Genomic DNA, 144,179 nt, shown 5'->3' with positions numbered 1-144,179 from the left:
TAAAACCATGTTACAATGCAAAGAGTGCAAATTAGTTTTCTATTTGGCACATAAGTTAAGTGCTGTCTGTGTTTTCATGTAGCACACAAATATCAACTTTAAATTTCAGTGTATAAATAAGCTATCAAGTATTTGTGTGCTACATAAAAAAAATATTTTTTACTTAACTTTCCTTAATGAATCAGGCCAATTGTACTCAGCCAGGGATATCATTAGCTATGATTTAATTAAAATATTGGTAAAAGTGAGACCTATTATTTGTCACAGGGATCTTTCAATAGCAATAAAAGAACAGCTATTCATAATGTCAGCTAAGAAGTAAAAGGTAAAAAGTTTAGCTAGAGGTATGATAGAATTATTACCATTAATTTAATTCCCTTGGCAGCCATCAAATTGGTTAACTCTCGAGGCACTACAGACAGGAATAAGAATCAAAAGAACAAAAAAAAACCTCCAGAGTGTATATAGTGTGATTCCTCCTTGCTAATGCTGTATTTGAGAAACTTTCCAAGATGTTCCTAAAAAATATAATCAGACAATATAGGTGGGCATATTACGCTACCATGAAGTAGTCAAGGAAATTAAATTAAAGGTAATAATTCTCTCATTAACTTCACAAACTCCATACCAAATGGGATGTACCCAAGCAATATATTAAAGTAAGAGTGAGGATTGAGCATAAATCAACACTGACAGTGCAAAGCTAAAAGAAAAACATATTTTTTATTGTGTAACTGCTTGAAAGATGTTTTTCCAAACTGAGCATCAGTAGATGTCTGGTAAAAGTGTGGAATGACCACCCTGTTGTTTTGTTGAGGACTGAGCTCTGCATGCCAAGGAAATTGCCATTGCCCTTGTAGAATGCGCCTCTTAGGACTTCCGGTACCTCATGTCTCTTGTACGCCTGACAAACACACAATATTTGTTATCTTCAGTGTAGCCAATAACTGGAGAAACTAAGTACCAACTGAACTTATTTTATATATTTTTTTACACTGTTAAATTGAATACATGTTTTTGAGCTTTAAGATCAATAAAAGAACACCAGGATGCCGAAAAGGAGAATGACCAGACTGTAAATATTAAATGGTCCACATTAATCTGTAATCTAGGTCTCCTCAGCCCCTTGATAGAATATAGATCACCTTTAGTGACAAAAGTGTCCTCACCATCCAAGAAATTAACTGGTTTAACAGTTCAGGAGGTTGAGCAATGACTTCTTTGGCCTGAGGAATAGAATTCCCACATGTGGCGCTGCCAATTCGAGTGGGCCGCACATGCACTTTAGATGCCTCCACTGCAGACAGAGAACTACATATCCCAGCATGCAGTGGGGAAGAGAAGCTTGTGAAGTAGCAGTTACAAAGGGCAGTTGGAATTCTAAAGGGGGACTCAGAGGGACAGACATCTTGGGAGTGGGAAGGAGAAGGGAGGAGAGCCAAGCAGGGGATGGAGAGGTGCCCTTTATGTTAGCCATGTACTGGAATAACCGATGTGGGGTTGAAAAAGCTGTTTTAGCCTTGGCAGATGGTGTTAGGGAAATCTGCCAGTAGTCTTTGGTTAGATCTAACATGGTGAGGTACCAACTATTGGCCAAGGGTTCCACCAGCTCATCAATTCTGGGCATCGAGTAAGTGTCAAAATGGGAAACCTTGTTTAATTTTCCAAAATCATTACAAAAACGAATACTCTCATTTAGCTTGTCCACTAACACAATAGGGCTATTCCAGTTGCTATTGGATTCCTCAATGACATCGAGTTCAACGTTTTTTTAATCTCCAGTTTCACGGCTACACGTCTAGCTTCAGGAATACAGTTAGGTCTTACTCTCCCCATCACTCCTGGAGGTGTAACCATGTCATGTTCTATGAGCTTGGTACATCCAGGTACCTCAGAAAAGACATCAAGGTTCCTCTGAACCATTTCCTCAGTCTGTCGTCTTCGCACTGGTGACAGATCATCACTTATGGTAACTTTGGTTTCCTGTACAACTGCATTTACCAACGGGGCTTGTGGCTCCTCCCTATCATGCCATGGTTTTAGCAAGTTAACATGATATGTCTGAATATGTTTTCTCCTGCCTTCCTACCTGACTTTAGAATTAACAGGCCCCACAGCCTCAATTACCTCATATAGCCCCTGCCAATGTGTGAAGAGCTTACTCTCTTGTGTGGGTACCAGGACAAGGAGAGATACCCACACAAGCAAGCTTTTCACCTGGTTGGAAAGCTCTAATTACAGCTGACTTATCGTAGTATTCTTTTTTTTGTCTCGCCTGTGCCTCATGCATATGTTGTTGTAATAACGGGGTGATCTTCCCCAACCTGTCATACAATTGGGACACAAATTGGATAACATTGGATTCTTTAGGACTCTGTTGCTCCCAGCCCTACTTGAGAACATCTGAAATGCCCCTTGGCGGCCTGCCATACAACAATTCAAAGGAGCTGAACCCTGTAGATGCTTGAGGTACCTCCCTCACTGCAAACATTAAATAGGGAAGTAACACAACCCAGTCCTGTTTTTCCTGCGCCACTGCCTTTCTCACCATGTCTTTGAGTGTCCTGTTAAAACGTTCCACTAACCCATCAGTCCGCGAGTGATATACTGATGTGTGTAATGCTTCTACTCGTAACAACCGGCAAATCTCTTTCATTAGCGGAACATAAAAGGAGTACAGTCAGTCAAGAATTTTGGGTATCCCCAAAGAATCAGTATAGATTTCTTTGGAGATAACCAACCTGGTACAATACAGAAGGAGTAATTTTGCTATTGTACTGGACTTTATATTGCGCAAAGGTATAGCCTCAGCATACCTGATGGCATAGTCCACTATGTTCAGTATGTACTGATGGCCACGGGCTGATTTCTCTAATTGGCCTACCAAATTCATACCAATACGCTCAAACAGGGTCTGCACCACAGAGATGGGATCTAGCAGGGCCCGGTCGTCTGGCTTCGGACATGTTCTCTGACATACTGGACATGTCCAGCAAACCCTTTATATTGCCTCATACACTCCTGGCCAGTAGAACCTGAGTAATATGTGCTCTCATGTTTTATCTTCCTCCACACTGATGTGTATGTGCAGCTTTGAGAACAAGTGCAACTCTATATAACAGATCATTCTTTACAATATAATAGGCAATACCTTCTTCAGGCTTGTCAGCCTTCTCTACCCAATTTATCTCAACTACATTCTTATAGACATTAGCTAAGGCAACATCTCCAAGTTGGTCTCGGCCATAGTCTCTTAATGGAAATAAATTAGACAATCCTGCCCAGTCTAAGTCCTCGTTGGCAGGCATGGCTACTTCACCCAAGTTCTCACCAACAAATGATGCCAGGATCCGGTTCTTTGTTGGCACTTGTGCAGCTCTCTTTTGTCTATGCTCCAACCTCTTAGGAGGTTTATTTTCCTAAACGTTCTGGTTCAGATTTCGTGGTAGATCATGGCACTTTACGTTTTCTGTTTCCTCAAGCTCCTCCGTCAAGGCTAGATTTTCGGACGGTGCTTCAATTGCCAACGTGTCCGTCTGGATTCAGTCCTGGAGGATCTACTTGAACAGTGTAATATCTCTCCCCAGTATTAGAGGGTATGGCACTTTTAGGGCAACTGCTGCCACTACCGTGACTATCTGTCAATTTACAGTAACAGGCAAAAGGGTCCTGTCGTATTCTTTGACCCTCCCATGGACACAGAGTACCTTCACCTTGGTCAGTTTATAAATGAGTGTCTCTGGTAATATGGAGCTGGAAACCAAGGACAGTTCACTACTCAAATCTACCAGAGCCAGCACCATATGGTTATTCACAAACACAGTCACGCGGAACAAGCAGGACTTCCCGGTAACCAGACTCATTGAACAACAGCTCGCATAGGTTGGTTGTGTGTGGCTAGTGAACAATCCATAGGTTCAACTATATAGTTGAGAATTGTGCCCTCAAATGTCCAGGCTCTTTGCACTCGAAGAAGATTGGACTTATTGCAGTTTTAGCTGCCTTTATATCAGGCAATCTATCCTCACCAATGTCCAATCCACTGTTCTATATGCCAGATTTTGACCGAGGCACAAATTTTGGAACGGGAAATGGAGGTTTGGACATATGCTGCAAGGCGTTGTATCTCTTCACTACAGTAGCCAATTCCTCATACAAATGTGGGTCTGCCTGCAGTGCCCAACTTTGAAGCCCTCGGTCCATACCCCAAATACAAGGGTCAATGGCCAGAATTTCGATCATTCTGCCTGTAGTGTTCGTTTCTGGCTGCAACCACTTCTCTAGTGTTCTACCAAGTTCAGCAAGCTAAGCCTGATCTGGTAGATCTTTGTAGAGTCACCAGTCATGATATCGTTGGGCCTCCCCCACTCTGGTGACTCCAACCCTCGCCAAGATAGCGGTTTGTAGCTGCTGATAGTCGCCAGCCTGGTCCTTGTCCAGGTCTATATAGGTCCATTGTGCTTCTCCTGAACGATAGGGAGCTAGGTGTTCAGACAAAGTCCCAGGTGGCCACTTGGCTCGGGAGGCGACACGTTCAAATGCTATCATATACGCCTCTTTGTTATCATCAGACGTTAATTTCTGCAGCGTGGGGGTAGCTGGTGCATTCCTATCCCATCTCCCCTGAGCAATCTCCTCACAGAGAAGACGGGTATTATCCTCCTGTACTACTGCTACATTCACCAGGGTTCTTAATATGTCTTCCATTCCCACAAAAGTTTGTGCTGGGAAGTGGAACCTAGCTTCTGTCAGCATTCACAGGTAAATAACAAAACTTTCTGGACTATACCAAATTCACAACTTAGTGACCCACCAGGTGTGGCACTAAAATTACCAGCAGTTTTTAAAACTTTGCTGTTTTGTCTCTCATAAAGCTGACAGGCACTTTAGAAACCCAAACTGGCAAACAGCAGGGGAAGAAAAGAAAGAAAAAAGGACCAAACTCAACTTATAATTTGAACATATAGGTGTGATGCTACAATGACCAGCAGTTTTTAAAATGTTTGCTTTCTTTTGCAACTCCAAAAAAAACTTCTAATCAGTTCTCTGTACACAGGTGTGTCTTTCTACAGCAACAACATTTGAAACACATTACAATAGTTTGATGCATTATAGTGGTTTTTAACACTCTCCACTCACCATCTTTGTGTCTGGAGGCTGGGTGGACGGCTGTGTTTTAGCTGTCCTACAGATCCCACGATGACAGCATATGTGATAAAGCATGGCATTCACTGGACTCTCACACAGCTAGGCTGAAACATTTCACTGTTTATTTGCAGTTGTCAGGATGGTTTAAACATTTTCAGTGGTGGTTACAGTTAGAGATGAGTGGGCTCGGATTATCGCAATCCGAGCCCAACCGAACAGTGCGGATCCGAGGGCGATCCGAGCACTGTTCGGGTACTTCCGGTGGGGAGAAACACTGAAAGCGAGGCTGAGACTCAAAATCCTGGCGTCGGATCTCGCGAGACTCGATTTGTATAAATTCCCCGCTTGCCGCCGCCATCTTCAGTCTGGCTAAGATCAGGGAAGAGGGAGGTTGGGTTTTTTAGTGGTGCTGTGTCCTGTCACTGTCCTGCTGAGTCCAGTGGTGCTTTGTCCTGTCACTCTGTCCTGCTGAGTCCAGTGGTGCTTTGTCCTGTGCTCTGTCCTGCTGAGTCCAGTGGTGCTGTGTCCTGTGCTCTGTCCTGCTAAGTCCATTTTTATTAAAATATTATAAAAAATGTCTAAAAAAATTATACAAAAATAATAAAAAAAAATGACAACATTTTTTTAAAAAAAGTATAAAAAATTTCTACTGCAATATATAAATACATTCACTGTTCCTGCAGTCCAGAAATATTAGTACTGCAATATTAAACTATGTTCACTGTTCCTGCAGTCCAGAAATATTAGTACTGCAATATATAAATACGTTCACTGTTCCTGCAGTTCAGAAATATTAGTACCAGAGTTTAAACTACGTTCACTGTTCCTGCAGTCCAGAAATATTAGTACCAGAGTGTAAACTACGTTCACTGTTCCTGCAGTCCAGAAATATTAGTACCAGAGATTAAACTACGTTCAATGTTCCTGCAGTCCAGAAATATTAGTACCAGAGATTAAACTACGTTCACTGTTCCTGCAGTCCAGAAATATTAGTACCAGAGATTAAACTACGTTCACTGTTCCTGCAGTCCAGAAATATTAGTACCAGAGATTAAAGTACGTTCACTGTTCCTGCAGTCCAGAAATATTAGTACCAGAGATTAAACTACGTTCACTGTTCCTGCAGTATAAAGGAATTTGTACTGCTGTATAACTCCAGTCCAGTGGTACTGTCCTGTGCCGCATATAATTTTTAAAGCCTTTGCCGGGTGTGTGTGGTTTAGGGGTACACTCTCTTGTGCTGCATATAATGGAGTACAACATTTTGAAGGATAAAGTAGGGAAAAATCAAGAACCACTTCCTCCTAATGCTGAAGCTGCTACCACTAGTCATGACATAGACGATGAAATGCCATCAACGTCGTCTGCCAAGGCCGATGCCCAATCTCCTAGTAGAGGGCATGCAAAATCCTAAAAGCCAAAGTTAACTAAAATTAGCAAAAAAAGAAAATTAAAATCATCTGAGATGAAGCGTAAACTTGCCAATATGCCATTTACGACACGGAGTGGCAAGGAACGGCTTAGGCCCTGGCCCGTGTTCCTGACTAGTGGTTCAGCTTCACCCAAGGATCTAAGCCCTCCTCCTCCCCCCTCTAAAAAATTTAAGAGAGTTAAGCTGTCATCAACAACACAGCAAACAACTCTGCCTTCTAAAAAGATGGCATCACAAATCCCCAAGGCGAGTCCAAGGGTGTTGGTGGTTGCGAAGCCTGACCTTCCCATCACTGTACTGGAAGAGGTGGCTCCTTCCACCATTTGCAGCATGCCCTCTGCATATGCTGGAAGGATCACCCACAGTCCAGTTACAGATTTGGCTAATGAAGGTGTTGTACACCGGGAGGAGGATATTGATGTAGCTGGCGCTGAGGAAGAACTTGACGAGGAGGATGCTGATGTGGTTATCTTAAATGAGGCACCAGGGGAAGCAGCAGTTGTTGTCCATGGGATGAAAAAGCACATCGTCATGCCTGGCCAGAAGACCAAGAAATCCACCTCTTCGGTCTGGAATTATTTCTATCCCAATCCGAACAACAAATGTATGGCCATATGTACATTATGTAAAGCTCAAATAAGCAGGGGTAAGGATCTTGGCCACCTAGGAACATCCTCCCTTATACGTCACCTGAAGAACCTTCATAATTCAGTGTTTAGTTCAGGAACTGTGGCTAGGACCGTCAGCAGTCCAGGGACACCTAAATCCCTTGCTCTGGTTGTATCCACACCAGCAACACCCTCTTCGTCAATTTCCTCCTCAATCTCTATTGTAGATAGTCCTGCAGGCCATGTCACCAGCATGACTGAGTCCTCTGCAATACAGGATTATTCCGGAGGATCCTGCAGCGGTACGCCTACTACTGCCACTGCTGCTGTTGCTGCTGGTAGTCGGTCATCTTCCCAGAGGGGAAGTCGTAAGACCGGTACGTCTTTCACCAAACAATTGACCGTACAACAGTCGTTTGCCATGAGCACCAAGTACGACAGTAGTCATCCTATGGCAAAGCGGATAACTGCGGCCGTAACAGCTATGTTGGTGTTAGACGTGCGTCCGGTGTCCGCCATCAGTGGAGTGGGATTTAGACGGTTGATGGAGGTATTGTGTCCCCGGTACCAAATCCTGTCGAGATTCCACTTCACTAGGCAGGCGATACCCGGAATGTACAGAGAAGTACGAAAAAGTGTCCTCAGTTCTCTGAAAAATGCGGTTAAACCCACTGTCCACTTAACCACGGACATGTGGACAAGTTGTTTAGGGCAAACTAAGGACTATATGACTGTTACAGCCCACTGGGTAGATGCATCGCCTTCCGCAGCAACAGCAGCAGCAGCATCTCCAAAACGCCTGCTAGTTCCAAGGCAGGCAACGTTGTGTATCACTGGTTTTAATAAGAGGCACAATGCTGAAAACCTCTTAGAGAAACTGAGGGAAATAATCTCGCAGTGGCTTACCCCACTTACACTCTCCTGGGGATTTGTTGTGTCGGACAACGCCAGTAACATTGTGTGGGCATTACATATGGGCAATTTCCAGCACGTGCCATGTTTTGCCCACACAATAAATTTGGTGGTGCAGTATTACCTGAAGAGTGACAGGGGTGTTCAGGATATGCTTGCGGTGGCCCGCAAAATTGCTGGACACTTTCAGCATTCTGCCACTGCCTACCGCAGACTCGAACAACATCAAAAAAGCCTGAACCTGCCCTGCCATCACCTCAAACAAGAGGTTGTGACGCGCTGGAACTCAACCCTCTATATGCTGCAGAGGATGGAGGAGAAGCAAAAGGCCATTCAGGCCTACACAGCCACCTACGACATAGGCAAAGGAGTGGGGAATGCGCCTGAGTCAAGCGCAGTGGAGACTGATTTCCGTGTTGTGCAAGGTTCTCCAGCCATTTGAACTTGCCACACGAGAAGTCAGTTCCGACACTGCCAGCTTGAGTCATGTGATTCCCCATATCAGGCTGTTGCAGAAGCAGCTGGAGAAAGTGAGGGAGGAGCTGTTAAAGCATTGCGATTCCACAAAGCATGTAGCTCTTGTGGATGAAGCCCTTCGTACGCTTTGCCAGGATCCGAGGGTGGTCACTCTTTTAAAGTCAGAGGAATACATTCTGGCCACCGTGCTCGATCCTCGGTTTAAAGCGTATGTTGTGTCTCTGTTTCTGGCGGACACAAGCCTACAGCGGTGCAAAGACCTGTTGGTCAGGAGATTGTCCTCTGAAGAGGACCGTGACATGCCAACAGCTCCTCCTTCATTTTCTTCCACACCTGTGGCTGCGAGGAAACAGCTGAGATTTCATAAACGACCCGCTGGCGGGGATGCTGAGAACATCTGGTCCGGACTGAAGGACCTGACAACCATTGAAGACATGTCTACTGTCGCTGCATTGGATGCTGTCACCATTGAAAAAATGGTGGAGGATTACTTTGTTGACACCATCCAAGTAGACATGTCAGACAGTCCTTATTCTTACTGGCAGTAAAAAAAGGCAGTTTGGAAGCCCCTGTACAAACTGGCTCTATTTTACCTGAGTTGTCCCCCCTCCAGTGTGTACTCCGAAAGAGTTTTTAGTGCAGCGGGGAACCTGGTCAGTGAGTGGCGAAGGAGGTTGCTTCTGCAAAACGTTGAGAAGATGATGTTCATAAAAATGAATTATCAATTCTTCAATCAAGACCAGCACTGGCCTCCAGAGACTACAGAGGGACCTGGGATTGTGGAGTCCAGCGGGGACGAATTGATAATGTGTGAGGATGAGGAAGTACACACTGAAGGGGGCGAGGAATCAGAGGATGAGGATGAGGACGACATCTTGCCTCAGTAGAGCCTGTTTAGTTTGTACAGGGAGAGATGAATAGCTTTTTTTGTGTGGGGGCCCAAACAAACCAATCATTTCAGCCACAGTAGTTTGGTAGGCCCTGTGGCTGAAATGATTGGTTTGTTAAAGTGTGCATGTCCTATTTCAACAACATAAGGGTGGGTGGGAGGCCCCAAGGACAATTACATCTTGCACCTCTTTTTTTGGCATTATGTGCTTTTTGGGGCCTAGTTTTTCAAACTGCCATCCTGTCTGCCACTGCAGTGCCACTACTAGATGGGCCACGTGTTTGTGTCGCCCACTTGTGTCGCTTAACTTAGACATCCAGCTACCTCGGTGCAACCTTTTGGCCTAAAAACAATATTGTGAGGTGTGAGGTGTTCAGAATAGACTGGAAATTAGTGGAAATGATTGTTATTGAATGTTATTGAGGTTCATAATAGCGTAGGAGTGAAAAAAAACCTAAATAAAACCTGGTTTTTAGCACCTTTTTATGCTTTTTTTAAAAAAAAATCAGAACCCAAAACCCTAAATCAGAACCAAAACCTTGAGTGGGGTGTTTTGGCAAAATAAATCAGAACCCGAAACCTCAAGCTAATCAGAACCCAAAACACAAAACACTAAAAGTGGCCGGTGCACACCCCTAGTTACAGTAGACATTTCCAGTAAAGCATCACAATTGTCCCACAACCTGGCTAAACAGTAGTTCCCCCACTACTAGCCGGCAACTAACTGGCATTGGTGGCCCCGTCCACAAATTCAAACAGTGTTTTTAACCTCCATCATAGCACTACAAATGAGTCACAACACAACAAACCAATTCCTACACCTGTGTGGAACACATGTGTGTGTGCTAGACGAAGTACCCAGAGGGAATATAACCCTGTCTGCAGCCTGCTCCTGCAGACTAGCTGGGTTTTTACCTGTTTCCCTATAAGAGAGGTGCAGCAAATGAGCCTCCTTGCCACAATATATATATATATATATATATATATATATATATATATATATATATATATATACTATATAAATGCCTAGTGGCGTTTGTGGGGAAAAAAACCAACCTGCAGCGCCATCTGCTGGGCAGAGTTATACACTGACCTATATTTTTCTTGAAGGAGAAGTGACAGTTGGGAGTGGTTGGTGGTTGCCGGGGGTGACAGTGGGGAGTTTTTAACACCTTAAGTAGCTTGATGAAGGATGTGGTGATGAAGATGAAGGATGAGGTGATGGAGAAAAATGATGAGGTGGTGACATGTGGACAAAACCACGTTAAAAAAGGGCGCTTGCTTCGGGAAGTAACGCTCTTCTACTGAGGAGGCCTGGGCTAGGCCCAAATGCATGACAAGAACTTTTTTAACACCTTAAGTAGCTTGATTTGACTAGAATGCATGAGTATCATGCACGGGTTAACTTGTATATATATATATGTATATATATATATACATATATATATATAGGAGCCACCTTTGTCCCTCCTTGCACTCCCAGAAGTGCGTTGCAGGGATCCTCCAGACTTGCAAGACCAGTTAAGCTGATGAAAGGAGGAAAATAAGACAAGAAGTAGGATAATGTATAATAATAGTATTTATTATCCCCCTTACCATGTGGTTAAATTAGTTCCTAAAGTGTAAATACACATTTTCAGTCACTGGATAGACTGGTGAGACTTTGGTTTGATTGTCAATCATTTAAAAAAATTTACATATAATCCACAGAAAATGGTGGTTTTCATAGTTTAATAGAAAATAGTCGATATTTAGTGGCTTATTATATGGTAAACTGAATTTGAGTTCATACCACAGATTATCTCGCCATACTTACCACCTTCATAGCCAAAAAATGGTAGTATACAGAGAGACTAATAGCTGAAAACTAGATTGTGTGCATTCATATTCCAGCTTGCTTAAAGGGCATTTCCACTTGTAAACAAGGATTTTTCAATAACTCTATTAGGATCAAACAATATGGTAAATGTGAGTCTTAGTTTAATTCAGAGTGATCTTTTTTAGTTAAAATGCTCTGGATCACAGACACAGCTATGCAATCTATGGACTATTCTGCATGCCACCTTCTACTTCAAAATATATTTTTGATTATCTCCTCCAGAACTGTAATCTCTGGATGAGAACTGTAGGCAATGGATGATAACATGTGTAATGTACTGCTATAATCATTGCTCACAGTTCTGTAAAGCACCCAATAGGGTCAGCTGGAGAGTCATGACCACAGTAGGGAGTCTGTCATGGATCCTGTTGTCACTCTGCTGGCAGGGGAAGTCTCGTTGATTCAGGAGGAGGAACAACAATATTCGCCCCTATAGGGGAAACAGGTGGGATGTTTGGGGACTTTAGGAAGCCAGGCATAGGCGGACAGAGGGGAAGAGAAGGGGATGAGCAGTGTCATGTCCGGCGGTACAGTGACATATAAAATCAGAAGGTGTTGTCACCTCCTTGTATTTCCAGCAGAAACATTGGGGTAAACCCACCCAGCCCACCCCATTATATGTCAGGAAAGGGAAGGGATGTATAATTTGTAGGTGCTATAAGTAACTGTTAAGAAATAATAATAAATAGCTTCCCTGTCTACGGTCACTGCAGGCTACCCCCCATTCACTTTAATTAAAAAGATGCAAAAAGTGCTTTTTTACTGAACTGGGATTACCAGAAACTAGATGCACAGATGTACTTTAGCAATAACTGTAACCATGGAGACAAAGTGTGAGACAGCACAGATTGTTTCCATGCTTGCAGAGTTTGCTATGGAGTGTCAGTTATCAAGAAACTGAGTTTTAAACAGGTGATTTCAAGCAGAAGTCCTGTTTAAAGTATCAGAGTTTATTCCAGACGGTTGTACTCAGCATCATTAATTCATTTTTTAAGTGTAGATGCCCTTCAAAATGTAATCCATCATGTAGGTTATTAAATGTGCAATGTTTTGCATTTTTGTATCTATATAGTAAACTATATATATAAGAATTTTCCGCAAGCAGTTTGTGTGCCCATATTGGAAGCAAGAACATTTTACATGTTTTATAACAATCGTTATGTGGCCCTCCAGGCATTTCATATATACTATTGTAAAGCCCCTTAGGCCGTACATTGCTTTGTGAATTGTGCCCCATAGAAGGGGTGACTGGGTAATTACTGAGTGGTGGGTACAGAGTTGTTAAAGATGGCCCACCAATCTGAAAGGGGTGTAAATCAAGAGGATGGAGAAAGGAACCTATCACAAGAGAGGTGGGCAGTATGTGTTTCAGATCCATTGAAAGATGAGACATGGTGTATGTGAACTTCACAGGTGAAGATATAGATGGTAGTACAGCGGTTGAATTCAAATAGCTTAACCTTCAATCCTAGTCAAGCTATGTGGAAGCTGATTAAGTGTGATTCAACCCATTAAGTTAAGATTGTGAAGCCAGGGAGCATAATGCTAAACCCTAGGTGAAGCTAATGGGTATGCTGGGGCATATGCCCACAACTATTGAGTCAACCCATGAAGTGAGTATGAGGATAGGGAGACTGAGCATAATGCAAAACCCCAAGCACCTGTAATCTGTGTACATATCCCTGTTTAGAAACTGATACAGAAGACAGTGTAGAGAACAACAGGGAGAGTTAGTTTCCCCAAACATGGAGTGTCAACTCTTGTGCAACATACAGAGGACATTGTCAAATTTATTACATCTATACTTCAGGAATGTGCTGGAGATGATCAATAAAGCTGTGGATTTGATCAAGAGATCTGGTACCCATTTCTTACATCAACTGTGAACTACATGGATGCATTTGCGATGTACTGTTGTTAAATCTTGCTTGTGCAAGAGTTATTTCCACATTTTAACAATATTATTTGAATGGTGTGATCAGATAATATTCTGTATCAAAATATCTATATCAAAATATTCTATAGGCAAACTGTAGCAGAGAGATTCACTCTTTGTGATCACTTTGTGATCTATTAATTAAAGTATCTCTGAACAGTTATACAGAATATAGTCTCTGGTGGTAATTTCTACAACAACAAAAATGTCAACCTGAATGTTTAAACTTACGACTCCAACTTTGTGAACAGAGCAAAAAAGATAGGGCTCAAATGTGAATAACACAATGCCAGATAATGGTCATGTCAATTGGTGCTTTGTGCACCTATGTTTTTAAGGCCAAAGAGATTAGACAGCATTACAACTAACCATCTTCCATTCCTGGGGCTCCCATTTGTCTCAGTTTTCCAAGCAAACTTCTCAAATTACAAGCTTTACATACTCAAATTAGTAGGGCAAGTAAGCATGGGTTCCTATATGTATGGACCAAAAAGGAAGTGTGAGATGGATTTTATGTAATGAGCAAGCTTCAGGTCACATGAATGTGCCAGTATTTCATTTTAAAATGATGGGAGCTCTAACCTTCCATGCTAAAGTATGCAATGACCCTGCAGTATTGACACTCACAAGAAGGCATACATCATATTGATTAGAATGATCCAGAAAGTGAAAAGTAAATTATTTACAAAAGGTTTTGAATTGAGAGAGTTTTGGTTTTAAATAATAGTTTACAATGAAGTTTGAAACATACTATACTAAAATAGAGGGGCTTATTTACCATGTAGCACCCCTTTCAGTAGCACTCTAAAAGGGGTGGTGAAATGCTGTCTCTATCTTTTAAGTGGCTCCACCGGAGTCTTCTACAAAGTATAGCGGGATGTGAACTATGCCTGAATCCACCAGGGGTTGACTCGGTAAGCCCCTTGTACTGACCACACTAACTCTCAAAATAATAATGGACCACACACTGTGGTTATGAACAATCAACTGGGTGTTTATTTTCTGGAAAATTTAAATATGGGGATATTCTGGATGGAATAAGTGGGACAACGTGTAAGATAATAAGCATAGTCAACAGTACAGTGAATAGTAATTATGAACAAACAAGCTGACATTCACTGGTAGACAAACTCTATCACAGCTTACTCACACATAGTGAGAAAAATATAAATCAACAATGATTTAACACAATAATCACAGTCCTGGCAATTTTAAATAGTTTGTGTGACTAACTCGTTAACATTGATGCACTTGTAGAAATGTAGCTAACGTGGAGTACTTAACTTGGGTGTCTTTAGGGGTAACTTGCATTAGATATCTGATACTTTGAATGTCTCTATATCTCTAGCAGGTAACACAGTCTTCGATATATGTACAGATCAATGCTAGAATGTCTAGCTTATGAAAACTAGAGGTATAATGTACTATTATTAATGCAGAAATAATGGTGTCACAGCATTTGGTATGTTATTACTTATCTCTTTCCCTCTGTATTAAGATGACGGTCTCAGCTACTTTTGAGTCGTGGACTACCTGTAAGCCTGGTCTTGCTAGCTGTCCCTCTCTGCTAACACACAATTTGATAGTAGTGGGAGACTCCCTCTCAGCACATAGGCTCGCTTTGCTGTGTAATCTTCCTCAGGCTTATTGATAGCTGATTCTCTGTAGGGATCCTACTACAAGACTCTCCTGTGCCTTATTACACCCAGCAGCTTATTTTATAGTTCTGTGGTCTCTGTGTCAGCGGGCAAACTCTGTATTTCCAGCATACTCTGCTCTCTGAGCTGCCAAACACACCTCAGGTTGTCTGCACTTTTCCTTCATTCCTGTCTCTCCTCCCAGCTCAGATTCTCTGCAAGGACTGACCTCTGCTTTACCCTGAATTCCCATCATCATCATCATCATCAGCATTAGCAGCAGCTATTTATAGCTATTATTCCCATGGCAATAGTCTGTCCTGTCTGCATACAGGAACAAGACAGCTTTGCTACAAACATATGGGAAAAATTAAGATGTGTGTATGCCTATGCATTCAGTAACTGAAGACGAAGTTTCTGCACTTATCTTATCATCTCACCCTACAACCTGTCCACTCGACCCTATTCCCTCCCAACTACTCCGCTCCCTCTCCTCCACTGCATGCCCACCTCTAACCCACCTCTTTAACCTGTCTCTCTCCACTGGCACTTTTCCATTCTCCTTTAAACATGTGCTCATCTCACCTATTCTAAAGAAACCATCTTACGATCCAGCCTCTCTCTCCAACTATTGCCCTATTTCTCTCCCCCACTTTGCCTCCAAACTACTTGAGCAATTAGTGTACAAGCGCCTGTCTCACTCCCTCTCCTCTTATTCCATTCTCGACTCTATGCAATCAGTCTTACGCCCCCAAGATTCCACTGAAACTACTCTCACAAAAGTGACCAATGATCTACTTACTGCAAAATCTAATGGTAATTTCTCCATATTCATTCTCCTAGACCTCTCTGCTTTTTTTGAAACTGTTGATCACCCTCTTCTCCTACGCACCCTTCACTCCATTGGTCTTCCTGACACAGACCTTTTCTGGTTCACTTCCTACATATTGAACTTCTCCTTTTGTGTTTCTACCTCTGTCACATCCTCCCCTCCACTCCCACTATATGTTAGGGTCCCACAAGGCTCTGTTCTTGGCCCTTTACTTTTTTCATTATACACCTTCTCTTGGGGTACTAGTTCGCTCATTCGGCATCCAATACCACTTCTACGCTGATGACACACAAATTTATATCTCTGCCCTGACCTCTCTCCTACTGTACTATCTCGTGTAACCAACTGTCTTTCTGCTATCTCCACATGGATGTCCCAACACTACCTAAAGCTTAACATGTCCAAAACAGAACTTATCATCTTCCCTCCTGCCAGAGTCACTATCTGCCCTCAAATCTCCCTCACTGTCAATAAAACCACAATTTCCTCAGTCTCCCAAACCCGCTGCCTTGGTGTCATACATGACTCTGCCCTCTGCTTTATTCCTCACATCCAGACTCTCTCCGAGTCCTGTTGACTCCACCTTAAAAACATCTCAGACGTAGGGCAGGAGACTCAAACTGTTCATTGTTTCATAATTTTACCAGATTTTTTTATGTTTTCATAAGCTCTCACTGGCTGTTAGCATTTAATGTCCCTTTATTACTTTTATTTCTTTGTTTTATCTTATAAGTGTCTGTAGTTATGCTGTGGGTAAATTGGAGAAATTTTATGCCTGTATAAAATGCCCCAACTCGAAAAAATAGCTAAAATAATTCATATCTGCCAACATACACGCTAGCTTTACTACATTTTAAATGTTTGGGGATATTTTTAATTTACCAACATTGGTTGAGATGATCTAAAATTAATTGGTATTTTACACAGTCCCTACATTTTTTGGATATTACTAAAGCCTATATACAAAACCTTAAACTGGAAGTACTGGTAGCGTATTGAGTATAAAGAGTAATGCATACTGCCAAAAAAAAAGCGTTTTTACATCATTCATATCCATTGGTAATATCCTAACCTAGTAAACTCCATAGTGGCAGAAGTGAACAAAAGGGACTTAGATGAGTAAATTAATGTCTGTGAACCCTGTATGCCTGAAAGGCTGCAGATAACCTCAAAGAATAGAGGTGATTGATATGTTTACTAGTTAAAGTGAATGCAATATGTCAAAAAACTTTTCAGAGTTAATAAATAAAGGACATTTTAATCATAAATATTGTAACTAAAACTGTAAATGTATTATATATTTATGAGTATTACTATTTTTCATCAACACAGCTATATTTTCTTGACAGTGCAGTATATTTGGTGCAGTATTGTTTTCATTGCTGACTATTAAACATACTTGTTATCACATGTTTTTTTCTCATACAATGTTTTAATCTAGAAGTTATATTTGAAAATATGCTAGAAGATTGTTTTACCCTTCCCCATCAATTTGTAGTTGTTATTGCCATGGTAGAAATTATAAAATATATGCAATGAATGATATTATACTAAAGTAAAACAAAAAAACAACAAACACAATGAGATGATGGCAAATTATTCAGTGTTTGGCATGAAAAATATTATTATATTTATTATTATTATTATTATTATTATTATTATTATTATTATTATTATTATTATTATTATTATTAGATTGGAAATATAAGTAATATGGGCTTGGTGGCATAACATTCACCTTTATTAAAATGAAAATCAAGAATTCCACAGTTTTAGTAATTAACCATATATCAAAAGCTAAAATATAGTTAAATTAATATTGCACCTATGCAGCAATTAGCACACATCCTGGTCCAAAGGACCCATCTAAACCTAGGAATCCAGAATAAATTCACTTTTCAAACTATATGTGAAAAACAGAAGGCTAGAATTATTTTAACTTTAGAATTTAGTAAGCAAAAAGGGTAGAAAAGTTAGAAAGGACTGGACTAAGATGCATCTGCCGTGCAATCATGTGACATTCTGGCATGAAGGCGGATTGGCAATAATTTCAGTATGTTTTTTAATCCCTTGGGATATTTGCAAACATTCAGGCATTCTGTTTTGATCATGTAGCAGATGGGTTACGGAGCAATGCATACAAAATCGACTGTCAAAATAGATAAAAGGAAAAAACAACCAATTACATTGAAATAATAAATCTTTATTACATTTTCCAATAGAAAGAAGCAGATGAGAAGCAAAAAGAGAGAAATATGAATGGACAGTGCAGTATGTAGTAGCAAAGCTTGTTGGCAAACTCATTATTTTATTCTTAACAGTGCTCTAAGCAAATAAAATGTATTTTATGGTGGGGTGTCTATATTTCTTCTACTGTATAAAAGGTAATTTACAAAAATATGCAGACCTTCAGTGCATTTCATTTTACTAAAATGTTCTCTTTGACCACTTTGCCAAAACATTGGTGCAGTTCCACTTTCCCCTACTTCATGCAAATGTTTTGCACTCCTATTTTAGCGGTTGTGGGTTCATATGTGTATGCAGATGTTGGACAAAGGAAAATCATTTGTCCTAAAAAAAAAAATCACTTTTAGATTATCCCAGTGGTTCCCAAACTTTCTCAGTTTGAGGCACCCTTAGAGTCTCTATAATTTCTTCAAGGAACCACCCCTAAGCCAAAATAATTACTGAGCAGTCCCACTTTTTAAGTAGTGGGAACAAAATAATGTAATAAGTATTTAGGTCAGGACAGTAATAGTTTTTAAGTTGTTTGCAATAAATAAAACACATAAATACAATATTTGAAAAATATTTTTATATATTTTTTTTCAATTATATTTCTTTCAAAAAACAATTTATAGCACTTACTAACAGTAATAAGATCAAACAAAATAAAGCAATATGTACAAAAATGTGCCTGGTTATTAAAGAATGTTATAAAAATACCAAAATTATTTATTAATGGGATGTGTGCGCCTGTTGTGCACTACACAACTTTTCAACCCAACTTCACATAGATTTGTTGTCAAAAATGGAACGAGGATTCATTGTGCTTTAACATACTGGGCCCTCTTATCACACTATGTCCCTTTTCACATGGTACCCCTTTTCACACTGTCCCCCTCATTAAAATGTCCCCCTTTTCACACTGTGTCCCCTCATCACAATGTGTCCCCTCATCAAACTGTGCCCCCTGCATCCCACTGTGCAGCTCATCACACTGTGTCCCCTCATCACACTGTGCCCCTCATACCAATGTGCCCCCTGCATCCCACTGTGCAGCTCATCACACTGTGTCCCCTTATCACAGTGTGTCTCCCATCACACTGTCATCCACATTACACTGTCATCCACATCACACTGTCATCCACATCACACTGTCTGTGTTTTTTTTTTAAGAATAAAGTACAGGAGAATACCATAGCTATGTAGTTAATTACATAATGGTCCTATTTCAAATAAGATAATAGATAAAACCATTAAATGTATATTTTGTTGTGGCTCACATGTGCTTAGGGCATAGAATTTGCCTCAATTTGTGCAAATGCACTGAGATTTCCACTGGAACAAGATTTATGGGGAGCAACAAGGCCACATTTGTAGAGATGCAGAAATTTGCACAGCTAGAGGGAAGTAGTTGGGCAATTTGAAGGCACTCCTACTAAAGTAGGCACAGTGCAGAAACAAGATTGTATAATCAGATAAAGCAGTGGAGAGCGTGATTTTGTAGAGATGTTCAATACTGTGTTAATGTGTGTATGGCTATTTACCTCAGGAATTAAAGTTTCCACCAACTCTGAAAATGTATCAAGAAGTGAAAGCAGTATGTACAACAACGAAGGGGGAATGCACGTACAAGGCTGTTGGCTCCTGCCTCCCAATCCGCAGCAGCACACCACTGCCCTGCCAGCTATTGGGGTGAGTGGGGAGGAGGGGGAGTGGCCTGGAGACGCTGTGTCAGGTACCTCGGCAGGGAGAAGCTGACAGGACGATGCCAGTTGACGAATGTCCCCGGCTGGACTGCTGGGAACATGCGTCCCGTTGGCACTGGAGACCACCCCAATTACCCCCCGGATCCATCAGACTGCACTGTGGCACCTCTGTGAGAGTGCAACTGCACCCTAGGGAGCTGTGGCGCACAGATTGGAAACCACTGGACTATCCCCTTAATTATGACTTTTACATTTTTCTCCTAAAACAATGCTCGTTGGAGCCTTGATTATGTATTAATGAAGCCATGAGAGTAAATGGACATTATGAATGTCTTCATATCATGTGCCATACATGTAAGCTTTAATGGTTTTTTGTTTGCTTGTTTTTGTTTACAATTTTGGATTAGTGGAAATAAATTAGTGGTTGATTTTTAGTAAAGTAAGTTGAGTATGGGTAAACCGGAGTCAAGGAACTCCATCAAACGCTATATGAATAATAACTTACAGGAGTCAGGAGCAGTGCAGAGCCTGCTGCAGTAGCTCACAGGATACTGGGTCATAAAATAAACAGAGCTGGATTCACAGAATTGTAGTCTACAGACATGCAACACTTGTGGGTCTATTTATTAAGAATTCTCCAATGACTAGATTTTCGATCGCTGCGTATCGCAAAAATAGAAAATCTTTTAACATGCAATTTATTTTAAAAAACTCACCAGTGCAGCTAAGAGATGCTTAGCTCCCCAGTGATATCGGCTGGCAGCGCTAAGAGAAAACTTACTGTTCTCAAGCCAGTCCTAGGTCCATGTACGCATGCGTAAGCCGGCATGCCAGCTCAGGCATGTGAACTGGAAGCCTAAACTTGGGCTTCCAGTTCAAGATTCTACAAGAAAAAAATAATAAAGTTTAAAAAAAAAAAAAAGTAAAAAAAGTTTAATAAAGTATTTTTCACGTGGGCACTGCCTGCTAATGCCATCCTGAAATGGTGTTAGTAATCAGAGGACAGTATCTTTACGTGTACCGCTGCCGTCCTTAGTAAATAGAGTTAATCATTGCAGGAGGCTCCCAGCGATGGCTACCCGCCTGCGATGACAGGCAATACCCTTTACCAACTGAGGGCTTTGCTAAATAGGGAGAAACCTCGAATGCTGCAAAAAAGCCCCCTTTTCTCAGGATTTAGGACTTATCTACCTTTAATAAATAAACCTCTTGATGTCCTGTGCTCTGCCCTGTCAACTAGCCACAATTTGTTTACATACACAAACACTTAAAAATTATAATGTAATACCACTATAAGTGCACTAGTAAGCTAACAAAAGAAGAATATCCTAATTTTTTCAGTTTATTTTTATTTGTTGATGAATAAAAAAAACAGTATTGTACCTTCATAATAAATCATAGAGTTACTGCCCCTTTAATAAAAATAATAAATAGTAGTGCTCCTTTAAAATAAATAAAAAATAAATATAGCCCCTTTAGATAAAGAATACACAGTAGTGCCATCTTTAGATAAATAATACATAGACGTGTCCCTTATAGATATATAGTAAATAGTAGTGCTCCCTTTAGATAAATAACAAAATTAATATTGCCCACAGATAAGGGACCACTCCTAATTGGCTGTCTTGCTATTAAGTAGGTGGGCTCACCAGACATTAACTAATTTTCCATTGGGTGCTCCTCATGAGCTGTTAATTTGGTCCATATGTTTTTTTTATTTCCCTTTGTATTACATCAGAAGAAGAGAAGAAGATTACAACATTTGATTATAAATGATGGGGGTAATAATCATATATTTATTTGTGCAGCAATATTAATTTTCTTTTTTTATAAAGGAGGCAATATTAATGGATTATTTATGTAAAATAGGTACTACTATGTAGTATGTGTGCACACTTGTGAAACTACAAGTGATAGTATGCACTGGAATCTTGGTGCATGCTGGAACTTGTAGTTCTAGAAGAACCCGCAATCAAGAACACTCATGGTATGTCAATACATGCTGGCACTTGCAGTGCCACAAGTCCTTGTACTATATTTTGAGAGCATTACCCTGATACCTACCAGGGGCCCAATGCTATGTAGTTGATGATGATACTCACATACAATGTCACTATTATGTAAGGTCTTTATGATGCAAGTAAATAGAGTTGCCTTTTCAATTCTTCCTCTGTGACCATGCTTCCTTGTTTCCCTAGCTTAATTTATCTTATAACAGTAGAATTATTGGGTGATTAAACATCTAATGGTACTATGAGTAGCAGAGCAGCATACAACCTCCTTCTCTGTATTGTATTGTACACTACATTGGCAGTAGCGTTTAGGGGCATGAGGAGTTATTCAAATCTCAACGCCATGCAATGAACTCAAGCCTTCTAATTGTCTGCTTTCAATTTCCAAAATGTTTTGAGAAACCTTTTTTGTGCTATATTAATAAAATGGTTACAAAACACTTAAATTCATACAAATTAAAAATACAAAATACATTTCACTCAAATTAAATAAAAAACATCACTACCACCTTATAAAATACAGGAATTAAGAAATATAGTTTAAAGGATAAAAAGTGATTCATACTATTAATCATCACTGGAGTGGTTGAACAATACAATATATCACACCCACACACACACACAAATAAAAGTTACACATTACACTAAAAATCCAGAAATCAACTCTACATGGGCTATCTCTATAGCATAGCATACATATGAGCTCAAAAATCATATTCTAATATTAATATACACACAAAATAAATCTAAGCATTACTATTACTTGTTTAAAAATTTCTGAGTTTGATGCAATGATTTGAAAATGCAGTTCACTTTGCCTTCATAGCAGACTATGTGAAACCATGTTCAAATGTTTCCTATAGTGCACCAGTCAAAAATGATGTTTGCTTAAGTAAAATAACTATACTGTGTACAACTCATACTTGAAGTAAAACATCTGTCAGAAATACAGTGTTGCTGTACCCCCTTCTCTTGTAATGATTCAGCTATCGAGTCTGATTTTCATGAGGTCCACACCTTACCTACCATAGTGTCCTCTAGGGTGACCTCACCTGCCGTCACCAGGGTGCAGGGCTACAAAAGATAACGCCACCAGATAACACGGCCTTTCAAATTTGAAAAAGGCAAATATGACGGCTTCACTCTCTCTACAAGGTAGAAGTCAGAGTCCCACTTTCCCATTTCACTGGTTGACAAATATTTATATAATGAGGAAGGGAAGTAATTGAGAGAATGTTATGTCCCCTATTAACAAAATGCAAAACTGAGATAGTAGTATATCATCTTCTATGAAACTCAGAAAGAAAATTTGTGAGTGTACTGCCCACCTAAACAGTATACTGACACATTTCTCCTTTAGATGCTGATGAAAAAAAATATTTAAACATTATATGCATATTAAATTAGCTAATTTAGTGGTTAAATCCAGAATAAGTAATAAAAGAATATACTCTCAACATGCTGTAACAGTGTAAATCCACCTACTCTCAGTTTCTATTATTTTTTGATGAGAGACAGAATCCATAGGCTCCCCACATCATTTGGGTACAGATGCTCCCAGAGATGTAATTATACGCATGCATTATTTCCTCACTAAATGAAAAATAGCTACTGCATATTCCTAAATTACCAGAGAGATATTGGGATTTGCAATTGTACTGAAACCAACCACTGACAACTTAAATATAAATTTTAATATATTTACTGTATATACAGTAAATATATATATATATATATATATATATATACATATATATATATATATATATATATATATATATATATATACACACTGTATGGACAAACGCTTAACCATTACACCTAACTAACACTAACTGTAATGACATTGTATTCAGATACATATATTTTAAGATGTAGTTGGTACCCCTTTTGCAGCGATAACAGCTTCCACTCTTCTTGGAAGGCTTTACACAAGATGTTGGAGTGTTTCTGTGGGAATTTGTGCCCATTCATTCTGTAGAGCATTTATGAGATGAGACACTGATGTTGGACAAGAAGGCCTGGCTTGTAATTTCCAGTTCATCCCAAAGGTGTTTGATAGGGTTGAGGTCAGGGCTAGTCAAGTTCTTCCACACCAAACTCATCAAACCATGTCTTTGTAGTCCTTACTTTGTGCACTGGGGCACAGTAATGTTGAGAATGTTAAGACTTTATTCAAGCACCTACGCCTGCCTGAGTCTGGAAAGGCGGAACGGGGAAGGGAAAGGGTTGTAAACACAGGACCAGGTGTGTTCATGCAAATGCGGCTTATGAAGGCCTGCAGAAACACACATATGCTGCTGATGCAAAGGAAGACACATTTTGAAATGCGTACAACTCTGCATATGGGCAGAAATATGTTTGATTTCCATGCTCTTTTATTCAGACTAAGTTACTTCCGTTTTGCGTCCAACTCTGCATCAGCCCCCGGTTGTCCTTATTTTATGGAAGGGTCACTTTAAATAAGTCCCAACCATTTTGTCATACATAGTTTGCAAGTTTGAAAAAAAAAAAAAAGTCCATCAAGTCGCAGGTTTGATGCAGAGGAAAGCAAAACAAAAGCAACATAAGATAGATGTCAATATTTCCTAGCAGTAGAAAAAAATACTTCCTGACCCAATAAACGGTAATCTGGTTAATTCTCTAGATCAACCAATTATAGATGGAGATACCATTTCTTTTTAGAAAAGCATACAGTCCATTTTTAAACTCATGTCTTGAATTGGCCATCACCACCTCCCTGGTAAATAGTTCCAAAGTTTAAACTGTCGCTCTTCCAGTAAAAAATGATGTCTTCTTGTCACCTGCACAGTCATAGACATGCAAAGCCAATTAGTCAATTATTTGTATTTACTTTGAATCTATTTGTACATACACTATATGGAAAAAAGTATTTGGACGCTTGACTATTACACCAACAGGGACTTTAATGACATTTTTTATTATTAATTTATTATTATTAATTTTTATTTATAGGGCGCCACAAGGTGTCCGTGGCGCCATACAGGGACAAAAGCGAATTACAATACAAGGTGAGACAGCACAGTACAGTAAACATAAAGCACAGTAACACAGTAAGCTCAATGCACAGCTAGTGAGGGCGGGGGGAGTATCCGCAAATGACGGGGCCCAAAAGGAGGGTGCGGAAGACAGGGAGACCCCCAGAGGGGGGAGGAGGGCCCTCGAGGAGGAGGGCAAAGTAGCTGGAGAGCAGAGTTAGAAGTGGTGGAAACAGGAGGAGAGATGGCCCTGCTCAGAGGAGCGTACAATCTAAGGGGAGGGGTGGACAGACGGAGAAACGCAGGGGAGAGAAGGAGAGTAGAGGGACGGAGGCAGGGAAGGGGAAAGAAGGGGGAGAGGCAGAGGATAAGGTAGGTGACATTGTATTCAAGTACATATATTTTAAGATGGAGTTGGTTCGCCTTTTGCAGTGATAACAGCTTCCACTCTTCTTGGAAGGCTTTCAACAAGATGAAGGAGTGTTTCTGTAGTAATTTGTGCCCATTAATTCTGTAGATCATTTATGAGGTCAGGCACTGATTTTGGACAAGAAGCCCTGGCTCACAATCTCTGTTCCAGTTCATCCTAAAGGTGTTCGATGGGGTTGAGGTCAGGGCTCTGTGCAGGCCAGTCAAGTTCTTCCACACCGAACTCATCAAACCATGCCTTTGTAGTCCTTCCCCAAACTGTTGCCACAACATTGGAAGCATAGCATTGTCCAAAATGACTTGATATGTTGAAGCATTAAGATTGGCCTTCACGTGAGATACAGGGCCTAGCCCAAAACCTGAAAAACAGCCCCATACCATTATCCCTCCTCCACCAAACTTCACAGTCGGCATAATGCAGTCAGGCAACGTTCTCCCAGCATCCACCAAACCCAGACTCGCCCATCTGACTGCCAAATGGAGAAGCGTGATTCGTCACTCCACAGAACGCATTTCCACTGCTCCACAGTTCAGTGTTGGTGTGCTTTACACCACTACATCCGACGCTTGGCATTGGTCTTGGTGATGTTAGGCCTGCAAGCTGCTGCTTGGCCATGGAAACCCATTCCAGTAAGCTCCCGCCGCACAGTTTCTGTGCTTACATTAATGCCAGTGGATGTTCGGAACTCTTAAGCTATGGAATCAGCAGAGCGTTGGCGACTTTTATGCACCATGCGCCTTAGCAGTCGTTGACCCTGCTCTGTGATTTTATGTGGTCTTCCGCTGCGTGGCTGACTTGCTATTGTACCTCAATGCTTTCACTTTCAAATAATATCACTTACAGTTGACAGTGGAATATCCAGCAGGGATGAAATTTCACGAACCGTCTTATTGCAGAGGTGGCATCCTATCACAGTACCATACTTAAAGTCACTGAGCTCTTCAGAATGACCCATTTTGTATCACAAATGTTAGCAAATGGAGACTGCATGGCTAGATGCTAGATTTTATACACCTCTGGTAACGAGTCTGATTGAAACACCTCAATTTTTTTTTTTGTCCATATAGTGTATCTTATTCAGAACACTACAGAAAACCAGCTAACTTGAAATATGTCACCTGTCTTCCATCTCTTTCAAGGTCCTTTAAATGTACTCTCTATTTGTCACAAACTTAACTCCATACATGACCTATTCCCAGGGCCGGACTGGGACTAAAAATCAGCCCTGGCATTTAAAACACACATGCCCACCTGCTGTGGGCTTCATGTGCGATATTGTTGCACGCTGAAGTGGCGTTGCTGGTGCAGTCCAACATGTTAATCAGCAGCACAAACTTGTGTATCACACTTTGTCTTCTGCCCATCCTGATCAATTCCCTTGTTGTGCAAATCAGTTTGCTTAAACTATAAAAGCATACTGTTCCGACTGTGTACGAAAACATAAAACGACTACAGTAAACCCAGGGCCTGATTAAGGGTTTCGGTCACCTTAGGCAAATACACCAACAGCGCCTCCCTACCCCTGCCCCCCCCCCAGTGTATCGGAACACTTCTAAATATAAATATTCTGAAATATTCTCCAGCATTCAAATTTAGATTGATTGCGCCGTTGTCTCTTACCTGTTCTTGCTCTTCTCTCTTGCTGCTTTGTTGTCTTCTCGCTGGCTTCTGGAAATTTAGAGTCCTGTATTGAAAATGCAAAAATTTTACTATATTGCAAAATGTTAACAAACCCTGAATGATTAGGCTCTTTAATTATAAAAACACTCCATTATGGACAGATAACACTACCCCATTGTACAGGCATATATAAGTAATATCTGAACATTTGTGGTCAATAAAATATTTACCTCTACCAGCCCCATCTCACTGGTATTTAATATTCTAGTGATAGCTGAGACCAGAGAGCAGCCATGTAACTGCCACACAAAACAGATATCATGCCCCCCAAAGCTGCTCTATTTTTTAAATACCACGCAAGACATTTCATTAACCCTGTAGGCATTTTCAGCCCCTCTTCCCCCCTGCAGACATATTTCAGCCCCTCTTCCCCCCCTGCAGATATTTTCAGCCCTTCTTCCCCCCCTGCAAACATTTTCAGCCCCTCTTCCCCCCTGCAGACATTTGCAGCCCCTCTTCTTTCCCTGCAGACATTTTCAGCCCCTCTTCCCCCCCTGCGGGTCCTCTCACCCCCTGCACACATTTTTAGCCCCTCTCCCCCCCTGTAGACACTTTCAGCCCCTCTTTCCCCCCCCCCCCCCCACAGACATTTTCAGCCCCTCTCCCCCCTGCACCCATTTTAGGGTCCTCTCCACCCCGTGCACACATTTTCAGGTCCTCTCTCCCCCCCTGCACACATTTTCAGGTCCTCTCCCCCCCCCTGCACACATTTTCGGGTCCTCTCCCAGCCTCCGGGAATCCACTGTGCATCCTCTACAGCCACTCCTACGCGACCACGCGATGTGACGTCGTGAGTAGGACTGGCTGTAGAGGGCGCACAGTGGATTCCCGGAGGCTGCTGAGGTAAGTGTATTTTCTATGAAAGCGCGAGAGCCGGGCCGGCCCACAGAGCCGTCATGACGTGTGATGTCATGGCGGCTCAAAAAATGTATTTAATTTAATTTAATAGGGGGATCGCAGGGAGACGGAGAGACCCACACTGCCATCGGCCCTTCTGGCATTTGCCAGAAGTGCCAGATGGCCAGTCCGGCTCTGCCTCTTCCTCTCAAGCCACCTCAATCTTCTGGCAATAACAGAAACATTGCTTACACTGCCAGACACTGCTTCACCTGCAGCCCTTTCACATGGTGCCACCACTTCACCCACACCTCCAGACCTGGAAGCAGACAAGAAGGGGAACTACTTCTTTCCCCACATTGCACATTCACACTTCTACCAAATGTCCGATCACTCATGTTCACATCTTTGGAAGTGCATGCTATTTGGATTTTCAACCCATTTTCTATGCATGTTGCTTTGATCTATCTCCCCCTGGACCACACCAACAATTTCTTGATGATTTCTCTGCATGGCTCGCTCATTTATTTATCCTCTGACATTTCCACCATCATCATCATGGGTGATTTTAACATCCCAATTGATAATCTACATTCTAATGGATTATAAGTACCTCCAAACTACTTTTTTTTAACTTCCTCTCTCAGCCTCTCCCAGTGGACCGATTCCTCTACTCATCGGGCCACTGCCTTGATCTTGTTTCCTCTAGACTATGCTCAGTTTCTGATTTTCTTAACACTTCTTTTCCCCTCACAGAACATCACCTTATCAGCTCTCCCCCAGTACTTTAACCTCTCTGCTGTCAAACTCTACTAAACCTCCTCATACCCACAGAAATCTTAACTCTACTAATTTAACAGTTTTCCACCTCTCTTCAACACCTTCTCTCCCCTATTTCCTTTATTTATCTCCTCTCCTGATATGGCAGTGCCACATTTTCACCACACCCTAGCAACAGTGCTTGATAAAGTGGCTCCAGCTACACTTCATACTTCGATGTCAGATATGGCAAATTAAAGTAACATGACATCCTCAGAAACTTTATCACAAAGCAGAACGTCATTGGCATAAATCCTGTGCCTGTAATGTTTTTCTCATTTATACTACTATCTACCACTCTTAAAGAAATGCTCTGGACACTGCTAACAAACACATACTTCCAATCTCTCATGTCTGCTCAGGCTTCTATCTCAAAAGATAGAACACAATTAACACATTTAAATCTCTTCTCAAATCTCCCACCCCAAGTTCTCCGACTATTATCAATGCCCAAGATCTTTCTTCTTACTTCAAGGAAGAGATTGATAAGATATGACTTGATGTGGAATATTCTTCCTTGACAAACAACCATCTCAATTCCTTTCCGGTACCCTCTGGCCCCCCCTCTTCATCTCACCCCACAAATGAAGATGAAGCATCTACTCTCTTTTCTTCCTACTTTACTACCTGCCCACTTGATCCTTTACCCTCACGAATCAGTAAATCTCTGTCACCTGTGTCCATCCCAACCTTAAATAAAATCTGTAATCTCTCTCTCTGTTGGTATCTTTCCATCATTATTCAAGCACACAGTGATTACTCCCATTCTGAAAAAAACAAATTCTCTCTCAAAATACCATCCCATCTCTCAGCTCCCATGTCCCTCCAAGCTTTTCGAGAGACTTGCCTACACTCGCCTCACATGCTTTCTTTCCTCACTCAACCTATTAGACCCTCTTCAGTCAGGCTTTTGTTACATACACTACACAGAGACTGCACTGACAAAGGTTGTCATTTATTTGATCACTGCTAAATCTAAAGGCCATTACTCACCTCTAATTCTCCTGGATTTCTCGATTGCATTTGACACTGTTGACCACCCTCTTAGCATACCAATGCTACAGTCCCTATGTCTTCAGGACAATGCGTTATCCTGGTTCTTATCCTACCTATCTGCTTGCTTTTCAGTATTAGTTTCTCTGGATTCACCTCCTCTTCACTTCCTTCATCAGTTGGAGCACCACATGGCTCAGTCCTTTGGACTTCAGTGTCATATCTATGCAGATGATACCCATATTTGTCTATCTTATCCCGATCTCTCACCATCTTTGTTATCCCACGTTACTGTCTTTCTGCCATCTCTTCTTGGATGTCCACTTGCCAACTCAAACTCAATCTTTTCAAAAACAGAGCAAATAATATACCCACCTGCCAACAGAGGTTACCTACCTGATGTTTCAATTTCTGTTGACAAGAGAACCATAAACCCTATCCTACATGCTTGCTGCCTAGGTGTGATCCTTGACTCAAAACTATCCTTTGTTCCCCACATCCAATCTACATATAAAAAATATTTCCAAAATATGAACATGTCTCACGCAAGACAGTGAACTAACTTTAATTTATGCATTGCAATACCACTCTTACTTGTCTTCCCAGAATCAAACTTTCACCCCTACAATCTGCTTTGCATGCAGCAGCTAGATTGATTTTCCTTGCAAATTGTTTTTCCACTGCTGAGCTTGTCAATCTCTACTCAGTTGCCTATTTATTTCCGAACCAACTATAAACTGCTTCAACTAACATACAAGGGCATCACTTGTCTCAAAATATCTCCCAGCTTAACACGTTCATTCTGCACAAGATCTGCATCTCTCATCCACACTCATTACCTGCTCCCATTCCCGGTTATAGGACATTTTTTGAACTGTACCCACTTTGTGGAATTCACTTCCTCGCACAGTAATACTTTCCTCTAGTCTTCAAGCTTTAAAGGATTCTCTGAAAACCCAGCTCTTCAGGCTTGCTTATAAAATTCTAATATTAATCTCACTAGGGTACCCTATTGTCACCCTTTACACAGTTCACACATGATAACAACTCTCTGACTCCCTAACCAACATTGCTGTGTGACTGAATTATATAGCCCACTAAGCATGTTTTACCTTTGCAATCTGGATGTATCAATATGCAATATGTAGCACTTAACCTCATGTATCAAACTCCCATTGTCCTAGACATTGTATGCTTGCGTTCAGGGCCCTCTTAACTCTCTGTCTGTCTGTATTACTGAGTATTGTTTTATTACTGTGTTTGTTCCCAATTGCAAAGCGCTACAGAATATTCCAGCACTATATAAATAAATATTGATAATGATGCATGTTATAGGTAACTCTGTGACAGGGTTTTCAAACTGATAACCTCAGGACTGCAAATTTTATAGCCAACAATCTACCAATCCAAAGAGCAATGTGTTTATGGAAAGATTTGTGTAATGCTATACACAAAGATAGTATAATGAAACTACTGTCTACTCAAGACCTTGCTTTTTGCAAGTGAAACATTAAATTATAAAGCATTTCTTTAGAAAATAATTGCAAATCCAGATATTTTAGCAGGAAAAGGAACCAGTAAAAATGTATGTAAAAGTATAAAGAAAATCTAAAACACCTAAAACCAGAGATAAAATAATATACATATAATTGCAATTAAGTGCATTGTATTATTTTCTTAAATATATTTGGAATTGCAATTAAGCGCATTGTATTATTTTCTTAAATATATTTAGACTTGAAAAATTAATTAGATGTACACGGTAAATAAGTTAACTTTGTAGGTGTGGGTCAAATGAAACTTATCTTAGCAATACATTCATTACCCAATGATTTATATCATATGTACAGTATTTTATAACTTTTAAATGACTAAAACATGGACTATCTATTAAACAAAACTACTACTGTACAGTACTGTGACAGTACAAAATAATTTACCTGAATTGTTTAGTGGTGTAAAATACAGAAAATGATAGTGTAAAATCCAGTAAATTGATCCATTTGAATTCATTAAGGACCATGAAAACAATGTCAATTCTGGGAAAGTGTAAAATCAGGTACTGTAAAATTGAGCTTTGTATTTATTAATATAGCCAGGGGAGAGTGTGTGTGTGTGTGTGTGGGGGGGGGGGGGGGGGGGGCGCGTTAAACACTGAACGAGTAGGATAATGTCACTCATTGAGTGATTTTTAAGACCCCATGGCACCCCTATTTGGATCGCTGGCCACTGACATGCAGGAGAAGAAGCAGCAGTCAGCCGCGTCTTACATGTGAAGCTACTGGCTGCTGCTCCTCCATGTCAGTGTTACGCTGGGTGTGTGGTGCTTTGTAATGATGTCACAGCCACTCTTTGCAGGCTGCAGAACCAAGGATGCCACCACCACTAACTGCCTATCAAGATAAAAAACAGTGGGGCTCTGCTTTCAAGGAGGAGAAAGGGACACATTATTATATATGTATTAGCGGAACTATTGCCTGAGCAGTCCATGTGGCGAGGGCAGGGCCAGTGCTAGCATGTCGGATGCCCTCCTGAAATTTTTTTTTTTCGCCCTTCTCTTTTAGAAATTATGTTCATTCAATAATGCTTTTCTTTTAATACAAGTCATATAATACACTTTATTAAAGAGAGTAACACAAATAAATACATTAAACAGCAAACATGTATTCTTTGTAATAAGATTTTAGATTTTTGGCAAATTAGTTTGGTTGTGCCCCCTTCATCACACAGTGCCCTCTCATCACATGCTGCCCCCTTGTCACACGCTGCCTCCCTTTTCCCCATCACATGCTGCCCCCCTCTCATTATCAACATTGCTGCCACCCTCTCCTCCACCACACGCTGCCCCCTCTCCTCATCCACATTGCTGCCCCCTCTCCTCCACCAAATCCTGCCCCCTCTCCTCCACCACACGCTGCCCCCCTCTCCTCCACCACCTGCTGTCCCCCCCTTCTCCTCCACCATACGCTGTCCGCCCCTCCTCCATCACACAATGTCCCCCCTCTCCTTTTTTAACCTTGCTGTCCCCCACCCTCTCCTTTTTCAACCTTGCTGTCCCCACACTCTCCTTTTTCAACCTTGCTGTTCCCCCCTCTCCTTTTTCAACCTTGCTGTCCCCCTCTTTTTTCAACCTTGTGGTCCCACCCCTCTCCTTTTTCAACCTTGCTGCCCCCCTCTTTTTTCAACCTTGCTGTCCCCCTCTCCTTTTTCAACCTTGCTGTCCCCCCTTCCCTTTTTCAACCTTGCTGTCCCCCTCTCCTTTTTCAACCTTGCTGTCCCCCCTCTCCTTTTTCAACCTTGCTGTCCCACCTCCCCTTTTTCAACCTTGCTGTCCCCCTCTCCTTTTTCAATCTTGCTGTAACCCCCCTCTCTTTTTTCAACCTTGCTGTCCCACCCCCACTCCTTTTTCAAATTTGCTTTCCCCTCCGTTATTTACTTATCTTTCTATGACCTTCTTTTGTCTTCTTCTCTTCTGTCTTCTGTTCTTGGCCCGGTGCGCTGCTCCTCTCTGTGCGCTCCTCACTGACAGTGTTGGGACGTGATGATGATGTCACACCCAACACTGTTAGTGAGAAGGGAGCAGAGTGGAGGGGGAGGAGGGTGCTTGCGCTGCCGGGTTTTTTGTTTAATTTTTTTTTTGTGCTAGCGGACAAGTGGGTATGGCAGGCGGGGGGGGAGCGCCCCTCAGTCTTGGCGCCCCCCTGCTTTGCTTACCCTGCTTATCACGTTTTGCTGGTTCTGGGTGAGGGGAGCCCAGCGATGCTGATCCCTCTACTGCAGAGGCCCTTGTTCTTGTCTTCTGAGCAGATTACCCCTCCCTTCTGCCCCAAAGTTTGCTATAGGGCCCATTGATTGAGTTTTGTGCACCCCTATATACGTTAATGCAAATTGGTAAAAACTGTAGGCATGTAGCCGGCTTATTAACAATGCAGCATGAGTAATATGTGTACAGATTTACAAGGCTTAATCCTATAATGACTACAATCCTATTATGAATTATTTATTTTTTCTGCCATCTGGGATCACTGCAGAGGAATCTATGTCTTTCTACTGAAAAATTTGCATGTATGCATTCATATTTTAATGCACTTAAATAGTCATTTTATCTTTATATTACTACTTGGTCGCAGAGGACTATTATTTTGTAATGCAATACATTCTTTCACCATGGCCTAATGGAGATTAAAATTATACATGCTAACTCACATAATGTACTTTCCTACCAGAGTTTGTAATTGATTGCAACTGAGTAAAAACACATACTGCAGGTACCACAAAACAGAATTAGTTTCTACAGTAATAGAGCTGCTGTAATGTTATTGGCCAGAGGCATGACAATTCAAAGAAAGCTCAGTGAGTATGCCCAAAATAATATTTTCATACTCTGCTGCTTTAAAAAAGTCGGGGAAATGAGCCATAGAAAAAGCTGACAATGAGATCATGTTAAAGGTGGCCAACCAGTGTCAGACTGGGTCATGAAGGGCCCACTGGCGGATTGCAATGGAGGGGCCGATGGCGTGAAGAGGTGTGATCAGTCATCAGAGGAGTGTGTCCAACCCGACAGAGGGGGATGACCAGCCACTAGAGGGAGCATGGTCAGCCCACTGAGGACATGATTAGTGCCATAGTGTAGTAGTATATAAAGCAGGGGTGGGCAAACCTGTCCTCAAGGGCCATATCCAGTTCATGTTTTTAGGATTTCTTTATTCATGTACAGCTGAGTTAATCTATTTGGCTGGGTCAGTAATTATCCCACCTGTTTCTACAGACAGAAATCCTAAAAACATGAACTGGATATGGCCCTTGAGGACAGGTTTGCCCACCCCTGATTAAGAAATAGTATGCCTTGTAAATAAGACCAATTTCACATATACGATGTAACAGAACTTCAATAAATAATAAATGTGAAATGTGTATCAAACAATAACCACCTATATTTATACTGATAAACACATGTGTAAACAGTCATGAATACAGATTCCTTATATCTCATTAGTATCACCATGTCATCCTATAATCTCTTCAATATCTTCATTAGAAACAATATTATATATATTGACAACATGCTACGATCGCATGATTACCAATATGCCCAAACCTCAATATAATTATGCAGTCCTATATAACTTTGATGAACACATACACATTACTATAATAGCTGTGTCAAAATAGCTCAATATAATCATGCAATCCTAAGATTTCATAATAAAAGAAATGCCATTCTGCCTTATAATCATGCCATCCCAAAATTATGTCATTCCCTCAAAATATATTCAAGCTAACCTGTGATCACTGTGCATGCTAACTTGTGCTGGGAGAGCCTATTTATCAAGTATCTAGTCCGTACACCCCATTCTGGTAATGCCATTCTAACATGGCTTTACCAAAAAGTAGCATTAAGAAAAAATGCTTTATTCTTAAAATAAAGGATTATTTTTAATGCAGTTTTGTTTAAATTATCTTAATTTTTTTTATATATAAAAAGAAAAGGTACTTGTTAGTTAAATGGACACCACTGTAGCTCACCAGCGCTACGCTGCTTCTTTGACTTGAACTATTTTTTTTTTTCAAAATTCTCTGCTGCCGACCTCAAGTCCATGAATAATTCATCACTTCAACCAGGCAGCAGAGTATTTAAAAAAACATAAGTTGCAGCTCACCGCTGGCCAGGAAAAGCAAACGTTTAACATTTAAAAAACGCATTTTAGATAAATTATATATTATCTGTTGTGACAGAATGGACCGCCTATGCCACCCTGTCTCTTGCTGCTGGGAACAGGCTGGGCTTGCCACCGTCCCCTTTCTTTATCCCAAATGTGCCCTCTAACCACAGCAGGAGGGGCTTGCAAATGCTGCCACCACTGGATTCCTTCATGGCATCCAGAACCACGTTCCTTCTGGATAACTGTCGCTGCTAGGGTACCCCCTTGCTGGTGTATCTGGACTGGTACCCCTGACCTCTTCCTATAGATCAGGCTTGCTGTGGATGGATCCCCCCTGGCATATCACACTGGCCAGAGCTGCTGGGTAGCGAGCAGAGTGGTGGTACCGGAAAGCTGGGTCCAAACTCAATACAGCCGGAAAAAGATTAGAGTTGGGTCTAATCTATAGGTCACAGGAATTTCAGCATGGTAGAAGTTGTCAAGCAGGTCTTTAAAGCAAGTTATGTTTATTTGCTCAAGTATCCTGAAAGACAGTTCACACTGGTTGAAGGTACCAGTGATCAAGAGGTCAGAAGAAACAGAATAATACATTCCGTACATACCAGTGCTGTTTATACAGTTTTGGACACAGCCTCACAGGGGGTAAGCCACACCCCTTAATTCTGAGTTATTTTTAGCATTAGGATGTACTATGTTCCCCAAACATGGATTTAAATGCAATCATAACATAATTTACACTTATCTGTGATATCCTACATCATGTGCTGTTTACAATGTTAGGTTTCCTGTCTGTCTAACAAGACATGCACACAGGTAACGGTCCCCTGCCAGGCCTTCAGCTAGAGCAGGCATTTGACACTTCACATCAAAAGACTTAGGGCTAGATTTACTAAACTGCGGGTTTGAAAAAGTGGAGATGTTGCCTATAGCAACCAATCAGATTCTAGCTTTCATTTATTTAGTGCATTCTACAAAATGACAGCTAGAATCTGATTGGTTGCTATAGGCAACATCTCCACTTTTTCAAACCCGCAGTATAGTAAATATACCCCATAGTTAGCATTCGCTGCTATCAGCAAAACAGACTACCTCCCCACATATGCCTAATTGGAGATTTCCTCTAGCAAAGTTACAAAACACAAATTAATCTCTTCCCTGGCTCTGTCTCAGCCATAAATACATTTCCTATAAAGAAAGTGCACACAATATAATAAAATAAGTAATTTCCAATTACATAAATAAGCGCCCTGCGCTATTTCCTTTGAATAAATTTATACCATAAGTTATTTATAAGTGATCCAGCCACATTTGTATTTTACATATTTTGTACCTGAAAGGTTATTGTCTAATCCAAAAAAAATAAAAACAATAATATTTTTATAAAAATGGTTCTTTATTTTTCTTTCTCTCTTCTGTCTTTTGATGTCTCCAATGCAGTTATGAAAGTGGTGTAAGGAGATCAGTTTAGAGTCTGGTAGTTGAAATGATGGCAGATGAAGTGCAGAAGCAAGGGATATATGGCAGAAGGGAGGGAAAATGTGTTAGCGGAGCCAATGGCAGCATGGGTGAATGGAAGCAAGTACCAGTGTGGCAGCAAGAAGGGGAAATGTGATAGTTGGGGTTTTGGACAGCAGAGAGGAGGGTGCGCCAGTTGTGTTATCTGCCATAATGAGGGGGGGAGGTGTGGGGGGATGTCTGGCAGCAGTGTGGCAGATGGGGTGTCTGGCAGCAGCAAAGGGAATGTGTCAGATGTAGTGTGGCATCCTCCCACAGTGCTTACTACACTTACTGCGTTCCAACAGGACCTGCCCCCAAGGGTAGGGGGTGATGACTCAGTCCAACCCAATGGCATAACAGAAGGTACCATATACATTTGTCAACTATGGACTAGCATTTGCAAAGATTAAGTAACTCAAGTTAATTATAATTAATGTCTTCTTCCGGCTCCCACACCAGTGGTTGGGTCAGATTCTGTCAGTGTTACAGGGTGGGAGCAAACAGAACAAGAGCAGCAGAAGAAGTATCTGTTTTGGTCGACGGCCGTGAGGTAAATGCGTGTTTTGTTGGATATTCTTTTAAAATGGATCGCTAAGGTGGTAGAGGGTTGAAAATGGAAGGTTGAGATGGGACAATATCTATATTTTTATGATAGGGCAACACTTACCATTTCAAGATAGGGTCACCACTAAAGTACAGACTTGTGACACTACAAATGCTCATGTGCATGCTGACACTTGTAGTGCCACAAGTATGTACTATTAATGGTGTCCCCATCAGGAAATTTTAAGTGTTGCCATATCATAAAAATATAAATATTGCCCCACTGCTGATGAAATAGAAAGCCACTGTAATAAAAAATATTTTAAAAAAACTTATATTTAATCTATAATTACATTCGGGCCACTATTTTATTCTTAAAATAAATTGTCCCCCGTAAGAAAATTCACAATCATTTTTGCCCCTATACGACAAAAAAAGATGGTTTATTGAAACTTCCATTGTGCCTCCTGTTATATTAACACTGACCAGCAGTAACAGTGATGTGTTTGGCAATATCACCTATAGAAAGCAGCATGTTGTATCTAGCGATTTTGAATTCAAACTCGGGTGAGTTGCAAAATTGCAACTTCATACATTTGGCAATTTGGATAGCTAGAATGAAAAAAAATTGGGACCGTGATTTGCAGCGATTTTGAAAATGGCGATTTTGAAAGAAACACATCTCCGTCAATTTTACATCAAATCAGCGGTTAATAAATTGCAGCTTGTTACATTTACCCCCAAAATGGGAATTCAATTGACTGCATTACTTGTGAGAGTAACATTGCCCAAGCACTATTACCATTATTGTGGTAATAGTGAGCATTATTACAGTTACTATGGTAATTTCACACTGATTTTTGCTCGCAGCTCTGAGAGCCGCAAGCTGAAATCCGCATTAAAGTTACCATACTAACACTAAAGATAGTAGTAGTGAGTGGGCCACGTTACTTTCACGGTCAATTGAATTCCCCCCTAAGCATAAGCATAAATCCATTGGTCTGTTTTACTATTAAATTCTACTGCAGTAATGCTAAAAAGTAAATTGTTACCTACCCATAGAAGTTGATGCAGATCGTAAAGTTGAGAATGCAATCATTTCAGATTCTGTGACATCACTAGCCCTGCCTGTGTATGAATCAACTAATGCATATAGCAGACCTCATTTACAAACTGCAAAACAGTCAATATACTGCAAAACACCATAGTTTTGATCAGTAGACCTCAATTGTCACCTTGCCCACATGAAGGTGCACAGCTACCCTTTGTTCTCGGGAAACAGCTCTAACGAGTGGAAGTGCATCTTGGTGTTCGGATATACAGAAAAATCTGAAGAAACAGACTGCGTAAAAGTGTATACATCACATCAAAAGTCCAACCATCTAGTACCACCAATTTTATAAAACATTTTCCATTTGTCTCTTCAAATATTGCTAGGTTTACATCTTGTGTGTATGAAGCTCTTTATTACATTGCTCGGAGTGCACCTAGAACTGCAAAGTGGTGAGCAAGGTTTTTTGGTTGTCTGTTACTCAATTAGGGCCTAATTCAAATCAGAACGGAATTTTCACGAAAGCAGTTCCGACTAATGGTTGAGGAGGAAATTTAGAAGCGGCGCTATGCAAATTTAGAAGTGATGGTATGGAAAATGTGAATGGAGTTTGATAGTTTTATAATGAAGTCAGTAGGAAAAGTCTGGTATGGCGCACAACCATATACCACTCGACAACTGGTTACAACCATAATCAAATCCAAGCAGATCCCAAGATGCTTTTCAATTTGAATACGGAGTCCGTACACTCTGTCTAAAAGATACTTAACCGACAGTATGGTAAAGTCAGAACACAACGCATATAGAAAAATTTATATGATAAACTTTACAAATGATAAAGTACATTGTACATGGCCACATACTTACATTACTCCCTTAAGAGCAGCGGTAACAGCGTCCGCAAGGTCAGTGACGTCATCCAGTGCAGCCACGGTCTTCTGTGTTCGGGATTGCTTGAAGTCGTGAAGTGCAGCAGTCGTGATGGATCCTCTTCGTAGAACCAGGCAGCCGGACTATACACGTCATGGTAAGTGGTGCCGGTGCAGTCAGCACCGATTTTCCGTACCCCACTCAGTGGCACACATTCATGTACTTTTCCAAACAACGACTATGACATTAAACTAGAAAGAAAACCGCACAAGGTAACCCATATAATTCCTAGGGGTGTATATATAAATATAGCTACATTGCATTCACTACACCACCTGAGGCTAGGTGCACTCGATCATTGATTTGGTCAGAACTTGTATTGGTGAAAAGAAAAAAAGAAATGATCTAGTGGGGCACACAAATGGGCAGAAAAGGTTTTTATTTATTGTCTTGAAGTTTAAATATCAGTTAAATACGTCTTTATTAATTAAAATTAAAACATTCCATTAGCGAAATATAAAAGTTGAAAATAGATACCACCCTAAATAGAAATAACTGTTAAAAAGACAAAAAAGATTTGTCTAGCCGCGACACTGCTCCATTATAGACCTTATTTTTATTACTTTAGGTGTGAAAATACACATTTATAAGTCTATGATTGTCACCACATCCCATAAAAAGACAGTGCTGTGAAAATTATGGTCTTAATTAATACATATTGCTGAATAGCAACATCAAGGAGAACAGCCTGAAAAAATTCAAAGGTACTGCGGCTTTCCAAAAAACGTATGTTGGGACTATTGTAATCCCTTATATAACCGCTGTGCCCTACATATTGTTCTGGTGTATAACTCAGGGGAATGATTGATTATCACCTGATATTGAGGGCTAGCAGGCACCAGTATATACTGTATGGCTGTCCTACTCTATTTGTGTTTCACTAACGCTCCCTCCTAACTCTGCGGGCAGCGTGTGAATCTAGCTGTCTGCATTGTAATCTGGCTAAATAGCAGGGACTGAGGTGGGAGCAGCGAGCGCGGCGTCCGCCGACGCGCGTTTCGCTAAGGCTTTGTCAAAGGCAAGCCGATGCTATGACTGGATAGGTTATTTATAGGGGAGAGCCCTCCCCTAAAATGACGTCATCGTTAGAGACGTTGTAGCAACAGCTGTTGTCATGTCAACCGCCGGAAATAGCTCAGTGTGTGTAATCTCCCCACAAACGGGACAGTGTTAATTGTTTTTTAACTGGATCTTTATTAATATAACAAGAGAAGGTAAGTGAGAAGGGAATTCAGCATTGTCTTGATACAGGCGCTTAAAAGATTAGATAAACAGTGGGTATATATTATGTGAAAATTATATAGATTAATCTCTCCATGTAGAGCTCTAATTACATCTTATTAACTTAATATTATAGATCCCCTAAAACCTGGTGACTACATTGATGAAGTTGTATTATGTTATGTAATACAATTTTATTATACATTTGGAATATTATAAAAGTTTATCTTTCCCCATGTACGCTAAATACATTTTAGCTAATTTATGCTAATATCAGGACTATTAAAAATTGGGACCTGCATAGATGTAATTATATTATAAATATTATTTATTTAATTGAGAATGTTTTACTGATATTAGATATAAAGTTAATATCAGATATCAAAAATCATCTGAGCCCAGCCTCATAAATGATATGAAATATCAATGATATATACAAAACCTGATTGATAATAAGATTATGGATACATTTATTTTATTAGTTTAATATGAGATATAGCACTACACATATTCTATATTGAGTGAAAAAAAACTTGTGCTAGGATAATCTAAATATGTTACCCATTTCTAGTGAATATTTTAGCTTTCATAAAAAGTGAGTGATTTTTTTTATTTTTTTTTTGGAAAATACCATTTTCTAGGTTTATTTATATATTAAAAGTGAACTTTTATTAGAATCAAAATTATTAACTTGAAGTGCCAAAATAAAATTGTAAGAAAGACGATCTAAAATGATCGATGGTGAAATGAATATTTATTAGAAACTAATGGAAGCTCACCTTAGTTATAAGGATGAGTTTATTGCCAGTGATTGACTAAGTGATGAAACTATTATTAGAATTGCTAATCTCAAATGATTTGGTTCAACTGTTCAGGAGAAACCCAACATAATTCTCCAAACATTGATAACATACTGGGACTTACTGATTTAAGAAAGCTGAGAAATTACTATGGTCATTCAAACCATCTGGATTCATACTACCCATTAGAAATATTAATTTTGTTTCTCTTCTTAATAATTCATTCTGAAGGTCCCCTCCTCGGAGGCCTAAATTGACCTGTTCCATGGCAAATGCCAGTAGAACACTGGGATCACTCTGATGACATTTTGAAAAGTGTTTGGCCACTGTTGTTAATTGTTTAAAATTAGCCCTATCATTGGGGGCTCTTTTTATGCTCCCAATGTGCTCCAAAACTCTTTTTTTGAAAGGTCTGCTTGTCATTCCCACATATTTTAAATCACACGGACATGAAAGACAGTAGATGACATTTGTGGAATTACAATTCAGATATTTTGGAATTTTGTATGTTTTACCAAACCTGTCTTTATATTCCTTTACTTGACACATGTTGGGACAGGCTTTACAAGATCCACATCTGAAAAAGCCACTAGGAATATTTGAATTCTTTTTCCTAGGAGTCAAGTAACTATGTACTAGATGATCTCTAAGATTTTTAGACCGTCTCCATGTTATGGAGATTCTTGGTTCTAATGTTTGTTTTAGATCTGCATCCAATTGTAAAATGGACCAATGTTTTTGTAAAATGTGTGTCACTGCTCTCCATTCTGCGCAGAAAGTGCCCACCATTCTCAATTTTGATTCCTTATTGTCTATATTTCTTCTATCCATTTGAGAATGAATTAAGGTTTCTCTACTAATTGTGGACACCTTATTCTCAGCTTTTCTCAACGACTATGACATGTCAGTTATCACTATCGGTCAGCTCTTACACCTGTCCTATAGCTGGTGCAAATTATACGGCTGAAACAAGCACACTTTGAGAAACCCAGGACTTGAATTGGCCATATCTGCATCAGCATACCCTCTGTAAGCTTCTACTGTACATAGCCTATGTCCGCTCACTCCTTCCAACCCCTGTTCTACCCATCAAGTCAGAAGTGTCATTTTTGTTCAGACGTGAATTGGATGCAATTGCTTTCTTTGGTGAAAGGTCTGCTTCTGACCATGCATAGAGCTATTTTATGCAAGAAAAAGCATGTAAACGGACTTATGTCCGAACATGAATCAGGCCCTTAATATTTATTACAAAATTCTGTGTATGTGTTGGTATAATGGGCTTCCTGTCCATTAGTCTTGGTCCATTGTGGTGGCAAAGTACCTAATCTTGTTAATTACCCTGGCACCCCCAAAACTCTTAAAAGTACAGTACTTTTAGTTTTTTTTACTTTACAGTGCTGATAAATCAGGATTGGTGCTACTGTCTGGATGAACCATTATGCTCCGAGTTAATCCATTTGTGACCTTTTAGCTGAATTTCTGCTGCATCATACAAGGCTAATTGTGACATTTCCTCACTGAACAATGATCTACCTTTCCCTCAAGACTACAGCAAATGCTGGGATATGTCAATACCTCATTGCTTTGCTGATAATTGTCTTTAAGGGGATGGCTCCACAGTCTTAGAACAAAGCATTTTATTCAAATGTATTCCATTACGTGAATAGCACGGTTGCTTAGTGGTTAGCACTTCTGCCTCACAGCACTGGTGTCATGAGTTTGTTTACTCACCATGGCCTTATCTGTATGAAGTTTGTATGTTCTCCACGTGTTTGCGTGGGTTTCTTCCGGGTGTTTCTTTCCATACTCCAAAAACATACTGGTAAGTTAATTGGCTGCTATTAAATTGCCCTTAGTCTCTCTCAGTCTGTGTTTGTATGTTAGGCATTTATATTGTAAGCTCCAATGGGGCAGGAACTCATATGGATGAGTTCTCTGTGCAGCGCTGCGGAATTAGTGGCATTATATAAATAAATAGATGATGATGATGATATTGCCTTGTATTTTGGTAAATGGATATAAATTCAAAAAGTCCTAGTTTGAAACTGGTAACTGCTCAAAATTATTAGAAAGTAAAATAATATTACAAATATAGTTTAGTTTTGTATTGAAAAAGTAAAACAAAAACAAACTTTTCACTGTATATATCAGTTTAGTCATTTGCTCTACAACTTATGTAATTTTGCTTTACTATTTTTATTCATTTCATCCATCCACTTTACTGATGACATTATAGATAATTGAGAGGACTGACAGAATCAATGGAGGACATACATGACAATTATGCTACAAATAACTGTGTACAAAAATGAGGTGCTTTATTAACCTGTGCTAGAAAAATGACAGCTAGTATCTCATTGGTTACTATGTTCAACACCACCTATTCTGAAAAATGTCTAAAAAAAACTCTATTTGTCTGTATTCAAATTTTCTTCAATTTTCTCCTGTCAGCTTACCCCGACCCACCCCCTTCTCATTTTCTTTTCTTACATTATTTTCTTACTTATCATTCTTTTTCCATTTTCCCCATTTCCTATGGCTATGCCCCGTCCTAGGTACACCACATTCCTCTCTGCCCATTTTCTGGAAGACAGGGAGCCACCCTGATATTGCCCCTCTCCTGTCTATACAGTTCTCTGGTAAAAGGGTAATCATTTACACAATATTAGCACACCAGTGCATTTGGTCAAAATCAAACTGGCTTTAGTGCATTCGTTGGGAGCCATGGCCGGCATCCTTCCCCTTTGTACTGCCAGGGCCCTGGTTACACATTTGGGGTGCGCCACGATTGCCTCCCTGCAGACAGCATGAATCCCAATCAGCCCCAGACTTGCTGCCCAGTGAGGGTTGAGTACTTCATTAGTTACAGTAGAAAGGGGTAGCAGGGGATGTATAGCCCTACCCCTACACCCCTACCTTAAAGCCATTTCAGCAAGGGCTGGCTGCACGGTAGCCCATCCACATGTTCCCCAAGCCACCATTTGACCCTTAACACCACCACGAATCCCCCACTTTTTTCATAATATACCAAGCAGGGTTGCCAACCCTCCCCTTCCTGGTTCCCTTCCACAACATGCCCCTTTAGATACCACGGTGATTTTCCCCCTGCCTGTCTACCCCATTCAGTAATGGACTTGGCTCCCAATTACCCCCCCCCCCTATAATCCTGCCTTTTTATCGGGTTCCCAGGTGTCTTACGTTTACCCAGCTCCAGGGTTTTCTCCCCAGACCACCAACTCCCTTTACAAGTTTCCACTTCCCGGCAGTAGTCATCTGTACCTGCCACCTTGTCAGGTATTGACATCTTTGACCACTTTAGCACCACAGATTTCACTGGGTCAGGAGGCCTTTAGACAACGCACTGGAGCTTCACAGCGAATCAAGAGGCACGAACGCTGAGGGTCGGCAGCCTTCAGTGTGGCATATAGTAGCAGGAAGACCTTATGGAAATGGAAAGAATGACAGGTGCCTCCGGTGATTGAGATGCACCCACTACATTTGCATACAATACACATGACAGGTTAGAGTTAATACCAGTTACGACTCTTGCGATTGTGCCGGGTCCTCATACATGAGGGAGGTTATTACACACTCAGATGTTTGGTTGAAAAACAGCAATTCCTAAATAAGCATGCAGCCATATAGGGTAAGGACATGTGGCAAGAGGCTTTTATATCCCTAAGGGAAAACCAGGACACAAGGCAGGCTGGGGCATATTTCGCTATCTCCATGTTAGAAGCGAAATTTTACCTATGAGGAGGAATTAGTATGACATCTATATGACGACTGCTTTCAGGCTACGCTCAGTGGCCAACCCCGCTTACCATCTAAATATAACTATATGCCTTCATGACATTATTGCCAAAGGGTTTGATTGGTAGATGCCTATTTCATAGGCTGATATTGGAGATTTCATTATTTTATTTTCTATTGTCAATTAATATGTACTTTCCTTTATGCAGGTTGCATATCTTGCACTTACATTATATGGCTACATCTAGACAAGTTTATATGTACATTTATACATTATTCTATTAAGGGAATACAGACTATAGGAAAGATTTGATACTGGATGCAGGCACAGTTATAGCCAGGCGTTTGTTCAAGTTGAAGTTGTTGATGATTGGTTGAGTTTATTTGTACTGCTCTATTTAGCTTTTGGTTTGCCTTCCCAAAGCATATAGCACGGCAGGCAAGTTGCTGCATCTTCTGAGGATCTACTGTCCATGTGACATAGTGCACTACTTTATATGTCACACTATATGTTACCAATTTGGGTTTACAAAGCAGATGCGGCCCGCGAGGGCCAGTGAGGATCTACCTCTTTATCATTTGGGGATCCAATCCCCATGTCCAATGCTCATCGTTGGTACCTTTTCGGTATATCTATCACTGTATATGGATGCCCTGATGGAGCTATATAATTTTAAGGTAGTATTGGTATGTGGCACACTATGCGAGGGATGGCTGGTTTATCTTACCTACCCGCCCCTCTGTGGCTTGCTGATTAAGGGACATACCTAGTCTATGAGAATGTGGCTATTCAGAGTGCTATGATAAGTAGACTCAGATTTAGCATTAACTCTAAAGGCCAGTGAGCGTAATCTATAGCTCCCTTATTGCCCAGTGTATTTTTACTTAATTTGTCCATTTTTAAAATTTGTGTCACCCAATCTAAAGACTCACGGTTCTAATAATGTTGTGGTTCCGTATCATGTCTGACAGCTCTTTCTTCAGTAAATACCGGGGACTTATCTAAGCTAAAAGTACCCTGCACTGATTTCTATTTTGAGGGCATATTATACCATACTATTTAGAGGGAGCTACAACAATGTGATCATGCGCAAGTACAGTTCTTAACTCACTACAATTTACACATGTTATTAATATAGCTGCAACACTAGCTTCATGGGGATAACATGTGTCCATGATACTGAGCAGAATACCTGGTGCTTTTAATAAATTAGATAACGTCTCTAAGGCTCTTTCGTGTTACTGCACCACAATATACCCCTTGCTACCTACACTAATTTCTGATCCGAAGACATATTATAACTCACTTGAGTAATATAATAATAAGATCTTTCTAGAGTATATTTTTTTTACCCAATACACAATTTTAATACTATTGCTGAAACAATGTCTTACATGCACCACAAGGCAACACTTTTTTCTGCTCTGCTTTATTCTGGGTGGTAGCATCTCCCTGTGACTATATATAACAATAAAATAAAATAAAAAGAAAGTTTACAGTCTGGGGATCACCAACAGCTATTGTTTTCTTACAGGCATCAATTGAAAAGATACTCGCTGTTTGACTAAATTAAGAGGTCCGAGAAGTAGCATTTAGGTAACGGGCTTTGGTCTGTATCATTTCACATGCAGACTCGACCACATGCCCGGTTGATTTGGCACGGAGTCCGTTGCCTCTAGCCCACAGTGTTTCCACACATAAAGTTTTCTCCCATGATTAAACTGCAAGTGGGAGCAGGTTTAGCTTGAAGGAATATGGCACTCATTTGATTAGGATTGGGACAGCTACCAATGTGGTTTGGAGGGGTCTTACATTGATGCTAATATGCCTTTAGATGGAGGGAAGTCTGAGCTGCAAGGATTTGCAGCCTACACACATTGCTAAGGATAGGTTGCTCGCTAAGCACATGTTACTCGGAGGTACGCATATTGTGTGTAACATTTGGAGGTTCTTGACACACCATTTTGGAAAAGTCCATCTGGACTTCTTCCCTCGTCCAGCTGATCTGAACATATGTCCGGCAGTTTTCTGTTTGGTGTGTAGCTGGCAGCCTGTAGAGCAGGGGTAGGCAACCTGTGGCTCTCCAGGTGTTGTGAAACTACAAATCCCAGCATGCCTTGCCACCTATCTGCTGGTTATCTACTGGCAAAGCATGCTGGGACTTGTAGTTTCACAACACCTGGAGAGCCGCAGGTTGCCTACCCCTGCTGTAGAGGGTTGTCACAGGTTTGTTCCACATGGATGCTTCACTCTGCTTAAATTTAGATTTTGGCGTAATTTGTGTGGTCCATTGCTATTAACAGCTTGGGCTCAAAACAATATCACACCCATTCTATGAGGGTTAGGGTGGCAACAGCTTTCGGCAGGTCGTCCCATGCAGCATTAAAGCAGTTAGTGTGATCGAGCCCGCTGACTCTGTGACATATATCAGCCTTACTGGAAAATGCATGCCCAAACCTCGCCCTCAGTAACCCAAGACTTTGCTGCTTGTCACTGATTAGCTAAATGCCTCTGAGGTTTTATAGTTTTTTTAATTTCATATGGGTTACTGCACCCACTTTCCCCTCTTCACCCCTACCCCCTCTTTTTGACCAACCAGGACAAAATTTGTTGTGAAAGTATTTTGGTTGTAGGTGTGCTCATGGACGAGGATGGTTGGTCATTCACTTGTGTTCTGGGTGTCCAGGCACTATATGACCCATGTGAGTCATCCTGTCCCCACCCTGCTGTGCTCCTTGGTTGCGTAAAAGAGGAAGTACTTCCATGTTAGTCTCAAAAGTTGTGAATTGAGGCTTTTCCGACATACTTGTTGTATTTCTCGGAGGGAATGATTTGATTACAGCGAGTTGAGTTGAGTTGCTGATTAAAATCAGGCTGTATTTTAGAGGGATCAAATTTAGATAGCCAGCGGTTGTATTTTCCAGATACATCCCTAGGACTTGCTGTTGGGAATTATTAGTGGCTACAGCATAAGGTGATTGCTGCATGGGTACTGGCCTTTTTGTTAAGGAGTTTCGGGGAAGTGGTAATTGAATACCCCTGGTTCAGTGCACATGTAATTCATCGGGCATAATTGGTTTCACCTTCGAGGTAGAAAGTGTAATATTAGTGCCCCCATTATGAGGAGTCTTCTTGTTAACCACTAAATAAATATAAGTAGGTCCGGTGACCACTGTCAGACTTAGCGCCAGCCATTCAGTAAGGGAGCTGCTCCTTGTTTCAGTATTCACTTGTTTTAGCTGTCTCGCATTTTGCTTTCTCCACTACCAATTTATTACTATTAAAACTGGGATCTAATTTTGCCAAATTCACAAATGCCTTTATTTGCGGTTTACAGTATTAAGTTATAACAAGTGGGAAGTTGAATCCATCACAGAAGTGGGGTATCCTAGATCTCAACCTGGAGACTGTTTCTGGGTGCCAAAATGCACCAGAACTCCTTTTTTAAATTGCTAGTGTGTCTTGATCATTGTATGTTACTTATCAACTTTTTCTTTTGATTTTGAAAAACCTCAAGTGTGCTGCCTGAAGAGCAAACTGTTAACAGTAAATAATCCTCAACTTATCCACTTCCCTTAGGCATTATTATTTACAGAAACAATGCTCAGAAACCCAATACTAACAACAATCCTAAATAGTATTTGCAGGATCAAGGGTCAATTGGCGATATAGCAGATATATGAGCATATTTGCTTTGAAGATCTGAAGATCAATGTGCATGCTGACATCTAGTGGCACAAACAAATAGCACATCTGAAATGTATGGCATTATGGGGTATATTTATTAATATATGGCAAAAAGGCTGATTTCAGCTGCCTGTCAATACTGCTCTGGAGAAGTAATGGTTAACTTATTGCTTAGCCAGGCTAGTCTGGGGAGATATGTGCATGTGTGATCTGGCTAGCCAGTTCATGCAAGCAGAGTGGAACTGAAAGCCCATTTTCATTAGCCATGTATAGTGATGTAAATATGTATTTTTGTCTTTTTTTTATGGTGTCAAACCACAGTACATGGTGTATTGGCCTGATTCATGTCATAACACAATTTGCATGTAAGTTGTGTTTTAAAAAAGATCATGCAACTTGAGCATAGTTCTGGCCATAATCAAATCCAAGCGTATCTTAAGATCTGTTTTGATTTGAATCTTGGAGGAGGCATGCTCTACCTATAAAGTACTTGCCATAGGTGAACACAAAGAACAGACTGCAGTATGCGCACATTTGTAAGTACAATAAAAATCCAATCAAAATGCATAAAATGTTAATCAAAGTAAAAAAAAAAATTAACAGTATAATCATTTATATAAAAAATAATTTTCACATATAAATATTTTTTATCATTTTTTTTCAACTAATTACATAAATAAAGATGATTTCAGAGCGCACAGTACATACAATTTGTTTTTATAGTGTACCTTAGTTGGAGGTGTTCTGTGATAGCTACTGGCACACATACGTGTACTTTATCATTCCAAGATTATGCCATGTCAGTCATCAATACCAGTCGGGATTTACACCTGCCTGGTATTCAGTGCAAAATACACAGGTGAAAACAACCTTACTTACAGCAAACACTTGGCCACATCTGCATTGGAATGCCCTTACTTTACATGGGCCACGTTATTCCACCCCTTCCCTCTCCATTCCGCCTCTCAAGATTGTCATAAGTGTCAGTTGCGTGCGGACATGAATTGCATGCAATTGCATTCTCATTGCTGTAATATCCCTTTGTGGGCATACACAGAGCTAATTCATACAAGATATGCTACACAAACAGACATAAATCGGTCCTATGTCTTTAAAATACATTAAAAAAATTCATTAGCTATACATATATCATCAGTGCTATGGCTTAATATATTTTATAAATTAAATAGTTTACATGATTGAATCTGTTTGGATTTATTTAGTGAAAATTAAGTTATGGGTCCCATAATTTTTAAATGAAATAACATACACTGTAATACATCATACACTGCTATGTTTAGCACACCCTTGCTGTACATTGACTATGTGCATACGCCCAGTCCCCTCCACATTCCACCCCTAAAATCATAGACTGTAGTAAGGGTTTACGCTCGAAGATGAATTGAACGTTGCTGAAATTCTCTGGTGTACGGTTCCCAAAATTCGGCACATATCGGCATTTACGTGCCTTAATGAATTAGACCCTAAATGTGCATTTGTTAATGTTAATGTAATATGTGGAAGCCAGCTTCATACATGCATTGATCCCTCTAACTGAACAATCTAATTTAATAAGGACTTCACCTTGAAGGATTGCTTTGAGCATCTGATGTATCAGTGCTAACAAGTTAAAAGTTTAACACTTTAATTTCCCAAATGTTTATCTTAAAGTGGGTAGTGCATACATGCACAAGTGACAAAACAAAATCCACATCAAAAATCCTTGTTGCTGCATGCTTGGAAGTGGGCCTTCCTGATCTTTCTGTTTTTGGGCTGTTTCCAAATTGATGCGGGGGGGGCGCAGTTGTTGGGACATTTATGCTCCTAAGCTGCCTGTCTATTTATTTGAATGGGATTTTAAAAAAATGCCTATGAACATTGATTTTCTGGACACAAGGACAAAAAGAATTGTCTGTGGCATTTTAAAAAAAGGAAAAAGTCAGTCTAGGTAAAGCCTTGAAATGACCAGATTGGTTTTCCATCAGTCTATCTCCATGGGAAAGTACCAGGAGGGCACCAAGATGGTAGGTGTTAATTGAGTGTGGCAGGCAACACTCCGGATCGGGTGAAGCTCTAGGTACACGCTGGTAACAACAAGTTCACTCATCTAGCCATCTTATTACAGTAGAAATTAGGTGGGTAAAAATCAACATTATTACTGGGAGATCACAATCTCATGAGACTATTTATGCAGGTTAATCTGACATACAACCGTATGTCAGATTAGCCTGCATAAAGGTGCAGACATTGGACTGCTTTGGTGGGCTCTGGGCCACAAACTGGATTATGCCCAGAAAACTTGATTCCAATCACCCCAAAGATGGTGCTGTAGAGGTGGCTATTTTAAGGTTTGTCACTGTTAACTACCAATGATGTTATGAACGAGAGCAGATTTAGCTCTGATCAAGTAGGATTTCCTGTAATCCAAATCTGTCCACCATACATGCCAAAAATCCATTGGTGATTTAATGCCCAATGCTCTGTCTAATAACCCATATTGTTTTGATTTCCTATATTCAGATGCTTTTATTTCATTTATAATAACATTGTTTTGTCCAATATTATATTGGACAAAATATCAATATGTCCTAATTTTAGACTATAGCCAGCTACAGTGAAAGGGGCATCAATAGTACAGGATAGGTTTATAGTTTACGATACCAATTTCAAGTGATCTTTATAATCTCTTTGAACTGGTTAATTTTAAAATATTTATCTAGGTGTTATTAGCTAATGCCATATAACCTCGAATGAAGGCTGTGTATTAAGCAGTCTATGCGTTTAGATTTAACTTCTTTGAGAATTAATTAGAACTGTCTTGAGTTGTGATTAGTTAATTAATTGTTGCAGAGGATTCAGAACGGATGGCGTTCCTTGTACTGGAAAGTTTCTCTCCGTGTTCTGTGAACAGAATGACGACAGCCAAATTGATTTTCTGTTCCAGTTTTCTGCCTGTCTGCTCAAGCCTGTGAAAAGCATATGTTTTATTTAATTTGTTGTGTCTGTCAAGTTATATAAATCTGGAAGCCAATTGCACATTTTAATAGATATCCTAATACAAAAGTATACAAATGTCAAGTTATCAGTTACAGATTAAGTACAAGAGCATTTTGCGTTATCCAGTCCAAAAAATTGTGTGCTGATTGCACAGATATACACATTTTCAGCTAAGGTAAAAAAAAAATAATGGTGTATTTAATGCAGCAATTAAGCAATTATACATTGGCCATGTTAATATTAGAAAAAAATAGTATTATGCTTACTTAACTGCTCCTTCTCTGGAAAAGTTGCACTGAGTCTGCAGGTAACATCATCTCCTGCTCAATCAAACAAGACCGTCTCTTCTCTCTCCTGTCAGCTGACATAGTACTTGAAATGGGGAGAGTCAAGATAGTGCTACTAGTTTTCCACTGCAGAAATCTTGAGATGACTGTTTAATTCCATAGTTTTCCAGACTCCAAAAATAAATATAATAAAAAGAATCTCCAGTACTCAAATAATATTCAACATCTTTGAGAATGTCCTAAAAAGAAGAAATATGGTGAAAAATGGTCCACCTTTAAGATGCAAAACATAATTTCTCCAGCCCTAACCCGATTGCTGACTCCTATGGGAACAGCAGTACTATCCAGTTTCTTAACCTGTGCAAAGTAGGTTAAGCATTAAACCAACAAATATTTAAAAAGGACAAAATAAATATTAATCTGTTACACCTTGTATGTGATATTTTTCTGCCAGTTTACTAGTGCTGGAGCTTTCATAATTGTCCCCTAGTATGAATATAGTCCCTCCAAGTCTTTCGCTGGTAGACAATAGACTCAGAAGTCTTTAACATAGGTAGATGCAACACATACGTCTTTAAAAGCTTACAATCACTTATTAAAAAGTTGCAGGGGGGGCACTTCCATATTGAATATTAATACATGTTTTTGGTAGGAGTGTTAAAAATGAGTAGGAGTGCAGTTATAATTTTTCATTGCAGCATAGAATATTCCGGTGCAGATTTGAATAACCTATTAATTAATAGTATCAAGCAAGTTGTACTATGATTAATAATGACACTTTTATTCCTTTAAATGGAAGCAGGTATGCAATTTAATGATAAAATTACAGCTAAATATTTTTATCCCTGTCTTATAAGAAGAATATTATAACCAAACCATCAAAAGACAGATGGGAAAACACTGAACAGTGCATATTAAGTGTATCCAGTTTAATATTTTCTCTGTAATCCTTTTCTACCTTACTGTGCCAGTACTAAGCATTTGTGCTGCTGGATACAAGCAGCCGTTTGGCCACTGAAAGAATGGTCCTCCAAGCAATTCAAGGATTGATAGAGGTCACTTTTAAATCTGCTCTAAGACAATTGCTGCAATGTGAACATCTAGCTATGTTCCATATTTTTCTAGCCAACATCATTAATCATGCAAACTAATAACTGACCACGTGGTCACTGAGCCCAAATCTTTTTGCTGAGTTTGGATGTCATCCCATAAGACAGCTGCTTTACATTTGCAAGTTAACACTGACATTCATTATGGATTTTTGAAGAATATTCAGCTCAGGGTTTTCAGACAGTGGTAAGCTGGATTCAGACAAATATATAGAGGTATCTAGTTTTCAAAGTGATATTGATAATGGCAGTTATAACATGGTACAACAGAAAGAATGGGGGCCAATAGTACTAGCTTTACTGAAGAAGATGGTTATAGAGCATAAGGAAACTCTAATTACCTCTGCAAAATGACCTTGGTACAGGGAAGACGCCAGGCATGTTTCCTGTGTTCACACCTACACACCTGATATAACCCAATGACCAATGAAAAATAACAACACGTTTCTGAAGTTTCCCTGTGCTAACTTTCCACCATGAAGGCCACAGGCAGCAGACTCCGGACACACATCTAATGCCCTAGTCATTTCCATCCTTAACACTTTAAGCCTGCTCTGCTGTACATCCCCCTACAATTTGCATAGCCATAAGAGGATTGTGTTTAATGCTGGTTTTCTTTAACATTTGTTTTACTGACTGACTATTTACAAAGCTCTAATACCTAATTTCCAGTTTATATATCAGTTACAGATATCATCTGTTCAAACCAGACATCATCACCATCAAATGTATTATTATTATTATTATTACACAGTACAGTAATATCTGCTATATTTAGGGACTAGAGTCAGTGTTGGATATGATTCCTTAGTTGAACACCCATATTTATTTGCAACTGACCATTCAAGCTTCCAATGTGTTTTTTATCTAGATTTTGGTTTCAGGGACATAAGAGCAATATGATAAGTCCAAGGCCTCTAGATACTGCCACTGGGATATAAATTAGAGTCTCCAGTTTATTGAAGTCCTTTTTTGTAAAGTCAACACCCTTATCTGCTGAGCTGCTCCAGCTAATTCATCATAAATTGTTACATCTACATACCTGCACTAACCGCATGCTGATGTTAATATATATCAGAGTTCTACCAATGCACCCCAGGCTAGTAACCCTATCAGCAAAACCAAGTCAGCCTCTCACTATTTCCCTGACTTGTGGTGCCTATTGGAGCAAATTCTGAGCTTGAAAACTTCGTGTGCCACTTTTTAAAGAAACTATCCCTCCAAAATTGGATAATATGCATATATCCATGTGTAGAATTGAAAATATGTGTGGGTTGTAAATTTGTAAATCTCCCAAACTTGTTGATCCATACCCATATATTTTACTGACTTTTCATGATCAAATAAAAAAAAAAAGAGGATAAAGATTTCCTTTACCAGAAAACTTTGTTAATTTGTTTTCTTCAGCCTGCATACAACACTTGATGCTCTTACAATAATGTAAATATCTGGTACTAGGGTGACACCTAGAGAAATAAGTAGAGAATGTTCATTGTGCCTATTAACATATACAATTAGCATGGATCATACATGCCTGATCATTAGTGTCAGTGTTTTAGGTAGATTTCAGGACTAATGGATATTATTTCAGGATTAATCAGCCCCATAGTCTCTTTTTCCATTATATGACTTCCTGATATTAGTCTCAGTTGGGATACTTTCACAAGCATTAGTCATGTTATAAAATCTAATTAAAGTAGAACTTGATCTATTTTTAATGCATTGAACTATATTTAGGTGAATATTCCACTTTAGCTAATGTTTAATTATATGCGGGTATTGTATAAAGGTAAGCAGTAAGCTATTATAAAAAAGACATTAAACCACAAGAAGCTTTTAGACTTAAGCAATTTGTTGATTTTATTTCAGAACTTCTTGTAACAGATGATATGTACATATATACAGTTGCTCACAGTTGATACTGACTGTAACAGACAGGCAGTATGACAAGCTTATGCAGTTAATGTATTTAACACTATTATACTATTATAGTACATTAATATCTGCAGATGGTACGCTTATTTTGTGGACAATGTCAGAGAACAGATCGCTTATATATATTTTTATGCCTCTGCTCACTTACATATCTATATATAAGTTTTACACAAAAAGGGTGCAGCTTTAATTATCATGTCTTTACAGTTCCACTGTCACTTGGAAGAACTTGCTGAGAGCTGAACTTTCTGTCTGTGCATGCTCAGTAGAGCGATACGGAGGGCTGGAGGCTGCCTCACTACCTGCCTTCACTAGATCACAGGCGACAGCACTACCAAGATGGAGACCCAGCGTAGTGCCCCATATTAACATCAATCCCATCTTGTCCCTGTTTAGAAAATGAACCTTGAGTTCTATGCTCTTTTCTTATTGTATTATTATATGATTTGTAACTGTTTCTTGTGTCTGATGAACATAAAAAGTTTAAAAAAACAAAAACATTTATTTCAAGAAAATGTTATACTTGACATAATTCCTTCTATGCAGTAGATACGGGTAGTGTGACAATCTAAAGTACATACAACATTTAGGTCTCATATTCCCTGATGTTAATTACATATACTTTACTAGCATTATGACCCCATATCCAATAGCGTTGTTAATAGTGGTTGGCTTCTTTGTGATGTTCATTTTTTCAAATGCATCTTGTTCCATTCCCTTGTGTTTACCCCAAGTAAATGTATTGCTTAACCCTGTGTGACCTACAATGACCTCAAAATAGCATTTTAAACACTAGTAGCATGCAAATGCCGGGGGGTATGAGATCTTAGTATGCCGCATGCTGGGTCACAGGGTTCCCCCTGGAGACAGTTCTAAGTTTGCATAATACTTAGGGCTTGGACAGGAGGAGAGAGGCTGAGTACACAGGCAAAATGACAGCATGCTTAAGACAGTAAAAAAGACTGAGAGGAGGGATTTATCTTCTACTGCTGTGGGAGAAGCCTGTCCTATGTCTACTAATGCATTAGTGTCTGCTCATTATGGTTGTGAAAGTGTCCATTTACACAATGCTTATATGAAATGAATATAGTCAGGCAGGGGCAGGCTGGGCTGGGTTTCAGGGGGGCATCTTTTCCCCCAGGGTCGGTCCCATAGGGACTTTGGGCTGGGTCACTGGACCAAGGTTGCTGTCAAGACTTGCCCCGCTCTAAAAATTGCCAGTCCTTCCCTGTAGTTAGGGCTTTTCTGCACCCCTCCCTCCTCCTCAGATCTGGCCTTGAAAGACTAACAGCTTGTATCACTCAGCAATCTCTTACTTCTTTATGGTTCAGATAAGCTGGTATGTTTATTCAGTTGTATAACAGCCATGAGTCAAAAATCAATAAAATTATTTGCAAATCATTAAAACAAATATTGTCAATTAAAGGTTTATGCCTAAAAACTTTTTAATACACACACAACAACATGCCGAAGAAGAGGTGTATTATACTGATGTTTTCCTAATTAAGTGTACCTCAAATACAATTAACTTAATTTGCACAAATTATTAAAATAGTAAAACATATTGTGTCTGTTCCTGATTAAGTGTTGTATCTTTTTACTAGAGAAGTGCAGGCTCGGTTTTCAGAAAACCAAGCGCCTCGAACTTAGTAAATCTGAGTACCGAGACGAGCCGGATTGGTACTCTCCCGCCACCTTGGAACTTACGATGAGGCAAAAGGTCATTGTCGCATTGTCAGATCTCGCAGGTTTGGGATTAAATAAGTCCCTCCCTCCCTCGTGATCAGTCGACAGAAGAGCAGAAGCGCCAACCAGCTGCCGGCACCAGTCATGATGATACTAGTCCTTCATCATCATCTACTAAAACCTATGCTCAAGGGCATAGTGGATTTAAATCAGGGAAACTGAAAACCAAAAAACAAGCTTTTACATTGGTAAAGAAAAAAACACCTCTAATAAATGTAAAGTTTACTGTAGAAAAACATAAAATTGCCAACATGTTATTCTACACACGCAGTGGAAAAAGATTAAGGCCTTCGACTTTATTTATGAGTAATAGTTCTGCAACTGTCAGTGAGGCATCTTCTGTCTGTCATGATGATGCAAGACCTCGTCATTCAGAGTCTAGAAGAGGTGCCAAAAAAATTACATGCATAAAATCAGTGCTAAAAAACAGTAAGGCAGTAGAACAAACTGTGTGTTCGGAAACCTCACAAATCAGAGGAGTTTCTATCCACGAGTGCTATGTGTGAGCCTGACCTTTCTGATACTGTACTCATGAAGAAGCCTCCTTTCACCATTTCTGCAAATGTGTGGATGAGCAGCACAAGTATAGCTGGTGATACAGAAATTGAGGATGCGACTTCGGATTTGCAACAGGATGAGGGGGAAATTTGTGGAGCTGGCGATGGCACTAAAGGGGATGTTGATGATGAGGATGTTGTTTGTGTAATTCATGCACCAGTGGAAGCAGTTCTTGCCAGTGATAAGAAGAAGGCCAATGTCATGCCTGGGCATAAGACCAAAAAATCTACCTCTTATGTGTGGAATTATTTTTACCCAAATCCTGAAAACAGTTGTCTAGCCATTTGTAGCATTTGCAAAGCCACAGTCACAGTCAGTAAAGGTAGGGACTTTAACCATCTAGGAACCTCATCCATGTTACGCCATTTGAATGACAAGCTTTTGGGAAAATCAGAATCTTATGCTAAAAAAATAACAACAATAAATCCAGGATCAGCTAGCTCCCTTCTCTCAGCTAGATCCCAACAATCTACACCAGTGGTCAGGGAACAGGGGTAAATTACCCCAAATGGGGTAAAAATGAAATTCCTCAGGGTAATGCTGCAGATTCACATGCATTCCTGGGGGTCTACAATCACAGTTGGATTGTAGACCCCTTTAAATGTGAAATTGCTGATGTACCAGAAGAGCCACAAGGGTTGGAAGAGGCACTTCTTGAGCTTCGATGCAATAATGAAGCCTGTATTGCATTTGAAAACAAAGCAGATCTGTCATATTTTTGGATGTCAACAGCTGCAAAGGCATTAAAAATTGCACATGAGGAGGCAGTTAAAAAGTTGCTGCCTTTTGCAAAAACCTACCTTTGCGAACAAGGATTTTCCACTCTAACAAACATAAAAACAAAGCAGAGAATTCGATTGGACGCTGAAGACTGTATCCAAATTGCTTTGACATCAAAATGCCCCAATATTGATGCTCTCGTATCAAAAATGAAGCAACATAATTTCTCCAAAACCTGAAGTTTTGAAGTTGAAGCTTTCAAAGAAATTTTGAATAGATTCAATAAAATTTTGAATTCCAATAATTAATAATATATTATTTCCTTCCTTTCAAATCAAGGGGGTAACGTCGGCGTATCTAAATATATTTGGGGGTAAAAGGTAAAAAAGTTCCCTGACCCCTGATCTACACCGCATAACAGCTTCATTATCAACATCCTCAGTAGTGATCGGGGTTAGTCCTGCATCCAAGTTGCTACGGCTAGATGACTCCTCCCCTATCCAGGATTCCTCAGAAGAATACTTCAGCGTTAGACCCGCTGCTGCTGCTGCTGCTAGGGTTGGATCTTATACCAGAAGCAGACTAAGAAGACTACTAGTAGTTTACAACAATTCACTGTTAAACAATCCTTTGCAAGAGGAAGCAAGTATGTCACCCAGTCGCACAGCGGATGACAGACGCCATGGCGACTATGCTAGTATTAGAACTGAGTCCAATATCCACAATTAAAGCAACAGGTTTTACACAGTTAATTAAGGTCCTGTGTCCCCATTACCAAATTCCATCTGGACACCATTTTACTAGACAATCAATTCCTCACCTGTACCAGGAGGTTACAAAAAAAATAATTAGAGCTACAAAATGCCATTCTACCCACTGTACACTTAATCACAGATATGTGGACAAGCGGAACTGGGCAAACTAAAGATTATATGACTGTGACAGTCCACTGGGTTGGTGAATCGACTTCACCAGCGGGAACAGCAGCAGCATGTACCCAACTACGCAGCTGCAAGAAGAATTTAATTTGCCTTGCCACCAACTGGAGCAAGAGGTGGTACAAAGGTTGAATTCCACCCTTTACATGTTTCTGAGGATGGAGGAACAGTGAAATGCTATCCACGCTTACTCAACAAGTCATGACATTGGGAAAGAAGGGGGAATGAACTTTAGTCCAGCATAGTGGAGAATACTTCCGTGTTGTGCAAGGTGCTGAAACCATTCGAAGTAGTCATCTGTGAAGTGAGTTCAGACACTGCTAGCTTGAGTCATGTGATTCCCCTTATTAGACTTTTGGAAAAGCAGCTCAAGAAATTGAAAGAGATGAAACAAAGCAATTCTGCTAAGTAAGTAACTTGTAGTTCAAGTACTTTATTCGCTTCGCCAGGATCCAAGAGTTATCAACATCTTGAAATTGGATTTTTGGTGACTGTGCTTGATCCAAGGTTTAAGAGCTATGTCTTCTTTTTCTTTCCAACTGACCAGATCACAAGAGATCCTGGTTAGCAAATTGACAGCTCAAGTGGTACATGACACAACGTCTGAACATTTGAATTGTCAACCTAACACTGTCTACATTTCAATTGTTGTCCTAATAATACGGTCAATGTCATTATATTGTCAACTTTATAACCTTGTCTCCATCTGCTGCCCATCCCAAGGACAATTCCATCTTGCACCGCATTTCTTTTTGTTTCATAGATGTGCTATAAACTGCCGTGTGTTTGTGCCGTTGCTCTGTTGCTTAGTAACCAGCCAGCTCGCTGCAGTCTTTGGCCTAAACTGGATGAAAATAATATTGTGACATGTAATAAGGTCTAAACTGACTTGAAAATTAATGTTATTGATGTTAATAATAAAGTAGAAAAAAAGAGCCAAATTATGTGATTTTAGCCTTGTTTAGCAATTTTTGCAAAAAAATACAAATACAAAACAAAAACACGTGAGGGCGGTGTTACCAGAACCAAAACACAAAGTTAATACAGATCCAGAAACTAAAACAAAAACATGGGGATCAGTGAACATCCCTACTTTTTACTATACTCAGTGAAAGATCCTATATCTACAATAACAGACATGAGTACTGTTGTGCTCCCCTTTCTTCATCAATGTGGAGAAACGAGGTATTAATATCACCTCAACCCGTCTACACCTCATTTCTCACAAACTGTGGACTATAAAAACATATACTTTTCTATCCCTCTGGTTCCCCATATTTGTCAGTCATATTGAAGCTTGTATAAATTCTATTTGAAAGTAGTTAAAATTTCTGCCAGCATGTTTTCTTATCTTGCAGACTAGTCCATTGTTTCAGCCTAGGCAAAATGATTGTTGTCCACCAGTCCTGTATGAATGTGCATCACACCAGGAGGTCTCATGTATTAAGATAGGGAAAAGGTCCACAGACAGAGCTCTATGCTAAATTACAAAGAGCTGCATTGTGTATTTAAATGTAAATGTGTCTGGATTGTGATTTCTCCTGTTTTAACAAACTCTGCTGTATAGCCACAGAACAATACCTGTCCCTAATTAAATCAGGAATGATTCATCTGCTATCCCTTTGTCTATATGTTTACCTGTGAAAAGGTAAACACAGAAAAGGACCAATCAGGCAGGTCCCTAAACTCCTAAGGAGGTAATGTTTGCCTTTTTAAAAAACAGCTCCAGAGAACAGCAAATGAGCATTCACTACCCAGTGATAGCTGAAGTCAGGCTGGCATTGAGATCTAGATCTCTGCACCTGACAGGAAAGGGACAATTGGCCCCTGGAGTACTGCCGTTGCCCTGATATACCTCTCCAGGATTTTGGGAGCTGTGTGTCCGCCAAAAGCGGAGTGACAGTGACTCAGGGCCCCTATCTTGCTGGCAGCCTTAAAGGAAAGAGGGGGAGAAGCTTGGATGGATAGACAGCAGGCCCTGAGAGTGGCTAGGATACTGGTGAGGTGTTTTAATTTAACCCTGTATGTTGTCTGTGCCAGACTGTAATGTTATTTGTTGCAAGTTATTACTTAAATATAACCAGAGAAAAGTAAGCCCGCGCTCGGTATATCCCACATTATATATGGTACCAGCTGCTTGGCAATATAAATGCCCATATATGTATACAAAACAATATGCAGTTTAAAGGATAAGCGCTGACAACTTTCTTTTTATTTTGTATACATATATGGGCATTTATATTGCCACGCAGCTGGTACCATATATAATGTGGGATATACCGAGCGCGGGCTTATTGCCAAGCAGCTGGTACCAAATATTATGTGGGATATACCGAGCGCGGGCTTATTTTTCTCTGGTTTTGTTTCAAAATATTGCCTTTTTGTCATAGCAGCTGTCCATCAAGCCTATTTAAGGCACATTTGAGTGTGGCTCACAAGCCAGCCTTTGCTAGATGTAAACCCCTATACCTGGGAGGTGAGTGCATCTGATTTTAACTGCATTTTAATAGTGTTTAAAGCATATAGGTCAGTGTAGGACCTGCATATAATGAGGTACCCTTAACGTTGGGATGCAGGCTTAAGTCTTTTGATCAAAATATGAACTAATACCTCATGTTTTCATTTTGCTAGACACACACAGATATGCAGTTTAAAGGATAAGCGCTGACAAGTTTCTTATTATTTAAATATGTTTATTGCTGTTTGGTGCCACCATTTTGTTAAATAAACTTGTTTATTTTATTTCGGATATTTTGCCTGGGTGATTTCGAACCTTGGGTAGGTACCGGGTAGGCCAGCTATGCGGCCCAGGAGGTAACGTTAAACCCGGTATCCTCACAATCCCTTTGGAAAAGTTTGCTATCAAAAAGGCAAAACTAGGATGACACAGTGACACAGACTTTCAACCAGTGACCACAGCTGCATATAATGATAAGTACAGTTTTATAGCTTTATATACAAATGTCTGTTGAGGAACACTGAATGTTAATATGCTGCCGCTGTGCAGGTCGTTCATTAATGAATCACTTGTTAAGGTTAATGCAAGAAACAAGCAATGCTAATGAGCAACATATTTTAGATTTTATAAGATAGATAGTTGAGATTTGCGCTGACCTCAAGTTTTGGTTTTGAATTTGGTTTTGGTTACAAAACGTCTTTGTGTTTTGGTTTTGTCCAGAAATCCTAAAAGGTTATGGATCTGAATTTATTTAAAAATTGTGAAAATAGGTAAAATAATGTGATTGAGCTGTTTATGCTCATGTATTTGTATTTATAGCATTAACAGTATTTTCCCATCTATTTTCTAATGATCCGTTAACAATTGTCCAAATTTTCACCAATTTCGGGGAAACAGTCTTAATGAAAGATTTTCTGTTATATCTGTTATATATATTCCATATTTATATACGTGGATCTTTTCGGGACCGCCTTGCTGCAAGTCTTGGCACTGGCTTGAGCAAGGTGAGGTTTCCAGTTCCACCACCACTGCATTTTCACGAACCCTGTCCCCCATAGGCACTGGCACCTCGGGCTCCAAACATCACCGGCGTTCAGGCATCAGACCAGGGAGACCCACCCATTCAAGGCGTCCCGAAGCAACCGTACTAGGTCAGATACTACACTTGGGCTTAGCCAATCTCAAACTGGACTTCGATGTGCACGGTATCCAGGGGAGGACCTAGACTTTATTTTTAGAGTGTGGGGGACTTTATAACTTATCTGCTTGTAATCCTGAAGTCTTCACATATTCTTTGTCGCTCTTGGACACGAGATATCAGATAAAAGCCAAGTGTAGTATTTTTAGTATATAAATTTAATGCAAATAAAATTTCCCTATCACACTCACATTTGATATGAAATAGATAAGCTTATCTGAAATATTTCACTGTTTGGTCCTGGCAAAGATGAATCCCAGGTTAAGCATACCAGTCAACTCACAACTTAGAGAATATTAGTCCCAGACAAATCATCTCTAGACTAGACTTCAGCAGGAGGAAATATAATCACGTAGGTTCACGCAATCTTTTTTTTGCCTTATATGCTTCTGATCACCCTGTCTCCGAGTATGCTATGAGATTTGGAATATTCTGGAAAAAGTATTTGATACACGTGTAAAATTCCATCTTTTAGTACACACAATTCAGTTACTATAAGTATTTGTCATTTTAACAGTATTACACTATTTTGGCATCCTATTCCACTTTTCAATTGCTTGTAGATAAGTTAAACACAGTGTTTTTCATGTAGAATGCAAAAAATTGATAGCTTATTTGTACACTGGAATTTAAAGTTAATCTAGGAAACAACAGGCAGTATTTATGTGCAATATGAAAAACTAATTTGCACCTCTTACATTGTAACATGGTTTTGTCCAGGACAAAACTTAAAAAAAAAAAAAATGAGTACTTTCCTTAATGAATCAGGCCCATTGCGACTATCGACAGCAGTCCTGTCAGTCACAATGTCAACATTTAAAGGGCAATGCCAGCAGCAGCCACCAAACCCGGCAACAATACAGCTGGTGAGTCTGGTGCAAAATAAAGTTAGGTACATACAACACATTACGCAATATCTATTAAAGCCTAAAGTGAGTGCAATAAGTAGTGATAGCACATAAGTGATTTTGTTGGTTGTTCACAAACTTTAGCCTGTCTCAAATCATAAGTTTCTTTTTATTTTGTTCACATGTGAGCAGAGTTCTATTCATTTTACATATACATGCTAGGATAGTCATGTGTGTTAGATGCAGAGCCAGATTAACAATAGGGCTAAAGGGGCTACAGCCCATGGGCCTCAGGCAGCTGGAGGGCCCGCCAGCATTCATCGGATCGGGGGCATCCCCACCACCGGCTCCGACTGTTACCTGCTCAAGGAGAAGGACAGGCAGCAAACGTTATACTGTTAGCTGTCTGCTGTCATTGTAAGCACTACAGGGAGTGGAAAAAAGGAAAGAGGTAAGCTCACGGGGGAAGGGGCTCATGGGCAGGCCCCTCTCAGTACCCTTAGCCCGGGGGCCTTCCCTTCCCTAAATCCAGCCCTGGTTAGATGTTTGCTATAAGCCAGCATGATTGTATGCTCAGCATGTAAAATGAGTTACTGGCCAGAAAGGATCCCATTGATGGGTCCGATTCAGTAAAGCTGGCAAAAAAAAGTTAAATTTGCACCTTGCCACAACCATGTTGCATTGGAGGGGGTATATAAATTTAAAATGTGAAGTAGATTTAAAGTTGAGGGCATGTCCTGGATCCACGTTGAGTTAGTGTAAATATGCAGCTAAAAACTACTTGTGTGCTACATGAAAAAGCAGCTAGTATTTTCCTTATGTGCAAAACAAACTAATTTGCATCATAACATGGTTAGTCCAGGAGTAAATTTACACTTTTCTCCTTAATGACTCGGGTCTGATGTGGTGTTAAGGTAAACGTTGTTTTGCAGTCATTTCAAAAATCTGATAGTATTATAAGAAGTTTTGTCAGTAGTATAGGTTAGATTGAAATTGTTTAGTGTTCAATCTTGAGGCCCTAACATATAGATTGGAGATATTTAACACCTGCTGGAGTTTTAACAATTTATTGATGGTGGTGAGAGTTGAGCCAGTAGTAGAGTAATACGCCAGCAGTTATTTTTAGTGTATTATGGTTAGCCATGAGACAATTGGGACTACTATTTGTGAAAGTGTCAGCACTGAAGACAATGATTTTTTAAGTCATGGGTAAGTGTGTTTTTGGTGCGGCTAATTTAAATATTTGTTCCTTGAATTCTGCTTAGTTTTACACACTAGCTCTGATTAATTAGTTAGAAGCTGTCTGTAGCAGCAGCTATTAAAAGCAATGTGCTTGCATGGGTGAGTGCCAACTTTTGTTAGATTTTATAAAAATTAGATAAGGATAAACCATACCCCTGACAAAGTTGTGGGAGCAACACATATGGTGGCTGTCCTTAGTTTTGCATTGCCTGTATAATATCGTACAGCACTATATTTGTGCATCATTAATTTTATTGCCCAGACAGAAAACGAGTTACTTGAAAATGGAAACATCACACTACAAAGCTTTAACCCAGCTTGTAAATCAAAGCTGTTGAACCCTCCACATTATAGGGCTCAATTATTTAGTAGCATGTCTGAAAACTCATAGATCTGTACAGCAGATTCCATCTAAAGTAAGCTTGGTGAATTTGAGCAGGAAAAAACTTTCAAAGAAATTGTGCTGTAAATAAAAAAAATTGCGACCACTAGAAAGCAAATATTTGATTTATTGCAAAGTGGTGTACAAAAAGATTAATGGAGTTCCCACTGGTCAGCCAAGATATAGAAACAAATGGAAGGTACAAGCCCCTACCATAGGTGACACTTAGTGACTGAAGGGGGTTGTGCCTTTAACTGCCTACACCCAATCCACATAAAGCAGCTTTAGAACCTTACAAAACATAGTCTTTGAGACACTGCATATGCAGGCATAGGAAGTTGCCAGAATCCCAATGCAACTCCATGTGTTTTTGTAACCTTGCTTTGGAGTGGAAAAGCCTGACCAACATGTTTCTGCATAGATTGACACGTGAAGTTGAAAAATGGGTTTGTTCTGAAAGATAACTTTCAAGCAACAATTACACCTTCCACACTAAGCATTTCTAAGATATCTCCAAAAAAAAACTGTAGCTTGATTTTCCAAGGGTATTTGGTGGCTCAGAAAGTGGGATTATACCTCAAAAGATAGATACAAATTGTTCACAAATTAGACTCGTTCAGGGAAAGTATTGAAGCAGTTTTTTTTTTTACTTAATTGATGTTACACATGTTCAATATTTCAGTTAAGTTAACATTGTGGGAACAAAGCAGCAAAATGTTGCATACTGTGTTTTCATAATCTACCAAGAATGTATAAAACATTTGAGTCAGTAATTAGCATACCGTTTACTCCATTTTAAAAATTGCATTAAGTTTTTCATGTGACAGTAGACTTTTACAAACTGCATGTCCTACCTCAAAATGCAAGGATGCCACAGCATAACTTCTTATTGTGCCCATTTTACTACCAGATATGTTGCAAGCTAGACAAAGAGTGCAACATAGCTTTGGAAATGGTTTAATCCATTGAGCCACTGGCCCCCTCATTGCATTTGACTTTAAAGTGCCCTCATCACCATCAGACTGGCACCTGCCCTTTGCAAAAACAAAAAAATGCACCCATGTCCACCAACGCCCATGCACATACCCAACAGAACTATAAAATCAGACTCTCATGTACATCCTCCAATGTGGTGTACATGATCGTGTTCAAGGTGCCATGAGGGAAACTGCATTGAGACCAAGCAGAAACTGCAATCCAGAATGAATCTACAGACACAAAGAATCTGGACACCCCCATGGGTAAACACTTCTCTGGACCAGGACACTAACCTGACGGAGAGAAAAATCTGGGAATTCAAGATAACATTCCAGTTATTGACACAAGGACGCAACCTAACACCTGGATTTATGATCCACTACATGAACACACTTCCACACCACACAATATAGTGACTCTAGATTTCTGGACTCCTAGGACTTTCACTCTTCCATCCATAATGAAAACCCCAAATGTATTACTTTAGCTTATCTTAATTGCTGCAACTACTCCCATGTGTAAACACTATTAGTATCTCCTGAAAACTACTTCCAAAGTATTTCTATGATTTACTGTGTTTAAGAGCCTCTTTTACACAGTGGGACACAAGCAAGTGAAAACGTAGGGAAAAAAAAGCCAAACACTATGATAGGCAGCAACAAACATTGTTTTATTACAACGAAAACATCAAATCAAGTGAAAAAAATAAATGACAAATTACTAAAACATTTCCATTGGAAATGTGCTAAAACTCAACTGTTCCATTCTACCATCTCACAGCTATTTTTTTATGTGTTACTAGCCTACTCTTTCGATAATCATGCAAAAAAGGACCTAATTTTGGATATTCAGACATGTTGAAAGTTCTTCTACTGTAAATATTCATTTTTCACAAGAGCCAGATTTGGTAGAGATTATCATTCACATCTCAGAAACCATGGACCTTCAGCTGTTCCTCCTTAACAATGCCAATCTGTAAGAAAAACAACAGCACATTTACAAGTGACAACTACAAACACATTAATGGTGTCCTGTCTAAATTCGTATTTACAGTTTAATTCTTTACTACCAACTAGCAGAACAGCAGGGACTATCAGGAAGCCAGATGCCTACTGGCAGGAGAATTTGTAACGGCAGTGCCGATACATTGGGATTGCTAGTTTGGGGACAGGGTTTAATGTTCAGTCAAATGTTTCTTATACCAAAAGATCTTTGGTACAATCACATTAGGACCGCACAAATATCTTCCGACTTAAGACTCATTCTTTGTAAATATTGCTAGCATTTTTCCAATTCAACCAATAATGGAATGTAAACTGCTTTGAAATCAGTTTCTTAAACTGTTTGAGCTCATGTAAACTGATTTATATAAATCATGAACAGGATTTGGACATTTTTTCTATGCAGACAGATTTAAAAATAGCAATTATCTATGTAGCACCATGAAAAAAAAACCAAACAAACATATATCTGGCCCACTATGTCACAAATAGAGGGACCTGTGCAGAGATGTTACTAACAGGTAATAGACTTGATTATGTACTGCTTTTCAAGGCAATGTATGTTGTTTATGAGACCCTAACCAAACAAGGGAGAGAAATCCAAAAGTGAAAGCAAAATGTAAAAGGGTTATTGTTTCACCCTGCCTTGCAAGTACTGTAACCGCAAGTTTGTGTCAAAGTAACAAAGGCCCAGCCTAGCCACAGAATGGAGATTATAAATATGCCCATTTGACAGACATGTATATTTCATTACTTACCTCCATAAGAAATTGGCAGATATTTTTCCTTTGGTCACCCTGAAGTTGAATAACTTCACCGTATTCTGGATGCTCAATCACAGTACCATTACAGGCAAATTTCTAAGGAAAACAAACATTTGTAGGTAGGACGCACTTCCGATACCACATCTATAGCAAGTTTCATTCATTGAACTACCACCCTTTCAGCATTTCTCCTTTGTTATTTTAACAGTTTAAGCCAATGGTTCCCGAACTGTGCACCTAGGCGATCTCATGGGGGTGCCTCAGCCAGGGCCAGTGGTAAACAAGGCAGGGGACTGCTTGGTAATTATTTTGGCTTAGGGGTGCCTTGAAAATATTATGGAGACCCTAAGGGTGCCTTGAACTGACAAAGTTTGGGATCCACTGGTTTAGGCTATGAAATTCAGTTGCAACACCCTTTGAAACATTTAAGATCACAATGAAAGCAGTGGCGGATCCAGGGGGGGGAAGCGGGGGGGGCGATCGGGGCATTCGCCCTCCCCTAGCAGCAAAAAGCTAGGTCCCACCCGCCGATTAAAACGGGAGGGGCGGGGCTAAATGTGGGCCAGCCAATCAGAGTGGTCCCAGCCGGCAACCACAACGGGAGGGGGCAGGGCCAATCGTGGGTGGAAGGCAGGGTTAACGTAGGCCAGCCAATCAGAGCAAAGGAGGGGTGTGATTATGCAAAACCACCCCCCCTAGACATAGTCTAGATCCGCCCCTAAAGAAAGTGTAGTTATTTTCTTTATACTGTACGAGTCAAAACAGATTACCAGGCTTACCTTCTTAAATGCCTTTACAAGTTTTTTTTTGTCGTAGTCATCTGCAATGCCCTGCACGGTAGTCAGAGTCTTTCTGCCGTTTCGTTGTTGAATTCTTATATGGATATAATCTTCAGTCCCTGCCGGGAGTAAGTCGTCACCCTTAGTTGCATCAGCAAAGGGGTCTGGAAAGAAAAAACAACATAAGACCTGGCGACAGGTCCCGTTTGAACAGCTGTGCCTATACATTCAAAATTGCACAGCTTACTGCCCTGATGAATCCTAATGCTGCACCAGCTTGTGTGCTACTAATGGCTACGAACACAGAGTTTATTCATTTAACATATCTATTCAATGCTCTTAGCTAAAGACAGATGCCATATGTGGCTAGCTATGAGAGACCATAAGAAAAAGCCAATCCTAAGTTTCTTCCATGTAGTTAATGCATTGATGTAAGCAAACCTCAAACTGTAGGATTGCGAGCAGGGCCCTCTTACCTATGTTACTATCCAATTATTTTATTACATTGTTCTGCAGTGTGTGGACACAATATTCTATTAGTAACTTCACGTTTCATGGTAAAAGCAGAACCATAGAGCAATTGCTCCTGGGTAATTCAAGCTCCACATGTGAAACAACAACCTCAACAAGAACCTTTCATTTCAGGGGGTGGCAGTTGGGCTGGGCTCTTTTTGAACTAAAAAAAAGTCCCAACCACAGTTATTCTAGCATAAAATAGCATTTGTACCCATAAAAGATCTCTGCAAAGCTTTAAGCCTCAATGTCCTGAGGGACAAAATAAATAACTAATGGCCTTTCAGTCTAAATAGAGAATACTTCATAGTTTACCAGTGCATCACAAGGTATGCGTTAACCAAGCTGTATACACAGAAGGAAACTGCTTCTGTCTCAACTACTTGCCCAAGAAACTAAGGAATTACATAAAGTTGCAGTAAGCACTCCCTACAGTGCATCAACACCTAATTAGTGAAATTCAGAGGGCCATATATTATGGTTAATAAGTAAAATTCAATGTATATACTAGCTCATGTAAGCATTTATACAAATAGCCATAGGGAGTTTGCCATCTCTGCATAATCATAGTAGACAAGTGTAGAGTTTAGCCATTTAGGACACCCAAGACATCGAGTGGAGGGAAAGCACCTACATGTTGGTATTAAGACCAAGTGCCATCACCTATAAAATAGTCTACAGACCTTTAAACTGAAGTATGGCACAGCTCAGTGTACCCATAGCAAAGATTCAGTAGTCAAACTTGTAAGATTGCAGCCAAATAGCCAACAGGGCAAACTATTTTCCCTTTAAGTACATGCACTGTAGTTGAACAAGATTGACCTAGTTCTAATACAAAACAGGGGAATACAGAGTATCCTTAAGAAACACTGATTGCAAGACTGTACACAACAGTTTTACACCGTACAATTAGCGATAGGGTCTCATTGGCTTTTAGGAAAAACAACTTTCACCAAGAGAACTACAGCACTGACAACAGATCTGGGAACTAGAAAACCTCCCAGCCCTTACACCGCGCCCTCCCCCAACACAGAAGTCGCCATTTTGCAAGAATGAAAAACAAAAAGATGGGCAGAGATGAGATCACCGAGTGAAAAGGCGGTGGCCCAGCAGACTACGGATCCAGATCAGCTCATTAAGCTGAGATTGCATGGTGCTTCGGGGTACACAGCAAAGGCTGTGCTTCGGCCATTGGTGGAAGAGTAAATACAGTGTTATAATAAATACAGACAGGTATAATAGAGGGCAGGAAGTTCTTACCGAAAGAGTTGAGGTTCTGGATAGAGGACATGCGATATTATTACGAGCACGGAGTGCAGAGGAAAACGCTGGCGGCGGCCGGTGATGGAGTAGAGAAGGAACAGAGTAGACTAGTGTGTCTGGACGGGTGGAGCTGCAACCACTTTCCCTTCTTCCGGCTACAGAAACCACACCGATGAGCGTTACGTCAGGAACTAAACACCAGCTAGAACAGAGGCCTAACGAAGCCTGAGCCTGCTCGCTTACAATCTAGAACAAAATGGCCGAGCTGCGGCTTTTTAGCTGCTCGTACAGCCACAAGTCATGTGACGTACACTCCCTGGCACGTTATGTTGGGATTGTAGTTTTTGTACGAATAGACTCAATAGTCATTCAGAGGAGGCGGTCCCACAACGAACTACAGTTCCCATCATGCCACGTACTGAACTGGAGATGCGGCTCCTCTTAATGTGAGGGTGGGGAAGGTAAAGGGCGTGATGTACATGATAGAATAAGTGTTGCTGTTTACTCAAGTTTTGTTATTGAAGAGTATGATTGTTTTTAGGGCTGTAGTTCTGTGACTTGCTCGCAGTTTTATTTCAGGTTATCTATATAGGGGTGAAGTCAATTTTGCCTTGGAATGTAGAAAGGTATTTTAGAATTCCTTAAGTTTAGCAGCTCTTGTGAATGTTCTGTGGTAACTAACTACATTACATTACTTTCATTTATATAATAAAAAGTTGGTATATGGGAAAACGTTTTCATTCTTTGGTTGAGCACAGTCATCTCATATAAATAGCTACTTTTTAGGACAATAGAGTTTCTTCTGCCACTACTTGTATGTACGTTTTGGGAATTGTGCATATTAGTTTCCTATATTACCCCCAAAAAGCTGTCTATATCCTTGTAAAGTAAACAACAGCCCCTATAACACCTATTCTTCCTTTATATTTTTAGGGGGGGAAACATCTGTGAGTGTTATTATTTATGATTGTGACTTGTGAGAAAATGTAGCTGAGGTGGCATATCATCATCATCATCATCACCATTTATTTATTTAGATAGCGCCACTGATTCCGCAGCACTGTACAGAGAACTCATTCACATCAGTCCCTGCCCCATTGGAGCTTACAGTCTAAATTCCCTAATATACACAGACAGACAGAGAGAGAGGGAGAGACTAGGGTCAATTGGCATATGGTATTGGCACACAGATGAAGGCATAGGAGGCCTATTTATTAACAATTTTTCCCATGTAAAATCCCCAAAAACGGATTCACCGCAAATTTAAGTATAGTTTAAAATTATGTACATTGCATCGCAGCAGATATAGATATCTGATATAGATATCTGCTGATTTGCATTTATGTTTTACAGTGCAGCCCCCATATATAAGTGTATGGGGACTGCTCCCCAATGCTATTTAACAACCGAAAAATTTCAATTTTCTGAATCTTTCCATGTTAATGTACGCCAGCTCAAGCCGGGGTACATTACCGTAATTGAAATCTTTCATCTCTCTCAGCTCTGCTCCGAAGAGCACTGTTCATTTGTATATATTGTCAACAGATTGTGAACTCTTTTATAGAGTCCAAAATCTGTGGACGAGGTGCGTTGCCTGATTGTGCTTGTGGTAAATAGTGGAAAAACCACAATAGTTCTACAAGCACCAGCATGTCAATGCTGTTAATTGTAGCCTGGGGTGTGGGAGAGCCCTAGTTCTTTAATCAAGGGGCTGGGTACCCCTAGGAGAGGTCCACATTTATTTTTGGTGGACCCTAACTACCTAGGGAATCCAGGCCTGTGCTGACTAGCCTGGGGCTGGTTTGGCACTATGTCTGCGGGGGCCCATGCTGCAGGTTTCCCTGCTATAGTGCCACCAGCCCAGTCAAAGCATAGTGCTGGTAATAGTAAAATCAGTGGGACCCTAATCTTTATGTCCCCCCGATTTTGGTAGTATCAGTCTAGGCTGGCAGCACTAGTGTTAGTTAAGCTGTTTTGGGGGGGAAGGGGGCACAACATTTTTTTTTTCACTGTTTTACTCACCTGTTTACATGTAAAGATTTATGGCCGTGCTGCCATATACTGTGTGGGAAAAGTAAACTAATACACCCAGACAAACTGCACCTCATTTCTCACCCTAATAGTGGATGAGTTAATATACTTTTAATCCCTGCTATCAGGTTGTTGTTCTCTTTGTCAGCTAAAAAAAAATAAAGGTACTACATTTGCACTCTTAGTATAGTGATAACACATATCTTAGCTCTATGGTTGTACTTTGTTCACACATTTTCCCAGCTCAGCAGAGTTCAGAAGTGGCACATTAACTTAAACTCTCTGCAAAGGTTAGGCTGAACACAGAATTAGTCAGCGGACTACTAGTTTTTGGAGCTACATGAAGATACACTATATGGACAAAAGTATTTGGCCACACCTGTTAATTATTAATTGAGGTGTTTTAATCAGACTCGTTGCCAGACGTGTATAAAATCAAGCACCTAGCCATGCAGTCTCCATTTGCAAACATTTGTGATACAAAATGGGTCGTTCTGAAGAACTCGGTGACTTCAAGTATAGTACTGTGATGGGATGCCACCTTTGCAATAAGACGATTTCTGCAATTTCATCCCTGCTGGATATTCCACAGTCAATTGTAAGTGATATAATTAGAAAGTGGAAGCGTTTAGGCACAGCAGCTATGAAGCGGAAGACCACGTAAAATCACAGCGAGGTTAACGACTGCTATGGTGCATGGTGCGTAAAAGTCACCAACGCTCTGCTGATTCCATAGCTGAAGAGTTCCAAACTTCCAATGGCATTAATGTAAGCACAAATACTGTGAGGCGGAAGCTTGATGGATTAGGTTTCCATGGCCGAGCAGCTGCATGCAAGCCTCACATCAGCAAGACCAATGGCAAGCGTCGGATGGAGCGGTGTAAAGCACACCGACACTGGACTGTGAAGCAGTGGATTCGTGTTCTGTGGAGTGACGAATCACGCTTCTTTGGGTCTAGATTTGGTGGATGCCTGGAGAACTTTACCTGCTTGACTAAATTATGCCAACTGTGAAGTTTGGTGAAGGAGGGATAATGGTATGGGGCTGTTTTTCAGGCCTTATGTCACCCGCCGGGTATCGGGCAGCTCACCCGACCCCCGGCAAACTTACATGCCTCCGGCGGTCCGCTCCGTCCCGGGCACCGCCATCTTGGATTCGGATCTGCGCATGCGCAGACCCGCAAATTATGAAATCTATGCCTGTCCTCCTATTGGCCAGGCAATCCTGGCACCAAATACAAAAGGCACTTCCTCCAAACCCTCAGTGCCTGTTCCTCAGTTGCCTTTTGGGTACCTTAGACTTGGCTACTCTGCTTCTATACTCGTCTGCAACGCTGACACTCTACTCACGTACCTGCTTCTATACTCGTCTGCAAAGCTGACACTCCGTTCAGGTACCAACCATCTATTCTACTAGTCTGCAAAGCTGACACTCTACTCACGTACCTGCTACTATACTCGTCTGCAAAGCTGACACTCCGTTCAGGTACCAACCATCTATTCTACTAGTCTGCAAAGCTGACACTCTACTCACGTACCTGCTACTATACTCGTCTGCAAAGCTGACACTCTGTTCAGGTACCAACCATCTATTCTACTAGTCTGCAAAGCTGACACTCTACTCACGTACCTGCTACTATACTCGTCTGCAAAGCTGACACTCCATTCAGGTACCAACCATCTATTCTACTAGTCTGCAAAGCTGACACTCTACTCACGTACCTGCTACTACTCGTCTGCAAGGCTGACATTCTATTCTAATACCTGCTATTCTACCTGCTGGGTTCCAAACTTTCCAAGAGGGCCTCGCGCAGTACTCTAGCAGGGGCCGCGACCTGCGAGCAAGACGCAGCAAAGACCATACTGCCTTGCGGCAGTTCCTGGTGAACACCGTCTGCTCGTTAGACTCCGCGCCCTGTTGGTGTAGCGCTAAACTGTGCAGACCCTAGGATTCGCATTGTAAAGACCTGCTATCGCTCGAGGCCGTGACAGTAGGAACAGGCCAGACTTTTGTTTACCATGATGTATCCCAACGTAGAACCCTCGGCAAAAGATATGTTGCAGCATTTACTTAACCGAGTGGAGCAACAGGATTCGATTCAGTGACAGCTCCTACAAGGATTCCAAAGCCTTGCTGCTCGCCTCGATGCTGTTCAAGGATCTCCAGTTGTCCAAGCGGCAAATCCTCCAGAACCTGTGGCTCCTCTTCCCGTTAATTCTACTTTGCGCCTCCCAACTCCCTCTAAGTTTGACGGGGACCCCAAATTATGCCTGGGTTTCCTGAACCAGTGTTCAATACAGTTTGAACTCCAGCCACAGAACTTTCCCACTCAGCGGTCCAAGGTGGCTTATCTCATATCACTCCTGTCAGGCCAGGCTTTAGCCTGGGCTTCACCCCTTTGGGAACGTGATGATCCTCTACTGGCGGACAGTGCTGCTTTCACAGCAGCGTTTCGTAGAATATTTGACGAACCCGGAAGAGTCACCTCAGCAGCATCTAGCATCCTCCGCCTTCGTCAAGGTTCCCGCTCAGTGGCTCAGTATGTCATTCAGTTTCAAACATTGTCTTCTGAACTGCGCTGGAACAATGATGCTTTAGTGGCCACCTTCTGGCAGGGTCTATCCGATAAAATCAAAGACGCCTTGGCTTCACAGGAGTTACCCCCCACACTTGAAGCTATGATTTCGCTTTGCAACAGGGTGGACCTTCATTTTCGCGAGAGGTCTTCTGAGAAGGATGCCTCCCGGCGTATACCGACCAGACCTCCACCTCACTTTTCCCGTCCGGTGTCGGAGGATGAGCCCATGCAAATTGGGCGCTCTCGTCTGACCCCAGAGGAACGTGACAGGAGGCTCAAGAACAAGCTGTGCCTATACTGCGCTGATCCTGGACATCTCTTGAACTCCTGCTCAAAGAGGCCGGGAAATGCCAGACCCTAACCTGCTCCGGAGAGGTCAGATTAGGGTTTTCCAAAACCTCTACTTCCAGTAAAACTCCCAATATCTGTTCTTTCCTTGTTATCCTCTACGTGCCCTCAGGTCCCATTCATACATCTGCCCTCTTGGATTCAGGAGCAGCTGGGAATTTTATTTCTTTTTCTTTGGTTTCACAGGCTTCCATACCAACGGTGCCATTGGAGATTCCTCTTTCCATCACCGCCATAGACGGCTCCCGAATTGCTAATGGTACTGTGGATCTTCGCACCAAACCTATCGTCTTGCAAGTTGGAGCACTTCATCGTGAAGAAATCACTTTCCATGTGCTTCCCTCTACTACAACTCCCATTATCCTGGGCCTACCCTGGCTTCAGCAACACTCTCCACAGATAAATTGGTCCACCTCTCAACTTCTCTCTTGGGGTTCGGTGTGCTTCCAGAAGTGTCTCACTCGAGTGCGACCTCTCCGAGCCATTTCTACTTCACCTCGATCCACAACTATACCCGAGCACTATCATTCCTTCCTGGATGTGTTTGATAAAGTTCGCTCCGAACATCTACCACCTCATCGCGCATGGGACTGTCCCATTGAACTCCTGCCCGGGAAGATTCCTCCACGAGGGCGAATATACCCGTTATCTTTACCTGAGACCTCCTCTATGTCAGAGTATGTTAAGGAGAATCTTCTACGTTGGTTTATCAGACCTTCTTCATCCCCTGCAGGAGCAGGGTTTTTCTTCGTGAAAAAAAAGGACGGCTCGTTGAGACCATGCATTGACTATCGTGGATTGAATGCTATAACAATAAAGAACCGTTATCCCATCCCACTCATCACTGAGCTCTTCGATCGGATCAAGCGGGCTCGTGTCTTCACCAAACTAGACCTAAGAGGCGCTTACAATCTTATTCGGATCAGAGCCGGAGACGAGTGGAAGACGGCATTTAATACACGTGATGGTCATTACGAATATCTAGTAATGCCATTTGGTCTTTGCAACGCACGTGCTGTATTCCAAAGTTTCGTTAATGAAATATTCAGAGATCTGCTCTATGTTTGTGTCGTTGTATACTTAGATGATATTCTAATATTCTCTTCTAACCTCACATCTCATCGTCTCCACGTGGCAGAAGTCCTTTCCAGGCTACGTCAAAACCATTTGTTCTGTAAACTGGAGAAGTGCTCCTTCGAACTCGACCAGATACCATTCTTGGGTTACATTGTATCTGGTTCTAAACTACAAATGGACCCGGACAAGGTGAAGGCAATCTTGGAGTGGCCCCTTCCATTGGGCTTGAAACCTATCCAGCGATTCCTTGGTTTCGCCAATTTTTACTGGCGTTTCATCCTGGGCTATTCCACCATTGTAGCACCCATTGTGGCTCTTACCCGGAAGGGTTCCAACCCTAAATCCTGGCCATCGACCGCGGAAGAAGCTTTCGACTTCCTTAAAAAGGCTTTTGCTTCAGCACCTATTCTCAGGCAACCCAACTCCTTGTCTCCATTTTTTCTAGAGGTCGATGCATCTAACGTGGGCATTGGAGCAGTACTCTCGCAAAAATCTCCCCAAGGTCAATTCCACCCTTGTGCCTTCTATTCAAGAAAATTCCTTCCAGCGGAGAAGAATTACGCCATAGGGGATAAGGAGTTGTTGGCAATCAAAGTGGCCCTGACGGAATGGCGGTATCTTCTTGAAGGGGCAAGACACCCGGTTACAATCTTCACCGACCATAAAAATCTTCTATATCTCCAAACTGCACAATGCTTAAACCCCAGACAGGCACGCTGGTCCTTGTTCTTTTCCCGCTTTGAGCTCCGGATTACCTTCAAGCCTGGGAGTAGGAATAAAAGAGCTGACGCTCTCTCCCATGCGTTTCCTGCGCATGTACTTTCTGAAGATGACCCATCTTATCCTATCCTGGACCTTAAATGTCTGGTGTCTGCTACGCAGCTCAAATACTCTGTTCCTCCTGCTGGGAAAACCTTTGTACCTCCTAGACTCCGCCATAAGTTCTTGAAACACTTCCATTCTACCATTTTCTCTGGTCACTCAGGCATCCGCAAGACCACAGAATTAGTGTCCAGGAATTATTGGTGGCCCAGTCTAAACTCTGATATCAAGGACTTCGTCTCTTCCTGTAGTACCTGCACACGAAGCAAATCTTCTCATCAACGTCCTGCCGGTCAACTTTTACCTCTGCCACTTGCTCAAGTACCCTGGACCCATATAAGTATGGACTTCATAACCGATCTTCCATCTAGCAAGAATTGTACAGTCATTTGGGTCGTGGTCGATCGCTTCTCCAAAATGGCCCACTTCATCCCACTTCCTGGTCTGCCCTCCTCACCCATCCTAGCTTCTCACTTTGTCAAGGAGATATTCCGTCTGCACGGCTGCCCTCTTGAAATAGTATCAGACCGAGGCGTTCAGTTTGTTTCCAGATTCTGGAGGTCTCTCTGCAAACTATTGGGAATCAAGTTGAATCTATCGTCAGCTTACCACCCACAATCTAACAGGCAGACTGACCGAGTGAACCAGGATTTAGAGACTTATCTCAGAATGTTCTCCTCTGCTAACCAGGACAACTGGGTAGACCTCTTACCATGGGCGGAATTCTCTCACAACAATGCCTTCCATGAGTCCACCTCCAAGTCTCCCTTTCTGGTGGTTTATGGGCATCACCCTTCTCTCCCTAAATTCACACCTCTCCCACCCACCCAGGTGCCTGCTGCAGACCTACTTTACCGCAACTTTCTCTCTATTTGGACTCAAGTAAGATCTTGTCTCAAAAAGTCCTCTACACGATACAAATTGGCTGCTGATAAGAGACGTCGGGTACTCCCTGTCTTCAAAGTTGGAGATCGGGTGTGGCTCTCCACCAAAAATATACGCCTCAGAGTTCCTTGTATGAAGCTAGCTCCGCGGTTTATTGGTCCATATACCATTTCTCAAGTCATTAATCCAGTTTGCTTCAGATTACGCCTTCCAACTTCTCTCCGTATTGTTAATTCTTTTCATGTCTCTGTTGAAACCACTGAAGATCAATCGATTCTCTTCAACGACCTCTTCAATCATCCCTACTGCACATCAGGAGGAGGAGTTCGAACTTAAACAAATTCTAGACTCCAAGTATTGTAAAGGCGGTCTAAAATACCTGGTGGACTGGAAGGGCTTCGGTCCTGAGGAACGCTCCTGGGTTCGTGCCTCTGATGTTCACGCTCCTCGCCTGGTGGACAAATTTCATAAAAAGTTTCCTACTAAACCCTGCAGTAGACGTGCGGTGCCCGTCTTTAAAGGGGGGGGTACTGTCACCCGCCGGGGTATCGGGCAGCTCACCCGACCCCCGGCAAACTTACCTGCCTTCGGCGGTCCGCTCCGTCCCGGGCGCCGCCATCTTGGATTCGGGTCTGCGCATGCGCAGACCCGCAAATTATGAAATCTATGCCTGTCCTCCTATTGGCCAGGCAATCCTGGCGCCAAATACAAAAGGCACTTCCTCCAAACCCTCAGTGCCTGTTCCTCAGTTGCCTTTTGGGTACCTTAGACTTGGCTACTCTGCTTCTATACTCGTCTGCAACACTGACACTCTACTCACGTACCTGCTTCTATACTCGTCTGCAAAGCTGACACTCCGTTCAGGTACCAACCATCTATTCTACTAGTCTGCAAAGCTGACACTCTACTCACGTACCTGCTACTATACTCGTCTGCAAAGCTGACACTCCGTTCAGGTACCAACCATCTATTCTACTAGTCTGCAAAGCTGACACTCTACTCACGTACCTGCTACTATACTCGTCTGCAAAGCTGACACTCCGTTCAGGTACCAACCATCTATTCTACTAGTCTGCAAAGCTGACACTCTACTCACGTACCTGCTACTATACTCGTCTGCAAAGCTGACACTCCGTTCAGGTACCAACCATCTATTCCACTAATCTGCAAAGCTGACACTCTACTCACGTACCTGCTACTACTCGTCTGCAAGGCTGACATTCTATTCTAATACCTGCTATTCTACCTGCTGGGTTCCAAACTTCCCAAGAGGGCCTCGCGCAGTACTCTAGCAGGGGCCGCGACCTGCAAGCAAGACGCAGCTAAGACCATACTGCCTTGCGGCAGTTCCTGGCGAACACCGTCTGCTCGTTAGACTCCGCGTCCTGTTGGTGTAGCGCTAAACTTTGTACACTGAAATTTAAAGTTGATATTTGTGTGCTACATGAAAAAACAGTATTTAACTTATGTGATGACGCCCCGCCCGACATTCAGTGTGAACTGAGCAGAGAAGAGTCAGGGAATGCCCACTGCTGCTGGTGTAGGAATCTCGAGATAGGGGACAGTGACTGAGCAGCAAATGTCTCAGCCACTGTGGACAGTGCAGTCTTCTTAGGCACTGTGGAGAGGGCAGTCATCTCAGGCAGTGGACAAGTGAGCCGTCTCAGGCACTGTGGACAGGGCAGCCATCTGTGGCACCTCAGTCGGAGCAGACATCTGTGGCACCTCAGGCTGATGGATTTAGGAACCGAGGCCAGGGCAAAATTGTCCTCAGGTCTGTAGGCTCAGGTAGAATTGTCTTCACCAGAGGACCGGGCAGAACTGTCCCCAAGCCCCGAGGCCCACACAGAACTGTCCTCAGGCCCGAACGCCCAGGCAGAACTGTCCAGAGGCTCGGGCAGAATGATACTCAGGCCTACAAGTGCAAGCAGAAATGACCTCAGGCCCGGGAAGAATTGTCCTCGGGCCCCAAAGCCCACACAGAATTATCCTCAGGCCCCGAGGCCTGAGCAGAATTGTCCAGAGGCCCAGGGAGAATTGTCCTCAGGCCCACATGCCGGAAAGAATTGTCCACAGGGCAGGCAAAATTGTCCTTAGGCCCTTGCAGGATTGTGCTCATGCCCACAGACTCAGATGGAATTGTCCTCAGGCTCACATGCCCAGGCAGATCTGACCTCAGGCACAGACTGGGCATTTGCAGCTAGGAGACCAGACTGGGCAGTCACCTCTAGGAGGCTGGACTTGGCAAGGGTCAATGAGTGCAGAGGCTTGTTGGAGGTCTCTGGATGCTCAGGCTGGACAGCGGTCTCTGGACGCCAGGCTGGGCAGTGGTCACTGGATGACCAGGCTGGGCAGTGAACTCTGGAAAATCATCCACTCTGGAGCGGGCTGAAGGGTCCTTGCCATTTAGTTAACAGTTTACTCCCCTGTGTGGGTAACAACAGTAAAACCTTATCACCTGGTGCAAAGAGGCAAGCATTTGAGTTATGCACCTGCTCTTGTGCCTGCTGCGTATTTAGTAAATTCTCTCTAGCTAACTGACCAATTAAATCCAGGCTATTATACATATGCACAACATATTATAAGATGTTCTCTCCCTGTACCCTGCTCTTGTTCTCACCCAAGTTACTTTTAAGTACTTCAGGACTCTTGTATCAACCAAGACATGAAATTGGTGCATTGATCAGTGAGGACCTCCTTTGGCAAGCCCACTTGGAAAATTAACTCCATTAATTTATTGGCAACCAGTTTGGCCACGGCAACCCCAAAGGAAACTCCTCCGGATACTGGGTGGCATGGTCTAGAACAACCATAACAAACCTAAAACCTTTAGAGGATGACTCAATAGGCTCTACTAGGTACACACCTATTTTTTCAAAAGGAACACAAACAATGGGGAAGGGAGCCAGTGGAGCAGAGACTGAAGGTCGGATTCATTAAGGAAAATAAGACAAAAAATGAGTACGTTTTCTCCTGGACTAAACAGTGTTACAATGCAAGGGGTGTACATAAGTTTATTATTTTGAACATAAGTTAAATACTGTCTGTTTTTTTCATGCAGCACACAAATACTTGATAGCTTATTTGTACACTGAAATTAAAAGTTGATCTAGGTCATGCCCTACCACAACTTTAAATCTGTCCTCACATTTTAATTTTACCTCCCCCTCCAATGCAAAATAGTTTTGCCAAGGTTCAAAGTTACTCTTTTTTTTGCTTTACTTTCCTTAATGAATCAGACACTGGATGTTTTGTAGCTGTTCCTTGACAATATGCTGTGTGAAATCTAGCAAACTCGGCATAGATACCTGTGATCCTATACACAGTATTGTCCTGGCCCCAGGTGTCCACCCCAAGGAACTAAATGGACCAAAGTCAACACCTGTTTTCTAAAAGGAGTAGGGACAGCCAATTGTTATTTATGTTTGTCCTTTCAGTATAATATAATTTTGCATAATCAAATAAGGGTACCTGAGCTCTTTACATTGCGCAACATTTTCTCCTCATCATCCACATCAAGTTAAAATTCCCTTTTAAGTGTAGGGTCTTTCCGTTGGGCCACTCTTAGGTCAGAGAGGGGCACAAGTGAAGAGTTAACAACCAATCATTAATATTATGCAAATCATAATATTATCATCTTTATTAGTATCAATAGTAGATGGTGCAATTCCCCACCAGAACTACTCGTGAGACCCAGTCCTTGTGGCCTTTTGTTCTCTGTGTTCTAGTTTTAGAGGTTTTTACTATGCTTAAGACTAAATCTGTGGCAAACGAAAATGTTTCTCCTAGGGACTCAGTGGCTGAAGAAATAATCTAATTCTCACAGTTCCACAAAGGGCAAGAAAGTCAAGCCAATCCCGGCCTATCAGATCAGGAGCTGGTAAACAAGGACAAACCCCACCCTCAACTTAGCAGTCTTCCTTTAATGGTTAAAGAGACCAAAGCGCTTGGTTAAACCTGAATGTCTCCATGGACACAACCAATACATATATGGTTGTGTTGCGCAATTCTCTCTGGCTGGAGTCATTCCTGCTGCAGTTAGGTGTTGCCAGAACCAAAGTCCACTATGCCCTTAAGCACCTTACTCTCAAACTACACAAGTTCTTGTATCACCTGTAATCCTGGAGTAACGGAAGCAGTGGTGAGAACCTCCAAAAAGAAACAGTCTATCTGCAGACAAATGGTCTCACTGTGCCCTTGGACTCCACATGATGAGCAAACTGGAACCAGAGGATCGAGATCATAAAACAGAAAGGAAAGCGGTGTTCCAAAAACCACACAGCAAGACTCTTTCACGTTTATCTGGACCTTGGCTGAAATAAACCCTGATAAGTAAACAGATTGTGTCTGACCAAGGTTTACCCAGGGTCGGTCCCTGTAAAGAGGACAGAACTCTGGTGTCTTCTGCCCCAGTATTCAGCTTCCGATTGATATGGTAGGTGAGGACTCTCTGAGCTGGTCTGTGATGACAAGGATTCCACTCCACCTGCCACCAAGGCATTTTTCGACTAACCGAACAACTGATACATAGTTTTCCATCCTTTAAATGGGTACCCACTGAGCCAGTCTTTGGGAACAAGTCTGGTGAACTGTTCCAAGACCATGGTCTCCACCAGCTGGCTGGATGCATGAAGTTTCGGGCAAAGCCACTTGACTGCAAAGTCGGCCAATTTCTGCTCCAATGCCCTTAGCCTAATGTCCACATCATTGAGCTCTGTCCAGAGCCGCTGTTGGTAGGGCTCTTGATTAAGGGCAAATCAGTCACAGATGAATGTTTTCACTTTTAGAAAATCATCGGCATCACCAGTAGCAAGCACCGTACAAGTGCCTGAGATGAAGCAGCATCCTGACGATGCTGCAGAGGAAACGAGGCAGATCCTGACACCAGCGGCCAAGACTAAACTGAATTTGAGCCCTTAAATAGGCCCAAACTACCATCTGAGAAGTTAGTGGGACTTCCTCCTGACTCCTAGAAGGTTAACCATTTGCTCAAATGTGACATGCATATATGTTAATACAATCAGAAGATGATCCCTTTCTCTCTGATGCATTCAGTGCCAAACAGCCAATTTGCAGATCTTTTCCAATATACAGTCATGGCCATTTTTTCAGAATGACACAAGTATTGGTTTTCACAGTGTTTGCTGCTTCAGTGTTTTTAGACTTTTTTGTCAGATGTTGCTATGGCATACTGAAATAAAATTACAAGCATTTCATAAGTGTCAAAGGCTTTTATTGACAATTACATTAAGTTTATGCAAAGAGTCAATATTTGCAGTGTTGATCCTTCTTTTTGAGGACCTCTGTAATTTGGGCCACATACTGACTGATGGCCGACCATTCTTGCCTAATCAATGCTTGGAGTTTGTCAGAATTTGTGGGTTTTTATTTGTCCACCCACCTCTTGAGGATTGACCACAAGTTCTCAAGGTTAAGATTAAGGCTTGGGGAGTTTCCTGGCCACGGACCCAAAATTTTGTTGTTTTGATCCCCGAGCCACTTAGTTATCACTTTTGCCTTATGGCAAGGTGCTCCATCATGCTGGAAAAGGCATTGTTTGTCACCAATCTGTTCTTGGATGGTTGGGAGAAGTTGCTCTTGGAGGACATTTTGGTATCATTTATTATTCATTGCTGTGTTCTTAGGCAATGAGTATTTTTGTAGTGATAAGCAGCCTGACACTTTCAGAGAGGTAGACATATATCTGACTCAGTTTCACAATTATAAAGCTTGGGTGATAAAATCAGGCAGATTAACCTCTTATATGCAGTGGTAATGTATAGCTAATAAATGATCAAGGGTCATGGTTCGAGGGCAAAAAACTAAAGATGCTCAGGATGGGTTTTCTGAAAACTGATCCCACCCGAACTTAGGGGATCCTAGTAGGCTTGTGAGCCGGCTCGCTACTTTCGCACATCCTCGGATCTGAATCGAAAAACATCATTGTTGTGCTGTTGGATCTCGCAGGTTTTGGATTCCATAAGTACCTCCCTCACCAGGAGATCCAGTGCCATTGCTCACACTGAAACAGGGGTAGCAGTGTTCTTGTCACGCTCCATTCTCCAGTGACATTGCTCAGTGCCATTGCTCAAACAGAAACATGGGTAGCAGTGTTCTTGTCACTCTCCAGTCTTAAGTACCATTGCTTAGTGCCATTGCTCATACATAAACAGGAAGGGTAGCAGTGTTCTTGTCACTTGACAAAAATTGACTGGAAATGACTGAAAATTAATGTTATTGAGGTTCAAAATAATGTAGAAACAAAAAAAGAGCCAAATTATGTGATTTTAGAAAAAAAAATAGGGATTGTAGAAAAAAAATAGGTATCCAAAACCAAAACACACAAGGACGATTTTGCCAAAACCAAAACTCGAAGTTAATCCAGATCCAAAACCAAAACACGAGGGTCAGTGACCATCTCTAGAAAAAAAAACCTTCTGATTCATGGTTCGAGGGGAAAAAGCAAAAAAAGAAACTGTTTTAATTAGAGAGATGTTTCTAAATCAAAATCTATATTTAGATATAGTTACTCCCCTCCCCCCATGGCATTGGTTCTTTCTTAATCCCTATAAATTTGAGAAAAGCCGGGTCATGTTCATGTACAAAGCAGTTGCCCTTTGTTTGTACATTATGGGTGCATCTATTTATACCTTTGTAATTAATAAACTAGATACTTCTAACTAATGTTGCCCTCATATGCCAAGTGACTTAGGGCATTGTGCAGATTTGAACGCAAGTACAACTTATAAGTGCACAAATCGCTTTTCATTACAGTGTATGTGCAATAAAAAATTGTACACTTAGAGAGGTGAAAAGGGGGAGGGACTATCAGAGCCTAAGTACAGTAAGGGCATTGGGGTGGAGGCAGCTTACCCCCTGATGCAAGATAGGTGTTGCTGATGATGATTAGCATGGACTTTGCACATGTGTATAAAAAATTAAATCTTAAATCAGGGGGATGAAAAATGTGCGGTACTCCTGAAAATACAGATACCAGCACTATACTATACCAGCAAGGGCTGGTTCCACTATATTAGGGAAACCCACAGTGTCTCCCTGCCATAGTGACAGCCAGCCCTAGACCATTCAGTACTGGGCTACATTTCCTATGGGGATCGGGCCTGCAAAAAATGCCCCTTCCCCTCTGTGGCTTATTCCACACCCCTGGTGCAGTGGTTGTGAGATAGTAAAAAAAAAATAAAGTGATATTGATGCATTTTGACAGGTCCCAGCAATACCTGGCTGCCTTAGAGTGGCTGGGTAGCCTGGTTCTGTAGTACCACAAGTGCCTGCATACCCATGGGGCCTGTAGTGCAACCTGGCAAAGTGCTGACATTTACAGAAACCTTTTTTAGAAATAAACGCACAAACCTCATTCACCATTTTATTTCACACCTAGGGCTAGATTTACTAAACGGCGGGTTTGAAAAAGTGGAGATGTTGCCTATGGCAACCAATAAGATTCTAGCTTTCATTTATTTAGTACATTCTACAAAATGACAGCTAGAATCTGATTGGTTGCCATAGGCAACATCTCCACTTTTTCAAACCCCCAGTTTAGTAAATATAGCCCCTAATGTCTGGGGTCAAAGAAGGCCTCCTCTGTTCCAAGCATTCAAAGGAGGCTTTTACTGTCAGGCATTCAAAGGCTTTAAAAAATTCTTCATACGACAACGACTACCTCCTATTGAGTGAGACACAGGCTTGCCGTTATATTTAAACAGTGGCAATTTCATGATCTTGGGTCAGAACATACTATGTAAATTGCATATTTTTTAGATACAATTTACACCTTAGCCATGACTTGCATTAAACTTTACATGAGGCCAACAATCTCCTTCCATTTTGGCCACACATGTAGGTAGTCCAGTAGGACCGTTTAGGAGTTCAGGCCAAATGTTTGGATAATATGTGAATATGTCAGATGGGGGTTGTTGGCACCCATCTGATGCCTACATTTTCTAGCATTCCTGGAAATGATCTTTTTGATTTTACTTGGATCATACAACAGCATGGTTTCTCCCTCACAGAGCATTAATGCTCTGAATGGAATATTCAGAGGAAATAAAATTTCCTTGCAATAAGGCTGAAAAAGTTCTGTGCTATTGCAACATTAAAATACTATTTGTAAACCATGCGTCTATATTTTAATGGGGAAAAACATTAATTTGCCCAGCAAATTGGTGTCCATTGTACAATGAGAAAACTTTGTACGTGTGCCTTAATACACACAAATAAGATTAACTTTTACAGTATAATATATTTAAATAATCAGAAATGGGTAGAGATTGTGTGTGATTGAAAATATTTATTGGTGGGATGCCACAGACCTTGGGAAAACAGATGCTATAGCCACAACAATCATTTAAACTTTGTTTATGCTGCAAAAAAAATGACAGTCACAAGCTTGTCTGGTTACTGTGCACAAGCTTTCAAAGTGTTTCCATATGTATTTTATTAGACACAAATTTAATTGATGGTTCTATTTTGCACTAAATGAGGTTCATTTAGAGGTGGGAAAATTTTGCATCCGAAAAAACATAGGAAAAGATCAGGTAAAAAAAGTGTATGTATGCACTTTTGCTGAGTTGGACACATCTCAAGATAAGTCCGACTCAAACACATTAGGTTTTGCGCCAGGCTCAGTGGCGCACGCAGGGGGGGTTTCTAAATCTCTAGAAACCCCCCCCAGCGCTAACTAAGTGGCCACTGTCCTATACAGCAGCCGCGACGCTGTCAAAGAAGCGTCCGTGGCGGTATTGTATACAGCACCGCCGCAGACGCTTCTTAGACAGCGCCTCGGCTGCTGTATAGGACAGCGCTGGCGAAACGTTTTTTTTTTTGCTCGGCGGGGAGAAACCCCCCCCCCCGACAATCCTCCGTGCGCCGCTGAGGCTTACATAATGCGTAACAAGTGTGTATACTATGACCCCACTATAGACTAGTATTGTTTGTAGTAAATGCTAAAGTTTCACTACCCTATTTGTGCAGCTATAATAATGTAATGAATTGTCATATACACTAGAGAGAATAGTGTATTGACAGATATCAAAAAATGGAAAGTAACATTTTCCATACAAAATGTAATTAAATACAAACACCTTAACATCTGTGGAAGCAGCTAAATATTTCTGCTGATAGTAATCATTCTTATCACTGCATATCTTTGCACCAGCCCTCCCGTAATCATAATTTTAATTGTGTGATCACACTTTTACTGTATTAATCCTATACTTTTCTGCCCATGTTGTATATAACATACACAATTTTATGTACATGTTAGTGCAAAAATGCATATCTTATGTTAAAAAAGGTATGCACATCAAAATCTAAATGCGCCACTAAATGAATCAACACTGTTAAGAATCAGCTAATAAACTTACAATCCTGTAATTTGTATTTGCTAATAAATTTACAGCCAATGTACAGAAATGTAACCAACCTAAAATAAAAATGTCAGCAAATCATACAATATAAATCTAAGTATGCTTCAAAAAAGTTTTAATTGTAATGTTTTTAAGGAAATGCTACACAAAACTAACTGTAGAGGGGGCCATTGTCTTCAAATTGGAGTTTATTCTCATTGAGATTATGTTGCATTGATTAGTTAATATATCACATAACAAAATATGGAATAATATTTATTCTTGTAACATACTGTACTGCATAAGGTTATCACAATATTGATTATTTCTAGTAAGTAGAAATTATTCACACTTTGTTATACTGTCTTGAAGAAAGTGTAATGCAATTAAATCAAATATATGTGTGTGATTAATAAAGATAAATATTTATCATTTAATAATATTGAAAGTTATTATTTTTGGTTTTGCTTTTTTTTTTAAAGCAATTAGTTTTTTGTTTTAGACATGATTCATTAGGGTGTGAGAAACTATTGTTTTAGTTTTTTTCTATTTGTGTGTCGTGTAAACAGTTTATATAGAAAGTATTTGGAACTGGTCTGTTGTATGACTACCCCTCATTCCTATATAGACCTTTCCACCCCCCAAGCCACTTTAGTTGCATAAACATTCTCTGATGTTCTAGCCACACACACACTGCAATATTACGGGCAATATGACGCATTTGTTCAATATTGCCACATATTTGACCCTAAAACAGCCACAAAATTATCTTCTGATTGCACTAACAGGCCCAGTGACACCAAACCTAATCTGGCTGCTCCACCCAAGCACTGAATGATAAGATCTTGCTCAGTTTGGCCACAAATGTATGTTTGAATCTGAAGACAATTGTGTGAGGGGTAGTATCATATCTGTACTACCAAGTGGCAAAAAAAAAAACAATTGTGCTGTGTTTGACAGCACAACTTCCACAAAAAAGCTCTTCTTTTTCTCTTTTTTTTAAATGTATTTTGAAATATTTAAATAGAAACAGAAACAATAAGATAAAAGTAAAATATTAGAGAAATAGGCATATTTAAATTGCAGTACAAGTATAGACATCTAAAAAAAGTAGTTTTTAAGGTGAAAACAGAGGTGGGGAGAAAAAAAGGAAAAGAGTAGGGGTTTCTGGTCCCTGGTAGAGTCAGGGAGTCCATGGGACATGGAAGGAGAGAAGAGAGAAAAGCCCTAATTTGGCCCCAAAAGGGAGGAGGCACCAGATGTGAAAAAATGTACTCTGCTGACCACAGCCATACCAGAAAGATAATGAATAGGCGTTCTCTTTGATGAGAGTAGAGATGGAACTGATGCCCGCTTTTTTACTAATGGTTTTCCAATAGTCCTCCTCCAGACCCAAGTCCATCTCCCATTCCCTCTCATGTCTGCAACCAGAGTTAATAGAGCATCAAGGGATATACTATAGATGTAGGAAATCATACCTTGGCAAAACGTAGAATATAGGTATAGAGCTTCAAAGACAGAGAGGAGGGAACGGAGGTGCACCCATCTGGAGAGACCCCACAATGTAACTATGTTGGAAATACTCAATGAATTTTGGGTGGAAGTCTGGAAATTTTGATTGCAGATCATCCTAAGAGAGAAAGGTGCCTTGGTATTAAAGATCACCAACAAACCGAATACCAGAGGCAATCCAGGCATTACAGAAAGTAGTGGAGACACCCAGAGGGAAGTCAGGGTTCCCCTAGAGAGGCAGAATGAAAGGGAGGCCGACTGTATGTCTAGATAGTGCCAACAGGTCTCCCAGGTCTTAACTGAAAAGTTCAGGGTAGGATAGTGGCTGATGAGGTGAGATCTGATGATATTTTGGATACCCCAGATGCAAGAGAGAGACTATTTGAGGTAAGTGGTCTCAATGTGTACCTATGAGAGATGCTGGGGAAGTAAAGAAAGCTACAATCTGGCTCAAATGGGCAGCCCAGTAGTAAATCTTTAGATCCAGAAAGCACCTGCCACCGCACATAGCGGACTTCTTCAGAATTGCTAGCTTTATCCTGGGAGAACTACCATTTTAGACAAACTCACATGTGCATTTTTAGATATAGGTAAGTTCTGAGAGGGGAATCCTGATGGGAAAAGTCTAAAAGTAGTAGAGAATTTTATGGAGGAGATTCATGTTGAAAGCCACGAGATAATTAGATGGCGCCAAGAGAGGAATTCCTTTAGAATGACTTAATTTTCTCAAAAAGGCCTGGGTAATTCTCCTGGTACAGGGACTCATAAAAGCCGATAATAAAGAGAACAAGATATTTCATTTTATTTTTTTTTGTAATAAAAAGTTGAATTAGCAGATAAGGTCCTAACTGTCTCAACCCAAGAGATTAAGCAACACAGCTTCTGACTTGCCAATGTTAATGTTGTAGAGACTACCATAATGATGTAGAATTCGGAAGAGGCTGAAGGGTCAAAAGGACAACATCAGCAAAGAGAGATAACTTGCATTCAATATCCCCTGTCTGCACACCCCTTATGTCAGGGCATGCTCGAATGGTTGCAGAAAGGGGCTCTATGATGAGGGCGAAGATAAGAGGGTAAAGGGAGAAGTCTTGGTGGGTACCAATACAAATGGACATAGGGTCAGAAGGAGAACCATTGATCATGACTCTTGCTGAGGGGTGGGAGTAGAAGGCTTTAACACCATTTAAAAAGTTTCCAGATATATCAATCACCAATAAAGTTTAGGGGCTAGATTTACTAAGCTGCGGGTTTGAAAAAGTGGGGTTGTTGCCTATAGCAACCAATCACATTCTAGCTGTCATTTTGTAGAAGGTACTAAATAAATGAAAGCTAGAATCTGATTGGTTGCTATAGGCAACATCCCCACTTTTTCAAACCCGCAGCTTAGTAAATCTGGCCCTAGGACTTAAAACACCAAGAAATTCTGTTGAAAGCTTTCTCAACATCTAGAGAGAGAATAATGGGGGGAGATTTCCTAGTATTGAGGATATGGATCAATTCAATGGTCCTCCTCGTGTTAGCCCTCACCTGACGGATGGAAGTACTGAATTTAATCTGTTTACCCACATCTTGGCATATAAACTAACATCATTATTGAGCATGGAAATTGGTTGATAACTCCTAATAATCCTAAAATTATTCTTGCCTTCTTTATGGATCACGAAATCCAAGCCTCTAGGGATTTCCTGGACTAAGACTTCCCAATAAGAATTGACTTGAAAAGACTATGCAAACTGGGGACCACAACTTTACCAATTTTTTTGTAGTAAACAGTCATAAACCTGTTATATAATCTGCTCAATTTCTTCTAGTGAGATCACAGCACCGAGTTGAGCCTCAGCACAGGGGGAAAGTTTGGGGAGATTAGCGGAAGAAGGAAAGATATCATGAAAGATATCAAAAGGTATCATCTGTGAGTGCCTCTGTTCAGCTGAGGGGCTGAAAGTTTGCAGTTGCTTATAAAGTTTTGAGCGATGGTATTGGAAAATGGAGTTGATTCGATAAGGATCGCTGATTGAACCACTTCAGCTTTTTGGCTGCTTGAGGGAATATAGAAGGTAGCAGAGCTAATTTCTTGGAGAATATGGGGATTAATTCATTTGTTAAAAAAAAGCCAATTGTTTAACTTTTATTGATATTGAGGAGCAACGACTAAATTGCTAGATACCAGCCCTCCTTTCCCTATCTGGGTGTTCACCTGGTGTGTTGGCAGCTACACGTAGCTCCAACTTCATGTATCTTTGCACCTCTTGTCAGTCATGGATCAGTCTAAAGATCAGGAGCATTACAGTACTAGTACTGGCAATAGTAGTACTTTTTCACCGATTAAAAAAGGTCATGTGGAAAGAAAGAACAGGCGCTCCAAATCCAAACAATGTAGGTCAATCTCAAAGAAAGCATCAGCTCTTGATGTAAGGATTTATAGGAAAAGTTACTGATGAACATGGTAATTAGTCTTAAAAAAATAAATAGCTAACATATACACCACCCACAATGGCAAAAAAAGGTTCAGGCCATGGCCACTTTTTGCTAGAAGGGGTCCTGCTACTGCTCTTACATGTATCAGAATGCCCATTGCAAAAGCGAGTCTTCTGTAACTTCCCATGCACCACCTACTCTCTCTGTCACCTCTGAAACACGCACATTTGAACTGAAGAACAAATTGGGTATTCAGAAACTCTTGAAGAAGGTGTAATTGTGTCCATGTCAGTCTGTCATTTCAGATTCAGGATTATAAATACAGAACAAATCAAAAGAGAGGTCCCGATTATAGATCACCTCTCATTAATAGATTACCTCAGAAATAAGCTGGATAGAGGATATATAAACCAATAGAGCCAAGAAACATAGAAACTTCACATAAGTTTAAGACACCTAATATAAGACAAACGGATTAAAGGATGGATTTAAAAGAGGACAGAAGCTGCCCTTTTAGAAATTACTGTATGTAAACATGACTAAATTAAGTAGAGGAAACTCAGAAGAATCTAAATACTACAGATACCCCTTTGGGAAGTGGATCCCGAGAAAAAGTTAAATCTTTTTTAGAGCTGACCAGGGAGCCAACACTCCCACTAGACACAATACAAATTATCAACAGCTCGGTACATCTGAGCCCACTAAACTCACAGAAAAAGACAAAAGCTTTCCGAAGAGGAAAGAAATGCAAAGACCAAATCAAAATTAAAAGCACAGAGAACCCACAAAAAGGGATTTTTTCAACTCTCTACAGAATAGCAATTTAGAAAAATGTTTAAAATTCGCACCAGAGAAACCGATGAACAAATTCAAGACCTATATAGACCTACATAGGTTTATACAAAAAATTGCACTAAAAAAATATTTTTGAAGGAACCCAAAGCCAAACCCCCTCAATCACCAGAAATTAAAACAGGTGATAAACATCAAGATAAGTACACCCACACAATCTTGAGGAGCAAATCGTCCTTCTATACCCAACACTTAAAGGGAGCATTTATTGCGACTTGTTAGAAACTAGTGGAGGAAGCTATGAAGAAAATTAGAATACAAAATGGCTCCACAAGGTCCAATATCACTCAGGAAGAAAAGAGAGCCATTAAGGACCTAGACAGCAATAGGAGTATAGTCATTAAACCAACTGACAAGGGTTACCATTTTAGACACTGACAAATACATAGCAGAATTGGAGAAACATCTCAGTGACACTAGCACTTACGAACCACTTTTAAATAATCCCACCACCCAATACCAGAAAAGCCTAAATTAATAACTTAGGAATGCCTCAAGAGAAGGGATCCTAAATAAGTCAGAATTAAGCGTTTTGTCTATAAAGAATCCCAGATTACCGGTTATTTATCAACTCCCCAAGATCCACAAGTCCCTCACAGATCCACCCGGGAGACCCATTGTGTCAGAGCATCATTGATCATTTTCTCCAGTCTTTAGTTGTAAAACAAAGAAGTTATTTGAGGGACACCAGCCATGCACTTGAAATACTTAAAGACACAGAGTGGAAGGAGGGCTACATACTAATGACTGTGACATCTTGTCAGTATACACTATCGATCATGACGCAGGCTGCAGACTTGTTAAAACTATCCTAACCCAAGATTCAGAACTACCAAGGGAACAGATTGAGTTTTTGTTGAACAGCATTTCCTTTATCCTGCACCACAATTACTTTTGGGCTACCAATGGGTAATATGGACAGATTTGCGGGCCTGCAATGGGTACTAAGTTTGCACCCAGTTATGCAAATCTGTTTATGGCTCACTGGTAGAATCAACCCATATGGGACAACAGTGTTGGTGTCTTTGGATCAGTTGCTGCTTGTCTGGATCCTGGAATGTTGGAGGCCCTATTTGGGGGAAAAATGGGTACATGAAATTTAGAAAATTCCAACCAGCCCCGATATTAAATCAATAGCACCCATGTTTTATATTTAGGCCTCCCTCAACACCCAACTTTAAAATAAAAGCATACTCATTTAATAAATATAACTATTTCCCTCCAACCAGCCCCAACATTAAATTAATAGTATTTCCATTTAATAAACAAACCTTTTTTTCTCCCTCTAAACAGACCCAGCAATAAATTAAATAGCATTTACATTTAATAAATATAACCATTTCCCACAATCACCCCCGCATTCAATAAATAGCATTAAATTAAAGATACCATCACCTCGCCTTAAATTAATAGGCCCCACCATCACCCCATAAATAAATTATTAGCACCCACCATTAAATTATTAGCCCCAACTCATAGTCCACCATTAAATTAATATCCAACCTCCCACCGATATTACAATAGAGACCTCTCCACCCCTGGCAATAAATTAATAGATATATTTATTAAATGTAAATGTTTCTTCCAGCACCCATCACTGCCATTAATTAATCCATATTTACATTGTGCCATCCTGCTCCCCCCTCTCCTTCATCACTGTGCCATGCTGCTCCCCCCTTCATCACACTGTGCCATCTTGCCCCCCCTCTCCTTCATCACTGTGCCATGCTGCTCCCCCCTCTCCTTCATCACTGCCATGCTGCTCCCCCTTCATCACACTGGGCCATCTTGCCCCCTCTCCTTCATCACTGTGCCATGCTGCTTTCCCTCTCTCCTACATCACTGTGCCATCCTGCCCCCTTCTCCTTCATCACTGTGCCATCCTGCCCCCCCTCTCCTTCACCACTGTATCATGCTGCCCCCCTCTCCATCACTGTGCCATCCTGTCCCCCCTCTCCTTCATCACTGTGCCATGCTGCCCCCCTCTCCATCACTGTACCATGCTGCCCCCTCTCTCCTTCATCACTCAGTGCCTTTCTGCTGCCCCCCTTTTTCCTCACACTGTGCCTTCCCCCCCCCTTTTTTTAATCATACTGTGCCTTTCTCCCCCTTTTTCCTCAAACTGTGCCTCTCTCCCCCCTTTTTCACCATACTGTGCCTTTCTCCCCCCTTTTTCCTCACACTGTGCCTCTCCCCCCCTTTTTCATCATACTGTGCCTTTCTTCCCCCTTTCCTCACACTGTGCCTTTCTCCCCTTTTTTCCTCATCTGTGCCCCTCTCCCCCCCTTTTTCATCATACTGTGCCTCTCTACCCCCCTATTTCCTCACACTGTGCCTTTCTCCCCTCCTTTTTCCTCACACTGTGCCTTTCTCCCCTTTTTTCCTCACTCTGTGCCTCTCACCCCCCTTTTTCATCATACTGTGCCTCTCTACCCCCCTTTTTCCTCATACTGCGCCTTTCTCCCCTCCTTTTTCCTCACACTGTGCTTTTCTGCTGTCCTCCCTTCTTGCTCCCTCCATTCTTTTACTTACCTTTGTATTAGCTTCTTTCATCTCTTTTCTTTTCTACTGTCTTCTGTCTTCTCTCTTCTTGCTTCTGTCTGGGTCCTCTCTGCGCCGCTCGTCACTGAATGTGGGGCGTGACTTGATGATGTCACGCCCAACATTCAGTGTGAACAGAGCAGAGAGGAAGAAGGAGGGATGCCGGCGCAGCGATCACGTGAGTATATGTTATATTTTTTTAAGTACCTGCTCCCCACCGCTCGCAAAAATAAGGCCAAAAACAAAAAGAAAATTAGGTTTAAAAGATACAAATAATAATGAGAAAAAAAAACGTGAGCAGTGAGGGCCCGGACCGGGCCCCCTGGCATGTCCAGGCCCGGGTACTTAGTACCCGCCCCTCCCCCTTCTCAGCGGCCCTGATCATGACCTCAGTGCTCTAGATGCCCCCTTGTTTTGGCAGAAGGTAATACATTAGGGCATATTATTTATTACAGATTATGGGCTTGGGTATAAACAATTTTTGGTTGATTCAGCAAAACTTTGCACAATAGGATTCACACCAAGAATAACTACCAAATTTTTAGCATGCATTTTCCTATAACCTTACATCGGGGATTACACTGTGTGACAAATTACAAATTATGTTTGTTTTGACCCTGTTTATCATTATAATCACTATTTTTTTTAATATCCTCATAAAATATATACATTATTCATAGGATCATGTTAGGACACACCAGAATTGGAAGACTTTGGCATGAGTTAGTAGACTTAACATATATTGCAATATGTGGAACTAACATTTCCTGTTTTTATTATAGAAAAATAGTTATTACAGCTTTAATTATGTGTTTGGAGAGTACAGAGTGTACCTGTTTTTTGTCTATACAGTATATTTTAGAAATTTTGGTCTCGATTCATCTTCAGTCCCTTTGTGTGACATATCTTGCATGAAATAGCTCTGTGGATGCTCAGAAACAGACTTTTTATGCAAATGACACTTACTGCTTTCTACTGCCTTTAACTTGAAGGGAGGCTGATTCAAGTTCTGTGTTTCTCTTAAGTATGTTTTTTTAGCCGTATCCTTTGCACCAGCAACAGGGCAAGTTCAAGTGCCGACTGATAGTGATGACTGTCATGACATAGTCTTTGTATTAAAAACTACCTGTCTGTGTGCCACTAGATAGCAAAGAAAATGTTTATGCAAGGAAGGTTGACTATATACTGTAAATGCATTGTATGCGCAGTACACATTAAAAATATCCTGATTTATGTATTTAATATAAAAAAAAAGAAATATTTTTGTTAAAACACATATTTTTATTAATGATTATAGTATAATGAGTTGTTTATTTTCTAAAAAAAAACATATATTTAATATATTCTGATGGGACCTTATATGGCACCTATGAATGTGCTTATCATGCAGTCTGTTTTGTCTGTTAACATACGACAAGTAGTGTTTAGGCAGAGTATACTTGGTGATCACTTGGGTGTTGTTTTTTATTGTTGGTATTCATTATTTGCTATTGTTTACATTTGTTTTGCTGCCCACTGTAATAAAGATACAGTTGTATCATCTCTCACTTTGACCGGGTTTTCCTGAACCTATAGATACCAGGGTTACATAGGCTCTTGCCCTAACACTCTAGTATCCTGACAGTGGCTAATCCCATTGTGGTATTCTCCAGTAACAAAAGCATTTTGTTTGTACTGAAGCTGTAAGATCACTTATACATTTCGCTGATTTTAATAAGAAACATATTTTATTTTATGTTTGAAATAAAAGTTATATTTTAATTGTCAATAATTATCTCTACACAAATAAACAAAGAGAGGACTGTATTGTGCACTGACGATAATCCAACCTTCTTCTTTCTTTTTTCTGTTATACTGTTGGTTGCTGGTAGGTTGCACCTTACGCAGGGATAGAGATGGAAAATCAGTAAAATTCCTAGAGATAATAAACAATCATGAGATAGTTTATTTAATGAGCAGTCTTCTTAATTTCATCTAGTGCAACATATTTCCTTTTCTATTGCCCCTATTCAGGCACTGCACCTGGAGGCATGGGTCGGAGAAGCTAGCATTGGCTGAGTACAGTAAAGGCGTGTATACGCAAATAAGGCTCATGCTGATCTGCATAAACATGCATGTATGCTTGTTAGGTGGTATATCATTTACACATGCTATCAGGTAGGGTGATGATGATCACTTGTCAAAAAACTGTCACAATGTTGCTGATGTGGAGACTCATCTCGACATGTATATGTTTCTGCATATGGGTGGAAAGGTGTTATTATTCCTTTGCTTTTTTAGGAATAATTTACAAACAAATCTGCATCTAACCCACAGTGAGCAATTTTATGTATTTCTTAACCTCAGTACATAAGAAAATGTTTCTGGTTGAAGCAGAAAAAACTGCAAATTGGTTTCAAGAAAGTAGACTTGTTGGATCAATAACATGAGTAGTTCCACAAACTGAGGCACAAGAGCTACATCTGTCATAGCAATACTTCCTATTTTCTAATTAGGCTACAATTCAAATTCTGGGAAATAAGTCTGAAATAAATGAGTAAAGATTGTAGCCCATTAGTGTTTTGCAATGTACAAACTAGTAAAAATGTGAGATTTGTAAAAATGTAACATTGTTAAGGAATATAAATGTAGATGTTAACATTTACAAAGAAAAATACCTTTTGTTAACTCTGTCTGTACCAAAAGTTCATACAACACATATTTCAATGAAAGTACTGTGCCTACATGTTAACCTTTTTACATTAGTCATTTATTCTGCGTATTGCTCTATAATTTCTTTTAGTGTTGCATCTGTCAATACATGATCAATTTAATTTATTCAAGTCACGCAGCATCTCTGTACGAAGTAAAAGAACATTACTTTCCCTGACAAGCCATATTTAGCATTCTCTTTGTTAATTTAAAAGATTATAACTTTGGAAGGCAGTTTAACTAATTACAACTCTTTCTGAACATACATCTATTTTAAATGTATAAAATCATGAAGGTATGTTTTAATGTAGCATGAAACTAAAAAAAATATACATTTTTTTGCAACTGAAAGTTTATTGTAGCTTTTAATATAAGGATTAACGCTGCTATTACTGTTTAATAAGTTGTTCAATCATTGGCTAGAATACTCCGGAGTAAAGGTAATTTGCAAACTGTAGAAAATGTCTAATGTATTTCAAGGTGCACGCCTTTTTCCCAATCTAAAAGATTGAATGTGTTTTCCCACAGAAGGTGCAAATACTTCCGAAAAAAGTATAAAATGAAACATGATCTCCACCACCTTATGGCAGATTCTAGTGGTCCTTGACTGCTGCAAACTTTACAACCACTACATACTGCATCTATAAATCAGAGACTATGGGCTTCATTTCTTATACCCACATATTGACTGCTCCCATCCCTCATTGGGTACAGTGACTGCTTCCCTTGTCACACATGTCAGATGACACCCCCTCTCACTCCCTCTGGTTTCCCTGACTAATCGCTCTCCATCCCTTTTACCCACTGGATAAATGCTCCCAATTATCACTTCCATAGCCTGGATGACAATTATATCAGAGAAAGGGTGGGGGGCAAACCTATATCTTTATTAGGATCTCATGGGGTCTCAATTCAACTCTGCCTTATGGTAAGAAAAAGGCTGTGTACCCTCCTGCAAAGCAGTATCCTCCCCTCCCAAAATCTATCCTCTTCACTCCTTTATTTCATTTAAATCGTCTCATTTTTTTGGCATATGGGTGCCGTAGTTGCACTCATATTCCTAATTCATACTCAGCTGCAAGCTTCCCAGGTAAGAATTTGCCTTCTGCGCCTCCATGTTAGTGGCTGGTGGTTAGTGTGGAAGTCCCATGAGGAACTAAAAAGACTGAGTCAGTGACAGTATATTTTAGGAGCTCCCTAAGCATGGGCACTCTAGTCTAAATACCTAGATTTACATACTGGTAGTGCTGGCCCTGGCAAGCCCTCCTAAAACTTGACTACATTTGATATTAGCCAAAGGCTAAAAAACAGTTTCAGAGTAACGGATGCATGTATATAAATATGTCCATAGTCAATACAGAAAAAAAAAAAGATAAATCTTTTTATACATTGGAAAATCAAGAAGAGTTAGGGAGTATTCCAAGCTATTGTTATTATTATTATTATTATTATTATTATTATTATTGTATTATTATTTATCTTTATAGGGTGCCAAATGAGGTACACAGCAACATACCGTGGGAAAGGGGCAGACAAACGATTGACACAGGGGGTGAACTAATGTAAAGGGATCTGAGGACAAGAAGCAAAGAGGGAGAGATGAAGGAAGAAAGAGGTTAGGTATACTACATGGTGAAATGCTTAAGTGAAAGACTGGTATGTTTTTCTAAACAGGTGGCTTTTCAATGACCGTTTCAAGTTAAACTATACTTCAAGATCAAAATATAAATAATCCTCCAAACGGAGGAGAAACTTATGAGAAAAGCTATTTATATTGAGTCACCAATTGGGTGTTTAAAGGTAAGATCCAGGCTTGTGCTGTCATAGAACATTCACCTAACAATGATCAACTAGACAATTTAAAGTATTAGTATAGTAAAATACTGGAACCCATTTCCACCTGAATGTGATAATTCTGTGCCCTTCACACTAAACGCACAAGGAAATCATAATTTGTGTTTAGATATATCTAAATCTTGCTAGAAACTTATAGGGCCTGATTCATTAAGGAAAGTAAGGCAAAAAAATGAGTAAGTTTTCTCCTGGACAAAACCATGCTACAATGCAAGGGGGCAAATTAGTTTATTATTTTTCACATAAGATAAATAATGGCTGCTTTTTCATGTAGCACACAAATAATCTGAATTTTAAAGTTGATCTAGAACATTTACCTCCCCCTCTAATGCAACATGGTTTTGCCAAGGTGCAAAATTACTCATTTTTTTGCTTTACTTACCTTAATAAATCGGGTCCATAGTATTCAGCCTAATCCCAGACTTGGTGTATCCATAATTTCTAGCAACAAAATATGAAGCTGTGATTAATTTTTGACCATAAATTTGTAAAATATTTTTATGACAATATAATTTAATTAATTTACTATTCTTCAAATCTGACTAAATTTAAAATTGAAATGAATTCACTAAAGTCTGACTTCCCTTAACTAGTAGAACTACAGAGATGTGTCTGTGGTTGTGCTATGTGTCACAGAGTAGTTTTTGGTAATGCTCATTTAACAGGATACTTTACCAACTAGCATAATTAAATAAAAACACTATTTAGGTACAAATGTGATGAAAGTTGCTCATGTGTTAGATATTTATGCATGTATTTATTCTTCCATTGCATTTCTCCTGTGTTCCTCTTTGTATTATGTATAACAACAAGAGCAAGTGCATTTGCTTCCACATATAGAGAACTAGTTAGCTAACACTTCTAGGTTACTCACTAACTAACCCACTAACTATTCACTGCAATGGCAGCATTTGGGAGCTAAGTGGCAATGACCACATGAGTTAAATATTTAAAGTGCAGTTGACTAGAGTCTGAGGACCTTATTATAGTCAATATTCAAATGCTCAACTGTTATGCCCTCAGTTTTATAGTGGGTAGGGATAGAGTAACCAGTAGCCAATTAGCTCATCACAATACTTGCAACAGCAGGGGATGAGTGTGCTGATCTTGTGAGAGACAGGAACCTGTACACTTGATTATGTAAGTGAGGACAGGGCCACATGTGACTTGGGGCATTGTCATGATGTCTATAGGGTAATGGAGACATAGGAAGCAATGGTTTAAAAATTATTGGGGGCGCCTTTCATTATCCACAATTTGTTTGCAAAATGGCATGCATACAGTTGATTTATGGGATGACAGCACAAATATTGGAGGTGCTCAAGCACCCACAGAGCTTGCTGCTTTGAATGGAGACAAGCTGTCATGAATTCAAAGTCAGGATGGGCCTCGAAGTCTGCTTAGGTGGATACTACCCCCCGAGAGGCACGGAGTCTAATGGAAGAAGTTTTCACCAAAGATCCCCGCAAGAGGATATGGACTTAGCGGCTCTCTAACCGCAGGTCACGGTCCTCTAGGGGGGGCGATGAGCGAGACTGAATGGATGGACAGGAGATAAAGGTGGTAATGCGGATATGTCAGAAAGCTGAGGTCCTGATGAGCTGTAAGCCCTGAAGCAGGGTCAGAGGAGATGCGCAACGATCTGCAGAGTGGGGGCAGCATCTTGACTGCAGAGGTGATACAGAAGTACACTGTAAAGCGCTGACGCTGCAGGATGGTGAAGCGCTGAGTTCCTGATGAGCTGGAAGCCCTGGAACAGGATCAGAGGTGATGCACAACGATCTACAGAGTGGCAGCAGCATCTTGACTGTAGAGGTGATTCAGAAGTACACAGGAGAGCAACAGGCTGTAGGATGGTGAAGCGCTGAGGTCCTGATGAGCTGGAAACCCTGGAGCAGGATCAGAGGTGCAACGACGTCCTAACAGATAAGGAAACCTAAAGATCTGGCACCTTAGTAGGGAGGCAGGTGTTTTAAATAGACAGGGCTGACAGGCAATTAGCCAATCACAGAGCTGTGTTATAATTTTGAACATCCAAGTGTTATACTCACCTGCTCCACGAACCTCGCACAGCCGGCCGCCTGTCACTTCCGGGTTGCGGCATCGCCGATCATCTGACCCCCGTCGGGTAATTCAAAATTCCGCCTGTCTTCTGTATTTAAATCACGCTCTGACACAGGGCTTGTGTCAGAGCAACAGGTTACACTCCTGACACCTGGCTCTCTGTATCTGCTTCCTGTGTTCATTTCTGTGTTCCTTTCTGCATCTCCTGTGACCTACTGGTGTACCTGACCCGGCTTAAACAGGCTACTCTATTGGGTTTTCTTTTGGCATGACAGACTTCTGCTATAGTGTACCAGACCCGGCTTGGCCCTCATAACTCTATTTGGATCATCCTTTGGTGTGACAGACATCTGCTATTGTTTACCAGACCCGACTTGGCCCTCATTACTCTACTGGATCATCCTTTATTGTGATGGACATCTGCTATTGTGTACCAGACCCGACTTGGCCCTCATTACTCTACTGGATCATCCTTTATTGTGATGGACATCTGCTATTGTGTACCAGACCCGGCTGTACCTTGACTACCCTCGGAGGAATCTCTGCTGTACATCTGTGTATGGCCACAGGTATCTTTCCAGTATTACTTTTCCACTTGCCTTGTCTATCGATTCTTCACATTTGTAAGCTTAAGTAGGGGCCGCAACCTGTAGTTTCTCAGCGGTCAAGCCCATCCTGCCTTGCGGAAGTTTTTGGTGAAGGTCTGAGAGGCTGTTAGACGCCACGCCACGCCCTGCTGAGCTGGTGCTAATACTGACTGAGGGACTCCCCTGAGCATAACACCAGGGGCTAGATTGACTAAACTGCGGGTTTGAAAAAGTGGAGATGTTTCCTATAGCAACCAATCAGATTCTAGCTGTCATTTATTTAGTGCACTCTACAAAATGACAGCTAGAATCTGATTGGTTGCTATAGGCAACATCTCCACTTTTTCAAACCCGCAGTTTAGTAATTATACCCCCAAGTGTGCTTTGTTTGACAGTACATGATTATATAATTTTATGCAAGCATTTTTTGTATTCAATATGTCGATATTTAGTTACATAGTGGTAGATAGTTACTGTGGAGTGGAATATTTATTGTAAGGTTAATGAGTTGGAGGAAGGTGTTAGCCATTGGTGAGGGGAAGTGTGTGTCACATACAGATACTTATGGTACCTAATGGTATGGGTTGGGGTAGGTGCTACAAGTAGTGGTTTTTGAGCGCTTTGTTGGCATATGCCTGGAATATTATATACAGTGCCATATTAAGGATCACAAGGGCTTGGAGCTGAAAAATCTGATGAACCTACTGTTAGTGCTGCTCTATTACTGGAGGGCTTGTGGTCAGCATTGTGTAGGTGTGACTAGTATCAACAATCTAAGTCTCCCTACCATCTTCCCTTTTGATGAGCTCACCACTAGTTGGGAGGTATGCTATTGTACTCTGGCTCTACACTCGGACACATAGATATTGCTATGCAGATTAATCACTTCAAATAAAACAAATATTTCAAAAAGAAAAAATGTGCTGGGGAGCACGGTGGTAGAGTGGTTAGCACTTCTGCCACTCAGCACTGGGGTCATGAGTTTGATTCCAGACCATGGCCTTATCTTTGTGGAATTGTATGTTCTCCCCGTGTCTGCTTGGGTTTCCTCCGGGTACTCCGTTTCCTCCTACACTCCAAAAATATACATGGGGGTTAATTGGCTGCTATCAAATTGACCCTAGTCTGTGGTTCTGTCTGTGTTTCTGTGTGTTAGGGAATTTAGACTGTAAGCTCCAATGGGGCAGGAACTTAATTGAGTGAAAAATATTCTCTGTACAGTGCTGCGGAATTAGTGGTGATATTTAAATAAATAAATGATGGTTATGATGATAATACCTCCATCATATTTCCCTGTCACAAAATAGTTGATCTGCTTGTTATCTGCTCTTAAAGGTGCTAGACTTTCACATACTTTAAGTCCTATTTAATAATTTCTGTGGAGGCAGGCCCGGCGCTCCCATTAGGCAAGGTTAGGCACTTGCCTAGGGCGCCGGGCTCTGGAGGGCGCCTGGAGGGCACAGAACTGGAAATTAATTTTAAAACTGTGCGGCGACCGCTGACCGTACCTGTCACGGCCGCCGCACAGCATGCAGATGCACGGGGAAGGGGGGAGAGGCTATGCTCACCACCGCCGCCTCTCTGCTCCGTCTCCTCCCCTCCACTCACTAGTGTCAGTAAGTGGAGGGGAGGAGACGGAGCAGAGAGGTGGCAGTGGTGAGACAAGGTAAGAAAAGACGGGGGGAGGAGGGAGGAGGGCGCCGATTTTTGCGGGGGGGGGGGGGGAGAGGGCGCCGATTTTGCCTAGGGCGCCATGGACCCTAGCACCGGCCCTGTGTGGAGGAGTCATCATGCTGTACACCTCCCCAATTGAAAGCTATGAAGTTATATCCATGAGTTCAGTCTGTCTGTTGTACAATTCACTATCTACACACATCATCATCATCATCATCACCACCATTTATTTTTATAGCGCCACTAATTCTGCAGCGCTGTACAGAGAACTCGCTCACATCTGTCCCTGCCCCATTGGAGCTTACAATCTAAATTCCCTTACAAACACACACACAGATCGAGAGAGACTAAGGTCAATTTGTTAGCAGCCAAATTGCATTCGCCTGATTTTCCTCATCTGTAAGTGTGCCCTAAATTATATAGTAATACTTCCTAAGCCAATTGCCTTTCTGTACTGACAACAGAAATTTCATCACTCCCTCTATCCAAAATACGTAACACCCATGTTAATAAACTTTCACCTGGTTTCTGAATAATCATTTTGTGATTTTTATGTCATGTGCTGTGACAGCGATTGTACATATCTAGTGCAGTTTGAATTGTAATGACAATAAATGTTTACTAAGTATTACCTTATATGCTTCTACTTATTCTTGCCTAAGCTTTATTGATCTAAAACACTCTTATTAAAATAGCTATTCGATTCTGCATTGCTCACAGTTCAGTCTCAAATTCCTCCTGTTTCTGGGTACACTCATGGGGTAAAATGTATCAAGCTGTGACTTTGTGTAGATTTACAATTCACTACAAATCAAAGCTGGATGTTTTATGCAGTGGTTTTGAGTTAAAAACTGAAATCAGCTAAATTTTCAGTTCAAATCAACGGCACTTGATTTGAACTGCCTACTTCCTTATATTAGTTGTACTTCCTTATATTAGTTAATAGGAGTTAGAGAGTAATGGACAGTGCAGGAGATTGGTGTTTGCAGTAAGTGAATTGAATTTTGATATCTGAGAGTTGTATTGTCTTGTTCTATTTTTGCCTGATATAATATGTTCTGTTGTCTGTGTATTTTGCTGTAAATTGAGTGTTACTTGTATGTGAGTGTGGTGTGAACGTCATTGTTTTCTGGGGGGTTTTATGTGTTGTCTGTGTTTGTTCTGTGTTTGACTTATTTGTGTTACTTGTTGACGGCAATGGCAACAGAAAGGAGAAGACAACAGTCAAGGGCCAGAATGGGAGGAGGAGAGAGTTTTACAGTAGATAGTGGGAGAGGAGGGGCAAGAGGGTGAGGAGTCGCCTGCTGGTACTGGGAAAACAAAATCAGGAAGAAATAGATAGTTTAATTATCAGGAGAAATGTGTACTATTTTCACATATTGTTCCTGTATATAGGAAACTTTTAGGCAGTCAAGCTGCAACAGCTATGGTCAGAAGTTTGTGCTGCCATTAAGGTGGTTGGCCCTATAAGAATAACTATAGAAATAATATATAATCTAAAATACAAAGGTCTGACACATGTAAGTATCTGATAATGCCATGACATGTTTTAATTTCGCAGCATACACCTAATTTATTCCACAGCATACATTTAATCAAGTTCCATTGTTTAATCCACAGGTTCATCACAAATGCAGTCTACGCAACCATACCTTCAGCTTGCAGGTGAGACATTAGAAGGTCCGCCTAGGTTATAAAAGAATTATAATTAACTAATGATATGGGGCCTGATTCATTAAGGAAAGTAAGGCAAAAAATGAGTAAGTTTTATTCTGGACAAAACCATATTACAATGCAAGGGTTGCAACTTAGTTTATTATTTTGCACATATGATAAATAATGGCTGCTTTTTCATGTAGCGCACAAATACTCAATTGCTTTATTTGTACACTGATTTTTAAAGTTGATCTAGAACACGCCTTACCCCAACTAACTATAAATCTGTCTTCACATTTTAAATTTACCTCCCCCTCTAATGCAACATGGTTTTGCCAAGGTGCAAAATTACTCTTTTTTCTTGCTTTACTTTCCTTAATGAATCAGGCCCATTATCATTATGTTTTCTTTCTCAATACCTTAGCCCCATAAAATATGGTAGAATATGTAATTATATTTTGCACATAAAACATTGTACTTTTTTCACAGGAACATCACTAGTTTATTTATGAACCAAAGCAATACAGTGTTCACACCAGGAGGAAGACGGTTAGGAGTCACTAATTTTTCAGTGCCAAATCTGCCACCTAAAAATAAAAAATAAATATATTTAAGATGAAAAAACATGTTTACATTTGTATGAGTACACATTTGGGGGCATATTTACTAAATTGTGGGTTTAAAGAAGTGGAGATGTTGCCTATAGCAACCAATCAGATTCTATCTTTCATTTATTTATTACATTCCACAAAATGATAGCTAGAACCTGATTGGTTGCTATAGGCAACATCTCCACATCTATTTAAAACCCACAGTTTAGTAAATATACCCCTTTGTTATTTAATAAATGTGTTAACACCAATATTCACTCTACTTTTAAAGTTATTTTAAAACTTCATATTTATATTGTCAATGTTCAGAAAACATACATTAATAATGGTACTTAAATAGTATATGGGTATTATTGTTATGATATCAATATTGCAATGAAATATGTATATTTATTAGGACTCATATTAGTTTTAATACTATATATATATATATATATATATATATATATAACAAAAGAAGAGTAGGGCGCCTCATAGTGTAGTAAGATAAGACAACGTAGCCAATTTGATAGAATATTATGCGTACCAGATGAAGGCTTGATCAAAGCTCATAACATACAGGTATCAGATAGGTACACAGGATCTTCCGTCTGGATCTCTCAGCATGTACAAAAATAAAATATGGAAATCGATAATAGTGTAGTATGCCAATAAGGACTACTTGTTCACCCAGTGTCGCAATTCACTGATCACCATAATAAAAACACCGGTGGCTAAAGCACACAAAATCCGTGTTTGTGACACACCAATTGGTATTACACGTACCAGAGAAAAGAACAAATAGGCTTATCTGTAACTGAATATCAGCAGCAGGCTCCAGCACGTATCCCCTCATAGATTTCACAGGCGATATGCATAGAGAAATAATAATCCATATAGTGAAGTATGAACAAGTAGTAATTTATTATCATAAAAATGCAGATATTGCATTCACATTTGGTTGAAATAAAAACAGCAGATCAGTAAATCCAGAAATAGTGTCAGCAAAACAGCAAGCAAAATATCAGCTGATCCCAAGCATGGTACAAGGCACAGTCACTCAATAATATACACAGCCTGAGTGTATATATATATCAATATATATATATATATATATATATATATATATATACATACACAGTTCATGATAACAGCGGTTAAAATCACATTGTATAGCTCATTAACGATGAAGTCTCTACAAGAAGAAGACCTAAGACGTATATTAATGTGTACTAAAATTCATAAAATATAATAAGTATTTTACATTCAAAATGATTGTGAATTCGTTTTTTTTCTGTAGTTTATCAAGAAATTAAAAGCTCAATTTATTTCTCTTCTTAACTGGCATCAGGGGTCCCTCGGCTCTGACCACTCATCTGTGCAAGGTCACCTCAACGTGCTCCTGGCCAAAAAGGCCACTTGGTCCCTTAAATGGATCCAACAGTGGCTCTTTGAGCTTTGAAATGTGGTTCCTGGCTGAGAGCATCAACAAGGTATAGTTGACCAGGCTTTGGCAGGGGCTGGTTGGAAAACATTCTGCTGCTCAACTGACCAAGAGCAGTCTCGTCTTGTGACCTCCTCTGAAAAATGCAGGGAAGTCACAGTGTCAGACAATCCAATCAGGGAAGGAAAAAGAGAGTGTAGTGGAATGTGTGCAGGTCTGTAGGCATGTGGGAATATCTGATGGAATGTATGGGTAATTTGGGTTTATCTGACGGCACATGTGGGTAGATTTAATGGTATGTGGAAAGATCTGATGATATGTGGGGAGGTTGATGTGTATGTAAGGGGCATGTAGGGAGATCTGAACGCATATGTGGAGATCCAATGGGCATGTAAAGAGGTGTGAGGGATTGTGGATACAGAAGCAGCGTGTAGCTATGGAGAGACTATAAGTAGACCTTTGAACCCTCCTCCGCTCCACACAGCAGTGAAGTAAGAGCTGTGCTGATTTTATGATTATTCGGGACGTATTGGCAATATTGGATGCTTTCTTTGTTGTTTTGCAAGATATTGTAAGTTATGTTATATTTTTAATGTATGTGTGTATGGTATGTATGCGCGTGTTTCTACTGGGTATATGTATATGCACACAAATATAGAAAGGTAAAGTTGGCTCTTGTGGTACCTGTAGATATTTTTTAGCTCTTGGTCTCTGACTGGTTGGCCACCCCTACTCTATTCCATGGAGGTAGCTTCCGCTCCAGATGGCCTCCCAGTTTTATATGATAAGAAATTTGCTGAAGTTCTGGCTCCTAAGCTTACCTCCCTCTTCAATTAAAGCCTGCATGGTGAGACCTTTGACCCTGCCACAACGAGGGCTAAGGTGTTGGTTATGCCTAAAGAAGGAATATTATTAAAACAATGACCTAAGGTTCTTGCTAAGGTTCTTACTAACAGGCTCAATTTGGTCCTGTCATTATTAATGCATCTAGATCAGTTTGACTCTGTTCCCTGGCCTACAGGCGACAGACAACATCAGGTGGATTATTAACTTAATTCATCACGTAAATGAGTGCAGGTTGTCATCTCTCTTTCGCTCCTTAGATTTCGAAAAGGCCTTTGGCTGCTTTGGGCGACCCTCCTCACTTCCTGTGGTTTTTGGGATAAGTTCCACATGGTTATATCAGCTCTGTATCACAATCCCACTACCTCAGTCCTGGTAAATATGTGTGCCTCCCCTCCATTTCCTGTGAGCAATGGGGCTAGACAAGGATGCCCTTCATCCACTCTTATCTTTGCTCTGACCATTGATTCTCTAGCCATCAAAATAAGCTTGAATACGAACATTTTCGTTATAGTTATGGTATGCAGCAACTATAAAGTTGCTCTTTACGTGGATCACACTTTTCTTATTATAACAAAAACCGTGATTTTGCTCTCAAATTTGTTCAATGAAAACCAGTGTTTTTCATTTCTATCTAACTTTAAAATAAACACTACTAAGATGTAAATTCAGGATTTCTTCATTTCCCTACAAGAAAAAGCATCTGCTCAAGTGTAACCTTCCCTTTCACTTTGCACTCCAGTCAAATTAAGCACTTATGAGTTACAATCACCAAAAAGGTCAATGGTCTTTATCAAGCCAACTATCTTTCCCCTCTGCTAAATTGCATTAAAAATTACCTAGATTTATAGAACAGTCTCATGATCTCTTGGATTTGACACAGCACCTTGATAAAGATGAACATCCTACTGGGACTATTGTATTCCCCCTTTGACTATCTCCTCCCCGAAAAAGCTAGTTATGTGATTTATCTGGTCCAGTAAAAATCCGCAGACAGGCCTCCACTATTGAGACTCTTTGCTTCACTGGCCACCCCTCCAAAGCCTTCTTTTTGATGCTATATAACACTCCCCTCCCTTTTTAGAATGGCAGAAGCCTTTATACCAAACAAAATGGGAGGCTGATTTTGGTAAACTTCTAGACCCGGAGGAGTTGGCCGATATAACGAAGTCCTGCACTAATGTCTACGTCAAAGAGAATGCCTAGAAATTATTCTACCAATGGTATTATGTCACAACTAGGCTTCATGCCATTTTTCCCTGTGTACCAAATGCTTGCTGGAGGAATTGTGGCCAAATGAGATCTTTCACAACTGATGTAGCTGCCCTAAACCTCAACCATTTTGGAAATAAGTAATTTCCCTAGCCACCAATGTTATTAATCTGCAGATCTCACTTGACCCTAGACATATTTTGCCCCCTGCCAATCCCAGATTTCCCTAAGCATGCTATAAGCTAGTTAGGCATATCATGAGTGCTTCGACATGCCAACTAGCAGTCTTGTATAAGAATCCCCTCCCTCCTGCCATGTCAGTCTGCAAGCATGTGCAGCACATATATCAAATGGAGCATACAATGAGCATCCTGAGAAACTCCTTTTCATCTTCCTACAAAATATGGGCTTCATGGACCGCCTATCACAACCCACCTCTTCTCAGTCTCTATGTTAAAATGTAGTCACTGTCTGTGGCTGGATCTCATATAAATAACTTATGGTATGAATTTATTTAACTGAAATAGCGCGGAGCGCTTATTTATATAAATTGCCAATGCACTTATTTTTAATATTGTGTATATTTTGAGAAAGGAAATCGATATTTCTGAGACCACGGTAGAAAATGTGTTTTTTTTGTTTAGCCTCTCTAGAGGAAATGCATTATGTCTGATGTATATATCTGATACAATGAGCCTTTGTTAACAAAGCCTTTGGTGTATTGTGATGTGGAGAAGTGGCTTGTTTTGGGTTTTGTTGTTCTGTGGGAATGTGTATACGGCGACTGTCTGAAGAAGGTATTCATGTCAGATAGACCTTTTGACTTGCTAGTATGTATTCTGCCTCTGAAAGAAGAGACAGGAAGTCACAGCAAGGTTTTTAAGAATTTCATAGCTTAGTGTAAATATTAGTGGCTTTGCAATGCATGTAAGTCTATGTGTGTGTAAATAGGTTATATCCTGATACTAAAATTAGCCTGTGTCTAAATTGTATAAAAGGCACTAGCTTGTATTGGAAACTTGTTCTTCTGATTTCAACATCTGACCTGATCACTGGACCCTTAACCAGTGTGATAGCAAATAAACATCTTGCTTCAAAGACCTGCTTGGAAACATCTTCAATATTGCTGTATTCCTGTGACCTGCAGATTAGACCCTAAAATCTAATCCGGCTGTCTCTGAGGTTTGGACTCAAGCTATTCCAGTACCACCGCTCTGCCTGCTACCCATGCAGTCTTGGTCAGTGTGATAGACCAGGGGGGATCCATCCACAACTTCCCTGATCCATAGTAAGAGGTCGGGAATACCAGCCCAGGTACACCAGCAACGAGATACGCTAGCAGTGTCAGTTACCTAGAAGAAAGCCGGTTCTGGATGCCGGTATAGAAGTCCAGTGGTGGCAGCCTTTGTAAGCCCCTCCTACTGTGGCACAATGGTGCATTTGGGATAACAAAAGGGAACGGTGGCAAAGTAAGCCTAGCTGGTTCCCAGCTACAACAGACAGGGTGGCATAGGCGGTCCATCCTGTCACACTGTCTTTCCAAAGTTTTGGTCTACTTTTCTGTAAATCATGGCTCTTTCTCTAGGCCCTTATGAACCCCCCCCATCCCTTCTTCTTCCTCTCCCACCTTGTTGGTAAAATTTTCTAGCTCATATTTGTAACATGGAATTCTGAATTATGCTACACTCTGATTTATATTTCTGATTGATAGCCTGTTGATATTGTGATATTTTAACCTTCATTTGTACTGCTCTTTCAAAAAAGAGTATTTTTTTTAATTTCCTGATGTAACTATGTTTATTATTATTATTATTATTATTATTATTATTACTATTATTATTATTATTATTATTATCTTTTATTTATAAAGCTCCAATATACTATGCAGTGCTGTCCACTGAGGGGATCATGACATAAACAAATTACATACAATGACATCTTACAAAAGGTTAAAATGGTCTTGCCCAAATGAGCTTACAATCAAAGAGGTTTGGTGAACAGCTGATACATAAACAAGCAGAATAGTAATTGTAGCAACTGGACAAAAAAGTGTGTGTTGTTATTATCAAGCATCTGCCTTAATTTATATATCCCAGACTTTACTGCTGTAAGGTACTGCATACTGAGGGTTAAAATAAGTTTACCCTTCAAATTTAGCCTTTTGGAGGAGAGAATGAGTAACAAACAACCATATAAGTTAGTCATTATGATATACATACATACATACAGTGGTGGGATTCAAATAAATTAACAACCGGTGCTCTGCCCTAATGACCGTTTTAAGTATACAAAATACCGAAAGGTAGTTTAATATTTCATGCATTTAATACTCAAATAAGAGCAATAAAAGAGGTACACAAAACTAGATTATGTTATAAGAAAGAGTTTTGTGCCATTGCTTTTACCCCCTTCACACTGTACCATGCTGCTTTTACCCCCTTCACACTGTGCCATGCTGCTTTTGCCCCTCAAAAAACTCTGCCATGCTGTTTTTGCACTTCAAAACACTCTGCCATGCTGCCTTTGCTCCCTCTTGCTTCCGTTCCTTTACTTACCTTTTCTATCGGCTTCTTTCTTCTCTTTTCTTCTCTTTTTGCTTCTTGCCGACTATTCCTTGTGCCGCTCCTCACTGAACATCGGGCATGATGACGTCACGCCCGACATTCAGTACGGACGAAGCAGGGAGGAGGAGTGCCAACGCCGCGGAAAGGTGAGTATTATTTTTTTTTTTTTAAAGGGCCTCCTCCCCCCACCAACGAAGAGGGTCACCGGTTCGCCGAACCGAGCTTAAAATTAGGTATCAGTTCTGGCAAACCAGCTGAATCCCACCACAGCATACATACAAACATACATATAAAAATCTGTTTGTATTACTCCCAAAATTTCAGAGGTATCCAGGCCTTTTAAATCTAATAGTTACAAGAAGATATTGAAGTGCATAACTGGTAACAGATACTGGTAACAATATCTGTTACCAATCAAAGTTGTTCAACAGTGAAATTAGTGTAAACATAAAAATATCATAGAAGTTTAAAAATGGTGCTAAAAATGTACATCAATAAACATGACATTGAATGAATAAATAAATGCAGTAAACTATATAAATTAAAATAAATTAAAATTTAGTGATACCTCTGATGGGAATGTAATGAATGGGACTAATCTGTATAAGATTAAATTAAATTAAATCATGTATACATGAAAATATATGACAAGGAAAAAAGGTAGTGAAATAACTGAATATTTGAATAAAGTAAAAAAGCCGATTTCTCAAGCAGTCTACATTCATTATATGCAGTGAAGAAATGGGAATTTTTCTCTGTGGAAAAGAAAGCAAGGTGGAAATTGATTGGATATCCAAAACAGAAATAGTACGCTCTGCTTTTACATCCCCCAAGATGTGTTATTCTGCTTTGCTTTAATAAAGTCAGCCTTTACCAAAATAAGAATATTGATCACTATCACAAATGCTGTTACTATACTCACAGCAGTTTTTAAAATTGACCACATGCTGTAACTATACACACAATGACTTTTACAAATGTTGGACAGATCTCCAACAGACACGGACATAGCAATGTGTTATGGACACCTCGTTTAGTATTGTTTGGGGACATAAGAGATCTCAGCAAAGAAATCAAAATAAATCTGTTGGAGATTCATACATATAAAAATAAATACTTAAAAAAAAGTGTTTTTCGTTTCACATTCATTATTAGTACATCAAGTCTTTCAATATTGCTTTAGCAATCAGTATACATATATATATACATATATATGTATACATATATATATATATATATATATATATATATATATATATATATATAACCGTAGATTATTTCAAGTAAGGAATTGGTGAATTACTGTAATCAATGTTTTGAAGAAATAAATTATGGTGGTGACGTAGGATCCACCCCCAAGACACCTACTGGTACCTCATAAGTGGGTCCAGTGATCAGAAAGTCATAGACCCACTTGCTTAGTGATGCTGTACAGCTGTCGATTCACTCAGACAAAGTACACAGGGACGTGCTGGGAAGGCAGATGCAACACTCCATCATTGATAAGTGTTTTTTTTTAAATTGAGCTGAAGGGACTTCTTTATCCCTGTTTCACTCTCTTCAGACTCTCTGCCCTCTAGAAGTATAGCTGATGTTCCATTCAATCTGTCATTTGTCAGATCAGCCAGATATATAAAGACAAATTTCCACCTGAATAGGTGGCATTACAAACTGGTTTATCTTTCACCATCTACTTTTTACTGAACAGCAAGGAAGAAAAAGGTGAGTGCATCCTCAAAGTAAGAAATTCTTCAGTACAGTGTGTAAAGCATGCAAATAATCCATATTATTATCTGTTATTACATTGCTCTATATGTTCATGACTGAATTGCGAATTTTAAGCTTTTACATTTTATATCAACTTATGTGATTTCTTTCTTTGACGTATTTCTTTAAGTTATTGAAAGTTGAATGTTTATTTGGCTAAGAAACACATTTAGTCAACAAATCTACACCTTAAAGACCTTAAATACACGCACAACTTAAAAAAGATGTCTTATATTTTATTTATAAACATACTAACATATATTATAATATAATAATAATAAAAATAATAATAGTAATAATAATAATAATAATAATAAGAAGAAGAAGAAGAAGAAGAAGAAGAAGAAGAATTAGTAGTAGTATTAATAGTGGTACTAGACATTATTTAAAGTATGGTTAAACTAAGATGCCTTTTAGATATTATAGGGAAAAAATATGTTACATTTAATGGTGTTGTTTTGGTTTTTGCCCTACCAAATCTAAGAGGAATTGGCTGCATGCAAAAGTACTGTTTTCATTAGCAGTTACTTCCATTGTGCATTATTTATGGGCTACTTTGTGTGAAAAATATAAACTAAATCAATGCAATACACACAGGGCATACAATAAAGCACTTAAGGCTGACTAAATTTCTTCACACAGCAAATCTTATTGAGTATCGCTCTTTTAGCTCCTTTTCACATATAAATGTCAAGCACTAGAGTTGTTTTTCCTAAATACACATGGGAAGTCTAACCCCTTTATTTACTGTCACTGACGGTTCTTAATGCTGTAAAAATCATTTTTGCTTCAATGAGGGATAGCATTGTGGTATCAACATGAATATCTATGATCCATTACAAGCCTTAGTGGTAATTAAATGCATGTGTAGTCATACTATTTTAATTCAAATTATACTGAAAATATTTTTTAATTAAATTTATCTTATCTTATAAAACTGGATTATATTATAGAATATCCTTGTAACTATTTATTTGTCATACACTCCAATTTTGGGGCAATAAACTCTTTAAGGTGATATATAAAAGTAGGCTTGCACCTACATTGATATAAAATATATAAAAACTATAATTTGCCATTTTTTTTAGTAACATTAATAGCAGATTTAACTGCATAACTTATCATGTGTTGATTTAAACTTATTAAAAATATTTGAACAAGTTTACTTTTACTAGTGTGTTTATGAATATATTAAGCCTGTAAGTTGCATAAAATGTACCCTGTCTACTATCACATCAGGGTGAATAATTTAGCAACCTTTGTTAATATCCTGCTTAGTATAGTGAAATAAATTTTTTAAAAAAATAGAAATCAGAACAGATAGAAAACTAATCTTAGATGTGTAATACATGACAACTCTATTTCTATATACTTTAAAGTTACAAAATAGCAAAGTAAATAAATAATACATAATTACTAATAATACAGTATACTAAATTATTAAACAGTAAACAATGTCTGTTTTTCCTGCATTTTAGCTTGTGTTTGTTTTGCACTGTTGCAAGTTTGGATGTATGTTAACATTGATGGACCTGTTTTACAATGCTAAATAATTCATTAGGTGGTTACATTAGTATTTTTCATTATCAGAAAACACAAAGCACTGATGGCAACTTTTTGTTTGGGAGGCAAACACAAATAAGTTGCCCAGACTTCTCTAGCAGTGTGCTACAATGGAAACCTTAATATTGTCAAAACTTTGTAGTTCTAGTTCTAGTTCGTCTAATGTGGTTGTGATTTTATACAGCCAATGAAATATATAGGAAATTATTCAAAGAGCTATAACGATGTGCAACACAGCCCCATCTGACCAGAATCCACTGTATAAGCTCTTTTAGTGACCACTTTACAATGCAGGGATGATTCTAGTGACAGATTTATAACACAAACAGATTTCTGGTGGCATCTATACCAGTGTTTCTTAAACCTGGTCCTCAGGCCACCAACAGTGCATGTTTTCCAAATCGCCTAGCTTTAGCATAGTTGTATTCATCACTGACTGACACCGATCCACAGGTGGTATAATTACTTCCCTTGTCCACCAAATATCTGCTGTATTTACAATACAACCCTGACGGACAAAAAGATACTGTTCGCGAGAGTGGGACGCCCCCCCCCCCCCCCCACACACACACACATAGACACTAACTTTGCCATTCTGCATATGAGAACTTAGTTTTGTATTTTTTGCACTGTCATTTTAAACTCTAGTCCTAAAGATTATCTGTATTTGTTCCTAGGATTACTTAATTATCTAATCATGCTGTATACAGACCCATGGCCAATTGTACGGCAGTTTTCATTGAAACCCAGACTGGGCACCGTCTACATACTACTGTTACTTGTATCACTCAGCCTCATATCTGTCCAGAGCAGATCGCTCAACCATCAAATTGACAACAGAAGTAAGTATTTTGTATCTAGGCAATCGGAACCTGAAACTACTTTTACTTAATTCATGCACTCTGGAGTGGTGATCAGCCCATATTCTGTTACTAAAATATAGTAATACTAACGTACATTATTATGAATAATTATGAGCCTCAGAAAAGCTTTAGTACAGTAACGTTAGTCATTTCCCATAAGTGGTGAATTGCAGTGTTATTGTAGATAGATAGATAGATATAGCTATACAGTATATATACCTATTTATAAAGTATCAAAATAGAGCTTTGTCATAAACATAGAATTATATGGGAATTCTACTAAACACTATATCCAAATTATACCATGATGTAAGGTGAAAACTTTTGTGTGTGGATGCAATATGTTAATATATGGCAACCAAGTATTTAAAAATGGTCCTGACAGCTTTTCCTTGATATTACTTGATTCAAACCAATTCATTTAGAATAAATATGATACCGGACTGAGCACCATACTTAATCTAGGAATATCTGCTAAGATCCACTGAGATAAAATCAGTTTTTAAATGCCGTTGCTATCACCAGAAACAACTTTTTGTTTGCTTTAGTCAATTTTATATTCATTTCTCTTGTGTGGATTTTCCAGAATGCCTAGTCTCATGTAAAAGTGATTGATATTTTAAGTAATGATGTTATGTAGTCTTGTTTAGTTTCCAGAAACTCTTGTACATTAATTCATATCCACAAGCAGTGCAAAAGCTCTGCTCCTGTTGTTTGGCATTTGTAACAATTAGTGTCTAGTGCAATGCAAATAGTAAATCTCATATTGATATAAGATATTGTAATATCTTAAAATAAATTTCTTTATTAAAAAAACAGACACTAATTGTTTATCCATTTTCACTTGAGCATTCAAAATAATTTTAAGATCTAGAGTGGCATTTTACTATGCCAATGTTAATAGTGTCTGGGTCTATGACATATCTTGCATGTAATACCGCTTTCAAACTGCCGCCCCGGCAATATCCCGGGTTTTTCAAGCCGGGTTTTTGCCGAGGCTCGGAGCATCCCAGCTCAGAAACACCATTCATACTGCACCTCGGACCCAGGAATTTCCCGGGTTGACCCCATTCATACTGCACAAGTCTGTGCCCTGGCAATTTGTGGGAGTCATCACCAGAGCAGTTTTCATTGGCTGAAAAATGGTGATGTCATTGAAAGGTGACTGGTTTTTTGACGCATAAAGATGATGCAAAAGTGGGTGGTGATTGTTTACCTCCAGAGACAGGCAGACAGCCAATCAGCTTGTTTTCTGTGCAACCCAGGTTGAAAAACCCGGGTTGCACCATTCATAGTGCAGACAACCCGTCGTTTGAGCTCGCCCCGGCAAAAACCCGGGATTTTGGTGCAGTATGAATGGGGTATAAGTATATCAGGGAGGTTGATGAAGTGTTCAGTGCTGCAGGACACCTTCTAAAGTGAATTTTTATCCATGGGATTTTTGAAAAGCTTATTTAAGAATCTTAATATTATGTTTAGTAAATAGAATTGGTAACATTTGCATAGGGAATAGGAATCATGGAAAATTTATAGGGAGATGTTTCCACTTCTGGGGCTAGATTTACTAAGCTGCGGGTTTGAAAAAGTGGGAATGTTGCCCTTTAGCAACCTATCAGATTCTAGCTTTCATGTATTTAGTACCTTCTACAAAATGACAGCTAGAATCTGATTGGTTGCCATAGGCAACATCCCCACTTTTTCAAACCCACAGTTTAGTAAATCTAGCCCCAGAAGTTCCATTTTACTTTTACTGATCAATTGTAGAATGTTCTCAGCATATAATTTTGAATGGTGACTTGGTAAATTGAGTCCTAAATATTTAGGTGACCTAGTGCTCCATTTGAATAGAAATGTGCCTTTTCAGCATTCCTGTTTTCCTGATATCTATGGTGAAACCTGATATAGCTTATATTCTGACAGTTTATCCAGATTAGAAGACATGGCTCTTTTTGTATTTATGAATATAAAGGAAAATTTCATCTGCAAATGCTGATATCTTAAGTTCTGTATTTCCCACAGTGATTGTTTTCCACACACTCAGCTAATCTAACTGTTGTATGGATCCAGTGGAATATTTAAAAGAAATGGGCATAGGGGGTAGTCCTGTCTGATTCCTCTACTCAGGGAGACATTTTGCATACTCATATTGTTAATTGTCAAAGAATGTCCTAGGACAGGCTTGGCTAACATGTGGCACTCCAGGTGTTTGTGAAACTACAATCCCCAGCATGCTTTGCCAATATATCCATCACTATACAAGCATGCAGTGATTACTCCTATTCTAAAAAAACAAAACTCCGACCCAAACTCTCTCTCAAATTACCGTCCCATCTCTCAGCTCCCTTGCCCCTCCAAGCTTCTAGAGAGACTTGCCTACACTCGCCTCACACGCTTTCTTTCCGCAAACAACCTGTTGGATCCTCTTCAGTCTGGCTTTCGTTCTCAACACTCCACAGAGACTGCGCTGACCAAGGTTGTTAATGATCTGATCACTGCTAAGACTGAACGCCATTACTCTCTCCTAATTCTCCTTGATCTCTCGGCTGCATTTGACACCGTTGACCACTCTCTTCTCATACAAACGCTGCAATCCCTAGGTCTTCAAGACACAGTTCTATCCTGGTTCTCATCTTACCTCTCTAATCGCTCTTTCACTGTTAATTTCTCTGGAGCCACCTCTGCTCCGCTTCCCCTATCAGTTGGAGTACCACAAGGCTCGGTGCTAGGTCCTCTGCTGTTCTCTATCTATAACGCTTCTCTTGGAAATCTAATAAGTTCCTTTGGCTTTCAGTATCATCTCTATGCGGATGATACCCAAATCTATCTATCCTCTCCTGATATCTCGACATCTGTGTTGTCCCGTGTAACTGACTGTCTTTCTGCCATTTCATCTTGGATGTCCTCTCGTCAACTCAAACTTAATCTTTCTAAAACAGAGTTAATAATATTCCCACCCGCCAACAAGAGCATACCTGACATTTCTATCTCTGTTGATAACATGACCATAAATCCCACCCCACAAGCTCGCTGCCTAGGTGTAATCCTTGATTCACGCCTATCCTTTGTTCCCCACATTGACTCTATATCTAAATCATGTTACATACATCTAAAGAACATTTCCAGAATCCGCACATATCTCACACAAGACACTGCTAAAACCTTAATTCATGCACTAATCATCTCCCGCATTGACTATTGCAATTCCCTCCTTACTGGTCTTCCCAAAAACAGACTCAAACCCCTAAAATCTATTTTGCATGCTTCGGCAAGACTGATTTTCCTTGCAAATAGCTATTCCTCTGTTGAATCACTCTGTATGTCTCTACACTGGCTGCCTGTCTTCTACCGAATCCAATATAAAATACTTTTACTAACCTACAAGGCCATCAACAAAGCTGCACCAACATACATCTCCTCTCTTGTCTCAAAATATCTCCCAACTCGGCAACTCCATTCTGCAAAAGATCTGCGTCTCTCATCCACCCTCATTACATCCTCCCATTCCCGGTTACAGGACTTTTTTCGGGCTGCACCCACTCTATGGAACTCTCTCCCTCGCACAATAAGACTCTCCTCTGTTCTACAAACTTTCAAGCGTTCTCTGAAAACCTACCTATTCAGACAAGCTTATAATATTCCTCAACCACCATCTTAACCTCACTACCTTTAGCCTGTTACACAATTTCACACAAGACAACTACCCCCGGACCAACATTGTTGTGTGACAGGATCATTTAGCTTATGAGTCACCTTACCTTTGCAGTCTGGCTGGGCCAAGATGCAAAATGTATACTTAACCTCATGTGTCAATCTCCCATTGTCCCATAGATTGTAAGCTTGCGAGCAGGGCCTTCTCACCTCTTTGTCTGTTTTACCCAGTTTGTTTATTAGTTTATTACGTTTGTCCCCAATTGTAAAGCGCTACGGAATATGTTGGCGCTATATAAATAAATGATGATGATGATGATGATATATAGCAGCTTATTGCTGGAAGGGTGTGCTGGGACTTGGAGTGCCACAGGTTAGCGAAGCCTGCCCTAGGATAATCATTTATTGAGTGGAATAGATGAAGAAAGACAGGACCAAAATGTTGAATTTCAAATATTTTACTTAAGTGAGGCCAGGATATGTGGTCAAAAGCTTTGTCCTCATCTAAATTCACTATTATATAATTTTTTTTCCTTATATTGGTGTTAATGGACGATGGCTGCTATCAAGTGCTGGACATTGTGTATAGAGCGCCTGCCCTTGGTAAATCCTGTTTGTGTTGGGTGTGATAAAGTAGGCAAAATAAAAAAAATAAAGGGTTGCAATGAATTTAGTTAATTTTTGTATCTTGATTAAGTAATGAAATTATTGTAGATGATTTTACTAGTTCCATGTCCTTAATTAGTTGTAGTAGTACAGTTATTCTAGCCAGATGAAAATATTAGATTGCATTCTTATATGGAATTAAAAAGAGTTACCAGATGTGGGACAACGTGAATGGATAGCATTTTGTAATATTCGGTATTCAATGCATCTGTGCCTGGCGTTTTCCCATTGTATAATGAATTAATAAACTTCTTGTTCAGTTATCGGGACCATTAGTATTTCTCTCTCCTCTAATGTAAAATTCTACAGTACTGATTCTTTTAGAAAATGAGTCCCTTTTTGGGGTTTATCCATAACGGGTTAGTTACAAATAATTTTAATGAATTGTTTTATTGCCTTATGTTGGCATTAAATTCATAGTCAAGGTAATTTATCAAAGTATAAAATTGCAGATTTGCAGTAGATTTTAGTTTGCGCTAATTTGTCTGTCTGGTGCATACATATATGCACAACAACGTTGCATTTTTTGGGATTTTCCCCTTCCCCTGTAAAATTACTCTGCATCTAATTTTGCAGGCTTGAGGATCACATCAAAACCCTACCTGCATTTAAATTACTAATGAAATTGAGTGGACATCAGGTCTGTTTTTAAGACACATGTCAATTGTGTGTTTGAATATTTTTAAAAGCTGTGCTTTTGAAAGTATAGGATGACTCCCAATTATAACCACTTTCTGAGCTCATATAAAAAACAGACTTTTTGTGGAAGAAAGAGGCTCTATAGCCAGAGGCCAACCTGGGAACACTCAGTAACTGTGACATATCTGCACCCCAAATCTTATTTAAATATGTCATCCAGCACATAAATTCATCTGTTCCACACTTAGGCTAGGTACACACTGCAAACATTTTTGACCGATATGTTATCTACAATGATTGTACTAATGACTGAAAAAAAGTCACGATCAGCATGCCAATTCATGCGTAGACACTATACATGTTTTAAAAGATTTACCCTCAGATCTGTGCTCTTCAACTGTCATAAACATCGGCTGTCATGAAAAGATCATGACACTGTAAACTATATGGAGATCCTGATCGTCAGTGTATACACACTGCAGGATTGGAAGGATGTCGTTCCATAGCTGAATGAGATTTTAAGTTCTATTGAACAACCAAATGAAACGACGATCAGTATTTTGGAACGACTGTTGTTCATTGTACAAGTATACACACTAATGCGATATTGGTCCAAACAGTCCTGATTATTGGCTGTAGTGTGTATCAAACCTTAACTAGAAATGATCTAATCTGTCCATTTTACATCCCTGTAAACGCTGCCTTCTAAAAGAGCAGATCCATGTGCTTCTTATAGAGTCGAGTGCATATGCACAGAAAAAAGGTGCAAAATGTGACAAAATGTTATATGTGCTGTTGGGATGCATACTGCATTGTTGTATGTGTGGTAGTATTTGTCTTTAAGATACTCAAACTGATTACTTTGTGTTAGAGCTTTGACATTTCTTCTCCTTCCTGCCTACTGATTACTTATTCACAATAATTGTAGTAGTCAGCTAGCTCCAAATATGGGCACTTAGTTTAGAATTAGTTAATCCCTATGGTGAGATGATCATTTGTGAAAAAATAGCTTGTTAACTGACACTTTAATCAATACTGAAAAATCAGCTTGAAATATCAATCAAAATATATAATTATATAGTTGGGAAAGGGAACACATTTGATGGCTAAATGGTGCTCCATAAGTAAATCTAATGAAAATACAGCCAAATTATTGAGCTGTACACTGCACACTGTCATTCTGCATGTTGTGGGAGAAGATCTTTGGGATCAACTGCTGATAAGATCTGTCTGTGACAGCTATGGGGCCTGAAGTTGAGGGTGCCAAGGCGATGCCTGTTCATCTGCCATCCATCCTCCTAAAGCCCCTGCTCTACAATCAGTATTGTTTATTTATATTGCACCACGAATTACACATCCCAACCACTGATTTTTTTTATTTTTTTTTAAGCCTCTCCAAAGTGGTTTTTGCTGTATATTATTATGTCATTGCTGCAATATTTGTAATACTGGAATATTAATCTTCTCCAAAGTCCTAGGTCTATTTTACTCCAAGATTTGTCTATATATCTTGCATCCATTTTTACCTCTATTTTAATAAGTTTTGCAGTCCTCAATCTTCAACAATGGTTTCATTTTATCCACACTCTCGTAAGCGCAGAGTGGTGAAGTTCCCAGGCTAATGTTCCATGGATTGTTTCATCACATCTAAACCATAGAAGACTCAAACTATTCCAGAACACTATAGACCTCTTGGTGGCTTTCATAACAAGTGCCCTTCTAGTGCAGATTATCAACTTTCAATGTAATATTCTGGCGGTTCTCTACTTCCTCGTTACATCCAAGTCTCACTCAGTGGAGGATCCAGGGAAGGGGGGGGGTGATCGGGGCGATCGCCCCCCCTAGCAGACACTTGCTGCCGACGGCTGCACAGTATGTGCAGGTCCGTCCAGCCATGACAGGCATGGACAGTGTTCTGCCAGACTGCTCTGATTGTGTTTAAAACACAATCAGAGCAGCTGGGCAGCACACTGTCCCTGCCTGTCACGGCTGGACGGACCTGCACATACTGTGCAGCCGTCGGCAGCCTAAACTGTTAGAAAGGAGCGGGGCCTAAATCGCCCCCCCCTAAATCGCCCCGGGTACAGTAGTTTTCTAGATCCGCCCCTGGCCTCACTTTCATCTGGCCCACTATGCATGCACTGTTCATGACCATGTCCAACACACTTCATCACAATTTGATTTTGCCAATGGGCTTGCACACACTGGTTGTGGCAGCCATTATATTTGAGCACAGAACAATCAGAACTAAACAGACTACATCCCTAAATAACAAGAGTTTCAAGATAATCATAATTACAGTAAATAAACAATATGTCAATAGAAACGATAATAAACAGGAACAATATAAATAAATAGAATAATAAATAACAAGTTGAGGAACTTTCTACATAATATCTGTATATAAGTACCATTTACGGAACCGCTATCTTGCAATAGTCCTTATTGTAATACATACAGATAAAAATAGTCATAAAATCTTCTAAATGCTTTCCTTGGATTATTTGGTCAATTTTCTATTGTGAGCTAATATATATCCACTATTAAAGTAATTCTATCGTTTTAAAATAAGCATTGCCCAATCAATTGAATGTGTGTCCAAAGCACAAAGTGATTTATTTTTAACAGATGTAAATAGTCAACAATTCAATACATTATTATATCATGATAAAGTACAGTACAGCACAGCCAATACCAAAAGATAAGTACATACCAATGCAATCGCTTGCGCACGCTGCGCACCCACCGGACCCGATGGACAATATTCTGTATAGAATATTGTGTCAGAGTTGACTGAGGCCCCAGTGAGATGCAGCTAATATATATACAGTCAGTGTTTCATTGTGAACAATAGAGATGACGTAGATTGTTTCTATAGGTCCAGACGTTGGGTGGGTCCAGGCCAGACAGGTAATAGGTTGATTCAATCTAAGGAATCCAAAGGTGGGGGTCTTCTCTCCAGGGGGTCCGCTCCTTTTCATAGCCAGTATCATACAAAGGTTTTACTCTCTAATATCAATAACTAAAGTATGCAATGTGCGATCTCTTCGCCGACTGCACCGGACAGCTGCTGATGATTAGGGCTTCAATATGATATCAGGCATGACACCTTTCCTATTACCTAAACCTTTAATAACACTACAATGTACATATAATCAACATATATATATATATATATATATATATATATATATATATATATATATATTTCTCTATATATATATATATATATATATATATATATAGACTAATAATAAACCGAATACTATCTGCTCCTGAATTACAGTGTAACAGAACCAATATGAAATTATATAAATAACTAACTGTTGTAATGCGAGTGTGTGCGTGCGTATTTTACCGTGCGAACGCACCACGTCACGTAACGCGTGGCGTACGCTTCGCAATACGCACGGCAAACCAATATTAAACCAATATACTTTCGTTCATCCAATTATACGACTTTGACAGTCCACCCTTTGATAGTACAATAAACTATCACCTTAAAGATGTTATATGCAGGATCTCAGTACCACGTTTCATTGTTATGTAATACAAATCCCCCTTGGTGTATGTCCACGCTGTTCGTAGATCTAAACAAGTTATCATAAGAGAAAGTCTTAATCCTCTAAACGACTTCTTCATTTACTATAAACCGTACACTTCTGGAGCTTGGAGATAACCTTTTGTATGCCCTTCAAGGGTGCAATAAAACACTTAATACATTATTTGGAAAGGTACATGGTACAGTAGAACGTGTATCAGCTATACAGAATTCTTTACTACAGTTCTTCAAGTTTAACAGGTTCTTCTGTCCAACGCATGTCTTTAAGCTCAGAATACATTTAAACACTTCATGTTCATCAATAGCATCATCCTATGTCTATCGATAATGTCATATGCAATCTCCTTCAGCTTGCGTTAATATACACACATCTAATAATGTCACCAGTTCTTTTCATCAACACTTGTGGGCGGGCTATTGTCTGTTCGTTCTTCCCAGTTTCCCAATACTCAGATTTAACAGTGATCGGCTTGCAAAGCATTGGGAGACTTCAGACTAAGTCCTACTTTTTCCCTTAGTGACCTCCCGCCTATAGTTCGGGTACCTCAAGAATATTTAGTGGATAGAGAACTAATCCTACTTGATATATTCACTGAGGCACGTGTGAGCACGCCCAGCACTTTGTTTGGTCTAAAACCTTACCCTCCCAAGAATGATAATCAATCTCAAGGATGCCTGCTCAAGTCCGAATATTACTGGACTGGCATCGCTGGGTGTGTCTCTTTTTAACTATGGGGTCGCCGTACTTACGGACGTAATGCTACTCAGACAATAGCCCCTCGCACTTTCTCCAAGCTTTCCAAATTTTCCTTTACCCCTGAATTGAATAGAGTAGTTGGCCGGACTGATTATGCTACTAACTTCTTCCTCCCCAATACCTCCTTATCATTACCCGAACCAGTCTCTGTCACCTGCTAATAATATTTAAAAGAATTAACCGTCCTGAGAAGAGAGTGAAATGAGAGAACACAAAAGAGGAAAAACTACAACTTCATGCTGGACAACAGTCTTAGCCTTTGGCTCAGGTGCTACTAACTGCATTCGAGGCCTTCCAGTACAGACTCATGAGTGCCCTTGGACCCTTCTCTAAATGTTGGCCCCTCTGCAGTGGGTGGTATGGGCACCAGTGTGTCTCTGCTACCCTTGAAGCCGTGAGGCTGGTAGCCTACACCTGGTACCTGTCTGGCAAATAACCTAAGCTTAAGAAATTACTGCTCCACAATTTACTCTCCTGATCCAACATCCTGACAGTTAGTGTGACCTTTCAGGAAACAGTGTTTTGGACGTTCTCGGTTGCTGTCTCACTATTTACCTTCTCTCAAGGTCTAACCCATCTCGCGATGGGTCAAGAACATTTCAAAAACCGACAGGTTAGGAGTCTGCCCAGGGGTGATCTCTTGGTAGCGGGAAAGGACTAGTGGCACTTCAATCAAGTTCCAACTCTTATTCTATTCAATTCATTCTACCGAGTACCACTACTTTATGTTCACACTGGTTTATGGCTAACTGAAAGTATGTGATTTGTTACCACTACTCATACATTATACATCTATTATCAATAACATGAATACCCCTATCATCTATTATAACTCTAGGACTATCACATTGAATAACAAAAGCTTTGAGTATGATACAGTAATACATTAGACACATTTCAATACACCTCTACCCAGACATTTTTCATTGGTACACCAGTGTATACTTGAGGATCCTGCATGGTGGTAATTGGATGACGTGTATTTGTTTTACCTGGAGGAAAACCCATCAGCAGGAGGGATATGGGATGGCTCTATTAGTCTACCTTGTCCATCTCTCCAGAGTCCACCAGACTCCTCACCACATCTCTTCACCTTCCAGACAGTTTATCCCTCAGGTAACACAAATCTTCCTATATTAACCAATATGTGTATGCGTGCATGTGTGTGTGTGTTCACCTTTTTTAAAACTAAAACAATACAACGAAAAACAAACAAAACATAGATTTGTTAGCTGTCACATAAAACCCTGCTGTCTATTTGACAGCTATGTTCTCCCTGGTGTGACAGCCCTGTATGGTTGTGCGTGTAAGTGTGGACCTTACTAGCAGCTACTTCAGTTGGTAACTGTGTCACTGTATAAAGTCCTCTATGTAGTGTCCTAATCATGTGCTGGTATTGCTATAAAACGATTTCTCAGTCACCTCAACATCGCCCTCTAGACTAGAAAAATGCTAAAGACCAATGTATATCAATCGATTTTCCCTCTGCCAACTCACATGTCATTCTCAGTACCTCATATTCAGCTACTTGACTAAGTGGGAAAGGCAAAGAGGTCTCTTTCTATAACACTTTCTTCAAATATAACAATATCCAGTACATGCCTGTCTAACAGTGAAAATTATAAAACATGAAAATTCTACATTTTCTAGGGTTTCACATTATGTCGTATCTTGTGGTAAAAATCCTACTCCAATGTTCTACACAGAGATGCATATCTGTATGCCTATTCTCTAGCAATCTCCTGTCTCCACCCTTTGTGCATCCATAAAAAGGCACATTTTTGTACAGGAGGCACGAACCAAAACAAAAAACAAAACAAAAAAAAAACAGATATGCAATCTATAAAACATGAATCGTATTTCCACAACAGAACCTTTCTGCTTAAAAAAATCAGCAGTTTCTATACACATGAAAACAAAACCCCTGACTGTTTCTGTAACTTATGTCAATCTAGTGTGTGTATCTCTGAATTTGTCTTATGTAAAAATATAAAATATGTTTTAGCCCCATTGTTGAGACTGTGTCTGATTTTATCTCTACCAGAGCAGAGAGAGAGAGAGAGAGAGAGAGAGAGAGAGGGAGAGAGGGAGAGAGGGAGAGAGAGGTAGAGGTAGAGAGGTAGAGAGGGAGAGAGAGGTAGAGAGGGAGAGAGAGAGAGAGAGAGAGGTAGAGAGAGAGAGAGGTAGAGAGGTAGAGAGAGAGAGAGGTAGAGAGAGAGAGGGGGAGAGAGAGAGAGAGGGAGCGAGAGAGAGAGAGACTAGCGTTTGTGTAAAGAATGAGAAATAGGAAAGCAATGAATGATGGGAATACAAAGGTTTGAATACAAACATACATGTAGAAAGGGAGATTTTTACAACAAAATGACAGCTGGATTGGACTCTGACTCTATGGGGAAATGGCTGTATTCATTCCACTGTTCCCCTTAGCTATTTGCTAACTATGACCCCTCCCCATACTTGACTAGGGGTTCTTAACAGTGCAATCCAGTGTCGTCCGTCATTTGTTCATTAAGAACTCGGTATCTCATTGACTACATACCTTTTCAACGGACTTTTCTAACTTATAATAGAGAAATGTAAAAATGTACTCTTAGTGACTCATATTTTCTCTGAAATACATAAAACGATATTTTGGAGCAAAGTATGTACATACTTCATTGTTGGATAATGATTCTCAGCCAAACAAATTATCATGAGTCACTGCAGCCTAAAACAAAAGAGTGTTCCAATTGTCTATTGTTAATTAGTCTTTCAAGAGTAATTCTTCTATTTCTCTATCTCACCCCTTTTAAACACTTGTCTATACTTCTTTTGTGTCCCCTTTATCTGTGAAAAGAAAAACAAGATAGTTATCTTAAAACAGCAAACAAAACAAACATTTCTATTCTTTGCCGTCGGCTAGTGATTTAGGAAAACAAACATGTGACAACATAAAACGAACAAACAAAATAAACAAAGATTACTTTTAAAAAATAAGTTTCTTTCTACATTTTGCACCTTAATGCTCACCACAGATTAACTCTAGAGTCGGCTATATTTCTCCCCCGGAATATTAGTTGTTACAGAGTGTGCAATCAATTAAAGGGGAACCTCTGAGAGAAGTGTACGCCTCCTTTGTGGATGTCTATGTGATTTCCAACCCAGGTATTCATTCTTCTCTCTACACAGTTCCTACTCATGTGTCCCTTCTTATGGCAGTAGAAGCACGTCCCTGTCATGTCTGCACAATGTTTTGCTAGGTGTCCTATTTTATTGCCTTGAAAACACTTCCTCAACTCGTGTTGTTTCTCTTCCTTTTTACAATCTTTCCTAATGTGTCCTTCTTCTCTGCAATTGTAACATCTCACTATTCTGGGTTTCCTGTTATGTGGGTTGTATTCTGGTGGTCGTGTGTGCAGTCCCTCTAGTGCTGGGATACTTATCATCATTACCCTATCACTTAGTGTCTCTTTCTGTTTGTTTATACTTTTATCATGTTCTATAGCTGACTCCCTGAGAGCACTTACAGTGGTTCCTTTCCAGTATGATAATGAAGTTTGCACCCTTCTTTTCAAGTTCTCCCTGAGGCCATCCATTAGAACTTTAACAGCAACCTCTCTGTAATATAGATTATCTTTTATGTCTGGTACCCCAGTATATTTGCCATTGCTATCAAAGTTCTGCAAAAATAGTCTGCTGCATTTTCACTATCTTTTTGCTGGATACTAAAAATTTTACTCCAGTCCACTATCACTGGGAAATATGTGGCCAACTGTGTGATTATATGTCTAATATTGTCCTGATTATCATCCTCGGTTAAGGATTCATCCTCCTCCAACATACAATCCTTAATGAACTTTTGTATGTCAGTATTGAGAGGAAGACAGGTCTTCAATAATACTCGCCAATCGTTATTAGTTGGCTCATACACATTACCATAATATCTAATAAACTGCTGACATTTGGTCAAATCTTTCCTAGGATCAGGGAAATCAGACAAAATTGAAAATGTTTCAGACCTAGTGCATGGATCATGCTTTGCTACATGTTTTAAGGGAACATCACTATTCCTGTCTGCTTTCCCATTGGGAACTGCTGCTGTGCAGACAGGATGTAAGTCTACCAAATCACTGAAACTAGTTTCTGAAATTGCTGCTGCAGTACAATGGATGTCTCCCTCTGTGTTAACCTTTTCATTATTCTCACCACTTTCAGCAGCTGCCCCTGCTGGTGGGACCGTTCCTCTTCTCTGTCCTGAAACATTACTTTTAACGTTACTTAAAACAACATACAACTTACTAGTTACAGTTTTTACATTTTTGGTATTGGCTGTACTTCCCGCCCCGACCAAATTTATCGGGGGCGTGTTTGCGCTCAGTTCGCCACGCTTTGCAACGCACACTTCCGGAATGCTTGTTTCCGGTACGCTTACTTCCGCTGAACACGTGTTTTTCCTTACACTCACTTCCGCTGTGCTTTCGCTGCTCTGCCACGTGTTACCTTCCATTTGTCACGATTTTAAACAATGATTATGTGCATTTCTCACTTTCGTTGACTTAATCAACCGTACTTTATCTTTTACGGTATTTAGCACCTCTGCATTAAAACTCCCTGTTGTTGGGAAAGGCCTATCACAATCTTTGGTCATTTCGACCCACGTGTCACAATACACAGTTGCGTATGCACCATATTTTGCACACATGAGAAATCTCGCTGACTCAATAAGACCTTCCTTAGGCAGTAAATTAGCAATCTCTAGCGTATGCCTAGCACCCATGTTGCACAATATACTTTCTACCCGGAACACAGACACACCGCAATGCTCTGTTCCTTCCGGCCAAATGTGAAATATAGACACACCGCAATGCTCTGTTCTTTCCACTAAATAATTTCAACTCTGTTGCTATACTCACCGCTAGAGATCTATAATGCTCGGTGAACGTATTTCCTTTAGCCGCGTTCACTCGCTTTTCTCGCCCCTGGCGAGGATCCCTAATACAGAAATATCACTGTGGGCCCCAAGGGCTATCAGCTCCTCGATACCCTGGCTCAACCACAAAAATCTGCTGAGTTTATTATCGCTGGGAGCGCAAGTTAATACAATCAACCTGCCTTTCCAGTATAATTCCTCCTAGCTGCTTCACCAATTCGCATTAACGGTGCGATCGGATCGCACTGCCTACCAATACTAATTATTAGCAAACCTTGCGATCTATTGGTAGCGCTTTGCGAAAACCCGGTTTTCGCATTCGGTATACCTGCCCTGTATACCGTCCTTCAGTTGGGCAATCCGCCTCGTCAGACAGCAACTGAGCACTTCAACAATAAACAGTGTATCTACGTTTCAAAATCGCACACTATACACCTTTTCTGCGCAGAAAATTGAAAGTTCCCAACAACCGTAATAATGTCTCAGAGGCTTTCACAAGTAATTATACTATGCATATAATAACTATCAAAACAATTGTTCAACCACGTGGCAAATCTACCGGAAGTTTGCGTACGCACAGCAGGAAGTACACATACGCACAGCAATGCAATACACTTTAAACCATTAAAACGACAATAAAAAGAAACATTTTTCTTTCTTGTCCCTAGATTCTAATTAGCGTTCCTTCAGTCTATGCAACAACGGACATTCAGTTTCGCAACACACAGTGAACCACAGGTATTAGACGCATTACGTTCTTTCCTGCTTTATGCGACGCGTCCGTCAATCCCCCCTTTGTTGAGGAACCGAATATCGTAAGCGTTGCATACCTGCCGGTAACGTAACTCCAAACTCACGAGCCCCCAAATTATTAAAGTAATTCTATCGTTTTAAAATAAGCATTGCCCAATCAATTGAATGTGTGTCCAAAGCACAAAGTGATTTATTTTTAACAGATGTAAATAGTCAACAATTCAATACATTATTATATCATGATAAAGTACAGTACAGCACAGCCAATACCAAAAGATAAGTACATACCAATGCAATCGCTTGCGCACGCTGCGCACCCACCGGACCCGATGGACAATATTTTGTATAGAATATTGTGTCAGAGTTGACTGAGGCCCCAGTGATATGCAGCTAATATATATACAGTCAGTGTTTCATTGTGAACAATAGAGATGACGTAGATTGTTTATATAGGTCCAGACGTTGGGTGGGTCCAGGCCAGACAGATAATAGGTTGATTCAATCTAAGGAATCCAAAGGTGGGGTCTTCTCTCCAGGGGGTCTGCTCCTTTTCATAGCCAGTATCATACAAAGGTTTTACTCTCTAATATCAATAACTAAAGTATGCAATGTGCGATCTCTTCGCCGACTGCACCGGACAGCTGCTGATGATTAGGGCTTCAATATGATATCAGGCATGACACCTTTCCTATTACCTAAACCTTTAATAACACTACAATGTACATATAATCAACATATATATATATATATATATATATATATATATATATATCTCTATATATATATATATATATATATATATATAGACTAATAATAAACCGAATACTATCTGTTCCTGAATTACAGTGTAACAGAACCAATATGAAATTATATAAATAACTAACTGTTGTAATGCGAGTGTGTGCGTGCGTATTTTACAGTGCGAACGCACCACGTCACGTAACACGTGGCGTACGCTTCGCAATACGCACGGCAAACCAATATTAAACCAATATACTTTCGTTCATCCAATTATACGACTTTGACACCACATATAAACATAAATACCAGAGAATATTTTCAATGAAAATACCACCATACGTTTGCAATAAAACCAGCCCTAGAATAGAAATAAGTCATCCAACATTTACCTCAACGACTAATGTGCCATCAATCACTACTTTTAATTTGGACTCTTATCCGAAAGGATTCTTCATAGATTAAATAGGTTCACAGACTAAAAGACATCATATATACATATTAGTTTTCTATTGCTGTTGCCTGAATGTCACATTTCAGAAGTCAATCCAAAAATGAATCAATTAGTAACATTTTCTCACATTGCTCTAGGACACTGAGAATCCATTCTGCCGTTTTTATATGGAATAGCTAAAGAGCAGACTAACATATTACTTATGTAGTATATAGCATACAGTGTGAAATTTAAATATCATTAATATTTGAGGTGTTCCATGACCAAATAAAAATGTACACAAAGTACACAAACCAGATCACAGATCACCACAGGACAGGTCACAGAGATCTTTTTTTTTTTTGAATACATGCAGGGCCGCCAAGAGGAATTCTGGGTTCCAGTACAGCAACTTAATGCGGCTCCCCTTATAGTTGACTACTGCAGTAAGATAGGTGCTGCCAGGCAGCTGTGATGAGCTGTTAAAGGGGGTGTGTTCAGGGGCGGCTGGGCCGGGGGGGCATATGCCTCCCAGGCTGGACAAAACAAGATTGTGGCTGGTCCCCCGTCCCCCCCCCCCCGGGACCAGCCACCTTCTCCCGTTGGCCGCGGATCCTAAGATCCGTCCCCTCTCCCTCCCGCTCTGTCTGCCGTCCTATTGTGGTCATATGGGTTGCGCACCACGTGACTTGTGCCATCCCATGTGTGAAGAAGGGAGGAGTAAACTGCCCAGCGTGCAGATGGAACCAGGTAAGTTAAGGGGGTGCGGTAGTGTGTGTGTGTGGCAGCATTTGAATGTCCTGTGTGTTTGTGGTCAGCATTTGAATGTCCTGTGTGTTTGTGGTCAGCATATGAATATCGTGTGTGTTTGTGATCAGCATATGAATGTCGTGTGTGTTTGTGGTCAGCATATGAATGTAGTGTGTGTTTGTGGTCAGCATATGAATGTAGTGTGTGTTTGTGGTCAGCATATGAATGTAGTGTGTGTTTGTGGTCAGCATATGAATGTAGTGTGTGTTTGTGGTCAGCATATGAATGTAGTGTGTGTTTGTGGTCAGCATATGAATGTTGTGTGTGTTTGTGGTCAGCATATGAATGTAGTGTGTGTTTGTGGTCAGCATATGAATGTAGTGTGTGATTGTGGTCAGCATATGAATGTAGTGTGTGTTTGTGGTCAGCATATGAATGTAGTCTGCGTTTGTGGTCAGCATATGAATGTCGTGTGTGTTTGTGGTCAGCATATGAATGTCGTGTGTGTTTGTGATCAGCATATGAAAGTAGTGTGTGGTTGTGGTCAGCATTTGAATGTAGTGTGTTTGTGGTCAGCATATGAATGTAGTGTGTGTTTGTGGTCAGCATGTGAATGTAGTGTGTGTTTGTGGTCAGCATATGAATGTCGTGTGTGTTTGTGGTCAGCATATGAATGTCGTGTGTGTTTGTGATCAGCATATGAATGTAGTGTGTGTTTGTGGTCAGCATATTAATGTCGTGTGTGTTTGTGGTCAGCATATGAATGTCGTGTGTGTTTGTGGTCAGCATATGAATGTAGTTTGTGTTTGTGGTCAGCATGTGAAAGTAGTGTGTGTTTGTGGTCAGCATGTGAATGTAGTGTGTGTTTGTGGTCAGCATGTGAATGTAGTGTGTGTTTGTGGTCAGCATGTGAATGTATTGTGTGTGTGGTCAGCATGTGAATGTAGTGTATGTTTGTGGTCAGCATATGAATGTAGTGTGTGTGTGGTCAGCAAATGAATGCATTGTGTGTGAGGGGGCCAGCAAATGAATGCAGTGTGTGTGTGTGTGTGTGTGTGTGAGGGGGGGGGGGGTAGCAAGTGAATGCAGTGTGTGTGTGTGGGGGCCAGTAAATAAATGCAGTGTCTGTGTGTGTGAGGGGGGTAGCAAGTGAATGCAGTGTGTGTGGGGGCCAGTAAATAAATGCAGTGTCTGTGTGTGTGGGGGAGGGGCAGTAAATGAATGTTGTAAGTGTGTGGGGATGGGGCAGTAAATGAATGTAGTGTGTGTGTGGGGGAGGCAGTAAATGAATGTAGCTTGTGCGTGGGGGCCAGTAAATGAATGTAGTGTGTGTGTGTGTGTGGGGGCCAGTAAATGAATGTAGTTTGGGAGGGAGGGGGGGTCTTAATATAATGTGGGAGGTAGGCTATTAATTTAATTGTGGAGTGCAGGTGGGGGCTAATTATTGGATGCTATTTTATTTGTGGTGATGGGGCAATTTAATTTAATAGTGGGGTCTATGAATTTATGATGGGGTAATTGGACCTTTAAAATAATGCTGGGGTGGTTTGGGAGCTCTTTATTGATTGTGGGCTGTTTGGGGAAAATGAAGTCTATTTATTAAATGTGATTATGTATTTTTTAATGCCTGTGATTGTTGTGGGAAATGGTAATATTTGTTAAATGTAAATGCTATTTAAATTATTGCTGGGGCTGTTTGGAGGGAGGGAAATGGGCTTATATTTTAAATGTGTTTGCTATCTAATGTCAGGGTTGGTTGGAGGGAGAAACCAGGACATTCTCTCCTGAATCTGGTGGGACAGTCCCGTATTTGGGTGACTGTTTTGCTTAGGACAGTTGGGAGGTATGTCCTGCTTCACCGTGTACTGCTCGTGAAGGCAGAACTGTGTGCATCTAACAGTAGTGCACACAGTATTGCCTGGGTATTTGTCTAAAATGATAACCATACTACATCATAGGGGGTTACCCTTTCTAAAGTGCCCTGGTCCCCCAGAGCCTTAATCCAGCTCTGGGCCTGGGCATAAAAATTTATATATGGATTAAGCAACACTAAAACAACCTCTTTTTATATAGAAAAATATATATTGTACCAAAAACCCCCCTTTAAGGATGGCCCGCTTCTTATGGGCCAGTGCTGCGTGCTTTGTGCTTGTCATCCGGGCTAAAGTCTGCCAGCCCTCCCCTGGGTGTGGTCATACTATTGTGAGAGTGGTAGTGCATCATTGAGGGCATGCCTAGGCCAGGGAAAACTCTGCATTGCTGCATACACCATTGGCAGAAGTGTGCAGCACCGGCTCGCCGAAGCGTGACATATGTTCCAGCAGTCCTGACTTTCAGGACAGTGGGGCAGTGACCTAAAAGCACCATTTTTAGTGGAATCTTTTTTAGCTAACTTTTGCCGAAATATGGTAACATACAACAATAGCTAGAACACAGCTGCACAGCAAATATAAAAACAAAATCAGACATCATAAGGTCTGTCAATTCAGAGACAGTTACAGATAGCTGGGAATTTATTTCTGAGTATTGTAAATTTACCAGCAGCATTATCTAGCCTCTTCTGATTGGCTGCCTGCATATAGACCCCTCAGCTGATAATACTTCATAGTGTAGCTATATATTCAGCCATGGCTGCTTATTCAATTTTTGCCCACTTGTCATTTCCATTATGACTAAAAAAACACTATCTTTGAGTTGGAGCCATCTTGGATGCATGCAACTCAACAAACATATATATATATATATATATATATATATATACGCTTCTTGTGTGACATCAATTTTACACATATGAATGCAAAATGCATCTGACTCTAAATGAGGCAGAAAGATTGAAACACAATGTAGGTGAGTATCTAACTTACAACCTTACTGAGAGACAGTTACTGCCTTATTATGTAGTCGGAGTCTGGGCTCAATAATGGGTGTAGTGCCTCACTAGTCGCTGCAGTTATTTAGTATAAGTGATACACTTTACCTGAATAAATATAGAGCTAATCATTCATAGAAATGGTAAGAATTAATCATCTCTGCAATTATTTATTCTTGAATTTTAATGTAGTAACTGAATTCTATAGAAGGAATATCTTATGAGTCCTTTAACTGTAGCATGTCAATAATCTTGAATCTCCACGAACATCCATACATTCTACTCTTGCAATAATCTTTCACTAACCAAATAAAAAACAGTCCTTTAAAGGTAGAGATGTTCACTGACCTCCTTTGGTCTTGGTTTTGAGTCTGGATTAACTTCGTGTATTGGTTTTGGTTTTAGCATGATTTTGGATGTCGTTTTTTTCTAAAATCCCTATTTTGTTTTGCTAAAATCACATAATTTGGCTCTTTTTTTATCCCTACATTATTATTAACCTCAATAACATTAATTTCCAATCATTTCCAGTCAATTTTTGTCAAGTGACAAGAACACTGCTACCCCTCCTGTTTCTGTATGAGCAATAGCACTGAGCAATGGCACTGGAGAGTGACAAGAGCACTGCTACCCCTGTTTCTGTGTGTGCAATTGCACTGAGCAATGTGACTGGACAATGGAGAGTGACAAGAACACTGCTACCCCTCTTTCTGTGTGAGCAACGGCACTGGATCTCCTGGGGAGGGAGGTACTTATGGAATCCAAAACCCGCAAGATCCGATAACGCAACAATGACGTTTTGCCTCGATTCAGATCCAAGGGCGCAAGGAGATACTGAGCCGGCTCACGAGCCTTCTTGGATCCCCTAAGTTCAGGTGGGCTCGGTTTTCAGAAAACCAAGCCTGAGAATCTCTATTTAAAAGCATTGTCTTATTGAGGTCTTGATCTGGCTGGAGGGTCTCACCTCTCTCTGGGTTGGGGTCTGTGACACCCTTTAACAAGATAAAAGTAAAGCAGTGACCACAGAATGCTACACTATTTCCATATAGTTTTCATGCAGTTTTCACAGTATCAGTGACCAGTACCAAACTAGGGATGTGCACCGACCACTTTTCGGGTTTTGGGTTCTGATTACCTTCAGGTTTTGGGTTCTAATGGGTTTTGCCAAAACACCCGCCTCAAGGTTTTGGGTTTTGGGTTTTGGGTTTTGGGTTCTGATTTTTTTTTAAAAAAGCATAAAAACTGCTAAAATCCAGATTTATTTATTTTTCACTCCTACGCTATTATTAACCTCAATAACATTCATTTCCACTCATTTCCAGTCTATTCTGAACACCTCACACCTTCCTCCTAATGCTGAAGCATTAGGAGGAAGTGGTTCTTGATCTTTCCCTACCTTATCCTCCAAATTTTTGTTCTCCAGTATATACGCAGCACAAGAGAGCGTACCCCTAAACCACACACACTCGGCAAAGGCTTTAAAAATTATATGCGGCACAGGAGAGTACCACTGGACTGGAGTTATACAGCAGTACCACTGGACTTATACGGCAGGATCAGTGAACTTAAACAGCAATACCACTGGACTTATACGGCAGGATCAGTGAACTTATATAGCAGTACCACTGAATTTATACGGCAGGATCAGTGGACTTATACAGCAGCACAGGACAGCACCACTGGATTTAAATGTGTGTGTATGTGTGGAGTGCAACTAGCAAAGAAAATGGGGGTCCATGCATGGACCCACAGTCCTAAAACTGTGGGTCCATGCAGGTGCATGCAAAAGGTATTTATGGAGTACATGAAAATCATTTTTTCACCATTTGTATTCTCATGTCATCTGGGTATATGTTGTGGGTGAGTATGCAATATAATCATTCAGGAAGATCTATAAACACATCCCTGTGGATAGTATATTTTGCATAGAAATCAATTATGTAATTTGTTTAGGACAGAGACCACATGGATTTTTTTAGCCTTACCACACTAATAATAGCACTGCCTTGGCCACAGTAACATCTCCACTTCACTGACGAATCCCTATAGTCATCTGTCACAATGAATTTTGCCCCCTTCCGCCCACTGCAGTTCTATTTAAAATGGACTCACACAGCATTTAACCATTGAAATGGTCTGTTGTGTGCAAAATTGACATTTTATAAATTTGTTACACTTTTGGTTAAATAATGGGGCAGCCTTGCATAACATATATCCTGCTTTTGTTGTTGTTATTGCAATATAGTGATACACAATCATGTCTCCAATGACCACTAAACCTTTGGATCGAGTTTTTCTTTTTTCATGTCTTTTCCACTTTCTGAAATTCATTGGTCATTTAAAAGCACACTGGTGCAAGTTTCACAAAGCAAGTGGCTGATGAGGGGTAATAGCCCCCAATGTCTGAAAGCCTTGGAAAAATGACAGACCGATGTCTACATATTTTACCCACTATTTATTTTTAACATTTGCAATAAAAAGTTTTACCAAATAACCCTGTTTTTAATGGAGTATGAAACATGAACATTGTTGTTGAACACAAAACACATTTAATAAATGAGATGTTCTAGGACCCGCTAATCAGCCAGAGCAGATCCTCCTTTCACAGAAATATGTTTATTAGGAACTTCAGTTTTGTAACTGGTGGATTACATTTCAGACACATATTCATAATAGGCTGACCAAATTACCTTACAATTCCCCCCTGTAGCTGTGTAATTTCTTTCAGAGCGGCAGTTAATGCAATATACCATAAGCAATGAGTCTGCATCTGGAGCTGAGCAGCCTTATTGGCGCAGTCACAAACTGTGACTCACAGCTCACTGCAGATTAAGTCAGAGCACAACAGAACGCAGACAGCTACAAGTAACGCCCCCCGTCCGACCGCCGACTCCAGGATCCCCCCGCGGCCAGCAAACAGTGACCACCCCACCCCCCTCACCAGGAGAAAGATCTGAAGTAAAAAAAAAAATGCCACTGGGTCCCCTGGCATGTCCCAGGCCAGGTAATTATTAAAGCCCCCCCACCCTCTCGGCACCCCTGAATACATGTGTATTAGTTTTACAACAATGAAATTATCAATTTTAGTATTTTAATCAGCAATATATTACAATAATTTTTGTCATACTCATGTATTTACTTAGTTAGTCATTGGTTATCATAACAGATTGACTGAGAAAACTCCAAGCTCCAGTCATTCTGTACTGTTTAATTGCTAATTAAAACTATTGTTTGAATTGCATACTTTACAAAAATAATGATATTATTAATAATAAATATATATATCAATGTATATTCAGCCTGATTCATCTTCGAACTTAAGTCCATTTGCGTGCTGTATCTTGCATTAAATAGCACTGCACTTAAAACGTACCTTATGCAAATGGACCCAATTGCATGCAATTCTTGTCTGACTGCACGTATGCTTGTCACCAGCTAACACAGAACATGTGTAGGCAAGGAAGATAGACCATAAAAACGCATTGTATGTATGGATTAAGTACATCCTGATTTATGTATTTACTAGTAAAAAAATGAAAAAAGTTTTAAATATTATTTTTATTACTGATTATAGAATTAAGAGTTAATTTATTTTATAAAATATACTTTTTTTTTGCAAGTGTTCTAATGTGCTTTTATATTGCACATTTGCATGAGTGTATCCTACCCTATGTTCTGTCTGTCTACATATGGCAAGTAACGTTTTGCCGGGGCATACGCATACCCAGATTCCAGTGGAAGCAAATATTGAGATCCTCTTGTATTTGAATATGTTTGGAAATGAGCTTGGTTCCCGTTTTTTAAATGCAAGTTGCATGCAGGTTACATCCGAAAATGAATCAGGCCCATAATACTTAAAAACACCTATTCTAGTAAATGAGATAAATGCACAATAAAGGAGATAAACTGATAAACAATGCACTCAGGATGTCAACATTACAGGTCTGCTTAATGGATTTCTAGGAGCACTTCCGCACTAGTAAAGTACCCTCAGGGAGACCCCCCTTAATGTGCCCTTAAATCTTATTAACTAGTCCATAAAACTACATTTTATTTTTCTATGTGGGCAAGCTAACTAAAGCTGGGTACACACTACAGAGAAGTAAACGATTAACGATGTACCAACGACAGAATACATTTAAAAAATCCTGATCAGCATACCGATTGACGTGTACACACTATACACGATTATCATCAGATCTCTGCTCTTCATCTGTCAAAATTATCGGCTGCAAGGTAGTCCATAAAAGGCAAGTGACAGCTCAGGTCTTAATTCATTGAGAGATGTTCAGCAGAGCCCGGCAATTGTATTTCTCAGCCTGTCTTGACACAGCACTGTGTTAAGTGCCGAACTGTAAACAGGCCGTAAATTCTGTGTGACAGCTTTATCTCCGGCAGCTGAAGTTTAACCCCAGGAACGGACAGACGCTGCTCTAATCTTCTCATGCTGCACTAATCTTATCCGTTCCAGCCAGCACACAGAGGGTTAAGACTACATGTGCAGGGGGTGAGAGAGGGGGGAGCAGCCCCATACATCCATATCAGTCTCTTCTCTAAGGAAAAACAGCCACACACAGTTGACAGAGACCGTGGATCATGACAAGATCAGCAGCAGGCAGAGACCTGAGACCTGTCACTCTGAGATACATTATTGGCCGATAGTCGGGTGAATTCATACACACTGCAGGATTGGAAGGTGATTGGTCGGCAAAAATTAAACAGTACGACCAACCAAACGATACGATGATCGGCACTTTGGGGCGACTTTAGATTATTGTGTAAGTATACACACTACACGATATCTGATCAAACAGTCGGATGTCGGCTGATTTGTCCAATTATTGGACGAAAAACCTGTAGTGTCTACCCAGCTTAAGGTGTGTAATGCCCCAATCTGCCTACTTCCCATCAGAAGACAAAAAAATGTTAAACTTCCCTGTAAAAACCCATGCATTCACACAAATATAGGTGCAAATGGCTACTGTAGTAGTAGGCTGACATTTTGCACTATAAATTACGTTTAATGTGAGTGAAATTACAGCATTCATTATTAGGATAAACTCAATTAGATTTTAGGGGACCAGTGATTGTTTTTTTCTTTGGCATACTTGTATCTAGTCATGTCTTCAATCTAAAACAGCTAAAACCAACACAAGGTTTCTGGTGAAAAATTTACATTGATTACAGTAACATACACGCTATTTAATATTTCCAAACTACCATTCCCAAGTAATTAATGTTAGCAAACTTATCTATCTTAGTTAACAACTATTTGCCTTGTGCTGGGCTGGCTTTTGAGTGATGCCATCAGTGCTCCATACAGGGCCCCATGTTTGATTTGGGGGACCCACCCTTAGCGGCCTTCTCCAGACCTTTCTTTTCTTTTAAATATATTTGAGAGTCTGATGTGTGCATGTGTGCCACTATGTATAAAACCCAATCCTGTGTGTGCCATCCATGCCAATGACCACATAGACCATAGGAAGCGGCAAGCAGAGAGCTTGTGTCTTTCTTTTAGTCCACAGGGTCACACTAGCATCTGGAAGACATATTCAACTGCTTAACACAGTTAAGCTGAGCTCCGTTTCAGAGAAAAGGTGGAGCATGCAATTCCAAGAAGTCAAATAAGGGGAAGAGAATGTGTGTGACATTAAATGGTAGAGGGAATGAAGGGCTGACAGAGTTTGTTAAGCACTAGACACACCCCTCTGTGAATTTTACTCCACCCTATGGTGACAGCCATGCCCCCTACAGTGCAAAATGGGGGCAGGGTTGCAATGCATAATCACATTTGCAAAGGCTCGTCCTGGCCTTGTGAGAAGACTTGGTTTATATGTACCAAAGTTATTTCATGTGTGAAATAACAGCATTGAAAAGCAGTCCCAACATAATAGGGATATAGAAATAATAGAAACCTCACTCCTTCTTAAACAATTATTAAAAATCCTTTATGAATTGACAAATGTAAAAGCATTGTTATAGTCACAACTTTGTGGTTTCAAACCTAAAAGGGTTCTTTGTAAAGCTGAGCGACCACAAATTCTGTACATATTCAATTAATATTTAAGCCTCCACTGGTTTGAAAATTAGACCGAAGAAACACCCCCAGCGATGAGTGTTGCTAAGGTACATCTTATAGAAAGAGAAATCTTATAGACACAAGAGATTGTGCATACATTCTTTATACGTTCACATTATAGCTACCTTGTGTGTCAGAACAATCATAGTAACTAACCAACCAAGTCACTGTAACAATGCTTTGAACAATAGTGTTTTTTTCAGCTAGAAAACAAATTTAGAGCAGTGTTTCTCAAACCCACCACTAACAGTGCAGGTTTTCCAAGTGACAAGAGAGATAATTATACCACCTGTGGATCTGTTACAATATGTCAGTAAGTAATGAATACACCTGTGCTAAAGCAAGGAGATATGGAAAACATGCACTGTTAGGGGTCCTGAGGACCAGGTTTAAGAAACACTGATTCACAGCAATGCTCAACACCATTAACATTGCAGGTTATGACTTTGATTGTATATTTACTTTTGAAAAGATATTCAGTAAAGGCGCTTTATTAAATTTTTATATATGGGTGGTACAATGATGAGTATTGATGACACACAACATTAGGTTCAATGCCAACCAAGAGCTTGTATGTTCGCTCCAGGTTTGTGTGGTATTCTTCCAGGAGGTTCCGTTTCTTCCCACAGTACAAAAACATATTGAAAGGTTAATTGCATTCTGTGATTCTGTCTAAATGGATTTGTGTGTGTTTGTGTGATAAAGAACTTAGACTATAAGCTTCAATAGAGTAGGTACTGCTATAAATTAAATAGTCTCTGTAAAGTGCTACAGTGATATATTGACACTTTTTAAATATATAATAATAAATAATTATTTAAGAAGTAGACCATTTCTGTTATATATACATTTTGGGAGGATTTGGTAATAATGCATAGGATACAAACACCACTCTACCATTACAGTCTATTACAAGTATTTTTTCCTACAGAATAAGGAGGAATGAATTCACCTACATTATATTAATTATTTCTGACAATAGCAATAAATACTGCAATCCTTTATCTCTGTCCTAAATGGTTTTAAATGTATATGCTTATATTTCTTTTGTTATATTTTGTAGGTCCAGAGATCGATCCCTATTGGTATGTGGGCCGTGGCGTTCGACCAATTGGCCGATTTGGAAAAAGGCAGCTGAAAAACAGGAGCAACCTGCAACCTCACTTCAGTCCCCTCTTTCAACTGGTCTTGAGTCACTTGAAGAAGCAGGATGGACTACATTTAGATAATGATATAGAAAGCTGGTGACATTTTATTAAGCTACAATGTTAAAGCTTTTCCTCCCCCATCCATTAAACACATGTTTACTTTTTCATTTTGCTGTACACATGGCAGTCAAAGCTAATTGGGGATATATGCAAACAAGCGGTAGATGAGTATGCAATGTTTCCCTTGACTTCAAATATTGGATGTTGTTTTCAAGGAAATATTGCTGAATCATGTAGAGTATATACTGTATATATGCAATATATATATATATACAATATAGGTGATGGAAAGCTAATTTGCTATATTGTAGTTCATGACAAGACTGTACATCAGTGTTTGTTATATACTTGCCTCACCCCTGTGGATGACACCCAGTGCAGGAATCACAACAATTCTTTGAATACAAAATACTCTTGTCCCTAATACCAAGAGTACAATCAAGTAACGCTGTATTGCAAAATAGTGCAACTAATTTTTGCTCCATTGTGCCTGCTTTTGCTCATGTTGCACAATTAGATCTTCTCCATATAGTGCAGTAAAACTGCCATTTACTCCAATACTTTTGTGTTATTATTGTGCAAAGTTTTCAGCAATTCCAACACACCTGCTGGTAAATTTATGAAGCTTTGATTTTAGCAAATCGCTGTATCGGCAATTTGCTAAAATCTGAGCTTAATACATTTACACCCTGGAATCTAAGGTAAAGTCAGGTCAAATCACTGTCTAGTTCCCTGCTAGGACTTCTCCGTCATTAAAGAAAACCTGCCACTTTTTAATAAACTAAATTTTTACATAATGCCTGATGCACTATGCATCTAAAAACGTGAGTTTTTATTTTTCTGTGCTCCTTCCTCCAAGGAGAGGGCATGGAAAAACAGTGAGCTCTACATGCAAATGGAATTGCTTGGCTTCAGAGCTGGGCTGCATAATGATCTGTGCTATATCTCAAGTGGATTCTTTCATTGCGCTACTCTCTCTGCAGCTTCTGCACATAGTGGCACTTCTTGGCTATGACTACCACTCCATTATAAAATAGATATAGATATAT

General features: G+C 40.2%; 2 protein-coding genes across 3 annotated transcripts; one reads left to right on the top strand and one right to left on the bottom strand.

Moving 5' to 3' along the window:
• Positions 1 to 66,643: 66,643 nt before the first annotated feature.
• Positions 66,644 to 70,436, bottom strand: EIF1B (eukaryotic translation initiation factor 1B). Its single transcript, XM_075212464.1, has 4 exons — positions 70,312 to 70,436; positions 68,539 to 68,702; positions 67,754 to 67,855; positions 66,644 to 66,967 (listed from the first exon to the last, which is right to left on the bottom strand). The coding sequence occupies exons 1-4, from the start codon at positions 70,340 to 70,342 to the stop codon at positions 66,923 to 66,925; spliced, it is 342 nt and encodes a 113-aa protein (XP_075068565.1). The 5' UTR covers positions 70,343 to 70,436; the 3' UTR covers positions 66,644 to 66,922.
• Positions 70,437 to 70,587: 151 nt separating this feature from the next.
• Positions 70,588 to 143,235, top strand: LOC142158487 (prolactin-releasing peptide-like). 2 transcript variants are annotated; one of them, XM_075212463.1, is made up of 4 exons: positions 70,588 to 70,775; positions 105,238 to 105,282; positions 115,934 to 116,098; positions 142,986 to 143,235. In XM_075212463.1, the coding sequence occupies exons 2-4, from the start codon at positions 105,249 to 105,251 to the stop codon at positions 143,168 to 143,170; spliced, it is 384 nt and encodes a 127-aa protein (XP_075068564.1). In that variant the 5' UTR covers positions 70,588 to 70,775; positions 105,238 to 105,248; the 3' UTR covers positions 143,171 to 143,235. The 2 variants fall into 2 exon arrangements, with proteins under 2 accessions (XP_075068564.1, XP_075068563.1); XM_075212462.1 differs by lacking the exon at positions 70,588 to 70,775 and adding an exon at positions 104,569 to 104,605.
• Positions 143,236 to 144,179: the final 944 nt, after the last annotated feature.

This window comes from Mixophyes fleayi, chromosome 5 (genome assembly GCF_038048845.1).
Source record: "Mixophyes fleayi isolate aMixFle1 chromosome 5, aMixFle1.hap1, whole genome shotgun sequence".
Taxonomy (NCBI): domain Eukaryota; kingdom Metazoa; phylum Chordata; class Amphibia; order Anura; family Limnodynastidae; genus Mixophyes; species Mixophyes fleayi.
The sequence above is the reverse complement of the archived record's forward strand: the minus strand, read 5'-3'. Positions and strand labels throughout refer to the sequence as shown.

Coding starts and splice junctions, on each gene's coding strand:
- EIF1B (XM_075212464.1), bottom strand. CDS start 70,342: ATGTCCTCTATCCAGAACCTCAACTCTTTCG. Junction 67,856..68,538: donor TTGTAAAGGCATTTAAGAAG/GTAAGCCTGGTA, acceptor TGTTTTCCTTAG/AAATTTGCCTGTAATGGTAC. Junction 66,968..67,753: donor TCTGCCAATTTCTTATGGAG/GTAAGTAATGAA, acceptor TTTTTCTTACAG/ATTGGCATTGTTAAGGAGGA.
- LOC142158487 (XM_075212463.1), top strand. CDS start 105,249: ATGCAGTCTACGCAACCATACCTTCAGCTTGCAG. Junction 105,283..115,933: donor ACCATACCTTCAGCTTGCAG/GTGAGACATTAG, acceptor ATTTGTTCCTAG/GATTACTTAATTATCTAATC. Junction 116,099..142,985: donor CCATCAAATTGACAACAGAA/GTAAGTATTTTG, acceptor TATATTTTGTAG/GTCCAGAGATCGATCCCTAT.